Source organism: Muntiacus reevesi, chromosome 2 (assembly GCF_963930625.1).
Source record: "Muntiacus reevesi chromosome 2, mMunRee1.1, whole genome shotgun sequence".
NCBI classification, from domain to species: Eukaryota; Metazoa; Chordata; class Mammalia; order Artiodactyla; family Cervidae; genus Muntiacus; species Muntiacus reevesi.
This window is the reverse complement of record NC_089250.1, coordinates 221,424,924-221,556,558: the sequence shown is the minus strand read 5'-3', so window position 1 is coordinate 221,556,558 and position 131,635 is coordinate 221,424,924. Positions and strand designations below refer to the sequence as shown.

Below are 131,635 nucleotides of genomic sequence, written 5' to 3'. Positions count from 1 at the left end.
TTCACCAGAAGATGAAAAATTCTGACAATGTTAGTAGCTGAGAACCCTGAGAAGCAGGAAGGTCCATGTGCGGCTGGCAAGCCTGTGTGGGTACAACCAGGGTGGAAAGCCACAGTTCCACTGGTGTCACGGGGTGAACTGTGCCCCAGCCCAGATTCAATTCTGGAGTCCCAACGCCCATACTTCAGAATGCGACGGTGTTTGGAGATCGTTCTTTAAAAAGGTAATTAAGTTAAAATGAGGTCCCTCATCCAGTAGAACTAGCATCCTTATAAGAAGGGGGAAATTTGGACAGAGATACAGAAAAGCACAGAAAGTAGCAGGAAGACTCATGGAGAATGCCATGTACAAGGCCAGGGGTGCCTGAGGCCACCAGGAGCTGGGAGAAAGGGCCTGGAGAAGATTCTCGCCACCAGCCCTCAGGAGGAACCAACCTTGCTGACACCTTCATCTGAGACTTCTGGCCTCCAGAGTTGTGAGAGAATACATCTCTGTTGTTTAAGCCACCTAACCTGTGATATTTCATTATGGTAGCCCTGGGAAACCAATACAGTTCAGTTCAGTCGCTCAGTCGTGTCCGAGTCTCTGCAACCCCATGGACTGCAGCACGCCAGGCCTCCCTGTCCATCACCAGCTCCTGGAGCTTGCTCAAATTCATGTCCATTGAGTCAGTGATGCCATCCAACCATCTCACCCTCTGTCATCCCCTTCTCCTCCTGCCTTCATTCTTTCCCAGCATCAGAGTCTTTTCCAATGAGACAGTTCTTCACATCAGGTGGCCAAAGTATTGGAGTTTCAGCTTCAGCATCAGTTGTTCCAATAAATACTCAGGACTGATTTCCTTTAGGATTGACTGGTTTGATAACCTTGCAGTCCAAGGGACTCTCAAGAGTCTTCTTCAAAACCACAATTTGAAAACATCAATTCTTCGGTGCTCAGTCTTCTTCCTGGTCCAACTCTCACATCCGTACATGACTACCAGAAAAACCATAGCATTGACTCTACAGACCTTTGTCAGCAATGTGATGTCTCTGCCTTTTAATATGTTGTCTAGGTTGGTCATAGCTTTTCTTCTAAGGAGCAAGTGTCTTTTAATTTCATGGCTGCAATCATCATCTGAAATGATTTTGGAGCCTAAAAAAATGAAGTGTCTCACCGTTTCCACCGTTTCCTCATCTATTTGCCATGATGTGATGGGACCAGATGCCATGATCTTAGTTTTTTGAATGTTGAGTTTTAAGCCAGCTTTTTCACTCTCCTCTTTCATTTTCATTATCTCCTCTTTCATTTTCATCAAGAGGCTTTTCAGTTCCTCTTCGCTTTCAGCTGTAAGGGTGGTGTCATCTGCATATCTGAGGTTATTGATACTTCTCTGGCAATCTTGATTCCAGCTTGTGCTTCATCCAGCTTGGCATTTCTCATGATGTACTCTGCATATAAGTTAAATAAGCAGGGTGACAATACACATCCTTGACGTACTCCTTTCCCAATTTGGAACTATTCCGTTATTCCATGTGCAGTTCTAACTGTTGCTTCTTGCATACAGATTTCTCAGGAGGCAGGTAAGGTGGTCTGGTATTCCCATCTCTTGAAGAATTTTTTACAGTTTGTTGTGATCCACACAGTCAAAGGTTTTGGCATAGTCAATGAAGGAGAAGTAGATGTTTTTCTGGAACTCTCTTGCTTTTTCCACAATCCAAATGTTGGATGTTAGCAATTTGATTTCTGGTTCCTCTGCCTTTTCTAAATCCAGCTTGAACATCTGGAAGTTCTCAGTTCACATAGTGTTGAAGCCTCGCTTGGAGAATTTTGAGCATTACTTTGCTAGTGTGTGAGATGAGTGCAATTGTGCGGTAGTTTGAACTTTCTTTGGCGTTACCTTTCTTTGGGATTGGAATGAAAACTGACCTTTTCCAGTCCTGTGGTCACTGCTGAGTTTTCCAAATTTACTGGCATACTGCCACCAACCAAAAAATGGCTCATTAATTGTGGGACACCCACCCGATGAAATCCTGTATGAAATGAAAAGCAGTCAGCAACAACTAGCTGCAGAGTGAAACGGACGACATCACACCATTTACATATAGTTGGGAAATATACAAAACGCTAGCTCTAGTTTTTGCAAGCATAAACAAACACCAACAGTATGAAAACAGGCATAGGAAGAGAAACTACAGATAGTGGAGATACATCGCCGGGAGGGAAGAGGAAACCTGGATACAAAAGGGCCCCCTGTAGATAGGAGCTTCGGTCTCATCTGGAGTATTTCTATACAAGGATCAAGAGAAATCAGGTAAGACTCATGCATTCAGTGAATGCTGAGTGCCTGCTAGGTGAGGGGCAGGGGTGGGACCCATGCAAAACTACATGCAAAAAAAAGAGTCTGGGGAAATGCTTCCTGATTCACACCCCTCTCTGGCATCCACCCCCACCTTCTCCCCAGCAGACAGCACAGCACACAAGGTGAGTTTCAGAAGGCGGCTTCTTACCCACATCTGTGAGCATGCATGCACGCAAACACACAGACTTCAAAAGGTACAAAACAACATAGCAATTTTCTCTATTTTTTTTTCATAAAGAAACAGAAAAATTCAGATCCGTGTTTCACAGGATGATAAGAGGAAAAACAAGAACAAAAATATACCAAGAAAAAAGCTACCAGTAAGACAAGAGAAACCCAGTTTCCAGCGGGAAAAGGTATGCAAATCCCAAAGCCATAAACCCACAAAGGCCCAGGAGGAAATTCAAACAGGAAACAAATGTATGGAAAATGGTTAACCTCAGGAGCAGCCAGAATCCCCACTCCCACCCCCACCCCTGCACACATAGGGGAGGGGGTTGAAGGGACTCCTGGGGGCTGAGGCAGGTCTGGGGGTTCCTACCCACTGGCTTCACAAATGACAGGGAGCAAATGACCTTCAGAGAGGCCAGGTGTCTAGACTGAGCGATGGGGAGCAGGCCCAAGAAGGTGGGGGACACTAGGCCATGTAGGGGAGGCCGGGGGCTCCCCAGAGACTGTCTCAAGCACAGATGATTTGTGGGTGTCTCAGCCGCAGCAGAGTAACTGTCACAGAAACAATGAAAGCACCACTTTATTCTATTTCCAGTTTTTTAAAAACGCCCAGTCCTGGGAATATGGGCACCAGGAAAAGCAAAGCTCCTGGGCACACAGGATCTGAACCATCCATGAATCACACACAGTGCCACTCAGTGTGTGCCCGTCAGCTCTGGGAACCTGGGGGGCCTGTGCGTTCAATCGACTGGTTTCCTACTTACAGCAAGTCTCTGCAGGGCCCTGGCAAGATTTGACCATCACTGGACTGACCAACCTGTCTGGGTTTGCCTGGGACATGCCTGACTGCAGCACTGAGAGTCTCACATCCCGGAAAAACTAGGACAGTTGGGTCACCCTACGCTTTCCATGTGAGGAAATCTGATCAGAGAGGTGAAGTGGTTAGATCAAGGCCCAGTTGCCAAGACAGGGCTTAAAGAATCCACAGCAGCACAGAGAAATCAAGGACAGCCAGATCAGAGCAACTCTGAGGCCCCACAACACGCTCTTTTGGATGAGAGTGGCTAAGGCTCAACGCTGACTCAGGGCTGGTGAGGCGGGCAGACCCAGCTGCCACCTGAGTCGGCGTCTAGAGGACTGTTTCCTTGGGAAGCAATTTGGCAACTTGCAGTTCGTGCCGTGAAACTGTTCCTAGCCTTTGACTGAACGATACTATGCTGGGAAATCCATTCTAAGGAAATTATCTCTCTTTTTATTATCATTAAAAAGCTACTGGAACAAAAAAATAAATAAATAAAATAAAAAGCTACTGGAAAGAAAATGTTCCCTGCAATATTATCTAGAAGAGAAAATAAACCTGAATAGTCTATAGAGGGTAATGGCTTCGTACATCATGACCCATTTGCCCAGGGACACTGTCGTGGGACCACAGAGATGTAACATGGAGGGCTGTGCAGCAACATGGAAGACTCGGACAAGGTACGCTGTGTTTTACGGGATGGAATAAAGATGTGTCTACAACTTGGCAAAATGCTTGATTGAGGATCAGGCTGGAAGGGAATATGCAGAGCAGTGGGTGTAGTGGGGATAAGGGAAGATTTTCAAAAATTAAAGCTAGTTTTTAATCGCTTTGTATCATCTTTTTTTTTTTTTTTGTATCATCTTTTCAAAAGCAAGAAAGAGGCAGTTTTCCACACAGATAGGCGCATATAACTGCTTAGAAACATTACCGAGATGGTCTTTATGGCACTGGTGGAACTAGCAAATGGTAGGAAACAACCTGAATATCCATCAAGAGGGCAACAGTTAAATAAAAACTGGTACATCCATACAGTGGAGTTCCAATAGCTGTTTAAAAGAATGAGGCAGGAGTAGTTATGAGACCATCATTAAGGTGCATTGAGTAAGAAAGGCCAGATGAAGACGTGTGTAGAGAATGTTACTATTTGTGTTGAAGTGACACACACACATTCAGATATATCTATATTCCTACACACAGAGAGACTGTCTCAGGAGAGAACTCTGTGGAGGGCTATGGGGGCCTGGATGACAAGGGTGGGAGGGTGCTCACCTCCCCTCCACACAGTTGGTATGGGTAGTGGGTTAAATGGTGCCCCGCCCCAGAAATATTCACAGCACCATTATTCACAATTGTCCCAAATTTCAACCTAAACTTCTGTCAAGAGCAGAGTAGAAAAAAATCAATTGTAGTGTATTAATACAATAAAACATACTCAGGAAAACAAACTAGTGATCCATCAGAATGGGTGAGTCTCTAGGATGGCCGAGCGGTCTAAGGCACTGCGTTCAGAATGGGTGAGTCTCACAAACAGTATGGTTGTTGAGTGAAAGCCAAGCCAGACACACATAAGACACCCAGTGTAATACTATTTACCTGAAGTTCAAGAACAGGCAAAAATGACCTGTGGTAGTAGAGGCAAGACTAGCAGTTACCTTGGAGGGTGATGACTTGGAGGGGGGCTGGGGGGCTTGGGGTAAAGTTCTACATCTTGATCTCAAGGGTAGTTTCTCAGAGTGAACATGTGTAAAAAGTTATGGAGATGTACCCTTATGAGTTGTTCTTTTTATACTATATAAATTAAACCTTCACTTAAAAAAATTAAAAGCAAAGATTAAAAATTATGGGGGAACAGGAGATCCCATATAAAGAGCTGCTGCTGCTGCTGCTGCTGCTGCTAAGTCACTTCAGTCGTGTCCGACTCCGTGCGACCCCACAGACGGCAGCCCACCAGGCTCCGCCGTCCCTGGGCTTCTCCAGGCAAGAACATTGGAGTGGGTTGCCACTTCCTTCTCCAATGCATGAAAGTGAAAAGTGAAAGTGAAGTCGCTTCAGTCGTGTCCGACTCTCAGTGACCCCATGGACTGCAGCCTACCAGGCTCCTCCGTCCATGGGATTTTCCAGGCAAGAGTACTGGAGTGGGGTGCCACTGCCTTCTCCGATAAAGAGCTAGACACCTCATTTTAAAGTGCTTTGATGAGGAGTGACCAAAAAAGATCTGTGTTCAGCACAAAAAGTCAGTACAACAAACTCCCGGGAACCTTCCAGAAGCACATGGGGTTTTGTCAGTGACAGGCCCACCTTCATACAGCAGGCCACTCACCAGGAGCTGGTGGCCAGCCGGCCTGTCTGCCTGCCAGCCGGGGGCCTGTGTCATCCATGCCTGCCATGGGTACTTGGTACTGGGGCTGACCTTGAATTGCCTTCAGCCTCCACGGCAGTGAGAAGGACAGCAACCTCTCCATGGGCACAGGAGCCCTGCAGGAGCAGCCAGCCGGGTGGACAGACAGCAGGTACCACCTGGTCAGTTACAGGGCCGCGGTGCAGGAGCGGGTGGGGTCCAGTACACTGCAGGGTGGTCAGAGTTAAGGTTTGAAGGAAGAACAGGGATGTGCCAGGCCTGAAAGGAAGGGTCAGGGAAAGCTTTCCCCAGGCAAAGGCGCAGAGCATGGAAAAAATAAGAGAGATGCAGATATCCAAAGCAATCTACAGATTCAACGTGATCCCTATCAAATTGCCAATTGCATTTTTCACAGAATTAGAACAAAAATAGTTTTTAAATTTCTTGTTGTTGTTTAGTCGCTCAGTCGTGTCCAACTCTTTGCAACCCCATGGACTGCAGCATGCCAGACCTCTCTGTCCCTCATCATCTCCTGAAATCCGCCCAAGTTCATGTCCATTGCATCAATGCAAACACAAAAGACCCAGAACAGCCAAACCAAATCCTGAGAAAGAAAAATGGAGCTGGAGGAATCAGACTCCTTAATTTCAGATTATACTACAAAGCTAGTCATCAAAATAGCATAGTACTGTTTGGATCCATCTCCTAGAGTAATAAAAATAAAAACAAACAAACAAACACACAAAAAAACAAATGGGACCTAGTTAAACTTAAAAGTATTTGCACAGCAAAGGTAACCATAAATAAAACAAAAAGACAACCTATAGAATGGGAGAAAATATTCACAGACAAAAGAACCAAAAGGGATTAACCTCCAAAATACACAAGAGTTTAGGCAGTTCGAGATAAAAAAACAAATAACCCAATCAAATTATGGGCAGAAAATCTGAACAGACATTTCTCCAAAGGAGACACACAGATGGTCAAAAACCACATGAAAAGATGCTCAACATCACTCATTATTAGAGGAATGCAAATCAAAACTATAATGAGGTATCACCTTACCTAGGTCAGAATGTACATCATCAAAAAATCTACAAACAATAAATACTGGAGAGGGTGTGGAGAAAAGGAAACCCTCCAACACTGTTGGTGGGAATGTAAATTGGTATAACCACTGAGGAGAACAGTATGGAGGTTCCTTTGAAAACTAAAAATAGAACAGCCATATGATCTTGCAATCCTACTCCTGGGTTTATATTCAGAGAAAACCTCATAGCAGCACTATTCACAATAGCCAAGACATGGAAACAGCCTCAATGCCCATCAGCAGAGGAATGGGTAAGGATGTGGTACACATGTACAATGGAATATTACTCAGCCATAATAAAGAATGAAGCAATGTCATCTGCAGCAACATGGATGGACTTAGATGATCACACCAAGTGAAGGAAGGTCAGACAGAGAAAGACAAATATCATATGATATCACTTATATGTGGGATCTAAAGGGAAAAATGATACAAATGAACTTATCCAGAAAACAGATACAGACTCACAGACTTCAGAAACACATTTACAGTTACCAAAGGGGAAGTGTGGGAGGGGGCATCAATTAGGAGTTTGAGATTAACCTACACACACTATTGTAAATAAAGTAGATAATGAACAAGGACTTACTGTACAGCATGGGGAACTCTACTCAATATTCTCTAATAACTTGTAAGGGAAAAGAATCTGAAAAAGAATAGATATATGCATATGTGTAACTGAATAACTTAGCTGTACACCCGAAACTAATACACACCATAAATCAACTGTGCTCTAATATAAAATAAAAATTAAATAAATAGTAATATAAAATCACTAATATAAAACATACTTTATAAAATATATTTACATTATGTAAAATAAAAATTAAATTTAAAAAGATACAGAATATCCAGGAAGCTGCTGCCGTGGGTGGGAGAATGGGCTGGTTGTGGGAGTTATCAAGGTTCTCCAAGTCTGATGGGTGGTGTCTTAGGGCAGGAAAGGGCACTGCCCCAGCCTGGTGGCATCAAGGTAAGCTTCCTGGAGGAAGAGTAGATGCTCCCTTCATGAGAAGGAGGAAAAAACAACATAAGCCAAGACCTGGGAAGGGATGGCTTAGCTCACTAGCCCATCATGCTCCTGAGGGCAGACTTGCCCCTGCCTCTGTTGGACGTGTGTCCTCAGAAAGTGTGTGGGGCAGTCACTGGCACTTGGAGGCACCAGTGGGTGGGAAGGCCAGATGTCCTGCAGTGTCCTGTAGCCTCCATGACAGAGATGAGCCCACGCACCCCATGACAGTCCAAAGTCTCATCGGGCATTCATGTAGGCGAAAACCTGGCTTGAAATTATCTGCATCTAGAATCTAACTTCACCTAACATGTAAATGCAAATTTTCTTTTCCTGTCCCATTTTATTTTATTTTTTATTTTTTTTATTTTTTTCCTGTCCCATTTTAATAGTCACTGAATTTCCCAGGAGTGCAACCACTGTGTCAATCAAGGGAAGGCTGTTCTTTGTTTCATTTGGACAGTAACCAGGTGCTGGTCACCATTTTGGAAACCACATCACCAACGGCCTCACCCACAGGGCACACCTGTGACCGTCTGCACTTGTGGCTGCTGCCTTCCTGGTGATCCTGGTACAGGACAAGCTTCTGATTCTCTTCGTGTGATTTTATGACACGTTACCTTCCTTTTAATTCTCCTCCTTTGTATTATAATGAGGGAATTATATTGCTGTTTTGGAAAACACAGGTACAGGTGAATTACATACCTGTGTATTCAACTTCAGGAAATAGAGGCACATTACAAAGTAAAAAGTTTTACAAAAGAAGCATTGGGTCTGAATGTTTGCGAGACCCTGAGTCAGGAGGAGACAGATGGGGAACTGGTTTTGTGATGGTGTCATCCAGGCTGAGTGGAGGGACCAGCCTGCCTGGGGCACCCACCATGGAGCATGCAGACCTCAGGAATGAGTCAGTGATGTGGGAATGAGTCAGGATGGGGGATCAGAACCTTGTACCATCCTCTCCAAACAGTGCCCTCAGGTGGAGATTTCAAAAGTACCTCTGCCTGGTACTGACCCATCTGTGTTCTCATATGACCTAGGTAAGGACTGTGGTTCTGAGCACTGCCCCAATTTGGAGAAGCAAGACAGAGGTTCCTTATGGCAAACAAGACTTTGAGACTAAATCCACCTGAGGTACAGTCAGCCTTTAAGGAGGGTAAATGACCCACCAATGAGGGCAGGAAATGTCAAATGAGACACCTCCAGATCAGCTGGCAGGTCACTTCAGAGGACAGCATCTAAAGCCACTGGGTTCACCAGGAGAGAGAGGGATGCCTTTAATATTCATTTAAAAATGCAGTTTCCTTTTGGGAAAGTGTGCAAATATTTAAAAACTATCAAGTATCAAATTTCCAACCTGCCTTGGACCCCCATGGATGGACCCTGGCTGTCTCTCACAGGGATGAGGCTGGAACCCAGGCATTGGCCAGATGACCAAAGGCCTCATAAATCACGTCAACGAGTTGAAACTTAATCCCGAATTTAATGGGGAGCCTTTGGTGGATACTATGCAGGGAGCAACATGACTAGATTTGCATTTTAGGAAAGTCAGTTTGGCCACAGGGTAGGTGGTGGGTGGGAGGGTTCAAGACTAGGTTGGGAGTCTGGCAGGGGGAGATTGTTTAGGGGGCAGGAGACGACAGTGGGGGCCATGTGGGGGGAGATGAAGGTGGACTAAGGACTCTAGAGAGTGCGGGGTAGAAAGGTGGCCTGAATTGTTCAGGAGGGAGATGACAGCCGCAGTGGGCACGTGCAGCCCTTTTGCAGCCCATGCTGAAGCCAGGCGTTGCTCACCCATCCTCCCAGCACACCTCTATGGCAGGTCCATTAGGATTCTCTCTGTCATTTTTACAGAGAAGGAAACTTATACACAGACAGCTTAAGCCCTTGTGGTAGTCACCTCGGTGGGACCGCCCCCTCCTCCGGATGGGACCTCCCCCCCCCCCCCCCCCCCACAGCGACCCTACTCTCAGATTCCAGGACTCTTTCAGAGGCAGCAAGGCCAGGTCTCATGACTGACTTGTGCTAAGGAAGGCTGCTGTCTGCATTGGTGGACTTATCTGGGCGGGGGTAGGGGTGGGGTGGAGAGGTGGTGGGGAGGGCGCTGCCCAACCTCATTCAGGAACAAAGAATGCAGGATATTCTGTCCAGCCCGCATCCCCTAACTCAAACCTGCTCAAGCTGGGAAGGCCGCCCTGCAGAGCTGCCTCCTTGAGAAGTGGGTGGAAGTGTTCTTGGAGGGCAGCTGAGCAGGGAGGGTGCAGCCAAGAGCTTCTGTCTGAGTAGACACAGCCCCCCCCCACGCAGAGGAAGGACCAGACCCTCCTCCCACCACCCCCAAGGTCATGAGCAGCTCTGATCGGGGCCAGCGAGGGTGCAGAACGCCCCTGCCTTCCTGCTTCTCCATCGTCACCAGCGAGTCACCTTAGCCTCGTCCACAGTCCGGAGGTCCTTCCCCGGCACTCAGCTCGAGGCCAAAACTCAGAACCGACCCTGCCCCCAAGGCTCCCTAGGCAACCCGCAAGAGCAGAGTCGTCGGCCCTGCGGGTTTGGGGCGCCCTCTGCTGGCTGTTTTCTATCGTCCGCCGTGTGAGGCCGGACCCGCCTCTGGATTGGGTATTGGGGTGTTTGTGGCAGCGCGGTTGCCACGCCCGTGGGGAGAGGCTCTCCTTTCTCCTCAAGTCGGGAAGGGGAGCCAGTCACAGGGGGGAGATGGCTGATCCCCAGCCGACCAGGGCTGAAGGGCCTGCTTTTCATTTCAATTTTTGTGTCCTCATCAATAGCCGTCTGCCAGCTATTGGAGTGGGACCCTCCCCGACTCCACCTTTCCCACAGGAGTCTTTGATCACATCTCTCATTCAGGATTCACAGTCGCCCACGATAATCACGGTGTTAAAATTATTTTAATGAGGGGCTTCCCTGGTGGCTCAGTGGTAAAGAATCCACCTGTCAGTGCAAGAGGCACAGGGTGAATCGCCGGCCCAGGAAAATCTCAGACGCCTTGGAGCGACTGAGCCTGTACGGAGGCGCGAAGCCCCTGCGCCACACCGGGGCCTGTGCGCGGGAGCTCAGGCTCCAGAAGGGGCGCAGCCGCGGCACTGAGAAGGCCGCGCCCCGCCACTGGAAAGCAGTCCCCGCTCTCTGCAGCTGGAGAAACGCAACAAAGACCTAGGCTAGCACAGCCAAAAATAAAACAAATTCTAAAAACTGCTTTAATGAATATCACTGCTACTCTTTATTTCAGTAGGTGTTGTGTACTGGCTACTGGATTCACAATAGCCCACGATAACGGCATTAGAATTATTTTAGTCGTTATAATTATTACCCCTACTCATTTGATATTATTTGAATGGATACACCAATTCTTATTTATGGATATTTTATTCAATACTATTGTTGGATTTGGAAATTTACTGATATAACTTACTGTTTATCAGATATTATATACTGGATTTGCAATAGCTCATGGTATCACAGCATTAAACTCATTTTAATGGCTAGAGCCGCTCCTCCTGTTTATTACACATTATTTGAAAGGATTAGCAGTTATTACTGCTAATAACTACCACTCAATGAGTGGCCATGATCTGCCCATGAGGCATCACCCCGATGGAGTTTCAACCGGACTTCTGTTAGCAAGTCCCTTTTTCTGAGGAGAAAACTGAGGCCCTCAAAGATTCAGTCCCATGCCCAGGTCTAGTGGCTTCGCGTGAGCCTGCCGATGCAGGGGACAGAGGTTCGGTCCCTGGTCCAGAGGCTTCCACGTGTCCGGGGCAACTGCGACCCGCGAGCCCCAGTCACAGAGACCCCGCCCCACAACAAGGGGAGGCACGGCCGAGAGGCCGGTGCGGCGCGAGTAGGGCGCGGGCCCCACTCGCGGCAGCGGAACAGTCTGCAGAGCAACGGACTCAGTGCAGCCGAAAAAAAATAAAATGAAAAGGTAAATAATTTTTTAAAAAAAGCCCCAGGCCTAAGCCACGGGCCGGGCCGGGCCGGTGCTCTCCCACCTTCACCTGGGCGGCCCCTCACACGCGCCCCGCCACTCCCACCCCGCCCCGAGGCGGTGGGAAAGCTCTCCCCGGGCTCCAGCTCCCGCCCGAGCTGCTTACCGCCTCCCACCCCCCAGCAGCTGTGAGGTCGCGCCTCACCGGAGAAGCACCTGAGGCGACGGTTGGGCCTGACGCATGCGCACACCGCTCTCGCGGGCCTCCTGCGCCCGGGCGAGGCTGAGGGGCTCCCATCAGCCCGCGCTGCGTGGACGCGAAGAGGGCTTGGCCGAGTCCAGCCGTGTGATCAGGAGTGTAGTTTAAAGAGAGCTCACGTCTTGGCTGAGGAAGAACAGTCTCTTGTAACAACGTTCTTTCAAAACGAATCCATTTCGGCCCTATGGGGGCGGGGGTGGCGCGCGGGGTGAGCCCCAAGCTGCCGGCGGTCCTAAGGGGCCCCTCAGGGCTCTTTTCGGAGACTCATGTGGGCTAGACAGAGGGCGGTGGAATTACCAGAATTAGCCCTCACTGAACACCCTCGACCCCGCTGCCGCTTTCCAGGCCCTGTGCTGGGAGTTTTCATTTGCCATCTCAGAACAGCTCGGTGTTCACCCGTGTGGAGACTTGAGGCACCGAAATGTTAAATGACTTCCTGACCCAGAGTCCTGCAGCGGAGGCGTGAAAGCCCTTGGATTTGAACTAGGGTCTTTCTCACGCCAAAAAAACCCCATGCATTCCACACTTAAGTGACATCTGTATTTGGCCCGTGGCCCGTTTTGACTTCCAGATCCTTTTCTCCTCCACATCCACGCAAGATCAGTCTTATCCCACCTGGCAACACTGTGCGGTGTTCAAGTGCAAGGGCTCAGGGATCAGCCCATCTGGGCTTTAATCCTGGGCCTGCTACTCTCTAGCACCAGACACTTCTGCCTCAGTTTCCTCACCTGTAAAATAGGGATAATGACTGTAGTATCTACCTCCAAAGATCACATGAAAAGTAAATCAGTTAACATTTTCATATGTAAAACTCTTTTAAGAGTCTGATGCAAGATAAAAATGCTCAACAGACATGGGCTTTTAATCACTGATGTAGTTGCTCTTGGCCTTGGCTGCAAATCAACCTGGGAGCTTTAGAAAAATGCCAAAGTGTGGGTCCCACCCCAGAGATTCTGATTTAATTGGTCTCAGGTGGAGGCCAAGTGCAGGTGTTTGTCAGAGCTCCCCAGATGATGCCAATGCTCATGCAAAGGTGAGCTGTATCAGGATAGAGTCTCCACGGCACGGCCAGTGTCCCAGGCACCCGGGGCAGTGGGTGGCACCCAGCAGGTGTCAGGAAGTGCTGGTGGGCTGCTCAGATGCCTTGTGGGTCTATGTCATTAGGAGTTTGGATCTTATCTCTCATCAGTTAGGAGGGAGGTCACCCACTCAGACAAGAGGTCATCAGCTCTGAAATAAAGACAAGCTTTGTCCCATCCTGAAAGTCCCTAACCCAAACATGAAGTCATCCTGGCCCTGCCTCTGCCGAGGGCTGTGTGAGTTCCGCCCGGACTAAGCTGAGTCCCTGGAATTTCTGAGAAGGGACCCGCCCTGTTTCTTTCTAAGTCACATGCTGCTGGCCTCTAGCTTCCCTGGGTTGTGCCAGGAGACATTCAGGTCCAGTAGGGATGAGGTGGCAGGCAGAGGCTGCAGAACTCCAGCCCGTGGCTCTGGTCCCAGCCACACCCCCACACTCTCTGTCCAAACATCCAAACACCTCTCCTGCAGAGGAGGTTGATACATGTTGGCCTCCTTTATACCATTTTACAAATGACTGCAACTCTCTAGGTCTTCCATTTCTTTGAAAACATTTTGCAGGTTTCAGTGAGGATTCAAATGACTGCAGACATAGAGCAGGTCTGCACTGAGTGGTGGTTACAGTAAACAAGGATTTGATTTAGGTCATACCTGAATGGTCTAGTGGTTTTCCTTACTTTCTTCAATTTAAGGCTGAGTTTGGCAATAAGGAGTTCATGATCTGAGCCACAGTCAGCTCCTGGTCTTGTTTTTGCTGACTGTATAGAGCTTCTCCATTTTTGGCTGCAAAGAATATAATCAATCTGATTTTGGTGTTGACCATCTGGTGATGTCCATGTGTAGAGTCTTCTGTTGTGTTGTTGGAAGAGGGCGTTTGCTATGACCAGTGCATTCTCTTGGCAAAACTCTATTAGCCTTTGCTCTGCTTCACTCTATACTCCAAGGACAAATTTGCCTGTTACTCCAGGTGTTTCCTGACTACGTACTTTTGCATTCCAGTCACCTATAATGAAAAGGACATCTTTTTTGGGTGTTAGTTCTAAAAGGTCTTGTAGGTCTTCATAGAACCATCCAACTTCAGCTTCTTCAGCGTTACCAGTTGGGGCATAGGCTTGGATTACTGTGATATTGAATGGTTTGCCTTGGAAACGAACAGAGATCATTCTGTCGTTTTTGAGATTGTATCCAAGTACTGCATTTCGAACTCTTTTGTTGACCATGATAGCTACTCCATTTCTTCTACGGGAATCCTGCCCACAGTAGTAGATATAATGGCCATCTGAGTTAAATTCACCCATTCCAGTCCATCTTAGTTCGCTGATTCCTAGAATGTTGGCATTCACTCTTGCCATCTCCTGTTTGACCACTTCCAATTTGCCTTGATTCATGGACCTAACATTCCAGGTTCCTAAGCAATATTGCTCTTTACAGCATCGGACCTAGCTTCTATCACCAGTCACATCCACAGCTGGGTATTGTTTTTGCTTTGGCTCCATCCCTTCCTTCTTTCTGGAGTTATTTCTCCACTGATCTCCAGTAGCATATTGGGCACCTACCGACCTGGGGAGTTCATCTTTCAGTGTCCTATCTTTTTGCCTTTTCCTACTGTTCATGGGGTTCTCAAGGCAAGAATACTGAAGTGGTTTGCCATTCCCTTCTTCAGTGGACCACATTCTGATGAACTATGGATGGAGGTTCGTGACATGAGGAAAACAACAGAATGGGAAAGACTAGAGATCTCTTCAAGAAAATTAGAGATACCAAGGGAACATTTCACTCAAAGATGGGCTCGATAAAGCAAAGAAATGGTATGGACTTAACAGAAGCAGAAGATACTAAGAAGAGGTGGCAACAATACACAGAAGAACTGTACAAAAAAGATCTTCACGACCCAGATAATCATGATGGTGTGATCACTCACCTAGAGCCAGACATCCTGGAATGTGAAGTCAAGTGGGCCTTAGAAAGCATCACTATGAACAAAGCTAGTGGAGGTGATGGAATTCCAGTTGAGCTATATAAAATCCTGAAAGATGATGCTGTGAAGGTGCTGCACTCAATATGCCAGCAAATTTGGAAAACTCAGCAGTGGCCACAGGACTGGAAAAGGTCAGTTTTCATTCCAATCCCAAAGAAAGGCAATGCCAAAGAATGCTCGAACTACCGCACAATTGCACTCATCTCACACACTAGTAAAGTAATGGTCAAAATTCTCCAAGCCAGGCTTCAACGATATGTGAACCGTGAACTTCCAGATGTTCAAGCCAGTTTTAGAAAAGGCAGAGGAACCAGAGATCAAGTTGCCAATATCTGCTGGATCATCGAAAAAGCAAGAGAGTTCCAGAAAAACATCTATTTCTGCTTTATTGACTATGCCAAAGCCTTTGACTGTGTGGATCACAATAAATTGTGGGAAATTCTGAAAGAGATGGGAATACCAGACCACCTGACCTGTCTCTTGAGAAACCTGTATGCAGGTCAGGAAGCAACAGTTAGAACTGGACATGGAACAACAGACTGGTTCCAAATAGGAAAAGGAGTATGTCAAGGCTGTATATTGTCACCCTGCTTATTTAACTTACATGCAGAATACATCATGAGAAACGCTGGGCTGGATGAAGCACAAGCTAGAATAAAGATTGCCGGGAGAAGTATCAATAACTTCAGATATGCAGATGACACCACCTTATGGCAGAAAGTGAAGAGGAACTAAAAAGCCTCTTGATGAAAGGGATGGAGAGTGAAAACGTTGACTTAAAGCTCAACATTCAGAAAACTAAGATCATGGCATCTGGTCCCATCACTTCATGGGAAATAGATGGGGAAACAGTGGAAACAGTGTCAGACTTTATTTTTTTGGGTTCCAAAATTACTGCAGATGGTGACTGCAACCATGAAATTAAAAGATGCTTACTCCTTGGAAGGAAAGTTATGACCAACCTAGATAGCATATTAAAAAGCAGAGACATTACTTTGCCAACAAAGGTCCGTCTAGTCAAGGCTATGGTTTTTCCAGTGGTCATATATGGATATGAGAGTTGGACGGTGAAGAAAGCTAAGCCCCAAAGAACTGATGTTTTGAACTATGGTGTTGGAGAAGACTCTTGAGAGTCTCTTGGACTGCAAGGAGATCCAGCCAGTCCATCCTAAAGGAGATCAACCCTGATGTTGAAGCTGAAACTCCAATACTTTGGCCACCTCATACGAAGAGTTGGCTCATTGGAAAAGACCCTGATGCTGGGAAGGATTGGGGGCAGGAGGAGGAGGGGACGACAGAGGATGAGATGGCTGGATGGCATCACCAACTCGATGGACATGGGTTTGGGTAGACTCCAGGAGTTGGTGATGGATAGGGAGGCCTGGCATGCTGCGGTTCATGGGGTTGCAAAGAGTCGGACATGAGTGAGCAACTGAACAGTAAACAGTCACAGGCTGTTGTGTCAGGGGTGGCCTGGGAGGTGGCCAGAGTGACCTCCTGGAGGGCGGACTGCGTTTACCTCACCTAATGAGGGGCAGCTGGCTGTACTGAGCTGGGAGAGGGCTGTGCGGGTTATAGACTCAGATCTGGCCCTGAGAGGGGAGGCCAGAGGCTGGCAAACAGCAGACAGAGAAAGTGAACCTGGCACCCAACCTCCGCTGCCTAAAATGTTCCTAACTGGGACCTGACTGTGGACAGAGAACATACTCAGGGACCAGCATGGGTTCTGTTTGCAGTTCTGGAGCTGAGCATCCTTATCTCTGCTCTTCTGGTCCCAGCTGCAGACCCCAAGCTTGGGAAGCAAGTCAGAAAATGCTCTCCAACCCCAAGACGATGTTTCCCCAAAGATATCAAGGGACTCACACTTCCTGAGTTCCTCTAGGCATGGAGCAATATCCCTCACAGGCAGTATACGCAGCTCAGGGAAGCCCCCCAACAGCCTTTTGGGGAGATCCCTGCCTCTGTTTCCATTTAAAGTCAACCATGGCTCGGAAGGGTTAAATACTCCAGAATCCACACCCAAATTTGCTCAAGTGTAAAGCCATACCATTTCTACTCTGCATGCCAGAATTGGATGTGGCTGAAATATCAGCCAGGGGTCTAAGGGACCTCCCTGTATTTCCTGGTTAAAATTATATGATGAAGATGAGCCCCAAGTCTATGATGGTATGAGTTCCCTCCTGGGGGAACAGGTTGCTTTCATCTCCAGCTTGGTGTTTTGTGACAAGAGGTTGGCATCACAAATCTTTGTTGACTTAAACATTCATTTCTTCATTCCTTGAGCATATATTTGTTGAGCACCTCCTGGGCATGACATGAAGCACTAGGGACCCCACAGGGAACAAGACAGACAAGGTCCATGGGCTGATGGAGCTGGGGCTACAGGGTGTGTGTAGGAAGCTGGATGAGCAAAGATGGGAGACAAAAAGGTAAATAAACACTGATGATGAAAGACTGTAATAATGGCTATGTATCAGTTACCTGTTGCTGGCTTCCCAAGGGGGCACAGTGGTAAAGAGTCCACCTGCCAATGCAGGAGAAGCAACAGAAGTGGGTTCGATCCTTGGGCTGGGAAGATCCCCTGGAGGAGGAAAGGACAACCAACTCTAGTATTCTTGCCTGGGAAATCCCATGGACAGAGGAGTCTGGCGGGCTACAGTCCATGGAGTCGCAAGGAGTTGGACATGACTGAGCATGCACACACAGCACCCACGCCTAACAGACACTCCTCTTCATATGACTTAAACAACCATCTACTTCCTCCCTGTTCTGCAATTCAGGCCGGGGGCAGATGGGCAGTTCTTTTGCTGGTCTCGCCTGAGGTCATTTGTAGCCTCAGGTGTCACTGTATGGCTGGACCAGAACTAGAGGGTTTCATCTGGCCTCACTATTATCTTCTCTCCCTCCATGCTGTCTCTTATCATCCAGCAGTCTAGCCTGAGGGCTTCCTTACATGGTGGCCAGAGGGTTTCATGAGGCAAAGACAGAGCTGTAAGGCCATTTGGGGTGGAACCAGTGCACTGTCACTTCTGCCTCCTTCTATTGGCAGAGTCAGTCTCCAGACCACCCTAGATTCAGGAGATGGGAAAGTTAACTCCCTCCCTCTTTTTTGTGGGAGCAGCTGCAAAATGACATGGCCACGTTTTTCAATCTACTCCAGGCTAGGAGAGAGATAAACCAGGTGATGAAATAGGGTGAAAGTCAGAAATCAGGCCCACAGATATTTGCTTGGTCTCCACAGTGTGATAGTCTGGTCTCCATCAGATGGGGTGTCAAAGTTCTCACCTCTCCTTATTGATTTCTTTCTTTAAATATTTATTTATTTTGCTATGTCAGGTTCCAGCTGTGGCATGCGGGATCTTTTTTTAAGTTGCAGCATGCCAATTCTTAGCTGAAGCAATGTGGAATCTAGTTCCCTGGCCAGGGATTGAACCCAGGCCCCCTACATTGGAAGCTTGGAGTCTTTGCCATTAGATCACCAGGGAAGTCCCTCCTTATTGATTTCTAACCTTGAGGTCAAGCATCTATGGCTGCTTAGGATCCTTCAGTTATTGTGGTTCTGACAGTAGGGCTGGGCTAAGGAGGAAAGTGAAACATTGCTCCTACCTGTGGAAAAATTATATGCTTTCTGAAACTATGGGACTGAGAAGAGCCCAGGCTTGGTTATTTGTAATGTGTATGTTATTTGTTATTTGCAGAGAATCAGCAGTTGGTTCTCTACACTTCTGCTTCACTTTAGAAGCCCTTACACCCTTTTGGCATCTTCCACCCTTTCTGATAGAGTCGGAGGAGAGAAGCAGAAAAGTTCTCCGTAAAGACGAGCCACTGATGCTGCACCTGAAGGATGAGAAGCCAGGACGAGTGAAGGGAGGGGGCACAGCAGGTGCCAATGCCCTGTGGTCACAGAGGGCCCCTGGGGCTGAAGGGTGAGGTGCCAGGTGACACAGAAGGAAACTGCAGGAGTGGGCAGGGGCCCCTTGCAATGGTTCAGAGGCCATGGCATGGTCAGGTCTCATTCTCAAGGCATTGGAACATCAGCAAAGGGCTTTTCAGCTGGGGAGTAACATGGTGGGATTCCCAAAGGCTGAGAAAACATATTGTGAAAGGGGTGGGCTGCAATTTGGGGGATGGACTTTTATAGAAGTTGAGAGGGACTACTGGCAGAGGGTACTGGTGAAGACAAGAAGGTCTGTCTAGACTCTTGTCTGCCTGAAGGAAGCTTGGGTAAAGAGAGAGACCACCAGCGACTCGGGTGGCCCAGGGCCTGCTGCTGTAGCCTGTACAGGATGGGAAGTTGGAATGGCTCAAACCCGGAGGCATAGGACTGGCAAGCTCTGGTCAACGAAAGCCTTGGCAGTGTCCAGCTAACTGGAAGCAGATGCATAATTTATGCAAATGTAAGATCTATGCATCACCTAGACAGATGCAAGAAAGACGTCTGGGAGATGGGTGGGTGGCAGCTCTGGCTGATCATTAGAGTCATCTGGGTCCTGTGGCTGGGCCCCTCCACCACAATCAAGGTGGAACTTCTGGAGGGTGGACTTGTATGAGTTTTCTAGGGCTGCTGTAACAAGTTACCTCATGCCAAATGGCTTCACACAACACACATTTATTATCTCACAGTTCTGAATGTCAGAAGTGGTCTTACTGGGCTAAAATGGAGGTGTAACAGGACTGTCCTCCTTCTGGGGGGTCCAGGGAAGGATCTGTTTCCTTCTTCGAGCTTCTAGAGGCTGGCCACAGTCCTTGGCCTGGGGCCCTGCCTCAGTCCAACCTCTGCTTCTCCTGTCACTTCTTCTCTGTGGTCCTCTAGTCTCCCTGTTGTAAGAATCCTGGCTGTGACGGGGCCCTCCCGGACCATCTATCATAATCTCCCATCTCAAATCCGTAACTCAGGTCCCATGTGCCACGTCCTTTTTGCCAGGTCAGGTCACAGATTCACTGGCTTGGGGATTAGGACATCAATGTACCTGGGTGCCCAGGAAGCATCATTCCATTGGCCTCAGTAGTTAAGGTATCTATCTTAGTGATTTCTCTGCAGGGCGAGGATGCTCAAAGGGAGGCCCCAGAGCACAGCTGGCTCTTCTGTGTCTCCAGGCCTGTGCTGTGCAGACCCATCAGAGTGGAGGCCCTGTTAGTGCAGAGCCTCTAATGATAAAGAGAGACAGCCTTTAGGCGAAAGGACAATTGTCAGAAGCAGCCTAATCAACAGGCCTGGGTCCAATCCCAGCCTGGCCTCAGACCAGCCAGATGACTTGCAGCATGTGACTCAAATGGCTTGTGACGTTCTTATCTGTTAGGCAAGGGTCACGCTCTTAGCAACGGTGTGAGGGTAACCAGTAGCAGAGGTCCCGCCATTGGACAGCAGGTGTCTGATGGATGCTGCCCCCCAGAAGTCTCTGGGCAGCTTCAAGGATGGGAGGGAAGGCAGCTGACGGGCACCAGCACCCCAGGCAGGTGATAATCTCTTTCTCTCTCCTCCCTCCCTGCCTCCCAGCGGCACTGGGGAAACACAGCTATTGCAGAGATGGCGAATCTGGCGGGGCTGGAATTGTTAAGTCAGTTTCCCCTTTCCTGGCTGTAGCTGATAAGTATATCCTGCTGGATAAAAATACACCCACCCTTACGGTAAGATCCCCAGGCTGGGAATTCTCTGAGCAACCCGCCTCCAGCCTGCGGGAGCGCCTGCTGCCTTTCCCTGCAAACATTTTAGGAGCGGCCACAGTTCCTGGGCGAGGGGTCTGACAGGCCTGCCCGGCTCTGGGAGGGGGAGGAGGAGGCTGGGGCTGCCGCTGGGGAAGCAGCAGGCCAGGCCGGGCAGTGGGGCGGGTGTCCTGTTTACAAGCAGCAGCCCCTACAGAGCTGAGGTGAGAGCCCTGTGTCTAGCGCAGGGTCGTGCTGTGCATTGGCAAGGGTAGGGTACCACACTGTGGTTCCTTCAGCTCCCACCACGTGCCAGGATGAGGCCTCTGTCCCCGAGGCACAGGGGATAAGAAAGTACCCCAAGGAGAGGATGGTGGTGCCAACTGGCTTTGTATCCAGCGGTCTGGTGTTTCACAGGCAGACTGGTTCCCGTTGAATCTGAGAAAATCTGTTCAGATTTTCAATTTCCTGATGGTGAGGAAGAAGTCGGTGGAACACCCCAAACACCAGGGGACACACACACGGGTTGACTGACTCTGCACACACCAGACATGCAGCCCCCCAGCCTGAATCTTGCCTGCCCTGGGGGTGTCTACAGGACCCACCATTCGGGGCTGGCAAGTGGCTTCTCCTATTCCTCAACCCAACATGTAGTGGTGATCTTTTCTCTTTTTTGCTCCCTATATTCGATCCCTCATTTTTCTTTTTTAATCAAGGGAAACTTCACACAACACAAACCATCTAAAAGTGCGCAATTCAGCGGCATTCAGTGCATTCTGAATGCCGTGCAAGCATCATTTCTATCTGGTTCCAACACATTTTCTTCATCTGCAGGCAACCCATCATAAGCAGTCACTCCCCATTCTTCCCTCCTAGGCCTTGGCAACTGTGAATCTGCCGTGTGTCTCTGAACCTTTCAGATAAATGGTATAATATGTGGTCTTTTGGGACTGGCTCCCTTCACTTGGCATGTTTTATGGATGGGCCACAGGAGGTGAATCCATTCATCTCTGCGTGGACCGGTGGGTGGTCTGCACCTGTGGGCTAATGTGAGTCGTGCTGCTGTGAACACTGGTTTGAGCCCGTTTTCATCTCTCTTGGCTACTCGCACCTGGAATTGGAGGTGCTGGGGCACATGGTAACCCTGTTGAACTTGTGGCGGAGACACCGAGTGGTTTCCCATGATGGCTGCACCCCTGTCCCTCCCTACCAGCAGTGCACGAGGGTCCCGGGTGCTCTACACCCTCAGCAACACTTGCCATTTTCTGTTGCTGTTGTTTCACGAGAGCATCCCAGGGTGTGTGAACTGTTTCCTGCTCACACCCACATTTCAGAAGCTGCTCCAAAACCCCACAGGCAGTGGACACAAATGAATGAACTCAGTTCTTTAGAAAGCTACAGGTTTCTTTTAAAACAAAGCAACACATGTGCACACGTGCGTGCACGCACACACACATACACCCTCTTCACTCAGAGTTGGTCTTGGTGCTCATCAGCTTCTATTCGAGCTGAAATGATGGTGGTATCAGCAGACCTCCTAATTTGCCTCCTATCCAGGAAACCTTCCCTGACTGACCCCTTTGGCCACGAAACTATCTAATTTTCCACCCTTGGCCATTAAATAAACAACATGAGCGGCGTTCAAAAAGGTCTATCCCCTTTCTAGAGAGAGGCCACTGGACTGCCTGGCCTTGAATCCAGTTCTGCCCTCCCACCACTGAACCTGTGGAGTCTGGCCAAGTGCTGATCTCTGGGCTTCAGTTTTCTCTGCTGTGAAATGGGTTGTTCTGAGGATGAAGTGAGTTAACACGTGAGGTACTTGAAGCAGCCCCTGTCCGCAGCTGGTCAACAAGACGTGTTACCCTCTGACACCAGCAACAGTATCAGGAGGGTGACGCAGTCAACCCCTGATGTCCCATCTTCACCTGTATCAAAACTAGCAAAGCGCCCCTCCCCCCACTGAGAACAGGCCATCTGGGGGGGTATTCCCCCAGAACTGGGTTCCTCTGTAGGGCAGGCTGTGAGCTGATTGACACCTCAGGTAATGTAGATACAAAAGGGACCTGGGGATGATCTAGTCCAGGGTTTTATATAAGGAGGAATTATGCCCTTGTCCTCCAGACAAGGAAATTCAGTGACTTAAGTCTCATTTTACAGACAAGAAACAGAGGCTCCGAGAGGGCAGAGACTGCCAAGGTTTCCCAGGAGTGAGTGGGAACAGCATGGACCTCTTGGGAGCTGCTATCAGAGGCCTGGACATCGAATGGCTGGGCTTTAGGATCTGATGGCTCTGACCACACCCTTCCACAACCAGCCAACTTGGGCATTGGTTTCTGGCGAAGGCTTTGTTTAAACAAAGGGTTCCACAGCAACCTTCCCACCCACCAAAGATAAAAAGGCTTGACAGACCGCAGGGCCATAGAACCTTCTTGTCATTATGGGACGTGGAAAAAATTTAAAGCCAGCTTCCAAACCTACCTGACACTACACTGTGCAACTGAAGAGGAATATTCCGTTTCTTCTTCTTTTCATGTGATTTCGGGAGCAATTCTGGCAGACTTTACATATGTAACTTTGACCTCGCTGGGAAAGTCTCTCTGCCTCACATCTTCGGTAGAGATCTGCCTGTGACAGTTTCCCTGATCTCTGCAGCTTTGTAGTCTCTGGGCAGGACAGCAAGAAATTACAGAGAATCCTATCTGTCATAGAATTCTCCAACCTATAAATAGACCCTTGATGTCAAGACCCTCTGTTCCTCCTTAAGTCTAATGTCTTTCTCTCCTCCAAGGAAAGGAAATCTGAAATTGTCTTTTGGGAGACTGAATGGAGACTGACCCTGATGGAGAATGGAAGACACCAAGGCAAAGACTGTGGAGTGTGGGAAAGGAGACTGTAGCTTACACCGTGAGCCAGGATTCTGACACTCAGACCATTCAAGATACGGTGTAAAAAGACCACACTCCATTCAGAAGCCAGGTCAAGCCAAGCTGTACTGACAATGCTAATTTAGCAGGACCCACTGTAAAAATGAGAATCAATTACAATGCCTTCCCCATCAATTTTTTTTATTAGGTTAATTGAACAGCTTAAAGACAATTCATTTGTTCAGTACCCTTCTAGAAAATATTTCAAGTTTTAAATGAACTTCCAATACATAAAACAAAATTACTTTACCATAGACAAATTTCAGATCAAAATACAACACTCTGTTTCTGTTTTCTTACAATTATAAAATCCAGTCAATACAAACTACATAAAAAAGATAAAACACTTTCACTGATCCTTAGTACCAGAGAACAGCACAATTGCAGTATGCTCCCAAAGCACAAATCCTGTGCTCATGAGACGGGGTGACCCCGTAGTTACCCCACAATAAACCGAAGCAGATAAACAAAGTGCGTGCTACTGAATTTAGGAAAGTTAACACAGCCTCTCTGCATGAGGATTACTTGTAAACCATAGAGCAACTTCGTAAGAAAGGTTACTAATTCAAATTTACTTCAACTTCACTAAAATTTCATACCGGCAACAGAATAGAAAATTACTCCACAGAACAAACGAGTACACTTGGAGCACAGAATGTTTGAGACGTGACATTTCAATGAAATCACATTAGCACAATTTCTCTGCTAGCCTACTGAATTCGGGGAGGATAATTCTACAAGTTGCAACTTCCCGGTACTTGAAATATTTTGAACTTTCTCTAGAATGTCTTTTGTCTAGCTTATATATGTTTCATTGCAAATCTCTAGTTTTTTTTCACTAGTAGGTCTCTCTCTAAAGATCAGGATACCTTATCACACACAATGTAACCTCATCTGAAAACACGTCTAAGTAGACTGGTCAACTTGGAAGCTTACCAGGTAATAAGAGCTGCGGGATTTAAATGAAAAACTACTGTATGTACCATGTCAGAAAATGTAGATATGTTAAACAAAGATCTGCATTTAAAACAGCATGAATTTTGGTATGGTATTTTGGGAATTTGGTATTCGTGGACTTTGCCTTGTGGCATTAAAAGCATCAAAATGACAAATCGAGTGTGCTAAAAACTGGTTCTGTCACATATGGTGGCTGGTATTGCACAGGCAACCAGCTAACAGGAGTGTTTTTTGTTTTGTTACTTTAATCAGAGGATGATTACTTTACAACATTGTGATGGGTTTTTGCCATACATCAACATAAATTGGTCACAGGTATGTCTGCTGGTCATTCTGTCGGGCCAAGGCCCGCTGTGAAGGTCAGCCCTGAGTCTGGGAGAGTCAAACTGAATCTGTGGCCTTGTTTCAAGGAATTCTCTTGGCAGTCTTCTCTCACAGTGGGAGAAGACTGGGTGGGGTCAGTGAGAGAAAACGTGAATCTACATGTTTAGGACGAGTGATGGATGGACGAGCATCTCTTGTCGCCAGGAACACACAGTGAGAAAATAGGCTGCCGGGGGCCTGCTTGCGGTGCTTCTGCAATAGTTTCTGATGAGGATGGGAGGGAGGGGGTAGAGGAGGGAGGTGCTTTGGTTAAATCCACTGACCACTCCCAGCTCTGTCAGTGCAACTGTGGAACGGGCTGTAATGGGAGTTCAAAAGTTCTGCTGAGAACAGGGTTCCTTTTCTCATGGTCGTACCAATTCACGAGGGGTATTATTAAAAACAAAACAAGTGTTTCTATGTCACTGGCGACTTGAAGGGGCACAGGAATGAGGAACCAGACAAAAGCTGTGTTAATAGATGAGTCAAAATGAAAAGAACTCCATCAGCAGAAAAAGCCACTGATACTGCTTTTTTTTTTTTTTAAACTAAGTGCTGCTAGCAGAGCCTGTGCTTGTCTCAACCGAAGGCCACTTGAGACATTTCCCACCATAAAATCATCTACCCTGTGGAAGGAACGTGGCTGATCTCTGTTTTCATGGAGCACTGGACTTCTGAAGTCCCCTACAGGAAAGCAATGCTAAACCCACCGACACTGAAGGTTTGTTTTTAAGCTGATGATACCCTTTTGCCCCACGTTACTACATAATTTTTTTTTACAAAGCATAGTCAAATTCAATGAGCATATGCCTAGATTAACAAGAATACATTTATGTTCTGGAGTTTCTTCTGAAGCAAAAATTCCTTAAAAAAAAAAAAACCACAACAATATGAAGAGATGGGTCTCTTTCTTATTGTAAACGAGTAATTCTAATTTCCAATCCTAATCACCATTTGGAGTGCAGTGTGTTTCTAAGCAGAGCTAAATAGGAGAAAACGAAGAGGTGGGCCCTGCACAGTGCCAGGTGGCTGGGTGCTGAGGTAGAACTTGTGGCATGGGGGCCCCTTCCCCGGGCTCCACGAGGAGCCCTGAGAACCTCCAGGGCAGGTGTGGAAAGTGGGGACAACCGGGCCCCAGGGAGGCTTTTCTAGTCTAGTTGCTTAAGGAGTTGCTGAGATGCACTTGGCCATGCCTGGGGCAGCATGGTGGGGGGACTTGAGGCCCTGCACCCCACCCCCCGGCTGTCATGTGGGAGGAGCAGAATGGTGCAGACCCTGGAAGCTGCCCAGCCTGGGTGACCGCTCTGGCTCTCTGGCTGAAAGTGGTCATGAAGGCCAGGTTAGGGGCTCCCAGAAGAATGCCTTTTCAACACATATTGTTAGTCTAATAGTCTGGGGAACCAGAAGAGCCCGCCCCTGCCCCTCACCACCACCATGCACCTCCCCTTACCCCCTCTTTTCTTAGATACTTAATTAAAGCAGCTAAAAAAAATCAGGCTGGGAGAAGCTATGGGATGAGAACAGAGGGCAGGGTGGAGATGTGATTGCAAAAGTATGTGACTAAGGGTACACTTGAGAACACGACCAAAATAACCTCCTTCTGCCTTGACTAAAGTTCTTCGACTGCCCAGGGAGAAGCTGTGGGAAGGGCCCGCGTCCTCAGAGATCCTGCCCGCAGCCTGTGTGGGCACAGTGGGACACAGGAGGTAAATCAACACTGGGTCAAACCAAGGATTATGATGACTGCAGGCGTGGGCAGAAGACACGGATCTGGAGAACAACGTGGACAGCACCCTCCTGACGATCTGGACTTGGGGGCCTGGCCCAGCTCAGTTCCTGTACTCTGGGCAGGTGGCATCGGGAGCACACACAGAGGGAGTGGAGCCCCCGCTGCACAGCTTTCATGGAAGCGGGGCAGACAGAGCCCGGGAGGAGGTGGGTCCTCTGGAGACGCTTCCCAAGGGATGACAAAGTGACCCACTAGTGAGGGGACCCATTCCTGGAGTCGGAAGGTGCTGAAAGAGGTCGGCCAACCTAACTCTCCCCACTGCATGGTCCCCTGGATGGCATTCCAGGTCATAGGTCACCTAAGTCCTGCTTAAAAGAATACGATTTTGACTTATTAGCTTTCTTAACTCGGCAGAGATACTGAGAGATTTACAACAAATAGTATAGAAAAAGCAAGAATCACTGTCTAGTTGACAATTACGGTTTTAGGGAAATCTCTAGAGATTTGTCTGTTTATGAAGATTATGCTCAAGTTGGTTGAGTCTTGGACCAGCGGCCGTAGTCAGGAAATAGTGAGCGGGTGGGGGGCAGGGAGGATGGGAGACAGCACACATTAAAAAACAAAGACTTTTCTTCCCCAAAAACAATGTGAAAGCTGAAGTACAAACATTTCCCCCCTCCTTTTTTTTTTTAAAACTAAACTGTTCATAGAACCTCCAAACTCTGGAGTTTGTGACAATATCTGCACACTGCGCAAGACTCCCCTGGCTGACTCCGTCATACCCACGAGACACAGCTACAGAGGGCAGCTTTGGGGTGATCCTCAGAGCTGAGCGCTCAGAACCACAGGAGGCACCCAGTTTATCATGAGGCAATTCTAGAAAGTTCTAACAGTGACAGAAACATTCTACCTCTATAGCTTCTGCCTCCTGGCCTGAGCCTTCTAAAGCCCAGCAGGCCGGAGTCTGGGGTCTCCAGAGCTTCTTGTTAGAGCTTCCAGAACGCCCGCCTGAGCCTTCTAAAGCCCAGCAGGCCGGAGTCTGGGGCCTCCAGAGCTTCTTGTTAGAGCTTCCAGAACGCCCGCCACCCTGGCTGTCACCCTCCTGGATGCTGGCTCCCAGGGCCCATCAGTGCAGCGGGTGGACAAAACAGACTTCCTTGTTTGACTACCAGCCCCTACACACAGACCAGGGCACTACTCTAAACTGCTGGCTTATGTTCAAATTGTCAATGATTCCCACCCCATCCCCCAGTTTTTTCTTTCCCTTTCAACTGGGAACTGTCTTCTGTGAATCTGGACATAAGACTATATTTAGCCATGTTATTAGACTGTAAAATAAGCTCCTAACACCCAATGCTTCTGTCATCTATATTTTTATACATGTTATTAAAGAAAACATTAAAAAAGCACACTGCTAGATTATTCCCATCCATGTGGACACAAGGGCCCATTCTCATCAATAGCGCCTATTTCTCACCCGAATCTACTTCTTTTTCTCAATCACAAAAATATCAAGAATGACTCTAGAAAATGTCTTACTGAAATCAAAACAAGCTGGATAAGTCATGTACACTAAATCCAGCAGTCCACAATCTGAACTGGAAAGGAAGTAACTTTATAAAAGGATTAAGTAACTCACTTTTGGTATCACTTTGTTAAATAACCTTTCCTTAGTTGAAGGTATAGAAGTTCTACACACACACACACACACACACACACACACACACGTTACATAGTCTGCCTTTAGGTTCCACACAACATCCAAGTTCGGTCTAGTGATCTCAAACTGAGACCTAGAAAATATCATTTATTTAACTAGCATTGACTACTACCTTTTATATTTTAGGGAAAAAAGAAAAATTCAACTTCCAGAAAGTTTACTATTATTAGAGTACTTCATCAGGCAAACTCTGAAACAAAGGATATTTATAACCACTCTAAATAGCCTGAACACATATCCTGGGGTGTTTCCACTGTCTAGAATTATCCTGAACTCCAGGTTTTAAAGAAGCAGGAGAGTGGTATCATGGATCCAAAAAATATGCATCTTGTAAAAGCAAATGTACGTTCGCTTGTGTATCATGTGGCGGCAGATGCTAGCATGAAGCAAGCTCTGAGGCCGGGATATTGAGCGAGGGGCGGAGACTGCGCCTGAGACGGACAGTAACTGCAGCCGAGGTCCCGACCACCCACAATTTGTGCGCAAGGTGCCAAGCTCTCACCTTCCTCACTCTGCTGGCTCTCCACAGGAACCCTGGCAGGTGAAAGCCCATCCTCTGCTTCCGGGGTGACGGGCTTCGAGGGGCACGAGGCGGTGGGAGCCATCTTTAAACCCAGCATGCACCGGGCCCCGACGCCACGCATGCTCACAACCACCGGGTTCACCTGGCGCCGCACAGAGAATGTTTACAATCTCCTCAAAATCGCTACAACCAAAGAAGTTTGGGGCCGTCCGGGGGTGAACCTTGGCTCTCTTGGAAACCAAGAGGGCGTGGCCCACGGCTAGATCCACCTGAGAAGAACTTTGCCAGAATTCTGCTGAGGGGAGCAAGCCCTTTAATATGAAAAGCACAAGCCTAAGCATTAAATCTTATTAATGCACAGGGACGGTGAAGGTTTTAGATTTTACCTTGTATGTAAGTTATTCCTAGTATGCCAGGTTTTTAGGAATGGGCACAACTCTTTTTGGCCATGAGGGGTCCTAGGTAATTTCTAATAAGAAACCACCCCCCGGAAGGGAAGGTCTGTCTACAAGAACTGAAGGACCTGGGAGCTGCCCCTAACTCACCAGCCGGGTAAGCTGACTGACATTGGGAAGGACAGCGCCCAGGTGTACCCTGTACAGCAGGAAGCTGGGGCCATTCCATGGACACACCTGGCGAATCCGGTCACTTGTGATTTTAAGTGTAATGCAGTTCTGTGGTGTTTGGTCAACTCAACTTAGCACTTTGAGAGTTTCATTGTAAAACCCCAGGTTATCAGAACTAAAAGAACAAAAGAACTTCATGAGGAGCCCTATACTTTCATCAAAGGTAAGATTCTTGGGAAACAAATTCATGAAAATACACCTATTAGATCCTTAAAACTGCTCCCACTAGCACCTTATAGAATATGAAGAACGGTTACCCCAAGCATCTGAACCCCAAACACTGGGTCAAATTACAGACAGACACGTTTTCCTATCTGCTGTGAATGACCACGGTGATGAAACCTACTATTTTACACAGCAGTGGTGTTTAAACACACTACTTTTCTATGCTACGAAAACATAGCCTTGTAAAGATTCTTTAAAGTTCAAGTCGAGTTTCAAGTAATCACTTTGCAGCAGCTCTAGGAGAATTATTGTTCCTCCTGATTAAAAGTAAAATGGAAACTACGCCTTAGAGAATTGTATTCCTCAAGGCCGCTTACTGCTTGCTTCCAGGCTTTTGTTAAAGGACAGAATGTGTTGAATTCTTCTCAATTGGCAGGGGATCAAGCACAACACTACATAATGAGGTAGTTGAGAACAGTTTTTCCTATAAACATGAAGAACAAGGGAATAAGTGCATGTGTGATTCTCATCCAATTAAACAGGAAACATGATGAAGCAAACTATTTGTACAGTCATCTTTGAACCAAGTTTCTCTGTGTAACCTGAAAAAGTGTAATTCAAGGTTCTAAGGTACACCTTGTAACTGATGAGTGAGAGGAATACAAATAAGGTACTTAAAAACTTCTACTGAAATGCTAAACATGCAGTTATAAAAATATAAATCACCAACCAGAAAGATGAACCTATAGCCACTGGAGGTCTGAATTATTTGAAGTGGTCATTTACTTGGGTCACAGGAAGTGGCTAAGTCTTCCCCACATTATCTTATGCAGTGTGTACCCAGACCCTGAGGGCTGTCATGCCCTGCACTTTCTCTAATTCAAATCACAGTGATTTAAGAATTTGCAACAATTTTGTTGGGCCATAGGGACACCAATATCAAAATTAGCCCAAATTTCAGTTGAGTAGCAATTTTAGAAGATTATTTTTTCTCTCAACAGGAAAAAGAAAAGGCAACGGATATGTCTCACTAGCTAATTAAGCAATGTTATTAGATATTAAAATATTAGATATTAAATGTTATTAGAAATTAAAAGATACTTTTTCCTTGGAAGGAAAGCTATGACAAACCTAGACAGCATATTAAAAAGTGAAGACATCACTTTGCTGACAAAGGTCCATACAGTCAAAGCTATGGTTTTTCAAGTAGTCATGTATGGATGTGAGAGTTGGACTATAAAGAAAACTGAGCACTGATGAATTGATGCTTTTGAACTGTGGTGTTGGAAAAGACTCTTGAGAGTCCTTTGGGCTGCAAGGAGATCCAACCAGTTGATCTAAAGGAAATCAACCCTGAATATTCATTGGAAGGACTGATGCTGAAGTTCCAATACTTTGGCCACCTGATGCAAAGAGCCATCTCACTGGAAAAGACCCTGATGCTGGGTAAGAAGATTGAGGGCAGAAGGGGAACGGGGCAAGAGAATGAGATAGATGGTTAAAGAGCATCACCAACTCAATGGACATGAATTTGAGCAAACTCTGATAGTAAAGGACAGGAAAGCCTGACGTCTTGCAGCCCATGGGGTTGCAAAGAGTCGGGCAAGACTTAGTGACTGAACAACAAATTAGATATTTAATTTCATAAGAAAGGGAAGGAGTTTAAAAGTCCTTCTACTTAGAGAACTTCAAAGGTAGAACTGAGCAAGAACTAACTTTCCTAAACGGTACGAATCAGACCAGAGGAGATATGGTTACATGTGAGGTTCTCACATGTCACATATCACAATGTGACAAAGTTGAGACATGTTTAAAATTAAAATAATAGAATTACCTCTGAAAAAATACAAAAAATTTAGAAGTTTTACTAGGTGGTATGCCAAAAAAAAAAAGAAAAGAATAGATGAAGCCACCAGTTCAATAATCACTGGGACTTCACTGGCAACAGACAGGGCTAACTCACCTGAGCTCACGTTCTCCTCAGATGGAAGCAAGTGTTTCACATTCCTCACCCTTGTAGTATAAACTTCTATCATTTCTGAACCAGCCTCAAAGGATATGTCACAGATTACTAGAAAACTAGAAAAATGCTTTCCTTAACATTCTAAGACATAGTATCCTTTCCTTAAATGTGGTAAGGAAGCAAAGGGTAAGTGAAGCTTCAGCTTTTCAAAGTAAAAACAGCTTCTCTCTCAAACACAAATACTTATTACCTCTGCTCTTATGACTGTAGTAAATTCTTAAATTTCCCACAGCTAACTGACAAAGAAAACCAAAGATCTTTCAGTTTATATTTGTGTAACTTGTAAAGGATATGTTTGGGAGTTTAAGTTACACTATAAGTGATTCTTATATGATTAAAATACTTGCCTGCCTATAACATTAAGTGATATTCTAATTGGCTGAACAGTGAAATGAGAGTCCACAGACTGGATTCCACGTTTTGGTTTCCATCCACATCTGAAGTGGGGAGTGAAGCTGTATCTACTGGGATGCTTTCTGTCCACCAGAGACCACTGCACCTGTCACAGACATGTCAGGGTCAAAGAGTGTGTTCTGGGAAGATCCTGCGCCCCATATAAAAAGCAGTGAAGACAAAATTAAATGTGATAAGCATTATTAGGTATGCTGAGGATAGGGTTTCAAAAATCCTATGGAACAAACAGGGACCACAGAGCTGTGCATAATATAGGTCAGGCACTTTGCTTTTTTATTCTGTACAGGTTTCCAGCTCTATGTTAGCAGGCTGGCCCCTCTGTGTACAAAGCTTCTCATTTAAAAGTCCCATTTAAAAGCAAGTCACTTTCAATCCTGTGAAGAATGTCACTTGGATCGCAAGGACACTATAGTCATTGGTCATAATAAATGACTACCTACTGTGTGCTGAGCACTGGGATTAGCAGAAGACTAAGGTAGGGTCCCTCCCACGAGGAGTTTACAGTCTAGAGGGAGGGCAGTATTTCACCTGCCTCGCTGTGATGTTCCCCAGAAGCCCAAGCAGAATTCTGAGTAGAAGCTTAATCAACACTGGTGATTAAACCCAGGGTGGGCTTTTCTGTGCCAAGCGGGATCACTTCTCTCAGAGCCCACAGGGCAGCCCCTGAATCCAAGCAGCCTCACCCTTCCCTTCCCTTCCACTGGGTGCTCTGTGAGGGGGTTCCAGCACCTTCAAAGTTGATGCAGTGCAAGTGCCACCTCATTCTTTCCCTAGACAGTTGCATGTCTTCATCTGACCACAGGCAGCCTCCTCTTGAATCAAGAGAGCCAACATTCTAGAAGGTAATACTGTAGTGTTTTTAGAGCTCCTTGGAAAATTGTTGGGGATCCCTGGTCTGGCACACCGTAGTAAGAACGCACCAGGCAGAAACCCGGTGGACCAAGGCAGCTACCACATTTCTCTAGAACCCTGCCCTGCTACCCTGAGCAACTGCAGTGCTACAGCAAAGGAGCCCAGTCTTTACCACGTCAATACAAAGGACGTATCTCCGGTGCATCGCCCAGGGAACTCCCCGCTCGTAAAGGACAGAATGGCACTTCCAAAGCGTCGCTGAAGAGAGTGCCATCACTAAAGTGGTAGTGCAAGCTGAGAGAATCCTTCAAGACAAACAGTATGCTGTCCAACAGCCCCCAAATATGCCTTTTCGGTTGCTGCACAGTTTGAAAAAAGCCTACTGTTAGCTATCAACTCCTGGCGGCGATCAAAGAATGGATTAGTGAAAGAAATGGTGAATTTAGAAATTTCTTAGGCCAAATTTCTACAGTATACCAACTATGAGTTGGTAAGCACTGTTTTTACTATGCTAAAGAAAAGAAATGCAAATGCCAAGTAAAACTTACTACAAACTACAAATACATCAATATATTCACTCAACATGAGTTTAACACAGTAGTATAAGCTGAAGGGCCACAGGCTCAAGAATTTCTCTGAAGCACCAGGAGACAATAATATATGTAGTTTGGAATGACAATTCCAAAAGTAAACATATATAAACAGACTTACCAAATCACATCACACACACACACACACACAAACTCTCTCTCTTTCTCTCCCCCTCTCACACACATTTTTATGTCTCACAGGATATAAGCACTATCACAAAAAATTAAAAACTTCATTTTAAATTAAACACTTAAATCTTTGAAAAAAACAAACAAACAAACTATGTTTGGATGTATTAAACAAAGAAACAAACCTACTTTAGACTGTAGCCTAGAAGAAATCCTTTCAATATTCACTTACTCTAACCTGAGACAACCTGGATAATGAAAATAAATTGCACTTCCTCCCAAGATATTGTATTTAAAATTTTAAGACCTTTAGCCACTAATTCAGCATATATCTGGTAAAAGTGCCTTCTGTTAAAAGAAGTATCAAAAATTTACCAAGAAAGAATGTTTCAAGGTGTAAGTGGATGGTTAAAACACAAACCTGCATGAAATGAGTTCATATTTACTTCACAATACTAACGTAACTGTGATTTACAAGAAAATCATGATTTTGGAACATAATAAAATTAAATACATCCCGACACTTCAATGTAATATTTTTATATTTATATATAACAAAATAACAGTTTGGCACTTAGCAGCTTTTGTTGGTTATTGCATCCCATATTATGTGGCAAATTTACTTTTAGAAAACATTACCTAACTTGTGCAGCTACAGTGTCAACGAACTAAATAATAATAATAAAAAAACTTTTATAAAATGAATTGACCAAGTCATGCAGGCACTGATAGTATTGCAATAGGGATTCATTCACTCCTGAACAATGAACTGTCTCCTTGGAGAGGCCTGGCGTAGCCTGGAAAGAACTTTAAACTTCAGAAATTAAAGAAAAGAGAACTGCTGACTGTCATGGCTTTGACAGGACATCAGTTACCACTTTAATGTACCTCAGTGGTGGCTTCTGGGTTCTGTTCTGTATGGGGCATTTTACCAAAGAAAACCCACTCTTTCGGCAGTTTATTTCCCATAAAATTAACATCTAGTTATACAAAGAAAGTTTTCTTTCTTTTCAGTGGCCATGTAGTTTGCCTTGATTAAAAGACATCCAAGACATCCTGGGGAAAGCGTGCAGACAACAGTTGAGTGGTACACGGTACAAGGCAAAGAGGCTGGCTTCGACGTACAGGTAAGATCTGCTAGGTGAATGGCCTAGTGCCTCTGACAGAGAAGATAAAAACCCCGTGCCTCTGTGACCCATGTCTTCTGCCAGGATGGAGAGCAAATGTGCACACATAGCATTCTTCAGAATCCCCACAGGCAAGGCTGCTCAGCGACCTTTTCTAGCATTGGATTGACTTCTAACAAGTAGAAGAAAAAAAACTGCATATAGGTTCCCCTTCTACTGTCCCTGGGTGGAAGAACACAAGTGATGTGTCATATGCATGTGAAAAGCATATGAACATTCTAGGCAGGAAGTTTCCAGAAGAAATTCCTATTCTCAAATTTATAACCAAAGGATACATTTATACATTTGTTAATCTTTAAGACTAAATGTTGCTTTTTATAGCCATATACTAAGGGGGAGGGGAAAAAAGCTGTAGAAAACAATTAGAAATAAAGACCTCTATATTGATTAGAAATCTGATATTGCATAAATTTCAAATGATAAAGTCATCAAGCACTTTGAAGTCCCTGGTTTCACATGAAAGTGGCAGAATCCAAATGGAAAACAAAGTATCTTACGAGGTTAAGTGCCACTAATGACAGACTTTTCTCCCCCACGGGGAAGAGGGGTCAATGTGGGTTGACATGGAGATGAGAGAGGAAAGGATTAATTTGCTATACTATGAACAGAATGAAATTAAGTTGAGGTAGTTTATTCTACCAGCCAAACTTTACTTGCTATGTAATTTGTCAAAAACTCGTACTAGTGAACGGCATTGAGAAAATTCTGCTACAAAGGCTAGATTCTTAACATGAATTCTCGTTCTAAGACATTTTCAAACCCTAGACAGTAGTAAACAAGACTTTGTGTGCTTTCAGGCAGATTTTTTTTTTTTTTTAAGTTTTTGATCCCTATATATTTTCTCTGGACCTTTTTTTCTTTTTTTTTGGTCATAGCAGACCTTTATTATTTGTCCGACTCGGGTCCTTCTTTTATAAAATCTCCTACTCACTAATGTCCTCAGATTTATAAAATGGTTCTGCTCAGTTGGAAAGGAAGAATGGCACTGCAGGAGGTCCTTCTCAACCCCAGACATGACAGCATGACGCATCTTCATCTGAATTAACACACAAGCTACAACTTCCTTTAAAGTCACAGGAGGGCTGCCACCTGACTCCTTAATTTACTGACCCTTTAGATTACTAAGATAGAATGTCATACAAGAGAAATTTTATCTTAGTTTCAATTCATCATAATTTAGTTCAAAAAAGATTCTTAGGGTAGAGAACTAGTAGTTAAGTGGAGACTAACTGGCATTGAGTCCAAACTAACATTTTTAGGCACAAACCCTTAAATAGTTGGGCAGAGTTAGGCGTAATATCTCCTTCCAAGTGCAGAGGAAAAGCAATCCTGGTATGTTTGGATATGTTGATTTGCATATACGGATTTTTTTTTTTTCCCCCCAACCAAAGCCAGGTACTTGAACACAGCGGTTAGTCAGACATGAGATCCCCTCCGGGAAAATGCACCTTAGGGTTTTAACTTCCATATTTTACACGATTCCCACTTCCCTTTTCCTCGGACACTGCCTAGCCCCGGTTGGTCTAGGGACACACCTACAGGAGAAACGGATTCCCCACCTTGGTAGTTTTTTTTTCAGTTTACGTGTTCTTCGGACAAGAGCCGAAGCCCAGGCTTCGAAGCGTTAGAAAACCACCAGCGTTACCGCACGGAGGCCGGCGCGGGGCGAGGGGCCCCGCCGTCTGTCCCCTCGCGGAGCGTGGCGTCCGGCGCGAGGTCAGGAGCGGCGCGTCCCGCGGCCACGCGTCACGGCGAGTGCACGCGGATGCGAAAGAGGCCCTGCTGCAGCTGCAGGCGGAACAGCTTGCAGTTGGCGATGCGCAGGGCTGCGCACCCCGTGCGGCGCAGGTCGGAGGGCAGCAGGGGCTTGGTGTGGTGCCAGGTTCCCGTGCTCCTTTTGAACTCGCGCACGTAGTCGTAGTTGGTGCCTGTGCCCCGGGAGAACAAGCGGAGGTGACACACCGCGCCTGGGGAGCCCGGGACCCCCGACCTCTCCCCCCACCCCCACCTCCGGGAAAGGGCTCCCATGAGATCACTCTTAACATGCTGACCCGTATCGAGATCTCCGATGACGTAGATACTGGCACCTATGGGGACGGCTCCATACACGAAAGAGGAACTGGCTGGGATGCATAAATTCTGGTCATTAAGATAGATCCACCTGAAAACAGAGGGAGAGGATGAAGGAGGCCAAGAGGGTGACCCATGACATCAGGGCAAGCTGAGATGACAAAGCTCGGGGCACTGCCAACAGGAGGAGGCACGACCCCCACACCCCTATCTTGGGGAAATGCTCATCTCCCTCCTGTCACTGAAGACTGAGTCGTGTCTGTTCCGGAAGGTGGCATGTATTGAATCACAGAGACTGCACTATCCGGTGTGCTTCTGTCCCTCAGCACAGTGCTTCTGAGATTCACCCATGCTGTGGCTTCATTATTATCTCATTTCTTGTTATTTTAAGTAGGACTGCCCTACATGGATTGGAGAAGGAAATGGCAACCCACTCCAGTGTTCTTGCCTGGAGAATTTCAGGGATGGGGGAGCCTGGTGGGCGGTCGTCTGTGGGGTCGCACAGTCGGACAGGACTGAAGCGACTTAGCAGCAGCAGCAGCCCTACACGGTGTAGCAGAATTTGTCAACCATTGACCTGTTCAGGTTCACTTGGGCAGCCTCTAATGTCAACCTTCCCTTGTGGTTCAGCTGCTAAAGAGTCTGCCTGCAATGTGGGAGACCTGGGTTTGATCCCCTGGTCGGGAAGATCCCCTGGAGAAGGAAATGGCAACCCATTCCAGTATTCTTGCCTGGAAAATTTCATGGACAGAGGAGCGGGACAGGCTGCAGTTCATGGAATCGCAGAGTTGGACACAACTGTGGGGTTAACTAACTTTCCAGTGTCTGGCTATTGTGAGTGAAGCTATTTTGGACATTAGAGGGCAAAGCTCTTTTGTGGGCTTGTGGTACGGAATTGCTTGTTTATACGGTTATATTTCCTTTGATATCTATGCCCACTGTTTTCCAGGGTGCTGTGTCCTTTTGCATGTCAATGAGCAACGTGTGAAAATTCCAGCTGCTGGGCATTTCTGCCAGCTCTTGGTACTGTCGGTCTTTTTTCACTTTAATGATACTGAGGATCTCTGTGTGTGCTTACTGGACACTTTGTGTATCTACTTTGGTGAAATGTCTGCTCAAAGATCTGTTCATTTTTCAAACTGGGTTTTCTGTCTTACTGAATTTTAAGATTCTTTTTTATTTTACGGTTACAAGTCCTTTGTTGGATATGTGCATCACAGATCCTTTTCCCCAGCATGTAGAATGTCTTTTCATTATCTTAATGGGGGTTTTTGAGAACAGCAGTTTTTTAATTTTGGTGAATTCCAGTTTATCATTTTTTTTCCTTTTTATAGTTCATGCTTTCTATATCCTTCTAGAAAATCTTTGCCTATTTCAAAGTTGCAAAAGTTTTATTGTTTCAGTGTTAACATTTAGGTATTATGATACATTTCAAGTTACCATTGGTATATGGTGTGCCTTATAAGAGTCAAGTCCTTTTTATCCTTATATCTAGGCATAGAGATAGCTAGTTTTCCCAGCATCATTTGCTAAAAAGACATTTCTTTCCCTGCTGAATTGCCTTGGCTCTTCTGTTGAAAATCAATTTAATAACCATGGAAAGGAGCTAGGGCTCCATGAAGAAGTGGCTGATTCCACAGCTGAGACAGAAAACACATGATGAACCTGGACCATCTTGTGCTGCTGTGGAGGAAGCATTTCAAAAAGGATGAGGTGTGTCAAAAGGACACAGCTGACATGCAGCTCCTGACGGCCACAGCTGGAGCAACTGGAGCCACACAGGGAATGACAGTCCTGGATGGGTAACTCAGAGAATAAAATAAACATCCATGAGTCCATACTGATATAAATAAATGGCTCAATCCATTAAAAAAAATAGGGCAAAGGGACAGGTGTTCTTTACAGAATTCTAGCTAACAAAGGGAGAAGGAATGAAGGAAGCAGAAAAATCACCAGGAGGCAAACACCATGGTTCTAACTTCTGTGAGGCCAGTCCATCGAGGTTGCTCAATTAGTGGTGACAATTTAAGGAGAAACAGTATATTCGCATATTCTCAAATTATCTCTTCCAAGATATTCATGCATTACAAAGGGAGCAGCAGTGACTTTACAGTGGGGAAACCAACCCCACAGATGGCACTTAACCAAGTCATCAAGATCAGCATCACCAGTAATGGGACCAAGCGTCTCTCCCTCTGCCACCGGGCAGAGAAGGGCCCAGAAGCACTTAGAGGGATCCCTACCCCAAATACAGAATCTCAGCCTCATCATGGGACATCATCAGACAGACCCAGATGGAGAGACATCCTAGAAAAAACCATCCAATAACCTTCAAGGGTAAAAGATATTAGTGGATGAACTGGTGAAATTTGAATAAAGTCTGCAGTTTACTTAATAATATTGTACCAAAGTGAATACTACAGCATGTAAGATGTTAACAGTAGGAGAAGCTGGGTGAATGGCTTAAGGGAACTCTATTTTTGCTACTTTTCTACAGGTCTAAAATTATTCCCAAATAAAAGGTTTTTGTTTTTTTATGCTTTAAAACAACACAAACTAGACTCTGCTATATAATAATGTTCACTTAAGTAAATTTGATCAATTCCCTTTCATAGCTAAAGGCATAGCCAGGTCAGAGGAGACCTCAGTTAGAGGAAATGTATGTAAGCCCTTTAGCATCACCATTGTCCAGGCCTCCACTCACTACTGGAGCACGGAAGATTATTTCACTACGAGCAGTGCTTTGTTTTTCCCAATGCACTCTCTCTCCAGACTATTACAGAGTGGTACATTCCCTATTTTGAATCCCAAGAAATGTAGCAGCAGAATGTTGTCCAAGATCACGGAACTCAGAGGCCAAGCTGCTATAAAGCGAAGATCCGATTCCTCTAATTTCTGAAAGCTGATTGGTATCAAGCAGTTTGTGGGACTGGGAATACACCTTGGCCCCTGCCTCTGAGCTGCCTCTAGTAAATAGAAAAAGGGAAAAATCTAAGAGCTCTCCCTGTAAAGTGAAAATGGGCGCTCGCTGACCTCATGTCTTATGGGCACTGGACCCACGGATGCTTGCACCTGAGGCTCAGCAAGTCTGAGCACGCCCACTGCCTGCAAAACGCTAGGAGCACCTCTCTGGAGTGCCAGAAGAGATCTCAGGTCCTCAATAGTGTCCTGCTCACAAAGCCCGGACGTAATCCAGAAGTACTCAACAAAAGAGCCAGATAAATAAGAACCCCTTCTCGGGGGACTAAACAATTAATAGACGCCAACTCTGATGACTCAGATGATGGGATTATCTACCAGGCAGGAATGTGGACACAGCTAGCACAACGACGCTCAGTAAGCAAAAAAGGAAAACAGGCTTATGATGGAAAGATAGGAGACTGCGGCAGAGAAATTTTAAAAATCTAACATGCGACCTGAGGAAGGTAGAAAAGGAAAAACAAAATAAACCCAGAGTAACTAAAAGGAAGAAAATAAGATAGACAAGAGGAGAGAAACCAATGAAACAATACACAATGGAGAAAATGAACACTGATGTGCAGGCTCTCTGAGAAGGTAAGTGCAATGCTAAACTTTGTCAACAGAGGGCGCTAGAGGGACTGCAAGGCTTGGGGAGTAAAGGGCTTCTCCCCTGGTATTGGTGGTCTGCTCTGGGGTCTCCAGTGTGCAGGGGACTCGGAGGAGCTCACCTGTGGGGAGGTGCTCTGCTGGCCAGCAAGCAGCTTCCTGCGCACCAGCTCTGGCCCCGGCGTCCCAGGGCTCTGCTGTATCCTGGGCCACTGCACCCCCTCCCCCACAGAGGTAAATCCCAGCCCTGCAGGGTGGGGAGCAAACTTCCTAGTTTGTTCCTTCCTGGGACACTTTCCCTTGGTCCTAAAGGCTGCCACTGCACTTGTTTCTTGGCTATTTCTGCTTTCATCAGAGTCTCCTCTCACAGGTTAGCAGTTAACTCCTCCCGCTAGTTAATCATTAGGTCGGTGACCACCTAACCACCTGTTTAAGTTTATGGAAAGCTGACGGCTATTTTCCAAACTGCAGCTGACTCTTCTACTTGTTTTAAGTGAATTAAGTGGGGATGTGATGGGGCATCACCCTTGCACTTGCTAGTCTTTGATGGTGGCACTGAGGTCTGCACGTTCCTCAGGATGCAATTCTCTACCTTGGCAGGGGAGGAACGTTCCGGTGACTTCCACTTAACTCTTACTCCCATAATGGTCCCTGACCTGCAGGTCAGAGAACCATATGGGGATGTGGCCAGTGGTCAGAAATGTCTATCCAAGTATACATTCATCAAAAGATGAAGCTGACAGGTCTTGACTTCAGAGAAGAGTTAACATGATTTATATGTTAAAAACGAGAAGGGGAGGGCACATGGGCTGACTAAATGCACAGAGGCAGTAAGACACAGGATGGCCGTAAGAAGTGAGCCGCACTCCAGAAGAGAGTGGAAACGGCCGAACACTTCTCAACCTCAGATCACGGAGGGCCCCGAGGAGGAGGCTAAATACTAATGTCTTTACTTGGTAAGCAAGGGGTAACTAGGAAGAATCTCCATCTGTGAAATGACCAAAGGCAGATTAGTCTTTCAAAAGCACAAGCAGGTGAAATGTATTAGAGAGACTGGTTAGAAGGCTAAGGACACCACACGTATGACAGTGAACTCGCTGGAGTCGTGGCAGAGAAATAAAGGTGGCTATGTGTGAAAACCACTACAGAGTTTTAAAAAAATAAGATTTGGCAACTCATGAGATGTGAAGCGTAAGAGAGAATCAAACATAACTTTTAAAGAAATATAGACCACTGGGAGGATGACAGTACTAGTTTAGTACAGTACCAGAAGTAGGAATGCAAATAACAGAAGTAGATACATTTGTCTTTCTGGATATGAAGTTGTTACTGTGACTCAGTATAAATAAGGGCAATTTTTTAAATTTTATTTTGCTTTCCTTCAAACAGTTTTGCTTTTAGTCAGAAACACAGAAAATAGTAAGATGTGGCATTTTTCCAGGAAACTTTTAACCTAAAAATAGAGAACAAAGACAGGAAAGACAAGAGATTACTTAAAAACAATAAATGGTCTTCAATCTAAGGCAGGTTGCTCATTTGGCAGCAGCTTTCAAAGTATGCAAATACCACACACTTGGGAACATCTGAGCTATAAAGAGAGAAACTACTCATAGATGTTTCCCCCCTTCTATACGTTTTCATGGGAAAGACTAAGTTTTTAAGGCACTACCGTGTGGTAGCTGAACTGGTGGTCTCTGAGGCCAGAATGCCCAAGTTCAAATGCCAGCTCTGCCATACGCTGCCTGTGTGTTTTGGGGCACATGACTCAACCTCTCTGTGCTTTGATTTCCTCATATGCAAGACAGGAATGAAAAGAGTACTTGTATTTCAGAGGGCTGTTTTGAAGATTAAATGTGTTAAATGAGGTAATATATGGCACTTAGTGCTACATGTTTATGTTTAGCTTTATCTAAACAAGAGTCCTGTATATTGACAACAGAAATCAAGCTTTCTTCATTCTATTTGTGAACAAACACTGAAGAACTTGAATATAAGCAAACTACAGATAAGTGAATTTTATTGGGAAGTACTTTAAATAGCAATAAAAAAGTAACAGTCATGTTTAACAATTACGAATGAAAGCAAGTAATACTCTTATTCAAAGTGAAAAGTGAAAGTGAACTCGCTCAGTAGTGTCCAACTCTTTGTGACCCCATGGACTGGAGCCTACCAGGCTCCTCCATCCGTGGAATTTTCCAGGCAAGAATACTGGAGTGGGTTGCCATTTCCTTCTCCAGGGGATCTTCACAATCCAGGGATCAAACCCATGTCTCCCGCATTGCAGGCAGACACTTTACCATCTGAGCCAACTGGGAAGCCCGATACTCTTATTACTTAATACTCCATAAATAGGAGACAATCTGAGAGAAATCTAAAGGTTCTAATGATGATGGCACATCAAGACAGACTGAAAACTTCACAGCCAGCTTCAAGTCCTATACAATCAAAACAGGAACAGAAAATGGTAAAACCATAAGCAACCTTGATTACTCCAGCAAGTGAGATACAGCTCTCTAGCTCACATTATCCAAACAGTAATCCAGTCATTATGAGAAAGGCTTATATCAATATTTTATCAGAAACCAAATGTACTGACCCCTGCTTGTTAATGAACTAGGGCAACTTTTTTTTTTTCTGGGGGGGGCAACTATTTTGAGGTTCATTTGGAAAGGAAATTCATATACTACTTTGTATTGTGAACAGTCAGCCCTCATAGTAACACATATGGAAGAGAGGTGTAGAAAAGTCTTTGAAATTCTGCCCCTGTCCCGACCATTGAGAATAGCAAGCATTCTCAAACTGCTCTCACACTTTGTCTAGTAGATTTTCATAAGATTGTCTGCCCCCAGTAACTGAAGGGAAAAAAAACAAATAGGCTATGCAAACATCATAAAATTAAAATACATTAATAGAGAACATACATATTTCTAAAATCTTGGTAACTGTGCACTGTTTATGCTAAAATAATATGAAATTAAACATTATATTCTGGCACCCCCTTCTGGCAACACGATCGAAATGCTATCACAAGATTAACTTTAGCACAGCAATTTCCCTGTAGGATCTGAACATATTACTGCAAGAAAAACGCTGTTCAGTGGTTATAATAGAACGTGTGGGAGAAGCGAAGTGAGGGGGATTGGACGGATGCTGCCCACTCCACCTCACATGTATGGCAGCCCGTCAGATGATTTAAGAATCTCTGATACTACATTTACTGAGTGTCTGATACAGGCCAGGTGTGAGGCCAGAAGCTAGGACCCAAAGCTGAGCTGGAACCCGCCCTGAAGGAGCTTCAGCTCACAGTCACAATCCGAAAAAGACAGGCATGGGATCACAGACTGAGGAGCCTAACTCAGACTGGGAGACACGAGAAAGCCTTCTCTCGGTGGTGATCATTAAGCTGAGTTCTGAAGAAGCCAAGTTAACTGGATAAACGTGAGAAGGGAAGTTTCAGGCAAAAGGAGAAGTATGAAAGGGCTAAGACAGTGACACCATGTTTTGGAGGGAAAACGTCACCTAGTGGGACTCAAGTGAAGCCCCTGGGTGGATCAGGAGCAGAAAGGATACACACAGGTCATATCACAAAAGGCCATGAGTTAAGGAGTTTAAACTTTCTCCTAAAAGCTATCAGAAGTGTCAAGGTCTGCTCTACACTTCAGGAACATTTTTCTCTGGCTTTCCTATGAGTTACCAAGACTTCTGAAGTCACTAAATAAATATCCATTATGCATTAGATATAAATATATGAGTTCAGTGAAATAATTTGAAAGCAAAACTAAATGAAGCTAAGACATGCCTTTGAAAGCATAAAGAGAAAGCTGCAGAAGCCACACGACACCATTCATAAATACCTTTTAAACTCATCGTGGTAGAACTCCGACTTGCAAGTTACCATCTCGCCCCCCTGGATGTCCTCGCGACTTCTGACTCCCCCAAATACATACAGTTCCATGGCGACTCCACAGGCCACCGCTCCAAACCTGAAAGGCCACATAATGCATACATACTAAGCACTGGATTCATCAATATATCTCAGGACTTGATTCCCTAATTCCTCTTTTGCTTGTTTTAGCTCTGCGACATTCAGTGTTTCACAAATACATGAGTCTTCCTTTTTCAGGGAGTGGATTATTCATTTAGTGTTATATGAACCAAATGGCAAGTCAAATAGAAGATCCGTTCAAAAGAAGGGAGACGTGAAAGCCAGGCGAACAGGGCTCCCCATCCCCGTTCTCTCACCTTCTCTCTTTCAGGGGACAGATGGCGGTCCACTGCTGGGTCCGGGGGTCATAGCATTCCACAGACTCGAAGAGTTTCCCATAGGACCCTCCACCCATGGCATAGATTTTCTTTTTCATAGCTGCATAGCAGCCAATCTGGAAGGAGGAAGCAACAGTGGGGGAGGCAACATTTATCATTAAAAGTTGGCTGAGTCAACACCAGCTTGGCTGGAACCCTGGGAGATGTTTGGAAAAGGGTCTGACGGTAGGAGTCTGGTGCCTTCCCATATTACAACAGAGGTTTTCAAAAATGGGAAGAGCATGGGTAATACACATACCGTCCTCAGGGAAGGATTAGCTCCACCTAACCTACTCCACTAAGTGAGATAAGCACCCAAGCCTTGCTTTTAAAGGAGCTTTCCAGGCTCTCTTCTTTCACCACTCTTTGAAGAGTCCAAGATGCAGAGTCCACAGAGCAAGATGTCACTCAACTCCTGCCCCAGATTAAGTCAGCTGGAAGGGCACACACAGTGAGCGATCGTGTTACCAGTGAGTCCCAGTACCAAGCTGTGAAATACCCAGGGTGCTAGAAAGGCTCTGGCCTGCTGATGAAACGCCCGTCTCCACCAGGCAACAGAAATGCAGGCCCTGAACAGCTAATGGGAGCCCTCTGTTTTCATTCTTCTCAGAAACCAATGGCAGTTCTTTACCTCTGGATCAATGGGTTAACGTTTCCTCCCAAGCGATCATGACGATTAAGAAAGCAGGTTTGGGAGATCTGATTACGCCTAGGTTAGTGCCATCACGGAGTATTTATCAGGTGAGGGCCGCAGACACAGCAGCGCTGCCCAGAGTCCACTGCCCCCGTGAACTCTCTCACACAGCTCCCCAGCTTGGTATGTGACTGGCAATAGTGAAGGCAAGAAGCTACCAACAAAGACAGACTTCTGTAATGTTAATGCTTTAACACTATCAATTGCATTACAAGGCATCCGTGGGAAATGAGGAAATAGTAACTTTAAAATCCAGTATGTGAATTAGTTATCACAAGGTACAGTTCTCACCTTTCTAACCATGGTCAAATCAGGTTGCTTTGTCCAGGTTTTAGAATAAATATCATAACATTCCATTGAAATTAGCTCTTTTTCACCATCTTCTCCTCCTAAAACGTATAGCATGCCATCTATCTCCACAATTCCAAAATTATGTCTTGCCTGAAAAACAGTAATGAGTTTTGTAGACAAAAGGCCGACTATCATATTGAAAGCTGATAATCATAAATTTAATACAAATGACAGGTATTATTCCATTCCTACAAAGAAATACCAGACTCAGAACTATGTCTCTCCAACAGTTCTGCTTTCCCCAGAAGCTCACTTTTCTATCACGAGAGACAGAGAACCCAAGTCCAGGAATTTCCTGGAACATGGGAATTTCACACGAGGTGGATTCACTGGCAAAATACTTACCTTTCGCTCATCAGCTCATGACAAGAAAAAGAACAATTACTGCCTGATTCCATACAATGATTCTTGTTCAGCAGTGGGCAGTAGTGGCTCTCAGCTGACATGTGAAATGTGTAAGAGCCCCAGCAACAGGCTTGCCCTGTTGGGGAGGGGTGGGGTGGGGTATGGGCCTGCATGAAGGCTGCCCGCGGTCTGACACTCACCCACTCACAGCACTGACCACTCAGACAGAAGCCCCTGCCATCCAAAAGTCTGTGCGAACAATTTAAAAAGGCCTAGTGCTAAGATCATGGCATCTGGTCCTATCACTTCATGGGAAATAGATGGGGAGACAGTGGAAACAGTGTCAGACTTTATTTTGGGGGGCTCCAAAATCACTGCAGATGGTGATTGCAGCCATGAAATCAGAAGATGCTTACTCCTTGGAAGGGAAATTATGACCAACCTAGATAGCATGTTAAAAAGCAGAGACATTACTTTGCCAACAAAGGTCCATCTAGTCAAGGCTACGGTTTTTCCAGTGGTCATGTATGGATGTGAGAGTTGGACTGTGAGGAAAGCTGAGCACTGAAAAATCGATGCTTTTGAACTGTGGTGTTGGAGAAGACTCTTGAGAGTCCCTTGGACTGCAAGGAGATCCAACCAGTCCATCCTAAAGGAGATCAGTCCTGGGTGTTCACCGGAAGGACTGATGCTGAAGCTGAAACTCCAATACTCTGGCCACCTCATGTGAAGAGTTGACTCATTGGAAAAGACCCTGATGCTGGGAGGGATTGGGGGCAGGAGGAGAAGGGGACGACAGAGAATGAGACGGCTGGATGGCATCACCGACTTGATGGGCATGAGTTTGAGTAAACTCCGGGAGTTGGTGATGGACAGGGAGGCCTGGCGTGCTGCGATTCATGGGGTCGCAAAGAGTCGGACACGACTGAGCGACTGAACTGAGTGTGTGAGGAGGGCCGATGTGGTATGAAGAGACAGAAAGCAAGGGAGGCGAAAGGGGAGCTGAGGGCCAGTGGGGAGGCCTTGCTGAGGAGGCGGCGGGCAGCGTGCCGCGCGGGTACCTGGCAAAGGGCTGAAGCAAGCGTGTCCCCAGGAGGCGGGGTGGAGGTAACGAGCACATCAGGAGGGTGTCTTGGCGGGGCCGCTGTCTCTGTCATTACATCAAAGGCAGAAGCAAACAAAAGTGCTAACGGGGGTAAAAAGAAACACCAAACAATAAAAAGCAAGGCTTTGTTCACCTCGTTCATGGGTGGCAGTGCAGTCCACGTATTTGCATCTGGGTCGTACTTTTCTCCTGAGCTCAGGGTCTGCTTGTTTTCATCTTGGCCCCCAAATACAAACAAAAACCCTTCTGAAAAAACCAAAGGAGACACACAAGGAAGTTGAAGCTTAAGTTTTCAATACCCATCCCCAGGCAAATGCAAATGCTGTGAAGGCAGAGACAGTATGTGGAGACACCTTCTTTGATGACAAGCGATTCGAGATCTTTGTCACACTTCACTCAATCCTTGATGACACAGTTAATCTGTCAGTCACTCCAACCATTTCACTTCACTCAGAATCTCTGAGTAGATTCCCACTTCCCTGTGGCTTAAAAGGAAAACCGACACCAGCCCATCCAGTCATCAAGTGACTCTAAGTTACCTCAGTTTGTCTGTTCTGTTCCCCAGCCCGTATTTTAAAATAAAATAGGTTTCTTAGAGGAGAAGCAGCCAAAGAGACACTATGCTAAAACAGAAGGGAAATGTAGGCTGGAGAGGTTACCATGCATGGAAACCATTTTGCTCTGAGAGCATTAGCAATGTGGGAAAAACGCAAGCTTTCTCTTAATGGCTGTGAGGGCATAAAGAAGATAGACATCTAAATCCCAGGCCCACAGAGAGTGTGGTTTCTGGCAGGAAAGCCTCTCTTTAGTTCTAACCCTCAGGACGCAGGCCAACCAGAATGAGAAGCCAAGTTTAAATCTCCTTGCTTATCTAAGAAATCTCAAAATTTGAATTTGATTTACAGTAATTACAAATTAGTGTTTTTAGGCGACTGGCAGAAACAAATGCAAAACTTCTATGGAAGACAGTACCTTTATCTAAGTTTTAGAATCTAACATTCTAAGATTTTAAATCATTAAAGTTTTCCTACAAATAATTTTTAATAAAATGATCAGCACCCAGCCAAAGATACTCGGGTAAACAAAGGAACTAGACTCTACGAAGATGAAGCAGTAGAAACAGACAATAGGAAGTAATCTAGAGAAAGACTGCAAATTTCAAATGTTAAAGTAATGAGAGATGACAAAACAAAAATGCTCACTATGTTATTTAAAGATAATTCTATATGAAGGGATGGTAGAAGTGACATAGCAGGTTTGAAAAAAAGAAAATTCTAGAGGGAAAAAAAAGATTAAATACATTGAATAAAACATTCAATGGATGGATTTAATGGCAGATTCATCACAAAGAAAACAAAACAAAAAGAAGGCAGGAGGCAGGGGGTGGAGTAAAAGGTCTAGCCGTGTTTAATCTGACTTCCAAAAGCAGAGGGACAGAGGAGAATGAGCAAGGACAACATTTGAAGACACAATAAATAAAAATTTTCCAGATTTGATGAAAGGTCAACCTTCAGAGTCAAGATGCCCAACAATCCCCAAATATGGTAAAATTTCAAATAAAATGTTCACCTAATACTGAAATGACAGGGGAAAAAAGACCAAAAAAAAAAAAACAAAACAAAAAAACCACCTTAAATATAGTCCAGAGAAAAGACAGAGTTTTATATCTGACAAATGACTTAACAACTAGGAATAACAGAGGCCAGCAGAAAAATATCTTCAGTGTGCTGAACAATCATAGAGGCTGACCTAAAATTCTGTACCCAGCAAACATATCCTTTAAGGATGAAGGCAAAATAATGACATCTTTAGACAGATCTTAGAGTTCGCCATCATTAGACCCATGTTAAAGGAAATTCAGAAGGATGAACTTCAGAGAGAAAGAAAATGATCCCAGATGGAAAGTTTGAGGAGTAAGAGGGAAAAAACAAAGAAGTTGGTAAATATGTGGATAAATCTAAATGAATACTACCTATGTATTCTACTAGGTAGAATACATACCTAGGTATGTATATAACATAGATTAACAGAACACATATACATGTAAACATTTACTTGTAAATAACCATGTATTTTGATACTGTAAAACTGTGGAACATGAAAAATAGCATATAAATGCACTGATTAACTCTAGACTTTTTTAACAATACAGGCTGAGGATGCTAATGTAACTTTCAAAGGGACAGAGAAGAATATAACTTCTAATCTGGTAGAGAGGGAAAAAATTGAATGACAAAAAAAGCCAATCAAGTTTTTTTTGAAAGAAGACAGGAAAAGAAGAAACGTGGAATAGGCTGGACACATAGGAACTACTCAGTCATGTCACAACTTTGGTCAACATGACTGGAAACAACTCCTCTCCTCACTGTTTCAAGTTTCTGAGACAACCACCCCTCTAGGAAACCTGAAAGTTAGTGATACAGGGACCTTTGTGGTAGGTGTGCATGTGCGAAAATTATGCACAACTATACACATTATGGGAGGAAAATTTAAGGAAGGTTAGTCTGAGAAAAAGAAAAGAGAAATCAGATCCACGTTCTGTTGCCTACACCACTCCATTTGGTTGACTAATAACGAAAACATCAATAATTGTGGAACCTACGATTTCATTTCTATTCCACAGCTTTAGCCGTATCTACAATATAGTACAGTGTGGAAGAGCTTAAAAATGTTAACGTAATGTTAGTGGGCAAACAGAGACTATGAAAGAAGAGTTCCAGGAAGACTGCTGACAACAGTTAGAACGAAGTGAAATGGCACCTGTGGGATGAAGTCAGCAAGGTAGTGAGAATTTCCAATAACGTTCCAAACTTGCAAAGGTTAATTAAAACATAGTTTCTATAGTAAAGTAACTTTAAGCCAGAACTAATTTAGGTAATATTTTCTCAAGTCTCCTATGAAATGCCTGCTCTTACATGGATGTGTATTACATGCTGTGACTCTAGAGTGCTGGACTCTCCAAGCTGGGGCACTAGCACGGCTCAAGGAAATCTGTGTCTCAGATGTGATCATCCGGCCAGTGGGTGCTAAGAGTCACTCGGTCCTGCTCTTCTAGCAATTAAGTCATCCAATAAAAATGTTCCGCTACTGATGTCTTAAAAACAGGTACTTATTTAAGACTTGGGAACAGAAAGGACTGGTCAGAAGACACTCTTCTTAATACAATCTTGAAAGCTAGAGCCACGCTAAACATGTCCCCATAGAGGGGCAATATCTTTAAAAGGTTCTGAGTCATCCTGCACAACACTAAAATTGCATCTCACTTGATCTTGTGTTTAAGTGAAGCAGATGAGGGCACGGTACCTGCTGACAGGACCCCGTGGTTGATTCTCGGCATGCTCAGAGGGGCCAGTTCGATCCACAGCTGCCGATTGGGGTCGTAAAGGGGGCACATACATCGCATCGCTGCCGTTGGCTTCCGCGAACTAAGAGGAGGCAGACGATCAGTTAGCAGTTAATATGTTTATATTCTGCTTAGAATAACCACGACGAGTTTTACTGCTCTCAAGAATGTTTCAAACATTTAACAACAACAACAAAAATCAATCGCTATTTAGGCTTTAGATACTGAGAACTGTCTGAGTTCTTGTGCACACAGCAATCTCTCTTCCCTTACTCAGACCACGGCTCACGGCCACACTTACACTCTCTCCTCTCCACCCACGGTCACGATGCACTCCGAGTAGCCGCGGGGCTTGAAGCTGGCCAGCATGGCCTCCCCCTGCTGCGGCTGGCTAAGGGGGATGTTGCTGCATTCCTTGACGATCTCGCGGACCAAGGGCTCGTTGAGCATCTGCTCCCTTAAGTAGCTCGAGTCCAACCCTGAAACCCACAGCGCTGACATGACATCCTTCATGTGGACCTGCAGAGCAGGGTGGAAGCACAGGGAGGAGAAAGGGAAAGTATGCATTTACATAAAAGAAGGCAAAAAAAAAGAAGGCACATTTTTCGACTTATAGAAAACTACAGTTGTTGACAAGTAAGATGATCAACAGGCAAGGAGTAAGGGCCAGTGCTGCTTGAATGTGTGAGGCGGCCCCTTTCCTTTCTACTTCCTCTGGCCTTGATAAACAAAAGTTTAACTTAAAATATCATCACTTCAGATTCATATCTGCTGGGTCACTGCAAAGTCTCAAGAAGCTTCCATCACACCCTACAGCATTCCCACCGCAACAGGAAAACCTACAAGAACTCTACTATGATTTGCTTTACCTCACTAACTTGGGTGTGCTATGACTTATATCCCATTTATACAAATATTAGTTACCGGAAGGGCTTGATACAATATGTCAACTAGATAATGAAAATGTACCAACATTAAAATTGTAAGAAAAATCTGAAAAAGCCCAAGTTCCAAAAACAAAAATCGTGACAACTATGTCATCATTTCCTTGGGAATAACTACTAAAAATGACCTAACATGTATAATATGAATTGTATGCCTTTCATGCTCAATCATTAAATTTGAACCAAATGACTATAGCACTCTACATATGTAAGATACCAGTTTTTCTGGGCTTTGGAATCATCTTTTTAAGGTACACTCTTCTACACCCTGAGCAATAAAGGCCCGCAGTCCTTACAGCGTCAAGCTGGCATTAACCAAAGGATGAAGAACCGCCTTTCGCCTTTTCTTTCCCAGCAGCCACTCCACCTTTGACATCCTCATGGCTTTAAGGCAAGAAGAGGGTCAGAGAGAAGCTAGTTCAGTGGTAATGGCAAGTTGGAAACTCTTCTTTCCTCTTTCCTTAGCTACCCACCCACCCATGTGGAAAACAGAACACTGACTATAGCAACTGAGCAGAGACTAGGAATGTGGTTTCCAACTGGACACAGCTTATGGACCTACAGAATTTAAAAATACAAGCTAATCATCAACATGTAAATCAAGGATTACTAAGAACAATTAACAACGCAATTATGCATTCTGAAAGCCTCTCCGAAATGTTATATGTTTATTTTGGAGCTAGCCTCTAGAACATACACATGAGATTCAAAGCCCTGTGATATAAAGGCTAAGGCACCCTCCCTGAATGTGTTAACGGTCTCAAACCTGATATCCTCTAACACATTTCTCATTAAAAACAACATGCGAAGGATGTCAAGTCACTTTTAAGTGTTAATATTTTCATTGCTATATGATGAGTTACACTCACTCTGGTAGACGGATCAGAAAGAAACCAACCGCTTTAGAGAGCCTATGGGAAGATGTTTTACAGGTCACGGTTTAGATCACAACTCTGCAAGTTTGTCAAATTGGAGGAGAAAGACAAAACATGTAACACCGGGGTGAAGAATACACAAACAGAACGAGCGGGTGGAACGTCCGAGTCAGAGCATGCTGAGGCACCTTTCTTAACTCTGTGTCGTGCGCGATCCAGCGGATGACCGCCTCAAACACGTATCTCTCGTTGCCGACGTTCAGCTTCTCGAGGGAGATCACCTCCTTGAGCTTCTGGGGGCTCAGCTCGAGGAACTCCTCGGAGCCGCTGACGTCCCGGAAGTGGGTCTCCAGGTACTCGGTGGCCAGGTAGTGCACGTGGTGCAGGCAGTAGTGCAGTGCGAAGTCCCGGATGCCGATGCAGTTCTCGGCGGCGATGCAGCCCTCCAGGAACGCACAGCACAGCGCCTTGAGGTCCGTCAGCAGCAGCAGGTCGGCCGCCTGCACCACGTCCTGGATGGTGTCCTCGCTCAGCCGGATCTGCAGGGCCAGCACAGGCAGTTTACATCTGAGGGGTACATCTAGAGCCCACACCACTAATCTAGCAGGCCAGACCACGGGAGCTCCACTTCTGGAGGTCAAAGACGACTGGGGACTGGCAGATTTCACACGGCTCCACTTTGCTTTCAAGAGCAGACAGAGGGCCCCAGGGCACCTGGGGACGACAAAGACCCTGCGTGGCTGGTCAGCTTCTCCCAGTCCTTGCCTCGCTTCACCCACACGAACCACCAACAGCCCTTCTGCGTGAACTGTCCATGGTGCTCACGCTCAACTCCGAGGAAAACCTTACATGACTGAAATGCGTATCAGGAAGTGGCAAGTTCTGCAATTCTACGGTAAACGGAAAGGGATTTCTATAAATGCAAGCACCTCAACTAATGAAAATCTTTCCTCCAAATAAATTAGGGTCCCTCCTTTTGCCACATGGTATACAAAAGATATCATGTGGCCCCGCTAAAGAGAGGGAGAGCCACGCTGCCTGAGGGGCTGCCTTCTGGACCCCAAACACCGCACTCGGTGCGAAAGATACCATCTGGCCTCAAAGCTACCTGCTGGAATAAATCCCCCCAAAGTTCCATTGCAAACATTTACTTTTCCTTAATTTTCTTCAGTTTCCTGATTGATGCGTCTTCCTCCACCCCCTTCACAGTTTTTCTATGCTATGGTGAGGCAACATAAAGATACAGGCCCCTAAAATACTGCCATGATCACAAACGGTCCAGAGTCTCCCAAGGAATGGGTGCTTATCCTTCACAAGGAAACGTGAAGGAGGGATCTCACAGTGAAGTGCAGCAAGAAACATTTTACCACGATTTGAGATGCACACGTTTGGTACCACAGTAAGTAAGGTTTCAAGTTTCAAATGCAAGCCTGAACATGGACATGCTCTAACTGGATTCTAACCTGTCATAACTGTTGCTGAATTGATTTTACATGTTAGGTAAGAGTTGGGTCCTATGTCTGGTTTTGTGATGCTACAGAGCATCGCCAGTATTTTAAGGGCTGTCCCCAAAGTGCATTTAAATAAACAAGTGCATTTATTTTAAATAATCACACACATAACCTTACTTTCACACACTCGCCACCCAGTGCTTAGAGAAAAGAGAAAGTGATAACATCGTGAAATGAACTAGAAAGCTTCAAAGAGGATGACAGTCACCAAGTGTGATTCTGAACAGAACAAACGTTGAGAGAAAAGTAAGCAGTGCACTCAGAATACTTATGCAGGAGACAGAGACTTTACAGGAGAAAAGTCAGAAGAAGACTGAGGAGAAGGAAGGAGAGCGAGCAGGACACGCGCCCTTCAGAGGAGCAGAGAGAAAACGCACTCTCCAGGAACCAGGCATAAAGCGCATCAGCATCCTCCTAATTCAAGCCCAGATCGCTGAGTCTTCATGAGACCCTTTAAACCACATGAATGGCGGGGTACCGGGGCGGGGGGGAGGGGGGTCAGAGGAGGGCAAAGAAAAGGGAAGGATCCCTAGCCACTGACCACTTCCTTCCTTGGGTTTCATGAAATCCCCAGAAATGTAAGGGTACAGAGAGTAAAGGGGAGTGAGCAGGAAAGAATGAGGCAGGACAGGACCGAGGCATCAGAAGACAATGCAGGTGCCCGTCACCTGAGTCTTGAAGTCTTTACCTCTAGAGAATAATCCCCACCGCCCACAGAGGTTCCTGGGTCCATGCCATAGAGACAGACCGAGTTCCCCGAGAGTGTGGGTCCAGGGCAAGAGGGGAATGGAGGTTTAGACACCAGAAGATGGCAGTGAGGAGGGATCCCACGTGCACACGGCTCAGACTGGACGGTGGCGCTCAGGATGGGAGAAACAGCCTGGGATCTGGGTAAATCAGCCTGCTTTTCTTTCAAGGGCAGACCCCAGAAGAAGGCACTCAGGTGCCACGTGCGGCAGGAGACGCAAGTCAAGCCTGCGGTGACGGAAGATGGAGGGGACGGGGCTGCTCGGCCACAGCATGGATGGAGGAGACCCTCACCCTGAGCCTGAGGGTCTACTCAGCCCTCCTTCCTCTGGGTCTCAGCATACCTGCCCACTGAAGATGTAATCCAGGATCTCTCTCATAACCATTACCGATATCCCTTCAAGTTCAATCTTATAGGTTGATCCATCATCTTTTGGAGGATTATAGTTTAACTTTGTCCTAAGAAAGGGAAAAAAATGTAAAATTTCTATGAAAGAACAGAAATAGCTAGAAATATTTATGCACTAAATACTCTACAAAGTATATGATACTTATAGATATATGAATCCCATCTAGAACATTTTGATTGTTAACTTTGGAGCAACATATGTTCTATGACTTTCAACTGCAAAGTATTTGTTCAATGGTTCAGTGCTTCTTAAAAAACAAGCAAAGCACACAACCAAAGCACTAAGGGCATGGGAGTAAGGGTCTCTATTTCACCTGGGGAACCCCGCCCTTTAAGCTTATTTTTCCCTGTATTTAATTATCCAGTTATTTTCAATAATGTAACAAGGACCCCACACATCCACCACCCAAAACAAAACCTCAACAATAACCTGCTTCTAACCAAATTATCCTCCCCATTGGTTCATTCCCATGCTTCCTCATCTTAAAGTAACTGTTAAACCAAATCCTGTATTCAAGTTTCCCTTTTAAAGTTTTCGATTTTATAAAAGTGTTTCATGCTGTCTGTAACCTTCTGGGGCTGTTTTCATTTACTGTTATATTGCTGAGTCATTCGCCTATCACAGCAGCTTTGTCTGGGTCTTTTTGGCTGTATAACATGCCACTTTCCTGTTGAGGGGCCCCTGGGCTGTAGCTCCAGGTTCAGGGTATTGTGAGCAGTACTGCTAGGTACTCTTGTGTGTGTCTCCTTTTGTAATATGCTAAAGAATTTCTCTTGGGTGTACCCCTGGGAGCAGAATTAAGCTAAATTCTTTTCCAAAGTATGAGCTAATACTCCATTATTCTGCCCAGTAGCTGAAGTAGTTTTCAGCCTCATCTGGTATGGTTAAGGGGACTGTGTGGACCTGCGAACTCTACGACATTGGTCTCTGTCCCACTTCCTAATCCTGCCAGCCGGTGAGTGAAGTGTGGTCTCTGGTGTGGTTGTGACCGGTCTTCCCTCACCACCCAGGTGCTGAACATCGCTTCACAGGTCCGTGGTCACATGTCGCTCCTCTTTCATGAGATACACATTCAGTTCAAGTCTCATTTTTAATTGAGCTCACTGCCCTCCTCATAGTGAGGTGCAGGCCTTTAGTAAATTCTTGGTAAACCTTTGGAAGACTTGATACTTTTTTTTTCTTAAGGTGATGAATCACTTGAAGAATAGTTTTTCACAGTCAATGCTTTCTGGGTCTTGTTTAAGAACAGGTCCTTTACCCAAGGTCTAAAAGATGCTCCTAATTTAGCAGTGAGGGAAGTGAAGACACACAGTTAAGAACCCGCCCAAAGGCTGGAGTTGGTAGGATGAGGCAGCCATGGAAGGAGGGTGAAGGATAAACTAAGTGCAGAACAACAGATGGACAGTCGTAGGAAACAGGCGAGTTCCCAGACCCTTGCTGCACGTAGGTAACAACTCCCCTGCCCAGCTGAGGAAGGCTGCCCAGCTCCAGTGGAAGAAGAGTGATGTACTCAAGGGTGTGCAATGTGGAGTAGCTTAACCGGTCAAAATGTTGCCCAAATATCAGGACAGAAGAGATATTTTCAGCTATACAAAGTCTCAAAACAAATGATCTCCCCTGTAACACTTCTCAGAATGTCCTTTCTGAAAACTGCCCCAGAAAACATCCAGAAAGAGGAAGATTTTGGACCAAAAAAGACATGATCCAACACAAGAAAGGAGGGAAGGGAATGGTGAGGGATGACCCTGGGATAACAGTTCTGCACAAACAGAAAGAAGCCAGTTCACTCTGGTGCAACATGAGGCCTTGCGAGGCCTTTAGGTAGGTGGAATTGATGGGATATACACCGTATCTGAAGGTAGAAAGAGGATATTTAGACAACTCTGTTTCCCCCGTATATTCCGTATCTGCTGTTCCTGCCTCTGCAGTTTCTCCTGAACTAACAATTTTACACAAAAGGCACTTCTCTTCTGCTCAGTGCACTCTAGGTGTCTCTATATGAGTGACACTTTTATTAAAAGTGAAGAAAAAATTTTTCACTCAATTCTCAGTGAAGAAAGACAGCAGAAGTGGTAAGAATCCCACTGAAATGACTGGGAATGTTTCACTGAGGATGGTATCAGCATTCATACTTCTAAGTCACTGTGCTGGCTATTACCATATCGCCTCCTCAGCCCCGAGTCCACCCTTCTTGCAGGCTTCATGAAAACAGATCTGAGCCTTCTGAAGGGTGAACTGGCAGGGTGCGAAGCGTCTCAGTGGAGGGTGCTGGGGAGACACCGCAGGGGGAGAGTCTGCCGCCTGGCCCTGGTCCCACAGCCGGGCAGGCTCCTGGGGGTACGGCTGCCCGCGGCGCCCGGCAGCTTGCCCTGGAACTCCTGGAGGCAGTTTTGCAGTAAACTGTCTCTGGTGAGACTCCTCCCTGTGAACTGTGTTCCCCGGCACCACAGAGGACAGATTTCTGGCGCATTCCAGAAGGCTGACTTCAAGCAAATTCCACCATCGTGGCTTCTCTGCCACGCGCTGATCTGTCCTGGCCAATCAAGCCTGCATCTCAGCTGCTCCTTACATCGGCTACGCCTTGAATTTGTAGAGTTTCCTCTTTGTGGCCAATCCCTCATTACTCTATAACCTCTTGTTGTAGTTAAAAGTTCTTTAAACTTTTGCTGCTCAGATTACTCTGGCTTCTTAATCCTGACTAGACTCAGTCTTGGACCTATTTAAAGGCACTAGTTTCAAAATGTGTTCACGGAGAGGAGCACCACCGAGAATTCGAGCGGTTGCAACTAGAGCCAGCTGTGCTTGCCCACGGGCTGCGGACAGTGCAGGGGCAGGGAGGTCGGGGTTACAAAGAGGCTGGTCAGCGTGCCCCCTTCTACTTTTCAACCACATGACTGGACTTTTGTTTTAAAGATGATTATACAGTCATCTCTTGGTATCCTTGAGAGAATGATTCCAGGACCCACAGAGAAACCACAATCTGAAGACTCTTAAGTCCCTTAGCCCAGCCCCCGCACCTGCATCTACAGACTCAACCAATCATGGATCATGTACAACTGACCTTTGAACAACACGGGTGTGAACTGCATGAGTTCACCTACATGTACATTTTCTTCAATTAATCTGTGTATCAGTAAACCCATGCAATACTGATAAAAAAAAAAATCCGCATATATGGACCCACACAGTTCAAACCCACATTGTACAGAGGTCAACTACTGCCGCATGTTTTCACAGCGAAAAAGAATCACTTTTAAAGAGTACAGTTTTCTGGGGGCTTCCCTGGTGGTTCAGTGGTTAAGAATTTGCCTGTCAAGGCAGGGGACATGGGTTCGATCCCTGGTCAGGGAAGATCCCACATACTGTGAGGGAACTAAGCCCATGTCCCACAACTATTGAGCCCACACACCACTTGTTGCATCTAGAGAAAGCCCACACATAGCAACAAAGACTCACCTTAGCAAAAAAGTGAATAAATAAATAAATATATATATATATATTTTAAAGGTACAGTTTTCTTTCAGCAGCTGGCAGGGTATAGTCAATGGCTAAGAGGACAGAAAAGAAAAATAAAAAAAGACTTCCTTAAATATTGACCATTTCAGACATCTATAAAATCTGACCCTTTTCAGAGTCCAAGAAAACTGAATCATTGTGCTATCGAAGTCTTTGAATGTCTGAGGGTCAAATCACAAAACTTTAATTACAGTTTAAATTCAGATCCAGAATGTCCCATCTTCCTGTCCCACTTATACTATCATGGCCAGGTGACAACTCACAGACCATCACCAGTCTGCATATCCCAGGAGGCTGATGTCCATCTGTCTGTCAGGAATGTAGTGAAAGTTGGCTGTTAGTCCCTTCCCACCTGAGATGCTAAGAGTCACTCAGACCTGTTGTGAAACTGTCTTGCTTCACAGCCTGTGGCCATTTGCAATGACTTCCTTCTTTCATTTCTTAGTCACCATCCTTTCTCACCGATAAACCTTATAAACTTGCCTTATTCCTCCTCCTTCTGTCTTCCCTTCCCTATCTCCCCAACTAAATCTCCACAGTTTTTGTTCCATTCTGTTTCACATTTGTTTCCTCCAGTAAGTACCCTCATTTTCCCAATATCTACCAACATATTTCCTCCATACTTTCCCTTTTTTATCTAGAACCTTCTCACCTTGCACATCATTTCTATCTCCCTTGCCTCATTTGTATCACATATAAACAAGAATTCAATGAATTGGACTGAATGAGTTAATTTTAAGAAAGAAAAGGCTAAGCCAAAGAGCTAATGACTGAGTTTTGTTTCTATAGTTAGTCCATATATTTGTTGGTGTTGTCTAGTCGCTCAGTCGTGTCTGACTCTTTGCGACCCCATGGACCGTAGCCCTCCAGGCTCCTCTGTCCATGGAATTCTCCAGGCAAGAATACTGAAGTGGGTTGCCATTCCCTTCTCCAGGGGATCTTCCCAACCCAGGGATCGAAACCAGGTCTCCTGCACTGCAGGTGGACTCTTTACCACTGAGCCACCAGGGAAGCTCAGTCCATATATAATAGTAGGTAAATCAACTCTTCTGATTTCTTTCTTTTTCACTTGGAGTGGATGTACAACGTTATACAAGCTACAGGTGCACAATACAGTGACTCACAGTTTTTAAAGGTTACAGTCCATTTACAGTTATTATAAAATACTGTCTACATTCCCTGTGTTGTACAATATATTCTTGTAGATTATTTTTTGGATAACAGACTGTGCCTCACACCTATATTGCTGTGCTCCCTCTTCTCTAGTTTGCTCTCTCTGCCCCGGGTTTAGAATCACACTTGAATTCATCAGAAGTCACAATATCCTTGTTTTTATTATTATGTGACATCAATTTACAAACTCTCCAAGAAGCTGCAGTAGTCTTAAAATATCACTTTGAGAATTGCATAACACTGTTCACAACCAGGAATAATGGGGAGTGTTCTAAGACGGGGCCTCTGGTGCTCAGATACAAATATCCATGCCTGTCACATTCTTGCCCGGTTTTCTGTTTCCAGGGCAAGGCATTGCCCCTTCGCTCTCCCTGTTCTCTCATTTGTAGAAAGAAGAGGTTAAATGAGGTGACTTGAGCGCTTCCCTCACCCCAAACACTCCTGGGCTGACTGCTGAAACAGACCCAAGAGTTACTTCGGTCTCCGCTCTGGAGATGCATCTGTTGAGTCCTGGATGATACAGTCCAGCCAACTCAATCTGTTTCCGAGGATTTATAACATGCCTCCTGTGGGTGACGCGGTGTGAGTTCCTTTTCCCTCCAATTACCTACTCTCTGGGCAAGCACATATTTTCTGTTCTATTAAACAGAAGCTTTGCTTTCTTCTGACAACACTGAAAAGAGGTATAATGAGAAAAAAGTCATTGCCTACTAAAGAAGCTGGTATTATTCAAAGTTTTACATTCATGAAAGAGGTCCATGACTTTGAAATAAGTACAAGAGAGCAAAGTCCTCTGCTGGTTATACACTGTCCTCTTCTAACCGGCTTCCAACGGCTGGGAAATTTCGGTTGAGCCTAGGTGTCCTGAGGAGCACCCGGATCATCAGGTCTGGTCCTCCTCACTGCAGATATTACTGATCCTGGGATTTGAGGTGACAGTGACACAGAAGACATCTCAGTGACTTTTCTTCCCCTCAGCTGCACAGACTTGTCTCCAATAAGAGCAAAGAAACCTACTCAGACACGATATGAGAGAATGCAATGCTCAGGGAGTCATGCTTCACAGAAACTCCAGAGAGAGCAATGCACGGGCATTACTCACACCGTTTCAAATGACTCCCGTCAAACCAGGCAGCTCCCAGGAGCAAAGGGGCACGGGCTCAGCACCACATATGCCCACAGAGGCCCCACTGATGACGTCTGCACCTGCGGGGAGTCTGTCTTACAGACGCCCCCTCTCCTTTCGTCTTCATAAGCTCCTAAAAGCCAGACCAAAAATGGACCTTTCGGGCAGAGGAATCTCAGGGCAGCAACACTAGTCAGTACAATACCATGATGGTGGATACTAATCATCCTGCGTTTGTCCAAACCCACAAAATGCACACCAAGGGTGAACTCTAGTGTCAACCATGGACCTTGGGTGGTGATGGGGAAGTGGAGGGTCGTCAGTCGTGACTGAGGTTCCCCTCTGGTCGGGGAGGCTCTGCATGCGTGCCGGTAGGAGGCTATGGAACCTCTCTCTTCCTCTCAGTTTTCCTATGAACTACACTCAAAAAAAGAAAGTCTACTTTTCAAATAATTTTTTTTTTTCAGTTCCAGTTGACTTCATGAAATACATATGTGCAGGCGGTATTTTCATCAACCAACGGCATCCACTCAGGACAAGGCCTGCTTTTTGGCAGTTGGGAATGCAGGAACTTATCTATCTCCCAGCTCCCACCCCCTGAGAACTCCATCCACTGGGGAGACACCCACTTACACAGACGCCTGGCACGTGACCAGTGTCCCAGAGGGAGGCCTACGGAGATCCTGGGTGCACGGTGGGATACAAAGCAGGTGCAAAGAACGACCTTGGGTAACCCCTCACACGGCACCTGGACCTACACAGGCCAGCTGGTCCCCATGATGCCCCTTCTACAAGGCCCTGCAAAGTCAGGGGCAGTGAGAGAAACCAGGGGAAGCTCAGGTCATGGTGCCGTGTGACCCACCTGAGGACTGCCACCAGTGCAGGGGGTGCCATGAAAAAAGCAGAAATGGGGGGCAGGGTCACATTTCTCTATTACCCTTAAGAATCGAACTTAAGAGTGGGTCCAATGTTATTTCTTTTCCTTTGTTATTTCCTTTAATTTCCTCTATTCATTTCTCTCTGCCTCCAAGTCTTTTTTTTCACCCAGAGAGAGTGTGGTTTTTACTTATTTACCATTAAAACTTTTCCCCTCATATAGATCCTGGCATGACTCATAATTTTAATGGATTTTAACAGCGGCTCCCCAACCTGCTTCCCAGAATCTTCTGGAGAGCTTTTACAGACAAAGCAGGTCCTAGACCAATGATGTCAAGTCCGAGATAGTGTATATTTTCAAAGATTCCCAGCTTAGTCTGATGTGTGCCCTCCTGCCTGGAATATTCTGTCCGCCTCCCACTTGCCTGATTAGTGGAAGGAACATTTAATTCTTCACTGACTTTAGGTCTCTGCTCCGGTAACACCCACAAAGAGTGGCCCAGGTACTGTGTTATCTAAAATAACACCCCTTTCCCCTCCTGCTTTATTTTTCTTTCTAGAATTTACCACCATCACATAGACGGCGTTTGTCTCATGCCTACACCTCTGAAAACAGGGACTCTGTTTGGTTCACTGCTATACCCCATCAAGTGACTGAATGGGCATTTGGAAAATATCAGGGACTTGATAACAGCACGCAGTCAGTGGGTTTCAGTGCTGCAGTGATCAGCTACTGTGCTCGTGTGGCTTTGAGACAAAAGCAGCACCAGTGTTCAGAAGTGGCATTATCCCCCGGCCACGCAGCTGGACACTCCCCTGCACGGCGCCCGCGGGTTGGTCCACACTGGGGGAAGGTGACGCTCTCGACCGGCATCCGGCCCGGGGGTGCTGCAGTCAGCAATTCAAGAACTGAAAGCTCAAACGTTCCACCACCCAGAGGCCCCCGAGGCAATCATCGGCCTTTGTGCCGAGGCCCAAATGGACACTGGCCTCAGGGGAGGCTGGTCCTCTGTGAATAAGCCTGACTGCCCAGCACTCCATCCTGCCTGCTTCAGTGCCGTCCCCTCACCATCTCTGGTGCACCGCGCAGAAAACTAGGAGCTACGGAGTGATGGGCAAGTGTGAAGCTTAGGAAAGGGTTCCAGGAAACCAAAGGTTTACTGTTCGGGTGTCACCCACCCACCCAGCCCCCATTAACGAGGCCGAAGCAGAGCCACTTCATCATAGAGGATGCAGAGGCCACGGTCTCCACCCGCCCCTGACCACCTCCCCACCCCAGGGCCCGTGAGGATTCACAAAAATGCTTTCCATCTTCCTCCTCTTCTCACGTCATCCGCTCTGAAGATGAAATACAGCATTTCATATTTAGATCTGCTCTGAGTAACCACATCCAGTGACATCAATATCTGGAAGCAATACGAAAACACAAAATATCTGCCTTCCAGAGTCGTGTGATATGAACAAAAGAGAAATTTATCTAGGGAAGATGATGTCTCCTGAAATAAGAGAATGTGGAAAAGTGTGAAGTACCCCTCAAACAGGGACAGCTCAAGGAAACTGCAGAGAGTGAGTCAGGTGCGAATTTGGGGGACAGGGAGGGCAGGACAGTGGGTGTACACGACCGTGGGGGACACTGATTATTCCTGCAGAAATACAGCAACTGCCAGAGGAAAAGATGTACAGACTACAAAACCCAAACCCATAAAAATGGTGACTCTGTTTTACCCAGGCATTCAGCACTGGGCATGGATTTAGAAACTGGACCTCACCCAGCTGGTGGTCCCCACCCCTGAGAAACTGACCAGCCCCACTTCTAACCACGTGCTTAATGTCGGTGAAACGAAATGGTGCCAGCCATTTCTAGGAGTTTTAAACTCCCTCATCTGAAGCCTTTGGATAAAGTACCCATTACTTTATTCTACAATAAATGCTCTGTCCCAGTCTGCTGAAAGTCTGTTTCTCCCTCCGCTGTCCTTATCATGGTAAACATTGGATTTCCTGCCCAGCTGCTTACCCCTACAATTTAGGAGACTTGACTAATAAATACAGAAGGAGTGATAGTTACACAGCGTACTTGGATGCTGAAACTAGGGATGGAAAGTTGGTGGGGAAGAGAATGTTCACATAACCTCCAAGTCTCACCCAGTAAGTTACAGGTTAATTACAAAGAGAAAAGGAGTGAAGTTAATGGAGGAGACACCATCTCTAACCATGTGATCAAACCAACACTAGCAATGTTAGGACAAGTGGTCATCATGGGCTCCTGATACCACACACCCAGGAGGACGCGGCATCGCCCCTGTGCTGTTCTTGACAAAAACATGTTGTAACCTCAACTGAATTTTAAGAGATCAAATAGACCCAAGTTGAGAGACCATGCAAGAGAATCTGCACTTCATCTGGAAGGGAAATGGAGAAACCTTTTTATTTGAAATAATTTTAGACTCACTGGAAAGTTTTTTTTTAAGTTGTAGGGTTCCTGTATACCCTTCATGGAACATATCTACTAATGTTAATAAACGTACATGATCTTTAAAAAAAAGGATTTTATAAAACAAACTTCTGGCTGCCAGGGGAAAGGGATGGTTAGGGAGTTTGGAACGGCCATGTACGCACTGCTGTCTGAAGTGATCACCAGCAAGGACCTGCTGGGCAGCCAGGCAGCTCCGCTCAGTGCTGTGTGGCGGCCTGGGTGGGAGGGCGTCTGGGGAGAATGGGTACATGTGCCTGTGTGACCGAGTCCCTCTGCTGTTCACCCAAAACCATCACAGCACTTTAACTGGCTGTGGTCCAATACAAAATAAAAAATTCAGAAGAAAAAAAGCTTTTATTTTTAATTTTTTAAAATTGAAGTAGCGCTGATTTACAATGTTGTCTTTTTTGGGTGTACAGCAAAGAGATTCAGTTATACATACATACATGTTTTTTTCAGATTCTTCCCCTTTACAGGTTACTGCAAAATACTGAATAGAGTTCTATACTGTGCCATACTGTGGGTCCATACTGTTTGTCTATCTTATACACAGCAGGGGTATATGTCGATCCCAAACTCCTAATGTATCCCCCTGCTCTCCCCTTTGGTAACCTAAGTTTGCTTTCTATTTCTGTGGATCTCTATTTTGTAAATAAGTTCATTTACATCCTTATCTTTTAGATTCCACATGAAAGCAACATCATTTGATCTTTGTCTTCCTCTAACTCACATCATTTTAGTACAATGACCAAAGCTAAGAAATAAAGACTGGCACAATACTATTAAGTTCATTCAGATTTAAGCAGCTTTCCCCCTAATGTCCTTTCTCTGTTTGGGGACCCAAGCCAGGGTTCCAAACTGCACTTAGCTGCTGTGGCCCTAACCGGTGACTCTTCCTCAATCTTTCTTCACTTTTCAAGACCTGACTCTGTGGTGCGCCCTGGTCAATTATTCTGTACAATGTTCCTGAACTTGAACTGAATTTCTTATGATTAGACTGAGGTTGAGCATTTCTGGCAGGGACACTATACCAGAGTGATACTGTGTCCTTCACATCAGGGAGAACGTGATGTCAATGTGTTATTACTGATGACCTTAACCATGGCCACTTGGCTAGGTGATGTTTGTTGGGTTTCTCCACTGTTAAGTTACCATTTTCCTCTTTGTAATTAATAAATACATTGGAGGAGCTAATTCAAGAAAATGCAAATATCCTTTTTCTCCTCAAACTCTTGCCCACTAATTTTAGTTTCCATAGGTAGCTCTTGCTGGCAACATTAACGTGGTGTTCAACTGATGGTTTCTGATTCTTTTATTCCTTCTTCTACATTTACTAATTGAGCTTCTTCTATAAGAAAGAAGTGTCTCTTCTCCCCCATTTATTTATCCATCCTCAGATACATCAGTGTTTCTTTATTCTATGGATTATAATCCAATGTTATTGTTATTCATTTTCTTGCTCACATCATTCCACCTTTGGCCATCAAGACTTCTTTCAAGGCAGCTTCATGTTCTAGAACTTCTAAAAGCTTCTATGTTCTTTTGAGCCCCTCCTTACTTTCTGGCACAAATACTCCAGGCAGACAGTCTATTTTTCCTGCCCCAGTGCCTGAATCAACCACATCCACAAAGACACTGGAGTTTCGAACATTATCTAATTACATTCTAGAAACATCACTCTGGCGGCAGCTTTGGGAGACGGGTGGAGCCTGAGCATGGAGGCAGACAGGCCAGCAGGGAGCCTGTCAAATCAACTCAGAAACAGTGGAAGCTCGAACCCAAGTGGCGGCGATGGCAGAGAGGAGAGGGCCTCCGGAGACTTGTGAGGATGAAATGACAGGTCTTGGTGTTAACGCGACGCTGAAGGGTAAGGGAGGAGGTGGCCTCCCCGAGGACTGCCCAGGTCCTCCTGGAAAGCCTTGGTGGGACAGCAGCCATCACAGCGGATGAAGGATCACCTGCCTGGGGGCAGAGGGAGCCGGGCCGCACTGGGCTTGGGGTGGCCGTGCGGCCAGCCGCCGGATGGACATGCCTGGGGCTCAGGAGAGAGGAGATGAGACCGTCGTGGGCAGAGGACAGGCCGAGGACACAGCCTGTGCCACAGCACACTGGGGACAGACAGGGAGGACAAGGAAAGGAGACGGGGGGAGGGGACAAGAAGGGTCCAGAGTGCGATGGACCAAGAAGGGTAAACACAACAGGCAGGCCGAGCAGGAGAGGCACTTAAAGTCTTCACTTAAGGCACAAAGAGACAGGAATGCCACAGGGTGTCAGTTATATGTGGAATCTGAAATACGACACACATGAACCCCTCTACGAAACGGAAACAGACTTAGAGACAGAGAACTGACTTCTGGTTGCCGAGGGTGAGGGGGCTGGGGGAGGGTGGTGTGGGAGGCTGGGGTTAGCAGATGGAAGCTCTTACACACAGAATGGGCACACGGGGAACTGTACTCACTATCCCATGATAAACCACAATGAAAAAGAATGTGTGTGTATGTATAACTGAATCACTTTGCTGTATGGCAGAAATGAATACAACATTGTAAATCAACTCTAAAAAAAATTGTTTTTTTACCTGATTTGGCCATTATATTTAGCAGTTTTTAGAAGAACAGTTTTAATGGAGAAGATAGGCACCTATGGGCAGAGGGGAGCAGGGGGTGAGACCGAGGGCGAGATACATACACTCTTCCTTCACAGATTGTCAGCACAAAGTCAAGAAAATCGTGCACTTGTTGGAGGAGGATGCAGAGTGTGTTTGCTTTTATCAGCTGCATTTATTTATCATTTGTGCACTGCCTGTGTACTGGGTCCTGGGAAGGACTTAAGCATACTTTTATGCTCAGGAAAAGCAGCCAGAAAGGAATGAAAATTATTACTAGTTTTTAAGGACAAGGAAAAGGATACACTACAGAATGTCCTAGAAGGAAGAGATGAATATGGGAGCAGGGGAGAGTCGGGGAGAGAGCCAGGGAAAACCAACCTTGACTGTCATGACTCTGCTCTCTGAAGACTGGCATGCAGATCATCACACAACATGTAAACAGCACTAAAGATGATTTCCAGAGTTAAAGATTTCATATCCACATTTTAAAAAAACAGATACTCGAGATGACGGCAACACACTACAAACCACAGCCTGTTTTTGTATGCCCTTTCAACTAAAAATGTTTTTTTATATTTTAAAAGATTGTTGTTGAAACAAGAAACAAAGAATATGTGACAGAGGTCATATACAGACTGGAAAGCCTAAAATATTTCTGACCCTTTAGAGAAAAATTTGCCAAACCCTGATCTAAATATTTTTACAATAGCGAACATATAACATTTAAAAATTCAGCCTAACAGAACAGTAGTGATATGCAAAACAGTAATAACTTTGAGAAACAACCTGGAAAAGTGACTAGGCAATGGCAATAAATCTAAACGGAAAAAAAAATTAGATACATACTGTCAGGGTCTTGATATGATAATCCAGTCTTCCTGGACAGTAATCTGGTCTCATACAATAAGAACAAATCTGTTCTATCTTCAGATACAGATATGCCTGGGACAAAGCCCCTAAAGTGGGTTTACCCACAAAAAATACAAGAAAAAAGACCCAAGAATTTTTTTTTTTTCTAACTTGTTTATAGTACTACTATTCAGGAGAAAAAAAAAAGAACTGAAAATTAAAAGGTCAAAGGGGAATGATGAAGCAAATTATATGGAACAGCAATGATGTCATAACAAATAACTATTAAAAATGATTATGGGCATTACCTTGAGATGTAAGAGGGATACAAAATGACTTCAAATGAAAAGATGAATCAGAAATTACATACATATATACGCATATATGTATAGACAGAGATTACAACTGCGACAATATATTAGTACACTGTTCAGAACCAGAACTCAGGGAGACATAAATAACTGAACTCTTATGTGGTTTCCCATAAAACTTTGTATTAAAAAAACCTCTTAAAAGGTAAATCCAGTTCTTATATGTTTGAAAGTAAAGCAGTCAATAAAAAATTACCTTTTAAAAGACAAGGTTTGAAAATGCATGTTAAAATTTTAAGACGAGTTCAAAGACAGAACCATGACGCAGCAACTTGAGTAGCAGAAAATTCTTCTAGGATGAAACAAGCCTGATTCCTTGTTCTGGTCACACCCTGGCCTTCTAGAAATAAAAGAAAGACATTCATGCCTCAACCTGTCAAACAGTTCCAGATTTTCTACTCAGGTAGGATTTTTCAGGTGCTCCTTAAAAGAGGCTCCTCCTGTAACCTTAAGAGCCCATGGAAATGGTCATCTCAAGAGGAAACCCCTTTGGATTGGGGGCACTCTTTTTTCTTTTTTGCTGAACCACATGGCTCTTGGGACCTTAGTTCCCGACCAGGGATCGAACACACAACCCATGTTGGAAGCTCAGAGTCTTAACCACCGGAGCACTGGAGAGTCTCTCGGGGGTACTCTCACAAGTCTTCTCTAATTAAAAACTGGCGGATCTGGTTCTTCTTTGCTGCCACACACAAATGGCACTGAATACTATAGAAATTTCGTGTCACAGAAGTAGCTCCATATTTCTCCTCACTTTCTATTCCCTCTTCTCAATGTAGAGTCAGAAGAAAGGTCTGCCTTTTCCAAGGCAAAATGGAACTCCTGATTAAATTCAAAGGAGAAGTAACAATTTATATGAATGTATTTTCTTGTTTTTGTATTCATCCTTTCAAAGCAGTTCAAACCAAAGCATTAAATGATGCTTAAGAAACTTTTCTTTTTAAAAAAAAAAAAAAAAAAAAGATAGTGGGAGAAGGAAAACAAAAACCAACTATGGCCTGAAATACAACCCCACCCCACCCCCACCCCCCGCCACTGTCCTTTCAGTTCCCTTTAATAAATGAGAGACGGCTCACGATGACTTTCACTTCAGCATCTCAAAATGTTCTTTCTGTTTCTGGCGCCTCCTTCATTTATAATCTGTTATAAACTTCTCTAAACAACCTGAAGCTGAAAATGCCTTCCAAAATGTTGTCACGGGAATGAATGCTTCTCTATTAATTCTTTAGTCATGTTGTGACAAAAGCTCTCTCTCTGGAGCTACTACTTTTGAAGAAAGAATTTGGTTCCTGCTCCCAGGTTTCTTGGCACCAGAAATGGACTTTGTTGAGCTTGACTGTGCCATCTAAAGCGATACAAAATTCAAGACTCTCTCCTGAGTTAAAATCTGTCCTAAGATGGTTTATTCTGCCCCTCTCCCCAGTCCCCGATACACGTTCAGCTATATAGTAAAACGCCACGGCCAAAAGCTTCATCGCACTTCCAAGTAACATGTAGCATCCTAAACTCTCATCTCCTACTTCCTCATTAGCACTAGACTGCAGGCAACTCAATTCTCTTACCTGCAGACTTACTAATGGATCTAGTGCCTCTGGCCCTGCAGATAAAAGACGCTTTAAGAGCACCCAGTCCATCTGTCTGTTCTGTTTCTCCTCGCTGAAGCAGACAGACACATGCTGCACTGAAGGTACTCACCATCCCCCACAGAGAAGCCTGTAGGAGGGAGTGATTATTTGGGAGAACGGGAAAAATATTACAAAAGAAGGGGTATTGGGTCCTGAAGGGTGAAAAGGAATCCCTCTGCCGATAAAAAGCAGGAGGTCAAGAGAGGCAGAGATGAGAAACGCACATATTCACAGATATGTGTCACCCTCCATAGAATTTTCAACAACTAGAAGAGTCTAATTAAAGTGTTTCTAGAGCAACGCTACCTTGAGTTGGACACCTCAGAGATAGATTATAATCTTCCCCATTCTTCACAGGCAGCTGGGCTCAAAACCTGTTAGCTCTTCCCTTCTTCCTTCAGCCTAATTCCCGCATCCAAATAGCAGTCGGTTGATTTCTCCCCTAACGTCTACCTCGGCCACGACTGACACGGGGCCCGGACAGTGCCCCCGGGTGCTGACCTGAATCGGTCAGCAGCTCTGGTGCCCTGTGGCCCTGGGGACAAACGACCACCGAGCTACCTTCTCAGAGCACAGCTCTGTTGCCTTTACTGGTGTAATACCACTGGTGAACGACTGAGTAAAACCAGACGAACTGGCCGGGCACTGGAGAACACCGTCCCGATCGGCCGTCACCCGCACTCCCCACTACCCTGGTCCAGCGCCCAGTCCGGCCCGCGCGGTGTGCTTACCATCCTGAGCACACACCCGAGCCCCTGCACGCACACCTGTGCTAACCTGGACCCCCCTCTCTGCCCTACTCAGCCCTCCACCTCTGACTCCTGCCCAAGGCCGGGCTCCACTGCTTCCTCCTTGGCACCTTAAAGGTCAAGTGGTCCCTCCTCCTTGGAACGCTGGAGGTATCTGTACAATTAAAACAGTCTCAATCCCACGCTTTGTTCTGTCACACCTGAGCTGTCACCCCTGAGGACGGAGCCTGTACTCGACAGTCTTTGAGAGCTGTCCTTCACATGCCCCGTAAGTGACAGCCAGCGCTGTTCACTGATAAAGAGGATGTGAACCTGGGCTCTCCTGGCTCTTCCCTTCTCACCAGGTCCTACTGCTAAGCCTCTACTCCGGCCACTCCAACTCCACTGATGAACCCAAGCCCAGGGCACCCCATCTCCTGAATGAACCATTCTCAGTTCAGTTCAGTCACTCAGTCGTCTCCAGGTCTTTGTGACCTGTGGACTGCAGCACGCCAAGCTTCCCTGTTCATCCCCAACTCCTCAAGTTTGCTCAAATTCATGTCCATCAAGGCAGTGATGCCATCCGGCCATTCCATCCTCTTTCGTCCCCTTCTCCTCCTGCCTTCAATCTTTCCCAGCATCAGGGTCTTTTTTCCAATGAGTCAGTTCTTCACGTCAGGTGGCTAAAGTATTGGAGTTTCAGCTTCAGCATCAGTCCTTCTAACAAATATTCAGGACTGATTTCCTTTAGGATTGACTGGTTTGATCTCTTGCAGTACAAGGGACTCTCCAGAGTCTTCTCCAACACCACAATTTGAAAGCATCAATTCTTTGGGACGCAGCCTTCTTTATGGTCCAACTCTCACATCCATACATGACTACTGGAAAAACTATAGTTTTGACTAGATGGACCTCTGTCGGCAAACTAAGGTCTCTGCTTTTTAATATGCTGTTTAGGTTGGTCATAGCTTTTCTTCCAAGGAGCAAGCGTCTTTTAATTTCATGGCTGCAGTCACCATCTGCAGTGATTTTGGAGCCCAAGAAAATAAAGTCTGTCACTGTTTCCATTGTTTCCCCATCTATTTGCCATGAAGTGATGCAACCAGATGCCGTGATCTTAGTTTTCTCCTTGTTGAGTTTTAAGTCTGCTTTTTCACTCTCCTCTTTCACTTTCATCAAGAGCCTCTTTAGTTCTTCACTTTCTGCCATAAAGGTGGTGGCATCTGTGTATCTGAGATGCACATCTGATTGCGTATTCTCCCGGCAATCTTGATTCCAGCTTGTGCTTCATCCAGCCCAGCATTTCGTATGATGAACCATTCTAGCACCCTCCAAAATGCCTCTCATCAACGCCTGACCTAAAGTCTTCTGATAAAATCTAAACTATCTATCTCACACATACTAAACTATATTGGAAAAAAAAAAAGTTTGAGGCCCCTTTCCTGTATCTGCCACCTGCCCAGCCAGCTCTCAACATACAGCTCTCTGGGAAATGTTGCAGAAGTTGGACTCTAGTGTGGAGCAGTGTACATGCCACTCTGAACTCAGGACTACGAGGCCCTGCTGCCCCAAGTCTGATTGCCTGCAGCTCCACCAACTGGGCATCATCTCCTCGGGCAGGTGTTCCAATCCAGTCTTGAATCGGATCACAGCACTTCTGTTCCCTGTGCTCTCCCTGTGGCCCACATCGAATCTCCCTCCTCCCCACCCCCTCCAGATCTCAGGTTAGACAGCTCTTCCTCAGTGGCACTCCCCCAACCCAGTCCACCCCTCACATCTCTCTGTGACAAGGTCTCTTCACTGTCTGCCTCCCCAGACGAATTCCATGGATCCAGAGCCCTGGATGTCCAGGGCATGGCAGCACCATGCATAAATGCTCAAGAAACGTTTAATGAATGATCAAGCATTTAGGAAACCTTTGACCAAGGATCTATATTCTCTACTGAAAAACAGCTGTTTCTGTAAATGTAATGAATGGGGGTTACTCACACAGTAGCGAATGATTAGATGAGTCATTTAAGTATACTTTTTAGAGCAGACTTTCAGAAGTAACTCCTCTGAAAATAAAATCAATGTCTTCTTTTTCTGTTCTTGAAATTCTGGTACTACCACACCACACAGTATCATGAAAAATTAAGTGAACATCAAAGATAACTTAACACGTGTTAGTTTTATGTTTCTTTCCTTTACTGGCCCCCCCAGAGGTGGAATAAATAAGTTGAGTGATCTCAAGCTCCCTGTGCTGAGTCTCGGTTTTGACACTGTTTGTGGGAGATCAGTGGATCTATGGTCAGATGGCACCTGGCCCACAAGAAAGACGGTGGAGCCCGGGAAGGCGAAACGTTCCATAAACCCTGAAACGCAAGCTCCTGCCGATCCCCCACTCTCCACCCAGCACCCAGCTGCTGCGGATACCCAGGGTCTCCGGTGTATTTTTTGAATGAATGTCTATCTCTTAATTAGTCAACACTAGTTATGTAAGGTCTCTTTATAGGGAACTCTGATGAATTAATCCACAGCACGTCTCAGTGATTTTAGACAACACTAATTCTAGGATTGTACTCTATCACTGGTGAGCACAAGGTCACAAGCACACGGGTTAAAGGGCGAGGACATCTCTAAAGAACGTCCCCACTCCTGTGACAGGGGTGTCCATTCTCCTAACTCCCCTTCCTATCAATAGGTAAAAAGACCAGCAAGGAAGGAAGCAGAGCCTCTCATTTGCGTCTGCTCCACTGCAGGAGTGAGATACAGAGACTCTTGGTGTGTCTGCAAGCAGCAGGCCTCATCCCTTTCAGGCAAAGGCAGCTCTGTTCACATGGGCACTGGTGTTAAGGAGCCAGGCAGGAAAATAAACATAAGGACCAATCAACCAACCACCTGCAGGAAGTCTCCAATCTGCGAGGGTAAGTCTGAACTTCCCACACCAGCTGGAGCACAGGAGGAGGAAAAGCTGGACGGGTGTGGGAAACTCTTCCCGTGACTAAGAGATGAAACATTCAAGACAACGCTGGCTTCTGCTGGCCTCCAACTCATGTCCCTGAAGCAGAAGTGGGCTCTAGCGAGGACAGAGCAGCAAACAGTGATCACTGACTTTGCTTTCTAAGGATTTTCTTGCTCTTTGCAATCCCACCTCCTCACACTGCCAGCCACTCACAGTGAATGGGCTCAAAGTGGTAGATGAGATGCAGACCAAACTCACACCTTAAATTCGAGGCTTCCTCCAATTCAGAAAACTGACGGATATGAACTATTTAAGTGACAAAGGTCTGAAAACATTTTGAGCTCAATAACACATGACAATTATTCAGAGGCAGAGGCACTTGGTTACTGATGAATGTGAATGTGACTATAAAACTATGTTTTACAATATTTCTACTCATGCTAACACAAAAATTGCAAGTGCCAAATGGTCTTTAAAAAGAATCACAAAATACTTACGAGCAAAAATGTATATTTAAGGTTCTATATCCATTAGCACATTAACTAGCACATTAACTGTAAAAAGAAAAACAAAGCACATTTTATTGGTCTATACCCCATTACAACAGTCTATTTTTAAAAACCAGTCTTCCCCACTTCCACTTGATATGTGCTGCCTCTTAAAGCTTTATTGCCTGAAGGCCAACTCTTTTATCTAACAAAATATTTCCCTGAGATCTTATTTTCCCTGAGTATTCTGTTTTCCTAAAATCTCTGAAAAGAAGGGGAAAAAATTACAATTTATTCCCATAAAGAATTGAAAGCACCAAACATTAGACCATCATTTTACGGTGAAGACATTCTTGGGCAATAAATGCATAAGAAGACATCTTCAGTCTCTGCTCTTCTGACACAGGAACTCCAGCTGAGCGATGAAGGACATTTAGAAGGACACACTACCTTCACCCTCCCCACAGCTGTGGTTGCCAACTTTACGAGAGCCTTTGATCTCCTTCTTTCTTTGGACCCATCATGTTTAAGAAGGCAGACGACCCATGGGAAGCACTCAGAAGTCAAGGCTGCAACCATAACCTGCCACTTGTCAGGCTCACACCCCTGCATCTCCACCCTTAACCTAGAATTCCAACTTACAAATTATTCATGTATATCACTGCTCGAGCACACAAAATGATAGACTTGTGTTCTTCCAAAGGATGATGCCACTCCCCAAAGGACTCAGAAGCAAAATGACTTCTTATTTGTCCTAATTATGTTTTCTTTATGGAATATAAATAGAGTTTAAGCCTCACTTTGATATCATGAGACAGACTAATTAACAGTTTAAACAAGAGATAAGGTGGCTTTATAGTCTGGATGCTTGGTCTGTATTATTCAAACCTAAATCCTTGGACAGCAAGGAGATCAAACCCATCAATCCTAAAGAAAATCAACACTGAATATTCATTGGAAGGACTTGCTGCTGAAGCTGAAGCTCCAATAGTTTGGCCACCTGATGGCCAAACTCATCGGACCCAACTCATGAAGACCCAACTCATCGGAAAAGATCCTGCTGCTGGGAAAGGCTGAAAGCAGATGGAGAAGCGGGGCAGCGGAGGATGAGATGGTCGGATGGCATCACCAACTTGACGGACATGAATCTGAATAAAGTCCAGGGCTGTGGAGGACAAAGGAGCGTGGCATGCTGCAGTCCATGGGTGGCAAAGTCAGACACCACTTACCAACTGAATAACAACAACAAATCTGAGAAGCCAGACTTCCTATGTGGAAAAGCACTTTGCTCAACTCTCTAAATTATATAATAAAAATTACTTTAAGAATACTGAAGAGAACTTGCAGAAGAAAATGCCAACTGGAAGAAGAGGCAGAAGTCAGAGGGCACAGTTAAAAGAGGGAGAACTTACCAGCTGGTATTCAGTGGAGCTAAGATTTAAATATTTACCTCTGTCACATTGCTTTTTACTCAAAATAACAAGCCTTGGGAAAGCTATACAATAAATCTAAACATTCAACACTTCACTTAATGTTAGATCCCTTGGTCTAACAAGAATTTTATTGATCTGTTTCATCATTTGAAACCTTCCGAGAACCTGTCCAGAATTAGAGCATTCACTGCTACTAAAGAGTGGCAACCGCTGCCTTGTATAAATAAACGTGTATCTTTCCGCTGAAACGAGTAATCTATGTTAAACTTAAGAGCTCCAACTTACAAGCTCTTAGTTTTCTTAGGAGCCCTGAGAAAATCTTTCTTTGATATTCTGAAAGAGAACATGCTTCAATATTGGTTTTGGAAAGTCTCACATTAAGAACAGGGTTTAAAAAAAAAACAACCAGGGTTTAATCTAATACTAAAGGAAGAAGAGGAAGAGGAGGGAGAAGAGGAGGAGGAGGGGGAGGAGAGGAGGGGAAGGAGTGGGGGAAGAGGAGAATGGAGATGATCATTTTGAACCATGTGACTATACAGGCAGATTTCATCTTTTAGGGCAGTTGTTAGGGATGCCTTATAATAAATGGATAGAAACAAACAAGGCCAAACACGGCCTAGATCCATTAATAAGATATTCAAGCCCAGTGCATTTTCCATCACCATCAGAGTGCAGCATGAGTAGGTACAATTGATTTAAAGATTGCTCAGGACTCAGTAAGCATCTCAGAACCTGGAGTTTCCAGCTGAACCCATGAGGACTAAGAAACCTAACAGGTTACAATCACTATGCAAAACCCTTATGATAATCATTCATGAGCTGCTTTGAAGCAACTAAGGACTCAAGCACAAGTGAAAGAAGAGAAACTTCAGGACTGCACACAGCAGACAAAACTAGTAGACATCAATGCTCAGAAACTAAAGGGCGGATTTCAAGTACCCAAGGAAAGGATGACAACAATTTCTACATTACCATGAAACTTGGACTCCCACAGAGATCATATTAGTCTCGTTAATAAGTTTCATCAGCATCATCTATGAGTCAAATTTTAGATTTAAATGGCAAAACAGACTCATCAATAATTAGGCCTTGGAACACATCCAAATTAACAGCATAAAATAAATGCTTGTAACAAAAGAACTCTTCAGAGCTGGATTTACGCAGCAGAATATGCAACCAAGTCCTGCATGACAAGGCAAAGGGATGGCTATAACATCAATGTGCAGCAAAATTAAAAAAAAAAAAAAAATCTTTTTAGCCATATTGCATAGCATGAGGGATCTCAGTTCCCCAATCAGGGAGGGAACCTGCACCGGCTGCAGTGGAAGCTCTGAATCTTAACCACTGGACCACCAGGGAAGTCCCAACAAAACTACATATGGTACAGTAAGCTGTAATAACAGAGACAGCCCTCTGCCTCCTCACAACACAGACACCCAGAGCAGAGCAAAGACAGCACAGAGCCCAGCCCACCTCACTTCACGGACGAGCCGACTGAGGCCCACGGAGCTGTCTACGATGATCCAGGCTGGAGTCTAAGCCCAAAGGCTCCACTCCACACACACCAGACCAGCTTTTTCTCAAAACACAAGAGACAGGAAGCGCCATTCTTACTGTTGGCTAACTTATCGCAGGGTCCAAATTCTTGGGAATCTTTCTTTCCTTTACTCTCCAGGACTAAAAGCTAAACAAACTCATGTTCCAACAGATTCCCTAGAAAAACCAAAATTCCCCAAAGTGGATATGGGACTGGAACCTGTACAGAGCCCTATTATACCACCGCAGAACCAAAGGCAATTCACTTGCAAATTCTTTCACAGACATCACGCCCCAAGAGCCACAGCTCACAAAAGAAAGGAGGGCCAACTCCACACCAGATCAAGGGAATTGTGCCAGAATGAGAAGAGCCTAAGACATGAAGCAAAGCAAACTTTGCAATACTCCGGAGAAAAGGAAATTTCCTACAGCCTCAGGGAACCCTTCCCAGAAGGTCTCACAGTTGCTGAGAAAGGAAAGGGTTGCTGTGGGTCGTCATTATAGCTTCGAATTCAATGTCATCATTCTTAAAGGTCGAGATTGTTTTTTTGCCAACAAACCAAAGGGAAAATGCCATTCAGGGATCATGAGAAAGTGCTGGGCAGAGGACATGCCCAGAAAGCAGCATCCCACAGTAAGCTGTGGGGAGTGACAAGCTCTGGGAGTCTCTGCCCGTCCTCCTTGGAGCATCTCAATCTTCGGCGGTGTGACACATAACCCACCCAGCCTTCCTTCAGATGAGCATTAGGGGTTTGTTGCTGAATTTAGGTTTTCCTGGCTTTTTCCTTTTATAATGAAAAGTCCTTCTGGTGCTAAGACAATCAAGAGGAAAAACAAATGCTAAACCAAAGATAAAGCACAGGAAAAGATTAAAACCAAGTTAGGCTAAAAGATTTTTTATATGGAGTAAAAAGTATGCCAAATGATTTGCTTCAATTCCTAGTGCCACAAAGTTGGATTGGTTCCCTTGGCTGATGATACAGAAACAATATATAACATTGTTTCTAAGCCACACAACTTCAGACACCTATGACACTTACTAAAACCAGGCAAACTGAAGACCTTAAAACTCAGCCTACCAAATTTGCAAACACACAATCCATACATTAATGACATCACAGACCTAAGTGTTTACACTTCAAAAGGGAAAGTAAGAAACATCAAGCTCTAGAACATACAAATTCATTTTGTTTCACTATAACTCTTTAAAGTTTCACTCAAACAAAATGGATAAAAGACCAATATAATCAGCATCAAAAATTAAAGTCTGTTTCTAAATAGTAATATAAATTAGTCGTATTACTTTGAAGAAGCCTTGAGACTGATAATTTTAAAAGAACCCCAGGAACAGATATACAGCTTCAATGACCAAATAAACCTACAGCAATCAATCAGTCCCTGAAAAAACACATACTGACCAATTCATGTTTATCTAGAAAATATCAAAAATAACTGCCCTACCTACTGTGCACGATGGGTGAAAATAAAAATCAAAATGAGACAGTATGTGAAAGTACTTAATAAAGTCAGTAAGAGAGTTTACACAAAGACGAGTTAAACGCAAGTAATGCTCTAACCTGGTATGGTTAACAAGAAGGAGACTAGGTATCACTAACCTGGAGTCTAATCCTAGTTGAACCACTGAGTGCTAGTCACCTCACTGTAACATAAATCACTAATGCCCACCGTATTCCATTTTTTTAACTGAAAGGTTAACAGAATTGGACTAAAGGGTTTGAAGTCCCTTTTGGCTCTGCTACTATGATCACTAATATTTCACACCTAAACTATTACTAGTATAAACAACATTTCACATTACTAAATATTCTCATATGTGCCACTATGTCACAAGCAGATACTCCATCTTTCCTAACTTGGCAGATACAGCAATGATACCTTGCCAGTGATACTTCTGGAGAGCTGTACGCAGACCTGTGAGGGGTTTAAAGCCCAATTACCTATTTCTGCACAGAGTTGGCCCAAGATTAAATGAGAGGAAGACACATTTTATCCCTCATTGATCAGACTAGTGAGTTGAAGCCGAGATGAAGTCGTCTACTGACAACTCGCAAGAGTGAAAGCTGGGAGCAGAAAGCAGGTGCAGGGCTCTTCTCCATCAGGGACAACTGAGCGTCTGAGATGGAAAATGCACCAGAGCTGGTCCCCTCGTGGCCAGTCTGCTGGGGCAAAAAGGAAGGCAGTCCCTGCTTCCACCCATCTGCTAACCACCAGGCACTGGTCTTTCTGCATGCCAGGGGTGTGGAAATGAACAAAAGCAAAGTCCCTGGCCTCATGGAGCTTACAGTGTGGTTGGGGAAGAACCACAAAGTAAATGAGTAAAATGCAGGGTATATTATCGTGGTAAGTGCTATGGAGAAAAATGAAGCATGCCAAGGGAACAGAGAGCATGTATTTGGTGATTCACGATTTTCTTTTAAGCCAGCTGGATGCCACTTACAGAACTACAAGAATGCATCTAAAGTAGTTTTCCTCAGCATTTCCTCAAACAAGGAATTCTCTGTCCACAGGGAAGATGCTAGCCGGCTGATTCCAATTTTATACTGATTGCTCAAAAGCTCTAAACTGCCAGCCATGAGCTATCTGTCACGTGGGCAATCTAAACCCCACACTAACATCAACTCACCCCAAGCCCACCTTTGAAATCCACAAAGAGTGGAAATAGATTTTAAGAAAGAGAGCCAGGATGAGCCAGGAGAAGTTACCAGAAATTAGCTGAAATGCTTCTGAATAGGCAGAGATGTCTCTTAATGCACAGGTTAAAAAGCAATTTGTGTGCCAAGGTCTGATAGGACAAGGCATTGAGAATACAGTACACATCATTTTGCTTTTTTCTGACCTGTCAATTCTAGTGACATCCTCTACTATTAGTTTTATATTTAACCAGCTTACTGGGCAGTTTCTCCAGCTTTTAGCATTTTCCCTCCCTTTTATTAAAAGAGCAACTCAGTTTACAAGAAAGTTCCTACCAGCCCCTGCAAGATGTGATACCCTTGTATGAACACTGTCCTATCCACCTTCAAATCACCTCGTTAGTTGAGCTGACAAAACAGGCTGATCTTCGTTTTAAAATGCCTTCTCTAAATCGCTAAAATCTAATAATGGTCCTCGGGTTGTATAACAGCATCCTGAGAATTACAGTAAGTCTTTCCGAAATGTGCGACAGCTTACTGTAACGTCTGTCTATAACACACTGCCCTTCTTTTTAAACGGAGGACCCACGGGGTGGCAAAGTCACTTTTGCGAAGAGCCTGGGCCTGGGGTGGAGGGGGGGGGGGGGGGAGCGGGGCGGGCCGTCCATCCTAAGGAAAAACATCCGATATGTTTTCCCCCTGCCCACACCGGAGGGGAGCGTGTGTTCGGCTTCTCCGCGGGAGGGGCGCTCCCTGGCCGCGTTCGCGGCGCGGGGCCCGGCCCACCACGCGTCGATTCTGAGGCAAACCGACCCGCAAACTTGAGCCGGGATCCGCTGGCCGGGCCCCGGGTGAGGGGGCAGGCTCTCCCCGGCGCCGCCCCGCCCTGCGCGTGGGTGCGGGCCCGGGTCCGGCCCAGCACGGCGTCTGGGGGCCTCCGGGGCTCTGAGGCCCGGCGGCGGGGACCCGAGGAGCGAGGGACGGCAGGGGGGCGGACTGCGGTCCGGGGTCCGCTCCAGGGCGCAGCGTCGGGCCCCGGGGAGGCTGTCCTGGGCGGGGTTGAGGCCCGGCGGCCGGGGCGTCTCCCGGGAGGCACGCCGAGCCTAGCGCTGACCACGGGGACCTGGCGGCTGGCGCGGGGTTGGGGCCAGGGGCTCCGCGCCCCGCCCGGCTCGCCCCGCCCCCGAGCCCGGGGCTGCGCGGCCCCGGCCCGGTCCCCGCCTCACCTGATGTACGGGCTGGCGGCCGCCAGGATGTTCTTCTGCACCGGGATCTCCTCCCCGTCGAGGACCAGGTGCGCGTCGCAGAAGCGGGACTCCTCCCGGAACGAGCTCAGCGCGCGCAGCAGGCGCGTGGCGTGCTGAGGGTCGGACACGGCGCTGCCCTCGGCCATCGCGGCACCCGCTCCTCCGCCCTCCCGTGGGGGCTCTGGAAGCCGCCCGGCCAGATCCCGCGAGCCGCCTGCGTTCGGCGCGCGCCCAGTCCGCTTGGCCCGCGCGCGCCCCGCCCGCTCGGCCCCGCGCTCGGCTAGGCAAGATCCAGCCCGAGCCTCCGGAACGCGCCTGCGCCGTCCGCCCCGCGAGCGGCCGGCGCCTTTAAGGAGCCGCGGCGTTGCGTCATTTCTCCGCGACGCCACTGCGCCCTCCTTTCTCTCTCTGTCCCGCCCTCCGTCGCCGGAGACGGCCAATCATAAGCCTCGTCCCCCTCCCGAACGCCCCGATCACGGAACTGTCGCTGCCCGGGCGCCGGTCGGCGGCTGAGAGCGATCTCTGCAGCGCTGGAAGGGTGTGCTCGCGGGCTGGCGCTCGAGGGTTAAGGCCGTGGCTCTGGCGCCGTGAATCTGAATCTGAGCCTCGGCTCCTCCGCTCACTAGCAGTGTGACCATGGGTAAGGTGCCCATCCGCAGTTTATCTTTCTGCAAGATGAATATGATTTCTTAGGTGGTGTTGCGGGATAATGTGAGATAACCGCACGTAAAAGAGGGCGCACTAGGTGTAGCTTTTATTATTTACGAGGGAAAAGGCGCTTCCCAGGTAAGAGCACAGAGATCCGAGAAAGCCAGCCCCCAAAACAGCGTTTGGGTTGCGGGTCCGGGAGGGAGATGCAGCAGATGAAGCTGAAAGACGTAAGCGAGACCTCTTTGGCCTACAGTCGGGAGACTGGTCTTGAACCCATAGATGTTATAGGAACCGTGATAGGATTTTTCACGAAGACCACTCAGCTGCCGCGTGGAGAACTGGAGGGTGGGATTGGATGCCAACGGTAGAAACGTGGTTAAATATTGCCTTACTTGAGGGAAGGGACTGGTTCCCTAGATGGAAGGGTGATGATGGAGGTGGTCAGTAGCGGATGGCTTTAAAAGAACAGGCAGAATTAGGAGGGGAAGGGAATCCTGGATAATGTTCTGGATTGAGTAGCTGCGTGATGTTGGTACCTTTCAGAGAGAGACAGAAACGCTGAAGGAGTGGAAGGTAGAGAGCCCAGACAGATGTGGGCTCTGTACAGGTGTGACCAGGCTCCCCACCCAGTGAGGATCAAGGTGCTGACAGGAAGCAAATGTGGGACAGCTCTGTCTGCAGAGCAAGCCCCATACTGTCAGAGATTTCTAGGAAGGCTGTTAGGGGCACATGGGAACATGGAATGTAGCCCCCGTTTTGTCCAAATGTTAGGGACTCCACAAGCGCCTAAGGAATTAGCAGTTTTACGAGGGCCAAAGACCCAAAGAACATGGTCAGTATTCCAGATAGGCCGGGATAGGGTTTTCACTGGATCAGCTTAGGTTTTTCCTTCAGCCAACGCAAAGGCCCCAATAAAGTCTGATGTCTTTACCCTGAACCAGCCAGGGGTTTGGGGTTACTGGCAGGAATCAGGGTATTTAACTTTGGTGGAGTCACTGACCGAAGAATAGATTAGGAGAAGGAAGTTACTAAAGGGCTTCCCTGGTAGCTCGGCTGGTAAAGAAACAGCCTGCAATGCAGGAGACCCCGGTTGGATTCCTGGATCAGGAAGGTCCCCTGGAGAAGGGATAGACTGCCCACTCCAGTATTCTTGGATTTCCCAGGTGGCTCAGATGGTAAAGAATCTGCCTGCAATACAGGAGACCTGGGTTGGGAAGATCCCCCTGGAGGAGGGCACGGCAACACACTCCAGTATTCTTGCCTGGAGAATCCCCAAGGACGGAGGAGCCTGGTGGGCTACGAGTCCATGGGGTCACAGAGTCTGACACGACTGAGTGACTCAGCACAGTGGAAAATCCAGACATTCCTAGATCAGTATTATGGATAAAATGATTAAAACATCTAGGATTGGATACAAAACAATATGAAGGGAAGTAGGTGGGGGTATAAATGAATCAAAAGTGGCTACGAGTTATTCCTTTTAAAGCTGGGTCATAGATATGTGGAGATTCGTTGTGCTAGTCTCTGTATTTCTTTGTTTGTGGTAAAATGTCATAATACAAAGTCAACAAGATAAGCGGTTAGAGCTTATATCCTCCATGATATCTGCCCAGTATCCCTGGGAGCAGTCGAAACACTTCTTCCTTGAAGTTGTTGCTGTACTTTGAACATTGCTCTGGCAGGAAAATTACTGTAAGGGGTTTACTTGTTCCTCTCGCCTGCTAGCTTGTAAATTTAGTGCATCTCCATTTCCAGGTGCTAAGTCCACTGCCTCACCCTGTTAGTGCTCAGTGGATGTTAGATGGATGGAGGGATTTTAAAAATTGTGAATACCGGGCATTTAATAAATGTTTTCTGAATTGCAGTCTGTTTTTAGTTTATTTGTGTTTGTCTTCTTTCTCAACTGGCTTGTTGCTGAAGTAAAAAATGACACATAATGACAGAAAGCCTTCATAATAAATATGTAGGTACTTGATAAACACTTGGAATGCTGATCTAGTCTTCAAATGTCAGCGGTTCCAAAACAAAGAGCTCAAATAACAGAATGACCCTCAGGTAACCAGTTTCCCCAGAATGGGAGTGTTGCCTTAGCTGAAGTAACTGGAGGTGAATGGGCATTAGTCAGGCAGGTTCTTCCTGGCAGAGGTGAGACTTCTCTGATTTTTTTTTTTTTTTTAAATATTATTTTATTAGTTGGAGGCCAATCACTTCACAACATTTCAGTGGGCTTTGTCATATATTGACATGAATCAGCCACATAGTTACACGTATTCCCCATCCCGATCCCCCCTCCCACCTCCGTCTCCACCCGACTCCTCAGGGTCCTCCCAGTGCACCAGGCCCGAGCACCTGACTCATGCATCCCACCTGGGCTGGTGGTCAGTTTCACCATAGATAATATACATGCTGTTCTTTCAAAACATCCCACCCTCACGTTCTCCCCCAGAGTTCAAAAGTCTGTTCTGTACTTCTGTGTCTCTTTTTCTGTTTTGCATATAGGGTTATCGCTACCATCTATCTAAATTCCGTATATATGTGTTAGTATGCTGTAATGTTCTTTATCTTTCTGGCTTACTTCACTCTGTATAATGGGCTCCAGTTTCGTCCATCTCATTAGAACTGGTTCAAATGAATTCTTTTTAACGGCTGAGTAATATTCCATGGTGTATATGTACCACAGCTTCCTTATCCATTCATCTGCTTCTCTGATGTTTTGACAGAAGTAAGGTATAGGAGGGCCTGGGCAGAGGGTTGTAGACAGACCACCATCAGTCAGGGCAGCCTCCCGCCTGACACCTGACAGGGGAAAGGCAGTTGCTGGCTTGAGAGGTTCCCCTGTGCAGCAGGCAGCGAATGGGCAGGAGACCACATAAATGTTCTGCATTCCATCCCCACCGACCACCTGCCTGAATCACTCATCTTCATCCTTCGGAATCCAGCTCAGTGACCTTCAGAGGACCCCCAGCCAGCTTCTCAGGGCAGAGTCCCTGTGCACCGCCATGGTCATGCCCTCTGTTCTGCACTTGGCTGGCAGCACCGTGATTCACCGGTTTACACGCTGGTTTTCGAGCTCCTCCAGGGTAGGAGCTGTGTTATGTTTACCTGTTTCAAGGGACTTGCACAGTGCCCCCTGAATGCCTCACATAATCAGAGGGGGCAAGTTGGACGAAGGAGCATGGGGGGCAGGCCGTAACACAGTAGGGGCAGGTGGTCCCACAGGGAGCTGAAGAGCACATCGGGTCAGGTGGAAGGCCGTCCTTCACTGCCAGCTCCAGGAGATGAGGAGCCAGTGGTGCCAAATCCAGTAATTTTTCAAAAGATCTGAAAATTCAGATCCATATGTGCAGTGTCCCAGTTTTTCAACATTAGCCACACATTCCATTTGAGAGAAAAAAAAGATGCTGCACGTGTCTGCAAACAAGATCTGGCTTCCATTCATTTCCAGAGGCGATCAGAAGACCATCTTGGTTTACTGAGAAGGGAGTTAACAATCCAAAGGGTGCTAAATCCTCAATAAAATGGTTGAGTTGAACACGGATGTCCCCGCTAAGCCTCATCCTAATGCTATAGGGAAGGAAGAGGCCCCACATGTGGGAGGATCTGTCGGGCAGCTGCTGCTGGAGCCACTCCTGGTTAGACTGAACTGGCTTGCAGTCTATTGATACTGCTCAAATCGAGCCACCCTTGATATTGTTTATGGCCATCAGAGTGGTGTATTCAGTGTTATTGTTTCCCTACATTCCATGTATATCAGACATCAAGCTGTTGTGAAACATGTAATCTAAGAGATTTAATAAACGTCCCAGCAGTTTCAGTCTCTGGTGACTATCAGTGACCCCTCTTTAGAGGCTAAAGAGCCCCAGAAGGATTCTCTTTTGGGTGTGAAGACTGAAAAGGATATTTTCACAAGGTACTAACAGTAGTCATTCACTCAACAAATATTTATTGAGCACCTGCTATATGGTAGATGTTGCAGAGGTGCTCATGGTGAAAGCAGTTTCCTCCCATGCCATCATCCAAGAGGCTTTACTCTCTTTCTGCTTTTCTGATCATGTGTCATTTTACAATCAGGAAAAAACAATTTTCATTTGCAAAAAGAAAATACTTTGTTTCCAAAAATGAACCCTCCAAGAAAAGAATCACTTTAGGGTTTTATTTTAAAATAAATGTTAGAAAGAGGAATAGGAGTCCAGTAAAAGAGAGAATGAAAAGCTAAAGAATTAATAGTTTGGAAGCTATTTAGAAAAGTCTGACTTGAGTGGATTCATTTTATTGAGGTGAAAACTGAAGCTCGAGGAGTAAAGGACTCAGTCAAGGTCATACATGTGACCTAGTTAGGGCAGAACAGACCAGCCCCAAACTTCTGCCTTCCAGCCCTGTAAGCTTTTCCATTACACCAAGTTGACTCTTTGTAAACATTAATTTGGTTGAGACAGTGTCTTCTGATTCATTTTAAGGCAATCTTCAGATATTTTATTAGGTAAATCTGTCTTTGGTCCAAATCTATATATGGCTCCTTTCCGAAAATCTGAGCTCTTCCAAATTGCTGAGTCAGAGAACATCTTAGTATTTATAACTCTTTTTTTTTTTCCAGTATTTATAACTCTTGAGAGTTGATTCTACATATTTACACAACATTCAGAGAAGTATCTCGGAACCAGTGAACTAATTAAGCTGTGATGAAGGTAGTGACTTTCTGTCCAAATCCATGCTGTGTTGCTAACACCTGGTGCAGTGCCTGAGACACAGTAGGGACTCAGTAAATACTGGCTGACTGAGTAAATGTTAATAAGTGGGGAGACCTGGGATTTTTCTATCCACAAGGGGTTACTTCAGTTGTTTACCACAGTCCCTCACTGAACTCCAACTAGTCTATGCAACAGCAGGCTAACATCTCCGGTTGAAAATAAGCTCCTGATTTTACTCATTAAACCCAATCATTCCCAGACTTCCCTGGTGGTCCAGTGGCTGAGACTCTGCTCCCAAAGCAGGTTTTGATCCCTGGTTGGGAAACAGGATCCCACATGATGCAATTCAAAAAGATCCTGCAAGCCGAAACTTAAGATCTGATACAGTCAAATAAATACGTAGATAAAAAAAATTTTTTTAAAAACCCTAATCATTCCCCAAATAAAGTGGCAGCATTATTCACTTAACCACAGACAGAGATTTCTGGACATTCTTGACCTTGTTTCTCATGCCCTTCATCCAATTCACCAGCAAAACCCTGCAGACCGTGTCCCGAGTGCAGCCTCATCTGGCCCCCGTCGGTACCACCCTGTCCAGCCACTAACCAGCGCCCCCGGACTCCTGCCCCAGCCCCTTAGCTGTGCTGCCTGCTTTTCCTCTGGCCCCCTTCTGAGTTCTTTCTCTTCATAAGTTAACCAGATCCAGTTGCTTCCCAAAACAAGACCCTCCAAAGGCCTCCCATCAAACTTGAGGGAAAAAATCCACAGCAGAAAGCCCTGTGTGGTCAACCCTGTACTTCCTCTTCAATCTCATTTCCCACCACTTTCCTCTCCCCTGATATTCACTAACCAAACCAGCCCTTTTGCTGTTCCCTGAACAAGCCTCACGTATGCCCACCCCAGGGCCTTTGCACGGGTTCATCTCAGCCTGGAAATGTCCTTCCTCATATTCTCAGACCTTGTTCTTTCCTTCCACATAGATCAGAGCTCAAATGCCAACTCCTCAGAGAGGACTTCACTTATCTTCCTGTATAATGAATGCCTCACTCAACTACTTCATTTTTTCTCTCTGCATTCAGTCACTACCTAACATATGTTTATCTGTATATTATGTGTCTCCTCTGACTTTAAGCTTCCTGAGGCCTGGCAGGAACTTCCCATTTTATTTATCACTGTTATTCCCTAGCCTCTAAAACAATGCATAGGAAATAACAGATATACAATAAATATAGACTTGCTGAAAGAAACAGACAGAGGGAAGAGAGGAAGAGAGGAAATATTCCTGTTTCTTTTCATCCCTTGCCACCTCACCTGACCTTACCAACGTGGAGGAAGATGAATGGTCAAGGAAGTTAGAGATTCAAAGGACATGAAACTTCCAAACCTCAGAAGGTTTGGAACCAATATAACAGCTCTGGACAGACGTTGCTTCAGTTACTTCTTTCAAACCAAGTCCTGTGTGAGGACCTTCACATCCTCCTTCAAGCCACACCATTTTCCACTTTGTACTCTTTAAATTTAGTTTGAGTATTATATATTGTTACCATACCCAACAGCATGTAAAAGATACTCAATTTCTGTCCTCCCTATAGAATACAGGGATATTGGCTAGAATATCTAGCCAATACAAGGCAAAGTGTATGAGCTGATTTATTCTGCAACGTTTATATAAGTAATTTGCCTGCTCCTTAGACTTATTTAAATGTAAAGTCACCTGAATTCCTTTAAGTCACTGGACTTCCTCTATACCTCCCTGCAGGTCTCTTCCTCCTATTCTGGGAGGCTCCAGGGCTTATTACTCCACTACTTCAGTTTCTCTGGCGTAACCTTAGTAACTTCCCAGAGCAGTTGAGAAGCTCTGACGCAAGGGTCTGGCACATAGTAGGAGCTCAACAAACGCTAAGTGTTGTTATATTTCCTATTGCGATCATCACCACAGTCATCATCCTGGTTTGTAATGGCATCTTTCCCAGCTCAGGAATTACTATCTTCTAGTTGACTTTCAAGTCAGAAGTCTAGCCTCAGCACCTCTGCAATCAGGGCCCCACCAGCTTCAACCTCTCGGATCCGGGTTGACAGCTTCATCTCTTGTTTCTCTCTGATGTTAATGCTGTACTATAGTGAACTTAATTATTTTCTGACTCCATCTGCCATTTTCCCTTCTTCCTCTTTAAACATTCCATTCTACTTTGTATTCCATGCTCCATGCCTTTAATTTTATTTTTTTACCTTTGGATTCATTCTTGTATTTTCTGAACTATGTTAGATCTCTTTAACAAACGATGTTTGAACTAATTAACACTTTAATATATTTATTATCTTTGGAACACATCTTGATTGAGGTATAACATAAAGTGTATGGACTGATTAACTTTCATATGGATACCTCTGTGAACTCACCAGATGGATGAAGATAAAGAACATTTTCAGTAACCCAGAAGGTTCCTTCAGACCTGCTTCCGATCAGAACTTCCCAGCGGAAACCACTGTTCTGACTTCTGTCACTATTGATTAGTTTTTCTTGCTCTCGAACCTTTGCATTTGACTTACTCCGCTCGGGACGATGTCTCTGAAATTCTCCCGTTTGTTGCGTGCGGCAGTTAACCAGCCACGCCGCTGTGTGTGTGTGCCGCCACTTACGTATCTATTCCCTGCTACTGGACACTTCAGCTGTTTCCAGCTTGGGGCTCTTACAACGAAGCTGTTATGAACATTCTCAAACAACTCTTTGGGTGGGCGTAAGTACTTTTTTCCCTGTGGATGTGCCCTGGTTCAGTTGCCGGGTCATAGGAAAGGCATGTGTTAAACTTTAGCAGATAACTGCCAGTTTTTCAGAGTGACTCTACCAAATTTTACTCCCACCAGCTTTGCATGAGAGTTCCAGTTGCTCCGCATCCTTTGGTAATTGGTGGTGTCCCGTCTTTTAATTACACCCATTCCGGTGGGTGTGTAGTGGTATCTTGTTTCAATTTCTATTTCCTTAATGAATAATGATGTTGAACACCTTTTTACATGCTCTTTGATCACTTGGATATATCTTTTGTAAGGGCTGGCTTAACTTTTGTTTCATATTTTTAAAGTGAATTTCCACATTGATTTTCAGGAGTTCTTTTATTATCTATATGGGAACGCAAATTTCTTCTCCTACCCCGTGGCTTGTCTTTACACTCTCTTTGTCTCTGATAACAGTCTCAATTTTAATTAAGTTCAATTGATCAGTTTTCTCTTTTATGGCTAGTGCTTCTCATGTTCTATTTTAAAATCTTTAAACCATGATGACGTTCTCCTATGCTCTCTTGTAGCAGTTTTATTTTCTTTGTTTATTTCTCTTTCACATTTAGGTTTATGACCCACATAAGGTCCATGCATTTTTCTTAAATCCAGCTTAAAATTCACTTATTCAGAAACTCACTCATTCATGCTTTTAATCACTCCTCCATTTAACAGAATGTTTAAGCACCTACCATATGCCAGGTATTTGTGGGAGAACAAAAGCAATTAGAGTCAACATTTAAGGAACTTACAGGCTAGTAGGAGAAAGGGTTAGACTTGCACATAAACAATATTTAGAAAGTAGTAATTTAGTTGGAAATTATGACACAGCCTAATTATTTAGACATACCACCCAGAGTAATTTCCCCTTTGAACGTCGGCATAAATTCCATTCCCTATAGGCCATGATGCTGTCTTCCTCATCCTTCGCTGGTCCCCCGAGTCCCTGTGCCTGGCTTGCGAGGCATCCCACCATCTGGCCCACCCCTCCCTCCTCACCCTCACCGTCCTCTATCCCGGGCCCTCTGCACAGACCCAGCTGTTGGTCCTGCCACCTCTCACCTCCTAACTGGACTCTTTCTCCCACCACTTTGATGCCTGGAAAACTGCTCGCTGCTCCAGCACCTCCTCTGTGAAGCCTCTCCTGGCTTTTTTCTGTCTTTTCATGCCTTGAAATCTGCCCCTAGAGCCAGATTTCTGGGTTCAAATACTCCTTCTATCACTTGCCAGCTCTGTAGCCCCGAGTGTGTTAAACTGTCTAAAACTCTGATACCTCACTGGGAAAAATTGTGGTTCCTGCGATATAGGGTTTTGTGCAAATAAATAAGATGACCCAGGTACAACTGTTTAACCCAGTGTCTGGCACATAGTTAAGTACTCCATGAAGGTTCACTTTTTTAAAAATGAACAAACGAAACGAGACAGTCATGCCCAACCCACGAATGACATTTATCTGTTAACATACTGGTCTTTTTCACTAGACTGGGTGTTTCTTGAAATCAGAAGTAGTCATGTCCTTCATTTTTCTACAACTGCCACTTCTCCTAGGACCCCCTTGTGGAGTCCTTAGTGCAATTCACTGTGCAGGGAGCTTTACACACACTTCCCCAGCAGATCTTTACGAGGAACTGCAAGGTAAATATTGGGATCTCCATGCCATGGTTCACAAAGCCATGTCCCTCAGCTGATTGGTGGAGGAGCCAGGATTTTCACTCCCTGATTCACTGCAAAGTTTTGAGCCATTCATTATCCTGCCCTTCCCTCCATGTCCCCGGCACCTACACAGTGACCTTGGTAACCATCTGCTGAACAGAACTGAATCTAATAAGCCCCAATCTACCCAAGTTTGTCAGAAAGGAACCCGGGTTTATCTGTGTTGCTAAAGTTCTGAACATGACCCTCAAAGGTCAAGCAATCAGGGACTGAGACCCTTTTGGCAAAACAGACAGCACCTAGAGCAGGTGGCTGTTTTCAACTTTCCCTCTTGGGAAACGGCAATTTCAACATCAGTAATTTGTACTTTGTGGCTTGAAGGCGTGCTCTTCAACTGATACAGTGCTGCCTTTCCAGAGGAACAGGTTGTTGCTTTTCACAAAATTTGTCCTATTTAACAAAACTTCTTGTTTGCTGTCTTAATTACCTACCATCTCGCCTACTGCTCTATTACAGTGGAAATGTACCAAGTTTTTAAAATGCTGTCCCAAGAGGCGTGGGAAGATCCTTTTCAAGCAGATTCTGGAAGCTTGGCCTCTTCGGTTCAATTGTAAATATCATGAGAGCAGGAACCACCTCATATTTGTCTATATCTCCCATGGCACCTGACTCGATTAGGCAGGAATTCAGTAGGTATTTGCTGACCCCATTATCTGTCTGATTGTTTTGTGCTGGAGCTGGGTTAAGCCTTGGAAAGGAGAAAGGAGGAGTCAGATTCAGGGATTACCCTCCAGGAGCTTCTAGTCCAATGCAGGAGATAAAATTCAAACACAAATAACGAGCATCTGATATGGAAAATGGTATTTGTGATAGTGATTCCCTGCTGGCTCAGACAGTAAAGAACCTGACTGCAATGCAGGAGACCGAGGTTTGAAACCCTGGGTCAGGAAGATCCCCTCGAGAAGGGAATGGCAACCCACTCTAGTATTCTTGCCTGGAGAATTACATGAACAGAGGAGCCTGGTGGGCTATAGTCCATGGGGTTGCAAAGAATCAGACATGAGTGCCAGACATCAGATTGAGTGCCTAACACACTACACTGGGTTATCCCCCAACATACACACCCAAAGCATCACTTGTACCTAAAGATTGATGGGAAATTCTTTGCTATTAAAGCAAGCAGGGAAATACTGTGGAGTACTCTCTAACATGTATATGCATTTTAAGGTAAAACCACAGGTTTCAGGGTGCTTTATTTGGTAGACCTGTGCCCCCACCTTTCTTTAGGAATGGTCTGGTGGGCATGATATTGAACATTGCCACTGGCATCAGACAGAACTGGGTTTTCATTCAGACTCTGCTCCATCACTTTCTAACTGTGTGATTTTGAGCAAGTGGTCTGAGCTCTCTGAACCTCAGTTCTCATGATATTCATGAGGATTAGTGTTTTATATAAGGCTTTTGTCACATACGCGGTAGCTTTTATGCTCATTGTGAGAATACAAGTGTGAGATGGATGGATGGAGTAGAGAATAGGCTAGTCTTGCCACAGCAAAAAGGGCACACGTTCCCTTTGACAAGAATACTTGGCAATTCTGTAGCATTTTGTACTCTTGAAATACTTTCATAATCACGCAAAAAATCAAAGAAAGAAGAGCCATCCCGTTTCTACCTATGAGAAAAGCTGAAACCTCAAGAAATGCCCGGAGTCTTGCAAGAATTGGGACCGGTCATCTTGAGATTTGAACGAGTGCCTGGTTCAGTATCTTTGACACAGGAGCCTGGGGACTTGTTAGGGGGTGGGGTGGGGAGAAGGGGGCCTGCCTTTCAAGCTGCAGCCTTCCCTTGCTGAGCCACGTAGGGCCTGTTGACCTGACCCACATATTTGGAGACAGAGCCATAGAACCCACGTGGCTGGGGCAGCACACAAGTCCTTCACTTTCCCTGGTGAGAAGCTGGTACAAGCGATGGACTCCACTCTCCTTGTGGACACACAGATGTACAAAACCCCACATACAGTTGCAGGAAGCCCTGGGCACCCTGAAGCCCTTCCAGCACGCCCCCTCATAGAGGACTCAAGGTCATCGCTCAAGTCCTCTACAGCAACCATTCTGAGCTTGACCCACTGCAGAAATCACAGACTCATTTCCTCCAGCAGAGCAGTAGAAACAGAAAACCCAACATAACAAACCCTGGCAGTGTCATCCAGGGACAGCTCGCCCTCCCAACTCTGCAATCATCCAGATTCCAGAAAGTTTATCCTTCAAAAACGGCCAAAGTCAAACTGTCCATTTCCCTCCCAGACTTTGCAGGTCTTGGTGGAGATGAGAATTGAGGTTATCTGTGTTTTAGAAATCAGAATTTCCAGTGTGTTGATACAAGGGGGTGGAGAACAGGGATAATATACAGGTTACCTGGAATTGACTGGCTGAACCACAACCCAGGGCCTTCGTTGTCGTGAAGGATCATCAAGATCTTTCGTCAAGATCGATCGTCATGCTCGTCAAGATCGAGCATGAAAGATAAGAACTCGACTGGCAGCTGAGGGAAACTCGGTAAGGCGTTAAGTTTGTGTGTTCATTCAGCATTCATTTATTAAGCGCCCACTACATGCCAGGCCCTGTTCTAAACACCCAGGAAACATCTGAGACTAGAACAGAAAAAAATCCTTGCCCTGAATGTAACCTCTGAGCTTACATTCTAGTGAGGGAGATGGACAAATATCAATAAGCATAATAAATAAGTTAATTTTATAGAATTCTAGAACACAAAAAGTGCTACAGGGAAAAAGAAGTTAAGCAGCATAAAGGCATCAGGTGTGTGGGGGTGATGGAGAAATCAATTTGCAATGTTAAACTAAATACAGGAAATCTACATTGAAGGTGACATTTGAGAAGATTTGAAGGTGAGGAGATCACACGCATCTTGAAGCCCAGATGATGCCAGTGAAAGCAGTAAGTGGTTAACATTCACGCATTCACTCACCAAATATTTACTGAGTGCATTAAGAGCTAGTTGCTTGCGGTAGGCTGAATAAAGTCCCCCAAAGACACCCAGGTCCTAACCCCTGAAACCTGTGTCTGTCAGCTATATGGCCAAAGGGACTTTTCGGATGTCAGGAAGTTAAGGATTTTAAAACAGGGAGATGGTCCTGGAAGGGAAAAAGTGAGGTGAGGATGACAGCAGAGAGAAAAAGGTGGTGGGAGGCGGGACCACGAGCCAAGGAAGCTGGAAAAGGCACTCTTGCCTGGAGACCTCAGAAGGAAGTTGCCCTCTGACACCTTGAACTTACTCCCATAAGACTCACTTTTGACTTGTGACCCCTAGAACTGTAAAAATAGATCTGTGTTGTTTTACACCACCAGGTTTGGGGTGATTTGTTGCAGAAGCCACAAGAAACCAGTACAGCACCCTTTTAGACGAGGATATAGTGAAGAACAAAACTGATGAAAATCCCTGCCACGTGGATCCCCTGGTCACTCATTTTGTGCCTGGCGCTGGCCTGTGTCTTCGATATGTAGCATTCTTTTAATGATCACATCCATCCTAGGAGATGGCTGCTATTTGAGCTGAGACCGTGTAACTTGGAGACCCTGTTCTTTACCCATTGGAGGGTCTTCTGCATATGCCCGATTAGACTGCTTGTTGTATGATAGCTGTTTTGGTGTGCTAGTGATATGCTTATGTCATATCTGATGCCACTGGTCACTCTGGGTGCCTGGGACACGGTCTCCTTATTCTCTCCCCAGACCATGAGTAAGGCCCCTCCCAAAGACAGGAGGACCAGCAACAAGTAGCATCCTCTGCATGAACTGCCCCGAACTGCCCCCATAATCTGCGTTAATCAGATGGTGACAACTTAGAGGCAGGCACTTCTTCTAAGGGCTACAAGGACATTATTTCATCCTCACTGTAGCTAGCCCTGTGAGGTGTGTTCCAATGTCACCCCCATTTCACAGGGCAGGAACCAGAGGCACTGGGAGTTTAAACAACTGATCAAAGGTCTTATGACTCATAAGGTTTGGGAGCCAAGATTCAACCTCTTAACTGTTTTTAAGGCTCATCGGCAACAGACCTAAGACTTATTGAGCAACTGCTGTATGTCAGGCAACCTTCATTTAAGTTTTGCAACTCTCTGAATGAGGGACATGTACTGTCTCTGTCTTACGGATGATGAAACTGAGGCGTCATCAGGTTTCGAGAGGATCAAAACCTAGGCGGTAAGGCTGGAGCCCCTGTTCTCACCTCCGCGCTGTCCTTTAATTACACACCCACTTTGTCCCAGGCACTATACGAAGTCCCAAGGGTGATGGAGTGAATGAAATTAAGACAACAGAAGTAGTGGTTAAGCAGTTTGACTTTAGGGTCCCAGGAACCACCTGCGTGATCTTGGGCAAATCACGTAAGTGTTCTGAGACTCAGTTTTCTCACCCATAATATGAGAATGGTACCAGGACCGACCTCAGGGCTGCGGCAAGGATGATGTGAGAACCAGCACCTGTTGCTGTCAATACATGCCAGCTGATGTTATGCTGTTGCAACCAGTATAATAAGCTCCATCTCTGCCCTTAACTAGAGAAGAAGCACAAGCAGTGTAGCCATCACTGCCCCTCCCACATTAACTCCGATGATAATTTAAGGAACCCTGAACTAGGCTGAGACCTCCTGCCTGTCCAACCCAAATGGCAGACTAAAGACAAAATCAGGGAACGCGTGCCTTCCGCTGGCCCCAACCTGCTGGAGCGGGTCAGCACCTCAAGGAACACAGTGGACACCCTTAAGGAAAGAAAGTGCTAGAAAATCCTACCAGGGCATGTGATTCTGAATTGAACGTGCATATGCTGGACTTCCCTGGAACTTTGCCAGGCCCCAGAGGTGAAAATGGAGGAAGACGCTACATCTGCACTGACTGAGGCTTCCATCGTGGCTTCCTTGTCGCTGGACCAGGCCTTGCTGGCACCAGCAGAGAGCTGTCCTGCAGTCTCTTCCCATTAGTTGAAGGAAACCTCTTCTAGGGAATGGTGGAGGAAAAGGACATACTTTTGTTTTCTCTGTGTAGATTTATCAACCCTAAATGGTGACTTCTATACTTGAACAATTGTATATCTGAATGCAGAAGAATGAAGCGGGACCCCTAGCTCACACTGTCTACAAAAATTAACTCAAAATGGACCAGAGACCTAAATATAAGTGCTAAAATGATAACATTCACAGAAGCACACATAGGCATACATCCCTGGGACCACAGATTCAATAATGGTTTCTTAGATACAACACCAAAAGCAGAAGAGATAAAAGAAAAATTAGATTAAACTGGACTTAATTGAAATTTTAAAACTTTTGTACCTCAAAAGGCACCATCAAAAAAGTGAAAAGACTGCCCAAAGAATGAGAGAAAATATTGCAAAGCATATATTTGAAGAGGGATTTACATCTACAATATATAAAGAACTCTTACAACTCAATAATAATTAAAGAAAAAAACTCCAAACACCCCAGTTGAAAAGTAGCAAGTGATGTGAGAGGATATTTCCTCAGAGAAGATACACAAATGGCCAATTAGCACGTGGAAAGATGTTCAACATCATTAGTTATTACGGAAGTGCCAATCAAAACCACAATGAGATACCACCTCATTGTATCTAGGATGACTAAAATAAAAACAGCAGACAATAACAAATGAGGGAGGATGTAGACACACTGGAACTCTCAGATGCTGCCGGTAAAACTACAAAATGGTGCAGTCACTTTGAAAAACAGTTTGGCAAATCCTCAAAATGTTAGACATATTCATCCTAGGATCCAACAATTTCATTCACTTAAATCTCACAATTTAAGAGAAATGCAAACATACGTCCACATTAATAACTTGAACATGCATGGTATTCATGACAGCCAAAACCAGGAAACAACTCAGATGTCTCTCAGCTGGTGAGCAGATAAACAAAATGTGGTTTGTTCATACAATGGGATATTATTTATCCACAAAAGGAACGAGGTACTGATTCATACAACAACATAGGTGAAGCTCAAAAACATGTTAAAAAGTCAGTTACCAAAACATGCACATGTGGTATGATTCCATTTATATCAAAACACGCACAAATGTTATGATTCCTTTTGTATGAAATGTTCAGACTAGGCAAATCCATAGAGAGAGAAAGTAGGTCTGTGGCTGCCTAGAACCGGGTAGGGGAGGGGATGCAGAATGAGGGGTGACTGCTCATGGGTATAGGATTCTTTTAGGGGTGATGAAAATGTTCTAAAATTAGACAGTGGTAATAGTTACACAATATTGAATATACTAAAGGCCACTGAATTGAATACTCTAAAGGAGTGAATTTTATGGTATATGAATTAGATCTCAAAAAAGCTATTATTAAAAAAAATTACTATCAGTCCTCCATTGTCCTTGAAGAAACCATCAGAGACTTCTCTTTAGTTAATGCCAGTTCCTGAGTATGGATAAACTGAGGTTCTGGCTGAAACTTGTCTTTTCTGTCCATCTTCTCTGCCACGGAAGTTCTTGGTAAATGTCTACCCCAAGTTAACCAAGTTCTCTCCTGACTCCAAGCCCTTTTCTTTATCTGCTTTGCCCATTTTGCCTGGTTACCTACTACCATCCTTCACACATCAGCCATCTCTGGCTCCAAGACATTATTAGGGGTCCCTGGGGGGTCCCCTTTTTGCTGGTATTCCAAAGATACAGAGCATAAGAAAGAACAGAGGAAAGGAAGAAGGGAGGATCTGAACCAAAATTTTTCTGCCTGCACCTACTCTTTTTCTTGTTTGCTGAGAAGGTTGGATTTCTCAGCCCTATAGCCATGGTGACCATTTGAACCTCTTAGATCATAGAATGGCTTCTCAGTTTCCTATGAATAAGGCAAAACCTTTGGCCTTTGAAAGAACACCCAAACCTTGTTTTTCTACTCTTTGGCTCAGAAATCCAGAGTTGGGAATCTAGCCAATGCATGCGTACTCAGTCACTCTGCTGTGTCCGACTCTTTACACCCCCATGCAGCCTGCCAAGCTCCTCTCTCCATGGGATTTCTCAGGCCAGAATACTGGAGAGGGTTGCCATTTCCTCCTCCAAGGAATCTCCCCAACCCAGGGATCGAACCTGCATCTCCTACTTCTCCTGCATTGGCAGGTGGATTCTTTACCACTGAGCCACCTGGGAAGCCTAATCTAGCCAAAAAAAAAAAAAAAAAAAAGACACTAACAACAACCTGAATAGAGAGAGAGATGTGGGGTGGACCCTAGAAATACACACATGAGGTCACAGATCTTCTGTCAAAATGTCCACCTGTAGGCTGGTGCATATCATACCATGTCCCAAAGATGGAATAATTTGTATCCATTAGAAGAATTTAGTGATCTGGGAAAGATACTTGTATAGTAAGTGAAAAAAGCAGGTTATAAACTGGTGGGTTATAAACCTATTGCCAATATGTAAACTGTGCATCAAAAAAATTTTTTAAATGGGGGAAAATACACCAGAAGGATGTCAGGAGTTTTCTTTTTTTTAACTTTAAACTTTTTATTTTGTATTAGGGTATAGCCGATTAACGATGTCGTGGTGGTTTCAGGAGACAGGGGAAGGGACTCAGCCACACATGTACGTGTATCCACGCTGTCCCCAACCCCCTCCCATCCAGGATGCCACAGCACTGAGCAGAGTCCCATGTGCTGTCCAGCAGGTCCTTGTTGGTTCGGGAGTTTTCTTTTGGTAATGGGGTTATGGGTATCTTTTTCATTTCTTGGTTAACAACACGAGGGGTTCTACAAAGAATATATACGAATTTTACAAACACAGAAAGCAAATCCCCTTAGTTCTCTCTCTCTCCACTGCTCTCTCCTGGGGAATTCACTCTGCACCTGCTTTGCTCATCAACCCACCTCTGGCTCCACACCCTCATCGGGAGCTGCACCCTCAGCATCTTGCCAGGTGCTCCTGAAGGCCGCTCAGCACGTCCCTCCTGGTCCCCAGGAGGAAGGCAGGCTGGCTCATCCCCACCTGTCCCAACACAGGGCTCCCACATCCCTCGCCGCTCGCCGTGTGCAAGGAAACTCCAGCCTCCTGCTGGTGCTTGACTTCGAGAGTCCACTTCCAGCTGCAGCAGGCGGCCCTGTGTCTGCACCTGGTTCCTACTCCTGGAAGGAACCTGAAGAGCAGAGGCCCCAGGTCTCACCGTTGTTGGAGGAACAGGAAGTCCGTGGCGACTTTTCTGTCTGCATGTCCTGATTTGCCCTGAGAAAGACTTCTCCCTGCCATTTTTTTTTTCCTCCCAGTCATTTAAAAAGCATCCGAACTGTCTTTAAACAGTGTAAGAAGTGATCAAAGGTGTTTTCATGTAACCTGGACCCACAGCCATCTCAACAGTCAGTCACCGATGCTTGGTGACTTTCAGAGGAAATGAGTACAAGCCAGTAATGCGGATAGAGCTGGAATGCACTTATATTTTTTGTGAATTGATATTCCCTGGTAGCTCAGTTGCTAAATAATCTGCTTGCAATACAGGCAACCCCGGTTCAATTCCTGGGTCGGGAAGATCCCCTGGAGAAGGGATGGGCTACCCACTCCAGTATTCTTGCATGGAGAATCCCCATGGATAGAGGAGCCTGGCGGGCTACAGTCCACAGGATGCAAAGAGTCAGATACGACTGAGCGGCTAAGCTCATGTCCACGTACACATCTACCTTATTCCAGGGGTGGAATCAAATTAGAGAAAACCTGGAAGGAAAAAGTTAGTGGGTCAAACATTTGCAGGCTTACCACGCACCTGACACATCCTTAGAGCACTTGTGAAATAACCGTGGCTTTATCAAAGCAATAAACAAATCCCCGGTGATTTTTCCTGCAGAACTTCCTGGTCACGCGTTACACCCACATGAAGCATAACAAGGAAGGCTCCCAGGGTAAGACAGATGGTCTCGGGTTCAAGAAAGGCACATGCATCTTGGCTCCTGCAGCCTTTTGAGCTAATTACCCTAGCCTGTGAGTGAAACACAGGGAAATTCAGGATTGAGATAAATCAAACATCCTACCATTGACCTTTGGTGTTTTTGAAACTGAGAAGAAAAGACATGGTGTGCCAGGCTTCCTCATCGGTCTGGTATTTCACCTGTCTTCCTAAGCAAGGCAAATAAACCACGACATACTTTTTTTCCATGTAGAACTGCACCCTTTTATTCATGGCTATATCTGGGTACTGTTTGGCAATGAGAATTGAGTAGAATAGAGGTGGGGAAGCATTTTTTAAATACCACTCTCTTCTCAAATATTTAAAGTAAAATAATGAATAGGTGAGAGACAGGTCCCATCTGTCAACTCTTTTCTGTTCCTGCCACCCAAATGCAGGCCTCCACTACACATTTCTTAGGCTACCATGGTTGACATTTCCTCCCAATCCATCTTATCAAGACTGGAGATGCTGAGGTCCCCAGAGGAGAAGCGTAGATGGTCTTCATTCTGCCATCCCCAAGGTTTGTTCTATTTATTTATTTTGCCATCCCCAGGGTTTGGGTTTTTGTCTGATGGACTCCATGAGCTGAGCTGAAATGGAAACGCTGGGATGGTAAATGGGGTTTTGAGGGAGAAACAGGGGAAGAAAGAGAGACCAAGGATGGCTGGAAGAGGAACCTGGGGCGTCATCATTGGTCTCCATGTGAACCACCTTCCTTGTTTTCCTGGGAGACCTTCAGTAAAATATGCATTTCTTTTTTAAAAAATACCCATTTCTTGTTGGTGTATTACGGAGTTGGACTTCTTTGTTGGCAGAATTCATTCATCCAACAAATATTTAATTGAGAGCCTGATTCACCAGGCCATTTTCTAGGTGCAGAGGGTAGAGTAGTGAATAAAATACACCCAACACAGGACAACTTGGATGAAAACAAATAACATGGATGGATCTCCAGGGAACACTGCTGAGCAGAAGCCTGTCCTGTCTGGCTCTGATGCACCTCACTGCCCTGGTTCTCAGCATCAGGCCAGACAGGACTCAGTCCTGGATTCCAGCCCCTCCAGGCCCTCCTGCAGTGGGGACCTCCATACCAGCCCGCTGGCCCGCTGGGTGTATCATGAGGCACCTGTCTTTGCCTCCTTTCTCTGCCTTAGAAGATCTTCAGAGGAAGAAGCCATGTAAACAATAAAATAAGGTCTGGAAGGGATTTAAAGTTTTATTTTATATTATGCCATGCCTTGCATGGGATGACCACAAAGCACTTGCCTACTGGGCCAGCTGCGTGAGAAAGCTAGAATTCACAACCTGGTCCACTGGAAAGGGGAGAGAGAGGGAGGGGAGAGAAAGCTGGGGAGGGGGGAGCGGTGATAAATGTTTCTGTGTCTCTTCTCCAATGCGTCACATGTGCCCATTCTAGGGACAATGATTATGTGACAATACAGTTTCTGATTCATGCTCATGGGCTTTGTATTCACAGAAGGGGGCTTTATTACAAGGGCTAGAGCTAATCAATAAATATTTGATTGACTTTCAAGCAAGGTCCTCGTGGCCAAAATAAAATGAAAGAAAAGATACTGACAAGTTCTGTTTTCAGGTTGACTCAAAGCAACCCCAGAAAGAGTAAGTGCAAAATGGAATGACGGACCACCTCTCCTGCACCTCCCCCAGGGGCGGGACCAGCCGTGAGCTGGGCAGAGCTGGTCCCCAGGACCAAAGCCTCCAGGCTGTCAGGTCCGTGGGGTCGGCTCCTCCTGGGAAGGGGCCTGCTTCCCTGGGTCCCAGCATGCGTCAGGGATGAACAGCCCGTGGATATCCAGGTGCATCTCCACATCGACGGACGCACGGGCCAATTCCGTAAAAGTTCTGGCTTCGAGAACCAGCAGAAAAGGCGGCTTCTGAGGATCGGTAGAGACAATGGCCGATAAGATAATCCCTTTGGGGAAACAAAGACAGACACTTTGTAAAAGTGCAGCCTTGCCTTGCACCTCGTTCAGCCGGGGGCTAAGTGGTCTCAGCTCTCTCTCCCTGTCCTTTGACTGTACCTAATCGAAACAAAAGGGAAGTGAGTTTGATATTCTATGTGAGCTGAAGGGAAAAGCCAGGGAAATCAGACGGCTTGGCTGGGCCCATCCCCTCACCTTTCTGAGCCTCAATCTCTACATCTGTAGAGTGGGCATAATCCTCCCCACTCTCAGGGGGCTGCTGAGAGGATCTTTCAGGGTCAGTTACGAAAGCACTTTGTGAATTACTGCACGTTCAGAAGAATGGCTGTTTTCCTACTATTTAGAAATTCCAGTTACAGTCAATCAGCTTCAACACTGTACTTTAGCCTAAACTCAGACCAGCTGCATTCAAGTGGCATTTGAATAAGTCCAATCCACCTCATGTGTGTGTAGCTTTCCCCTTTGTGAAATGAGAATAGTCTAAATATTCACTCTCAAAGGGACAGAGGGCTAAACAAAATAGACAAATTTCCAGCAAACATTCTTGATTCGTCCTGAGGCCTCCCGGGCTTCAGAGTGGCTGAGCACAGCTGAGGTCAAATCAGCTTGGACTGAAACCCTCCCCTGTATGTAGTGGGTGTGCAACCGTGGGTAAGTGACCTCACTCTCTGAGCCTTTCCTCTGGTGGAATGAAGGCAAGGCTGCTCCCTCCCCACAGAATGTGCAGGGCTTACCGGCCCAACCCAGGGGGAGGCCAGCCTTGGCAGGAGGTGGCACCAACCGTCCCCCACCTTAGAGGTGACAGTGACGCAGGTCACTGCCTGGCATGCTGCGTCGAGGAGGTCGATAGGAAGACTTGCCCAGGTAGAAAACCACTCCCTTCTCGCCCGAGGGAAGCAACTGGCAGGCTCAGTGGGCAGTCTGCCCTCCCCCCAGGTATTGGCAGCCCCACCCAGGCTTCTAGTTACCCTCCTTGGCATCCCCAGGGGGACAGGCAGGGCATTTCTGGGGCAAAATCAAGGAGGGAAAGGAACTTTTGGAACTTTTGGAAACCTAGAGGAGAGAGGAATCCCGCGAGCTTTTTGAGGGGCTCCCTAGAAAGTTTACGTGCTCAGAGGAGTTACAAGTTCTGATTAAGCCACCGCAATGAATTTTAAAACCAAGATTCCACACTCTGGGCCAGGGCAGTGTTGCTCTGTGGAAAGTAAGTGGGCTTTTGTGTTAGTCTCCCCCAAAAGGAGGTCTCGCCTTCTGCCCTTGGGAGATGAGGCCCAAGTCCTTGGACTGTTGGTCTGAGAGGGTCTTTGTTTACCTGAGGCTATGCCATCCAACCCGGCCTAGCAAAGTGATTCAGGGGAGGCCTTGGGCCACAGGGCTTCCCAGGAGGCACTAGCGGTAAAGGTCTCACCTGCCAAGGCAGGAGGCATAACAGATGCAGGCTGCATCCCTGGGTCAGGAAGATCCCCCGGAGGAGGGCATGGCAACCCACTCCAGTGTTCCTGCCTGGAGAATCCCATGGGCAGAGGAGCCTGGTGGGCGACAGTCCGTGGGGACGCAAAGCGTGGGACACCACGGAAGCAGTTAGCACTTGGGCCACAGCCGTCAGCTCGACCTCCAGAGGGGCGAAGACTAGAAGTCCACGCGGTGCGCGCACCCACGCCCCCCACGGGCTCCGACCCCAGGCTGAGGGAGCACCCCCTGGTTGGCCGCGCTCCGAGGGGCTCGTTGGGGAAGTGGGTGTGGTCCGGGACTCCCGCAGGGAGAACCATGGCAGACTCGACCCACGGGACTGTCCCGGATTCCGTCCCACGCGTTTTCTCTCTCAGCCTGTACCCTTCCGCTGAGATAACCCGTCACCACGAGCGTAACAGCTTTCAAGCGTGTTCTGTGGGTGCTCCTACTGAAGCTGAGGGTGGGCTTGGGGACCCCTGAACTTGCAGCTGATGTCAGAAGTGGGGGTGGGCTTGGGGACTCCCTCGCCCGACCGCTTTGCACTCGGAGCCGCCTGGACTTCACAGCATGGCTGCACAAGCTGTGTGGTGAGGGCGGGGCCACTGCCACCCCCCGGACGGTGTCTCGGTTTGAGGGGTGACCACAGCGCAGCAGGCGGGTTGCGCTTCCCGGGCCTTACCATCATCCTCGTCCTTGGCACCCGGCGTGGGCACGAACAAGGGCTCCGCCGGCCAGCAGTGTGCCTCTCCCCACGCCAAGGAGGACTTCGTGAGAATGTCATATTTTATTATCTGCACATGCAAAGGGGAGAAACGCGAAATGAATGGTTGCAGAGCGTGCTCATTCTCGGCGAATAGGAAGGCGTCAAGGCCCCAGAGAGGGGGTGAGCGCCTCGGATGCACACTAGCAAGCATAGGCCCCAGATGACACCTGCCTCTGGTCAGCGCAACAACGGAAAGGAAAGCAGCTCCTTCCTTCTCCGACTTTAAGCTAAGGTCCTCCCGCCACCGCAGAGCTGATACACATACTGAATTCTTTAAGAAATAAGCACCCTGGATTTATCTGGTATTGGGCACTATATTGCAATTTTTATCCATATCAGATAATCTAGCATATTCAATGCCCAACCTTTAAAGCATAAGACGCTTCCTTTATTGCTTTCCAAGCGTGAGTCCTGGGCCTTCTCTCTGTCTCTAATAAGCCTCTTTCCCTCAGGGTGTGGGATTAATGGGGAGTGACTCGGGGCGTGTGGATGGGTGTGTGGGAACCTTAATTTTTCTCATTGTGCATTCCTGCACTGCTTGCATTTTTAAAAAAAGATTTTCCATTTTCTTACTAAAAACTGAAGCTACTAAGGAAAAGTGATGTCTGTATAGCACTTAGCATGGTTTCTGGGAAACAGCAAGTGTTCAACAAATAGCAGTTTAAGAACCAAAATATAAACTGCTGTGCTGAACACCTGAAACTAGCATGATATTGTAAATCAACTGCGTTGTTGTTGTTTAGTCACTAAGTCGTTTCCGACTCTGTGACCCCACGGACTGTAGCCTGCCAGGCTCCTCTGTCTGTGAGATTTCCCAGGTAAGAACACTGGAGTGGGTTGCCATTTCTTTCTCCAGGGGATCTACCGGACCCAGGGATTGAGCCCTCATCTCCTACATTGGCAGGTGGATTCTTTACCACTGAGCCACTATACTTGAATAAAAAAATTTTAAAAAGCAAAATAAATCCTCCAAGTTTCAACTCTACCTTCTCTGTTTGAGACAATGAGTTCCTTGAGGGCAGGAACTAGGATCCTCCTGTTCATGTGCTTTTCCTGGGTGCCTAAGCTGGTGCTCAATAAACATACACCTGATTAAGAAATCAGTGGATAAACTCTGGCCACCACATCTTACCTGAGTGAAGCCCATTAGGTGCAGTTCCTTCTCCTGGATGCTCCGTCATTGCTTCCAGCATATTTTGTCCCAAACCGACCTCACTCTCTGACCTACCCCCACCCCCAAGGGGACCGCAGTCCTGCCCTCCCTGAGAACTCAACTTTGCAGACAGACATGACCATCCCAGGCTGCCACCCGCCGGGGACCAGTACCTTGGTTGGGATGGGGCTCCACTGGACTCCAGCAGCAAAGACATAGCGGTAAGGCTTCCCATTGTGGGCATAATTGATCCGAGGCAGTTCTAAGCCTGGAGACAGATGACACGGCTGACAGGGCCCCCTTCAGGAGGGCTGGGACTACCGCCCTTCGTGGCATCCAGGTCCATCCAGGCATCCTATCTACAAAAATGGCTCCCTGGCCAGGATCCCTGAACTTTACTCAGGCCCTGAGTTGGATCAAGGGTGGTCAAAGGGCAGGAGGAGGGAACCTCAGATAATTACCCCAGCTCTATTAGAATAAACCTTGGTTTTTAAGTGTATAAACATCTTTAATTATCCAAGATAGAAATCAAAGAGAATTGCATGATTAAAATCAGAGGCCACTGCAACTTTTTAAAAGCTCTTTTAAAAAAAAGTATGTGCATGCAAATGTATGTGGGTGTGAACAGAAAGTTCTGAAACATGGAGGAAGCATCAGTGGGGAATATTTAAATAAATCTAATGAAATCATATAATAAAAAGTAATACTTACAAAGAGTTAGTAACATGGGGAAATGTCCCCATCATAACATTAGATGTAAAAGGCTGCTTAGAGAATTATCACCACTCTGTTATAAATGTAGAGAATTATCATCACTATGTTATAAATGTAGAGGAAAAGTTTAGAAGTGCTGCTAGGGTGATAACTTGCTTATTGTGGCTCATAGTTTATATTGTCCATTCTGTTTCTCATGTGAAAATTTCATTATATCTATTACTTTTGTAATCCAAAAAAACCTTCAAATTTCATCCATGTCCATGTCTACATATTTACATATGTCTGCTGTGTCAAACGGAGAAGGCAATGGCAACCCACTCCAGTACTCTTGCCTGGAAAATCCCATGGACGGAGGAGCCTGGTAGGCTGCAGTCCATGGGGTCGCTAAGAGTCGGACATGACTGAGCGACTTCATTTTCACTTTTCACTTTCATGCACTGAAGAAGGAAATGGCAACCCACTCCAGTGTTCTTGCCTGGAGAATCCCAGGGACGGGGGAGCCTGGTGGGCTGCCGTCTATGGGGTCGCACAGAGTCGGATGCGACTGAAGTGACTTAGCAGCAGCTGTGTCAAATTAAACTTCTAAGTCCCCCCGCCCTGTGGCATGGGGCAGCGATGTGGGGAACAGGCTCCTGGAGCCCTGCCCCTCCACTCCCCAGCCGTGTCCTGGGCAGGCCCGTTCACTCCTCACCGACGACCTGCGCACACCCTGCCCTGAGCCAGGGGCGCAGGCCCTGCTCCACGGGCCTCTGTTCGAGGACAGTGGTTCTCAGTCGGGTCACAGGCCCCGGACACTGCTCAACAGCCTGCAGTGCCCAGTGCCGCCCCCTCCACGAGGAGTGACCCCACCCCGTGTCCGCAACGCTGGGCTGGGGAGGCTTGCTCCGGGGGCTGTGGCTTCTCTCCGAGGGGGTTCACGCTCTGCGTGAAGCACAGCCCTTCTGAGGCCCAGTTTTCCCCTCTGGCCAACAGAGGTGACAGCACCTGCTCTGCAGGTGTTCGCAGCGTGCCCAGGCAGAAACCCGCGTGTGCTGTGCTGCTCAGCACGTGGTGGCCTGGGAACTGAGGTTTCCTCAGGGTGCAGGCCCTGTAGTGGGGTTGCTGGGCCATATGGTAGCTTTATTCCTAGTTCTCAAAGAAATCTCCATACTGTTTTCCACAGTGGCTGTATCAGTTTACAGTTCCACCAACTGTGCAAGAGGGGGTTCTCTTTTCTCCACACCCTCTCCAGCATTTATTTTTATAGACTTTTTTTTTTGGATGATGATGGCCATTCTGACCGATGTGAGGTGATACCTTCCTGCAGTTATGATTTCCATTCCTCTAATAATGAGCGATGTTGAGCATTTTTTTGCAAATGCACGGCAGCATTTGATACAGAGAACAAGCTAGTGGTTACCAGTGAGGGGGGAGGAGGGGGTAATATAGGGGTGGGGAGAGGGAAGTACTATCTGTTGGATGTAAGACAGGCTCAAGGATGATTGTACAACATGGGGAGCCAATATAGAGACAATATTTTGGAATGTGGAAAGGAATATTTTGGAATGTGGAAAGGAACCTTTAAAAAGTGTATAAAATTTTAAATGCAAAATAAATAAGTGTTTTAAAAGAAAGCAAAAAAACTACATGGCAGCATTCAAAAGGCCAGCTGTGAAAGTTCCTGGGTCTAGAGACCACCCCAGTGCTGGGAGGGGTGTGAAGGTACATGAGAGAGAAGCATCTCCAATACAACTGCCTAAAGTCCCACAGCCTTCCTCTCCCTCCCTGGTCCACACACAGCTCCTCTGCATTGGAAGGACGTGTTATACAAAGAGGACATTCACCCCTTCCTCTAAACACAGGAGAGAAGATGCGTTTTACCTTCGTAGAGCAACTCCGACTGACAGTAGACTTGGTCATCTTTTTCCTTTAGGGCTCGTGCTGTTGTAGACGACAGTTTGATTAAATTGGAGCCCACTTCTGCATTCTGAAAGAGATCAGTTTTTCCAAATAAATTAAAACATTGTCCAGAGCCAACACTTGCTTTATATGCACATTTCTAAAAGAATGCTTCAGTGTCTGTCATCTTGTTTTGGCCTCACGCTAGCCACCAGAAGCAGCTATTATATGATTGGTGTTCTCAGTTAAAAATGAGAATTTGGGACTGGAGGTGACTCCCCGAAGAAGGCCAAGCTGGTGGGTTGTGGAACGGGGCTCCGAAACCCTAGAACATTTCTTCTGCTCTGGGCTGCCTGATCCTTCACAGGTGAAAGGGATGTACTTACAAGGGAAATGGATGTACTTATAAGTTCTTATAAGTTCTCGCTTTTTAAATACTGTATGATTCACTTGTAAAAGGCTGCATCAGTTATTAAAAAGGTGTTTATAAAGAGTTCATAATAACATGGGAAATGCTCATGATAGAACACCGAGTAAAAAAGCAGCAGAGAAAGCTGCAGACACGGTCTGAGCTCAACCATGTTAAAAAAGAAAAGAAATTAATTGAAAAGAGCCTGGGAGAGATATGCCAAATAGTAACAATATAGCATGCAGTGGGTTATGGAGACTTTAATTTCTTTTTCTATGTTTTTCTAGATTTTCAGTATTTTCTCCTATGAAAAAATAGGAGAAAAACAAACAAGCAGGAAAGAAAAACAAACCTGAGATAAAAATTTCTTAGGAGAAAAAAATATCTATGAAGGACTTTGTTCAGTACTTCAACCCGGGAGAGAGACTAACACAATTAATTAAATATCTATCGAGCAGCAGTTACTCCCTGTGTCCTCACACACTTGCCGTGGTACCTTGAACAAGTTACTTGACATCTCTGAAGTCCAGTTTCCCCACCTGTATTAATGAGGTATAGCACAAGCATTGTATAAATAGCATCTGCATCCCCAAGTTATCATGCAAATTAAATAAAATAACCCATGCTGTTGGCTTACAAGAAGGACAGGTTAACAGTAAGTGCTAAATAAATGTTAACTGCTGTTGATCACATAATTGCATTATTGTATTATTATTATTATTGCCACTACCCCTGGTGAGTGAGTTCAGGTTGGGCACTTGGGATGGGGATGAGGAACAAGACCACTGGCATCTGTGGAATTCCAGGAGGAGAATTACTGTCATGCCTGACTTCTCATTTAAACTTTTCTCGACTTTCCAAATGTCTCCAAACAAGTTTTTATTTTTTTATTTTTCAAACAAGTTTTTATAATTAAATCAATAAGTGGCAACCCACTTGAGTATTCTTGCCTGGAAAAATCCCATGGACAGAAGAGCCTGGTGAGCTATAAAGTCCATGGGGTCACAAAAGAGTCGGACATGACTTAGTGACTATCCAACAACAACAAATTTGAACAGCAGCAGCGTTTTGCTAGGAAGGCAGGACATTTACTGAATCTTAGAAGATGAATTTTGAGATGTGTTTAGTGCAATCCCAGTTAACAGAGGAGGAAACTGAGGCCCAGGGTAGGAAAGTGGCTTGCCCGAGGTCACAGTAGGGGAGAAGAAGGTGGGCCCAGACCTCCACACTGTGGTTCTTCTGCTCAGAAGCAGAAGCACTGCAGGCAGCAGGCAAAGCAGGTGCAAAGGCCCTGCGGCTGGTCCGCTCCCCTCCCATAGGCCTCAGCACCAACGTCCCTTTCCCTGACAGCTCAGTCTGCAGTGTCTCCAAGGTGTCTGTCCCACGCTGTAATTATCTCCTTTATGCACCTGGTTCCTTCTTGGATACTATCTTCCCTGTGAAGACAGTGACCACATTTCACCCTGTGCATGGCACAGAGGCAGCTCCTAGGAAGTACCTGCTGAAGGAATGCATGAATTATGACTTAATGAGCTTCCCTTCAGCTCTCGAGAGGCAGAACATGTGCTTTGCAGATGGCTGTAAGAATCAAAGGGCATGGAACAGTCATCCAGCACCGGCACATCGGGTGTCTTGTTGGGAGCAGCTCTTGTTTGCCTCCGCCTGTGCGCACAGCCTCGCAGACGGTGAGAGGCCCTGCCCACTACCTTGTAGTCACGAGGCAGCAGCCACGGGCCTCTTGTGCATGTCCCGGGCTTGATTCTCAGGGAGGCGGTCTGCAGACATGTTTTCTGGCTCCAGCATGAAACTGGTCAGACTGGTTGAGGCATGGACCATGAATTTTTCCACACACAGTAACGAGCATGACTCGGCTGCTTTCTGTGGCCAGTATGCTTGACTTTGGGAAGAAATTGCTCTCCAGCCAGAATTCAATAAAATCCTGCAGACTGGCTTTGAAATTCTTCAACGCGAGGGATCTCCCAGGAGAAACAGTTTATCTCAGTCATCCCCAAAAAACACTGACTTTGAAGTTTGGCAGTCCAGGGTGTGAAATCTGACTCTATAGGTTTCTTCGTGAGCCCGAGCAGGCTTCCCTGAGACTACGTGAACTGGAGCCTGCTTCTGCCTGCTTCCTCGTTTATAAAACTGGGGGCAATCTGTAACTTCTGGACGGATGGCGAGTGCAAGCGAAGGTTCCTTCGACCGGTGTCTGAGCACCGTGGTTAGGATTAAATTAAATAATGGTTATGAAAACACCTGGTCCAGGGCCAAACCCACTGTAGTTAGTAACTTGGAATGAGCCAGACAGGCATGCAAATCTTAGCTCAAATCCTACAACGATTCTGCGATGTTGGGCAGGTTACTTTCTCTCTCATCTGTTGTCATGGGGATGACAAATAACTTCAAGCACTCTCATGCAGATTCAGTGAGGAGCATGCAGACCATTACACAGCCCCACACGTTTGAGGGGGGCATGGCAACCCACTCCAGTACTCTTGCCTGGAGAACCCCCATGGACGGAGGAGCCTGGTGGGCCACAGTCCATGGGGTCGCACACAGTTGGACACGACTGAAGTGACTCAGCATGCACGCAACATCTACAGGACCCAGGATGAGCGCAGAGGCCCGCCAACCCTGTGTCCACATATATTGAATGGTTAAGTCAAATACCATTTTATCTTCCCTTCCTTTATACACAGAGCTTCAACATGTTGTGGGACTGTGCTGTCTGGATGAGGCAACCACCCCCAGCCACAGGTGGCTATTTAAATTTAAATCCAGTAAAATTTAAAATTCCATTCCTTGGCTTCACTGGCTGCATTCAACAGCCCAGGCATCCAGTCCAGCGGCTGCTGCGTTGGACAGAGAACATCGTGTCATCGCGGCAGGCAGGTTTCTAGTGCACAGGGCTGGGTCTGGAAGGACACATGTGAATTTAGAATTCCAGGACTCCTTGGCCTTCTGGAATGGGGTGCAGGGGGAGAATGTAGGCCAGCTGGCCTCTGGGCCCAGGCTCCCCACCTCCTTTTCTTCCGGCTGCATGGAAGCCCTGGCCTCCCCTGCCTCCCTTGTGGGCCTGAGGCTGACGCACTGGCCGCACTGTCTGCCCTCAGGACAGAGGCAGGCGGGGAGGCAGGTGTGGGACGTCTGGGCAAGGACCTCAGGGATCCCAAGTTACGGTTGGGTGGGCACCCTGTGGCCCCGGGGGTTCCTCACCCTGTGGAGAGGGCCACTGGGGAAAAGTCAGAGCAGGGGCCCCTCTGGCTGGTCTAAGAGAAGAAAAGGCAGCTAACACAGGGCCCAGCGCAGAGGGAGCCCTCAAGGAACGGTGGCTTCTCTTACTATCTGAACACAAGATGAACCAAATCTACTGAGCCACCCCTTCGAGGTCGAAGATGCCACCCCCACGCGCTCCTGGAGGCAGCGCACGGAGCCCTGCTGGGTGAGGGCAGGGCAGCTGGCACAGACAGGCCACACCACCCAGGCCCCTGGGGGCCCAGCCCCGCCTTAGACAACCCCCACGCCACCCTAACAAACAGGCCAAGGGTGCCAATGGGCCCCTCCTTCCTCTGACCCCAGCTGGCCCAAATGCCAGAGAATCTGGGGCAGCTGGGAGGCCTCAGACTTCTGAACACACTTCATCCACTCTAGCCCCTTCTACATGGAAGGCACTTTCCAAGGCCTTGTGTCCTTTGAGTGACCTCACATCACCTTTCTCATTCATTCATTTAAAATATCTAAGGACTTCAAGAGAACCCACTGAGAGCCAGACCCTGTGATGGGTGCAGGTGACAAACGGCTGACAAGACCAAGAGTCCGGGCCCCTTGGGAGCTTTCACCGGAAAAGGTGAAACAACAAGCTCATTACTCCGGAGATCAATGTGAGCAAAGAGCTGTAGGTGCCACTGGAATACACAAACCCACTGAGGGAGTCAGGACGCCAGACCTGAAGGATGAGCAGGAACTAGGATCCTGGGGTGGGGGTGGGGGTTGCCTGGGAGCCATGCCCACCCCTGACCCCTCCCCTGGAGGACCTTCACTGGACTGGTGGTCCCGGAGCCCCCAGGCCAGTCTGACCTGCGGCCGGGACGAGAATGGAGGACTCACAGAAAGAGGATGGCAGAGGGACAGCGATGTGCAAAGGCCCCAGAAAGAAGGGCATTTGAGAAAAGGTGGCATCCCCTGCCCCCAAGGCCCTTCGGTAATATACTTGTGGACGGATGGAATCTGAGCTGCTGGATCTGAACACACAGGCCGTGTCTGCCTGCTCAACCTTCCCCTGTCCACATGCAGTGAAGCAAGAAGACATTCTTTAAGGGACAATAAACAGCAATTAAAAAGCGTGGCCAGAGCTACCCTTCCCAGCGCTCACTTTTCTTTGCAGATGGTTCACGCAGCGCCTGTTTAAACTGTACAGGCTAAACTTATTAGCTCAGTTCCAAGGAAGCAGATTGTTTCTCGAGCTTGTTAAGAGGTGACAGAATCCTGCAGTGCGGGCGACGGGGGAGGGTGCTTCCTCTCTGAGCATCACCCCAGGCTGAGGTCTGTGAGGCCAGTGGAGGGGTCAGGCCTCGGGACTCGCCCTCTGGGTGACAGCCCCCACCCCACTGTTCCACCGTTGCACCCTGGAGCCAGGAAACGCTCCAAGCGCTGCACTGTGGAACTTCCCAGAGTGGGGGGCGCAGAGGCCAGGGGCTCAGGTGGAGATTCTGTGGGACACAGCTGTTCACTCGTTAGCCCTGAATCACACCGGGAGAAAGTTAATCCCTTCTTCTCTTCCAATCTTCCCGACCCGGTCAAGGAGAGCGTCTCAGTTAGGTGCCACTATGCCCTTAACACTTAATACTTTCCCAGTGTTCTCTTTAAGGAGGAGATCAGGTCTTGGCAAGAGCAACAGCATCAGGCCAGCACTCAGGACTTGTGCTTCATCACAGCACTTCATGCTCATCACTTCCTCCTTTGGCAGCACGCAAAAGCTGGCTTTACCCTGGGTTGTGATAGGTTCCCTTCCAAATGAGTTAGGGAAAGAGTGAGTTGATTTAAATGAAAACATGATTTTGTAAATGTTAACAGCAGTGGTAGGAAATACAGTGAACATCAGAGAATACACAAATGACTGCAGATGGGGGAAACGCTGAGAGGAGAAAGGACCCAGTTCTGTGGTCTGACAAAGCTGGGCTCAAATGTAGGCCCCAGGGCCTCTGGCTGGGAGGGGTCTGGGGGGTAGCGGAAGCCTTCCTGGGCATGTAGGAGTGTCTTCTGTTCCCTAGGCCTGCAGGGTGGCCCTGTGAGGGCTCAAGGTGACCCTCTGGGGCTCTTTCCAGGAGTTAGGTCAGCTTGGGAGATCTGCAGAGTTTTACCCCTTACCAGCTCCAAGGAAGGGCTCAGAGCCAGTCTTGGCTTTGCTACCAGGCTGTGTGACCTTGGGCACATTCCTTAACCTCTCTGAGCCTCAGTTTCTTCATCTGTAAAATGAGGCTAACATGAGGATCTCTCCCATAGGTTTTGATCATTAAGTGAGGTAAAGAAAATAAAATGCTTAGCAACGTACCTGGTACATAGAGTGTGTTCAGTACAGATGAGCCTTCAAAATTGAATTGAACTCAATTGGGTTCCATTTAAATTAATTACGTCATGAAGGAAGGAAGTTCTGGAGCCAGAAGCCTCTGTGGCCTTTAAAACCAAGCCCAGCGCCTGGGCAGCAGCACCCTAGTTGAGGGTAATGTCTGGCCCGGTAGTCATTTTGAATGTAAGAACAGGACTGTTCAACATCAGGGAAATGGGTAAGCAACTGGAGATGAATCTCCACCGCGGACTGTTCGGCAAATATTTAAAATGATGTCACAGAAAAATATTTAATGTCATGGAACGATGCTTAGATATATGATGAGGACAGAAAAGCTGTACAAAAAAAATTATGTACATATTCATCATGAAAAAAAGAGGCACTGATCCACGCCACAGTACCGATGACCTCTGAAAACATGCTAAGTGAAAGGAGCCAGCCACAAAAGGCTGCTTCCTGTATGATCCCGTATATATGAAATGTCTCCAATAGGCAAACCCACAGAGATAGAAAGTAGGAGGGAATGGGGGAGGCTGATGGTTAACGGGTACAAAGTTTCTTTTGGGGGAAATGAAAATATTTTAAAATTGATTGTAGTGAAACTCTGTGAATATACTAAAAGCCATTGAGCTGTACACTTTAAATGAGTGAAAATGGGTGAATAGTATGGTACATGAGTTATATTTCATTAAAGCTATTAAAAATTAAGCACAGTGCAATTTTTTCTCTAAAATTAAGAAATACATATTTATATGCTATATATTAATCTTAGAAAAGCAAATCATACTGTACATACTCTTGAACAGCTTTGATGTATATATACAATATGCACATATATCATTATATATTAATATGTATGTATATCTTCCTGTCTATTTGCCTGTCCATCTATGGAGAGAGAGAGACTTGGGAGGCAATACAAATATATTCACAATGGGCTTATGGTGATTTTTTTCCTTTTCATTTATCTATATTTTCTAAAATTTCTACCATGAATATGTTCAATATTTGCAAAAATAATGAAAGCATTCTCTGCCTTTCTCTAAGAACACCTCATTTTGAATTTCAATGTCAGTGAAATCAGGACCAAAGCCACTACCCGAGTGGGCTCACTTCCCCCAGAACTTAAGCCATTACCTTGTCCACGTGGAGGGGCAGCGCGAACCTCTTGAGGGTGGGCATGGAGGTGAGCCTGGAGTTCTCCTCGAAGTCCTTGTTCAGGTTGGCCAAGTAGAAGAGCTGGTAGAGGCTGCTGTCCTCGTAGGCGATGACGTCGAACAGGAGGCAGCCGTCCTCTTCGTAGGCGTTGACGTGGTGAAACACCACCATGGGGTCCGTGTAATACTTGGTCAGCACAGGCTTCCGTGTCCTTCGGTCGATGATGTGAACGTGAGTCTGAAAGGAGACGCAGTCCAGGGCTCGGCTCTCCCTCTGTCAGCCCTACACTGCAGCCCTGGGCAGGGGACAAGGCCCAGCCAACCATTCACCTGCTCGGGACCCTTAAGCAACCCCTCGCCTTTCTGAGTCTCTCTGTCCCACTCCAGGCAAACCTCACCAGAAGCGATGGGGAGGAGGGAAACTTTGCTGCATGGGGTCTCGGCCTCACCTGGAGGACCGGACCTTTCAGAAAGGCCCCTGAAAGTGCACTGTCTCCCTGACCTTCACACGACTGAGACCCAGGTGGGCGGCAACTGGCCAGCTCCCCAGCAGTGGCTGAGTTGGGGAGGACCAGTCAGGGCCAGCCCTCTCAGCTTCCGCAGGTTCCACCCATGGCCAGAGGCCCTGAAGCCCGGTCCTGGGTCCCCTCCCCTGACCCCGGTTCACTGCAGATTGTCCCAGCAACCGGGCTGCCCTGGAGGGCTGCGATGCTGAGGGACTGGTCTAGTCAAGCTGATATCAGCTCAGTAGGCCTCCACACACACCTCTGGGTGTCACAGGCGGTATCGCTCTGGGTAGCAATTAGCCGTATCTGCAGCCCCAGTTGCTTAATCCAAGGGTGAAGGGGTGTTTTCTTTCTTTTGGCAGCTCTGGCCTAACCATCCTCCTCTGAAAGGAGGGAGTGGCAGCTCCAGCCACCTCCTCTGGCTCATCGTCTCTTTCTTTCTCCAAAATCAAGCTCTGAAGTTAAGTGGGGGTGATGGGGGCTGAGTGTTGCAGAGGGACAGTGGGTTTGGGAGATGAACACAGGGCAAAGTGACAGGCACTTCTTTCCCATAAACCCAATCCTGCGGTCAGCCTCAGGGACTGCTCAGAAAACTCTTCAAATGCATTCAAGGCCCTGCCAGGGCTCGGGGGCTCTCACTGCGGGACTCTCTGGGGTCAGAGATCCCTGGGGGATCCCTGCAGCCTGGAGGCCTACAGGGCCCTGATGCTCCAGGTCCTCCAGAGCAAACCCACTTCCACTGGCCCCCTGATGGCCCCCTTGCCCAGCTCATTCGTGCCACCAACACCGACACATTTTGGGGGGAACTAGAGAGAGAAACTCCCCACACTTTCATGCAGTTTATAGTCCAGTGGGGGTGAGACCAAGGGTCAGTGACCAAACATACATGTGAGGGATAATGACTGAGCATGAACGGGAAAATGAGGTGGGAGGTGAAGAAAGCCTGGTAGTGGGGAGGGGTCTGTGACAGATAGGAAGACCTCTGGGAAGGGGGTGGGGGTTGGCCTTAGAGCCAGACCTGCATTCATGAGGGGAGGGAGCCGGCTGGGGAAGAGCATTCCAGGGGAGGGGGGCAGAAAGTGCAGAGGCCCCAAGGCAGGAACAAGTTGGGCAGGTCTGAGATGGAGGGAGCCAGAGACTGGGCTGAGGGCATGATGAGGGCCTTCCCAGGCCTGTGAGAGAGGCCTGTGGGTCTGATTCTGGGGAAGACGGGGAACCAGCAGAAGGTTCTGAGCAGGGGAGGGACCTCACAGAGCTACTTTGCTCCCTCTCCTCCCTGAGAACGCAGGCATTAAGGAGAGGGCGGCCACAGAGACATCTCTGTATGGGTGTCCGAGGATGCTCGTGGAAAGGGGAGCACAAGGGTGCTGAATGGACAATGGAGGGGCCCTCTGGCGGGGCTAGATGGGGAGGTGGAGGCGACTTGGCTGCTGCTTTCTACACTCAGACAAGGTTGAGCTCCTTGCCCTAACTCGGGACCCCTGTGAAGGCCCACCCAGCCTCAGAAGTCTCTGGAAGGCTGGTTGGTGCCTCTGGGGACACTTCCTCCCCTGCTGAGCCGCCCCCCCCTCGCCTCCCCCACCTGCTGACCTCCAGCTGGCTCTGGCTGTCCTGGTGCTGCTGGGGGTCCCCCGCTGGGCCTTACCTTGTCCTCCCTGTGGAAGGCCAGGCAGGAAGCCCAGCTCACTCCCCTGATGTAGGCCGTGGCCATCTTGAGGATGTCCAACTTGAAAGGCTGCTCGAGGAAAATGATGTAGTTCTCGGTGACTCCGAAGCTGTGGTAATAGCTCGGGGACAGGAGGGAGCGGGCAGCGATGGAGCAGAAGACCTCCGTGTCCTTCAGGGGGCTCCGGCCCTCCTTCCTGCCCCCTGGAGAGAAGCCAGTCTCAGGAGCAGCGCGGGACCTGACTGCCCCCCAAGGACACCACGGGGTCACCTCCTCCTACAGCCCAGCCTCTCAGCCTGCACCACTGCTGAGAACCTTCGAGTGAGACTGGACAGTAAACTGGGTGAAGGACTGCTGCCTGGCTGAGGCAGGGGCCGACCTTCCCCCCGGGGGGCCTGGTTTATCATCTGAAACCACTGCCTTCCCAGGCTCAAGGCCCCCGGAACAACGGGCCCCTGGGCCAGGTGTCTGCAACTCCGGCCCGGGGCTAAGTCGGCCTCCACTTGCTTCCAAAATAAAGGTTTATCTGGAGCGTGGGCCACGCTGCTGCCTTCTGCAGAGCCCACGGCTGCTTTGCCTTCAGGATTCATAGTCGAGCAGACGTGACACAGACCACACAGCCGGCAAATCTCAAATATTTACGTTGGGGCCCTTTACGGAAAACATTTGCCACCCCCGCTCTGGAGCAACACTCCTCAAGCTTCCACGTGCACGCAGATCGTCTGGGGGGTCATGACCAAGTGTGGAGGCTGACTCAGCCTGTGGGGCGGGGCCCAAGGCTCTGTATTTCCATCAGTCTCCCAGGCCATGCCCTGGGGGAAGGCATGGCAACCCACTCCAGTGTTCGTGCCTGGAGAATCCCCATGGACAGAGGAGCCTGGCGGGATACAGTCCACGGGGTAGCAAAGAGTTGGACATGACTGAGCGACTAAGCACAGCCATACCCGGGCCCTGGGCTGGCTTCCCAGGGTTCAGCTTTGACCTGTGGCTGAGGACCATCGTCTGACATGCATTTCACAGAGTTTCTATGAATTCCTCTTGGCATTGCCTGTTTTGAGACACCTAGGGGTGAGCCTAAGTGCCTATGTTGATGTGACAGACTGTGACAGTCAAGGTCGGCTGTATGATTCCCATTTTACAGATGGGAAACTGAGGCTTGGCGGGACAGCCAAAGGCACAGGGTTAAGCCACAAAGATGCAGTCCCCTCGGCCTGGCCACCTCCTCTGTTCTTTGGAGGGAAGGGAGGGAACTGAAGGAAATACTGCAGGCGTGCGAGCACCTTGCCCGGCACCCAGCACGAAGGTGCTCAGGATTGCTCGGTCTTATTCCTCTGCAAGGATGAGTCAACCGCTGGCCAAAAGGCCTCCCTGCCCAGGCCTGGGGCTGGGTTATAATGAGTTACATGCAGGCGTCCCCACCTGTCTTGTGGCCACCTGTGCACCCTGTAAACAGCTGACTGTTGGGAGGGAGGCTGTTGGGTTGTGGGTAGGTCTTTTCTTCACTAAACAAATGGGACACACAGCAGACGGGAAGGAAAGGCACCCTGGACTGGGAGGCAGGAAGCAGGTGTGAATCCTGGTGAAGCACCAGCCTGGAGCAGGTGCGGAGGGTACCTGCTCTGAGCCGTGGTGATGTCACCTGATCCCTGGGGCTCCCGGTCCTCAGGAAAATGAGGTGGCAAACCCAAATGGCTAGCCTACACTCAGGTGTGACAGTCTAGGACCCTGAGCCGGACCCTGTACCCCTTTATTGACTCAGTCAACGGGGGTCCCATTTAACAAGAGCACTCACTACACTGTGTGACACAAGGACCCCCGTCTGCCAATGCAGCCTGGAATTTGCTGGATGGGGGTGCTCTACAGAGTGGTGAGGGAGGGGCCCACAGTGATCTCGGATGGAAACCGGTCTTCCTAAACCAGGAGGTCTAGCTGAGCACCCTCGCAGTCCTGCACCGTCCCTGGAGCCGCGCAGCCGCCCTCGGAGGCCTGGTCTCCCGGGTGTGGTGCCAAGAGGGTCCTGCCCAAATAAGGGCTAGGAGTCCTGCCCTTCTCCCCAGCAGGAACGTGCAATCACAACTGGCCTGGGCGCCCTTCCAGGCTCCCGGGCCTGAGTGAAGAATGTCTAGAAGACCCAGAGAACAGGGCGGAATCTGGAGTTAATGCCCGCAGGCCTGAGCTCCCTGAACAACCCAGGAAGCCTGGCTTTTGGGGCTGGGATGAGAGACAGCAGCACAGCCCTGACAGATGTAGGTTTGTCAGAAAACTAAAAAATTAACGAATGAAAGGAAGGATGGATGATGGATGGATGGATGATGACATCAGTGGATAGATTGATAAATAAATGATTAACGGATAAATTAATGAACGGGAATTGAAAGAAAAGGAGGTTGGAAGAGCAAAGGGATTCACTTCTTCCAAAGGGAAGGGTAGCATCATCCCTTTTCTCCTTAAGGAGAAAAGTGAGTCCATGGTCCTCTGAGTCATCGATGTGGGCAAGTATCAGGTTGAGTGTTGTGCCATGAACCAAAACCAGAGCTCTTCCCAAAGGGCCACCCTTGGTGTTCACGCCTCATCGCAGCCCCAGAATGCCACACCTCGGACTGTAGCAGGGATCTTAAAGATCACATATTTTGTCTTCCCCTTGTCCACAATGGATGTGCCAACGTTGAGAACGTTTCCAGCGGCGTCGTAGTGAGGATGTGATGTTGCCAGATTTACAGCCACGTATTTACGATAATCAACCTGCAAAACATGACGGTCAGCTGCTTTTAAAACGGGGAGAGGGTGAAGTCCCGCGAAGAGCTGACCGACTCCAGGTTCAGGGAGATGACGGCTATTTTTGCACGTCTCCCAACCTGAAAATAAGGCAGACATTGCCTTTAAAGGAGACGCTTCCTCTTGTGACCTGATGTAACCCCGTGGGGGCTCCCATAGCACATAGGCTGCAGGGGGCTTGGTGAGCTTGTGTGTTCTCTGATAGTTGTTCCTCTCTGGCCCCTCCGGTGGCCTCGGTGTGGAAACCCGATGATGCCTCACTGCAGAGAACTCCAATTAACAACGTGGGCAGTCCTAATCCTGGCCCTGGGGAAGTCATTGAAATCCTCCCCTTTTGTATCCCACAGAGGCATAAATCCCCAGACCTCTCTCCTAGGGTTATTCTGGGAACGGAGAGGTTACAAAAAGTATCTGGTCAAAGGGAAACACTGACTAACGACCTCAGTAACGATCCTGACTCCAAACAGGCCACAACCATAGAATGATGGGGTGGCCAGGGAACCAGCCGTCCACCCTTCCTCTCGGAGAACAGCACAACCTCTGGCCAAAAGTCAGGCGCTACTTCCTTCTCACCTAGTGATTCCTCTCTGCAGCTTTGTGGAAAGCACTCCTCAGTTGGACCTGTGCTGCCTAGCTTCAGCGGAGCCAGATGTGATTTCATGGCTAAGAAAAGCACTCCCTCTAACAGAGTGTTAAGATGTATTGCAAAGACATCAAGGCTTTGAACAGCCAGCTGGAGAAAACTGAAAGTGGGTCTACTGATCTTCAAGAAAATTTAGACATGCTTCTGCCCAGGAAAGGTATCCGCTTGGCCACTGGTTTTTGCACCCATGCTCTGTGCCTAATGCCTCCATTTTCAGGGCTCCTGGGAGTCCTGGAGAGCCCAGCACTGCCATTCATTCAAATTTCCATTGAGGGGCCACTCAGTGCCAAGGACTGTCGACACTGTTAGGGGTCAAACTGGATCTTCCAAAAAGGCAAGTTGAAGCAAGTCCTAACCGCTCATGTCTATATTTTGGAAATAGGGTTGAAATGAGGTCATTCTGGAATAGGGTGGGTGATTTGTATCTTTACAAGAGATTGGAACGAGGCATCTGTAACCAAGGGGCGACCACCAGAAGCAGGAAGAGGCAAAGAAGTTTCCTCCCCTAGAAGCTTCAGAGAGAACAGGGCCTGCCAGCACCTGATTTCAGACTTCCGGCCTTCAGAACTGTGAGGGAATACATTGCTTTTGACCTAAGCCACCTAGTTTGTGTTCCTTTGTCATGGGAGTGCTAGGAACGAATTCAGACACAGAGATGACAGGACAGCGTCCTGCCATCAGTGCTAAGATGCCCAAGACGAGGGGATCAGAGGGGGGCTCTTCTCTGAGGGCCTGCAGCCTCCTGGCCTCCCCACAGAGGGTCTGTTCCTTAAGTCAGGCACTGAGGCTGCTTGTAGATTCACTGATACCTTCTCCAGGGTTTCCAGGGTCTGGGGGTTGATTTTCCTGATGTAATTGGTCTCTGTGGTCGCGTAGAAGTCTTCTCCACACCTCATGATGTTGATCAGACAGTTGTCTGTGAAATCGGGGATGGTGTGGGACAGGTAGGAGAAGGCTCTGGGGAGGAAAGCGAGTCAGCGGGTCAACCACTTGTCCACTCAGCTGGAAGGTTCTACTCCAGATGGCTTTAGTTTGCCTACCACTTAAAACACTCTGGTTCAACTAAGGCAGGGAAAATGCTGGGTTGTAACTGGTCACTTGAGGAATCTAACAGTCCAGAGATCGAGTTAACCCAAAACACCACCACATCCAATCAGCTAAGAAGGGAGTCAGCTGGGATAACAAGGCTGCCCACTGACCCCTCCCCAGCTCCCCAAATCCAAAGGTCTCCCCACCAGAGCCATCAAGAGCTGGTGGACTGTTCTCAAGTATTTTAAGAAGCTCTAGAGAAATCATACACATACCCATAATGGCTCCCCTGAAACTAGAAAAGCAGTTGATCTCTGCTTTGAGAAGGAATGAGAGTCCACCCTCGTTACCTCAACTTTGTCCAAGAAATTCGTTTCTTTGAAAAAGGAAAGTAAACCGAGTTAAGAACTGATCATTGATTAGAAGGCAAACTCAAAGCAGGAAGTCTTGGCCCCGTGTACTGGTGAGTGCTCCCCCTCCTGGCAATCCGTGTAACAGCAAGGATGCCGCACGAGCTGCGGTTCTCAATTCCTTCCCTCCCGCGGCCCCCCTGGCTCCTCCCGCGTCTGCAATGGGTGTTCCCAGCCTGCTGTTTGCCGGACCCCCAGCGCTGGAAGCTGGGACTGGAGAGATGATGTCAGTTCTGGAGAAGCAGAAACCAGCTTCCCTCTCCAGGCCAGTCTACCTCTAAAACATTTCACAACCCTTCTATGCCTAAAGAGTATCAGAAAGGAGATGATGACTGCTGGCGTGATTCCCTGGCCAACAATTCAAAACGTGTAACGCATTCATTCGCATCACAACCCAGATGATTTTAAATGTATACAGCTGAAAATCTCCCCATCCTTCCTCCCGTTGGTTCCCCACCTCGCCCATGCCTTCTCCCAGGCTTTCTGCACATTGAAAAACAAACCTAGATATCCCCCTGCCTTACAGCACAAATTACAGCATATTATATGCTCGTTCTACACTTCACTTTTTTTTCCTCTTTCCCCACTTAGCAGTATATCCTGGAAATCTCCATTCAGTACATAGAGAGCGTCCTCAGTACTTTTTATATCTGCCTGGTATTTTCCTGTATAGTGTTACTGAGATTTATTTAACACTCTTCTGTTAATGACCACCTGAGTTATTTTCAGTTCCTCATCATAACAAATCATTCAGCCGTGAATAACCTTGTACATTTGTCATTTCAGACACAAGCAAGCACCTCTCTGGACTGAAGGGAATGTGCATCTGTAATTTTGATAGGTGATTTCAAAGTGCTCTCCCACCAGCCATGTGGGAGAACATCTGACAATCTGCCAGATGTTCTTTGCTTCGCCTGCTATCAGTGATCCAAAAGTACATAGCCTGCATGGTCAAAGGCCATCACAGGAAGTTTTCCATCCACCCTAAACACACCATCAGAGCAAACGCTGGTTGTCTCGACCGTCAAGGATATCAGAAAGCAGGACTAGATACAAAATGGACAGTTACTTGGAAAATATGTTTTTGCAGGGGTCTGGATAGGCCATTGTTCCAAATTCTGACACCACAATCCTGTTTGCTTCGATATTGGCAATGTAGGTATCACTTCTCAGATATTTGCTCCTGTAGTAGACTTCACCTGAAAGAGAAGCAGCAGAATCATCCCAGGCTTATTTGAAACTTATTTGAACTTCTTTCAGCCATTCTAGGGATGTGACAGGGTGGGGGGGTGGGGGGTGGGGTGGCTTACTGAGACTGTCCCTTTAATGTGTGTGCTGGATACAACAAGCACTGGTGTGAACTCTCACATACATTTCGGCAAGGTTGACTCACAACAATTCGGCAAGGTAAGTATTCCTAGTCCCAGCTCCATCTATGCATGAGGAAACTGAGGATCAGCAATGTTCCATCGCCTTGTTCAGCATTACCCAGAGGCCTGCCGGCCCAGGCCATTGACCATGCTTTCCACTATGTTGGAATCCCTCCAGGTAAGGTCCAGGTTTGGAGGACTGATCCAGAAGGCCCCATACTCAGACTGGCTTTCCCGAGGGCCCAGTTCAGTTCTGGGATCCTTACATTAACAATTTAGGCCCCGGAGTAACATTTTTTTAATTGAAATAAACATGGTTTTATTTTTAATTATTAATGGTACAGAAGACTTTTTGCTCTAACTAAAATTATTTTCCAAATCTCTAAAAAATTTTAGGAGCTCTAGGGGAGAGTCTAGGAGCTGCCTGTTTTTTTTTGGCTCCTGACTGTGTCACTCTGATCTCTGATTCCCTTGCCACAGCTTTTCAAAGCCCTTGAAAGATGAGTGGAATTGAACCACAAATCGGGGAGGTGGGGCTAGGAAAGAGGGCGAGGTGTTCCCAGTCAGTCTCCCCAGAGAGTCTGTAAGTCAAGACCTGGGGTTGGGGAGCACAGCCCACTTCCTGTAAGGGCTGAGTCAGCACCAGCTAAAGCGCCAGTTAGGTGCTTGAGAGCAGCAGGAATGAGATGAGGCTGGGGGACCCGTGGGGACCCCATCAGGTCTTCAGGGCTGTGAATACTTAGGCCTGGGACCTTCATTTTGGTGGATAATTTGAAATCTGTAGAATTTGGTGTGGTTTTTTTGCCATTAATTAGCACATGACATTATGTTCACTTTTCATATTCCTTCACCTATGCTTCCATGGTTGGTACAATTATAATATGCCAAAAAGTGGGGCCTAAGACACACTGAGAGCTCATTCCCATCAGAGAAATGCCCATCACATATCCACTGTCACAATGATGGGCTTCAAGGAGAGACTGCCTCTTAGGAAATTTTTGCCCAGGGATTGACATCTATACACTATTATATATAAAGTCGATAACTAATAAGGACTTACTGTACAGCACAGGGAACTCTACTCAATACTCTGTTATAGCCTATGTGGGAAAAGAATCTAAAAAAGAGCTGTTCAGTTGCTCAGTCGTGTCCAGCTCTCTTTCGACCCCATGCCTGCAGCATGCCAGCAGGCTCCTCTGTCCATGGGATTCTCCTGGCAAGAGTGCTGGAGTGGGTTACCATGTCCTTCTCCGAGAAAAAATAGTGGATACACCTATGTGTATAACTGATTCACTTTTCTGTACACCTGAAGCTAACACGGCCTTGTAAATCAACTATAATTTAAAAAAAATCTCTGTGACTTTGACTCTTGGAATTCACATGTTCGAGTCCTCATGGGATGATGACTTGTTTCTTATTGGAAAATAATCAAATCTATCACTAAGGGGGACCTGGGTTGACTCACTTCCATGTGTGCTTCTTAAAAATTTTTAATTTTTAAAAAATTTTAGACTAAAAGAAAAAAGTCCTCCTGTATACCCTTCCCCATCTCCACTTGGCCTTTATTATTGAAATCTTTGTTAATGTGTGAAAGCATTATCTTCTAGTGGCCTCTGCTGAGGGTTATGAGTCATTTTTTATGAGTCATTTTGCTTTCTTACTCCAGTTCTTTTCTTCCTGGTTTGGCACTAATTTCTGTTCTTCATGCTAACTGCACTAGAACCACCTGGTTTTAAAGATCACGGAGGCCTGAGCCCCACCACACCAGTATGCTCGAGGTCATCTGGGAACACAGATGCTCTATCCTTACCCTCGAGCCCTGGGCAGGGTCTCAGGATTCACAGCTTAAATGAGCCTCCTGGGGGATTCTGATGCAGGAACCCACAGACCACCTTTTGAGAAGTACTGGCTTTATGTTACCTGCAAATCAGAGGGCCCTGATGGCCTTATGCGTGCCCTCTTAAATTGTGTATAGAAGTACTTAATGTTTTTGTTTATATTTCCACTGTTAGACACAGGGGAGGCTTTGAGAGCTCTAGAGGAGAAGAGAGACCAGGCCAGCCTGTGCTGCACCAACACGTGCAACCTGACTGACCACCTCAGAAAAGAACAGAAAACAGCTGCTTACCTCTGAGAGTAAAGTTTTAATCTGAAACCCACTAGAAACTTTTAGGGGCTTCCCAGGTGGCTCAGTGGTAAAGGCTCCGCCTGCAATGCAGAAGCCACAGGAGATGCGGGTTGGATCCCTGGGTCTGGAAGATCCCCTGGAAGAGGAAATGGTAACCCACTCCAGTATTCTTGCCTGGAAAATCCCATTGACAGAGGATCCTGGTGGGTTTCTGTGCATGGGATCACAAAAGAGTCGGACATGATTTAGCAACTAAACCAGAAGAGAATTAAAACTTGTGTGTTGCTTTAGGCTACTCCATCTGCAGTCATTTGTTACAGCACCCACGGCAACCCATGTGGTGCTCTTACCGTCTCTGATTGTGAAGCTGTGGAGCAAGGCCAGGCCATCAAACCAGTGGTTGTATCTGGTGTCACCCACTGTGTGCATCCCAGGTCCATTGCGGAGCAGGGTTCCCTGCAGCCAGGCTGGAATCTTGCCTGAGGAGAGAAAGAATGTTTAGTTTCCAGCTCTGCACCTAAACCAAAAAGCTCAAAGAAGTGGCCATACAGCCCCTGTACTATTCACTGCATCTGTTCACTTCCAGAAAGAATGTGCCTGGCATTGTGTGGGCGCTGAGGATACCGAGATGAACAGACATCATCCCAACTTTTAAGTGGGGCTTCCCAGGTGGCACTAGTGGGAAAGAACCCGCCTATCAGTGCAGGAGACATAAGAGACACGGGCTCTATCCCTGGGTTGGGAAGATCGCCTGGAGGAGGGCATGGCAACCCACTCCAGTATTCTTGCCTGGAGAATCCCACAGACAGAGGAGCCTGGCAGGTTACAGTCCATGGAGACACAAAGAGCTGGACACGACTGAGCACCCATGCACACTGCTTCCAAGGAACGTCCCATCCATTAAGAGACAAAGACAGAGAGAAATACCCAAAACACACTGAGATAAAGGCAACGCAACAGACTCAACAAGGGTGCTAGGTGGAGCAGAACTCCACTCCAAGGTGGGGTGAGAGCAGGAGGGTGAGGAACACTTCCTGGAGGAGGTGACCTGGTTGAGTTTTGAGGGAGAGTTGGTGTTTGCTTTGCAAAGGCATGAGGAAAGAACATTCCCGAGCTGTGCTGTCCCATGTAGGGGAACTGTGTACTGGAAACTTGGCTAGTCCCAACGGAGAGGTACAGTAATTGTGAAATGCACACCAGATTCCAGAGACTTAGTATGAAAAAGAAATGTAATACATCTCATTAGCAATTTAAAAACATTAGTTATATGTTGAACTGATACCATTTTGGATATGTGGCATTAAGTGAAAAACACTATTAAAATTAATGTCCTCTGTATCTTTGTACTTTTTTGTACAGGGCTACTAGAAAATTTTAAATTATACATGAGGTAGGCATTCCACGGCTGTTGGGATAGTGTTGCAGGTGCTGTCGGCGCCCTGCCCACGTGCCCTTGGCTTTCTCCTCTCCCTGAAGGCTGCTTTCTGCAGATATCTAAAGCTCTTCACCTGAGGGCTTTGTTCTCACTATGGAGCAGCTCTGCATATGCGTGGACAAGTCGGAACCATGTTGGAGAGTTAATGCCCCTGGAAGCTGCTCTCACCCGACGATAGATGGGGTGCTGTGGGTCCAAGGCCACCACCTCCTTGTCCTCGGTGGACACAGTGTGAGGCATAGTTTATACTTTGCTCGGAGGACCCAGCTCCAATGACTCCTGGTGGTCAATGGCTTGAAAACGCCTCCTTTGCTGCCTTCCCAGTGTTTCTTGGGAAGAACATCCCAAATAAATGATTTACTCCTGAATTCTTAGCTCTGGAGAAACCTGAGCCCAGAGACCAGAGACCAGTTCAAAGACCAAGAACTGTGCAAGCTGTTTATTAAGAGCTGGCCTGTAACTTTCAAGTGAGGGTATAGTAAGTATTGAGGTTGCAGGGTTAAGTAGGGTCAAGAGGCCAAGGTCAATAAGACCATACCTAGCTTTGATGTGGTGCTTAGAAGAAAGGGACACTTTTGATGGATGTGGGAATAATAGGATTAATTTTTTTTTGCAATTTAAAAAATTGAGATAAAATTCACATAACATAAATCCATCATTTCAAAGTATACAATTCAGGGTATTTTTTTTTTTTTTTTTTTAGTATATTTACAATGTTGTGCAACCATACCACTAACCCAAGAGCATTTTCATCACCCCCAAAAGAATCCCTGTGCCCATTAGCTGTTAATCCGCATATGCCACCCAGCCCCTAGCAACCCCTAATCCACGTTCTGTCTCTAAGGACATACAAATGGAATGTGATTGGATTTGAGGTACCAAAAGTTATTTCTCGCTATGCTATGGACTGTGGGTGGGAGGAGAAGCTAGAGAGAGGTGGGAAGACCTGAGAGAGGAGAAAGATAGTAGCAGTGGGACAGAGAGAAACGGATAAAACAAAGGGACTTAGAGTTTGACTAATTGTAGGGAAGCTGGAGGGGAACACTGAAACAGTGCCAGCCGAGTCTCTCGCCTTGGGTGTGACTATTCACAGCGACCTGGGACACAGGAGGAGCAGGTTGAGGCACAGCAGAGAAAGATGAATCTGAGCTTATAAGTAAAGCCCTAGATGTAAAAAGAAGAACATTTGTGCTGTGCCTAGTCGCTCAGTCATGCCCATCTCTTTGCAACCCCATGAACTGTGGCCCACCAGGCTCTTCTGTCCATGGGGATTCTCCAGGCAAGAATACTGGAGTGGGTAGACTATCCCTTCTCCAGGGGATCTTCCTGATCCAGGAATCAAACCAGGGTCTCCTGCATCGCAGGCGGATTCTTTACCCGCTGAGCTACCAGGGAAACCCTAAAAAGAACGTTTACTGAGCACCATGAGCTGTAGTAGATTAAATCATGTAGTCATTGCAGCAACCCCATATGGTAGATGCATGCTGACTTTGTTAGCCATACGAGGAAACTGAGTCAGGAAATGCTCAAGCGCTTTTTAAAGGAAGAGTCAGAGTCACAAATGCACTGCCGGATGTGAGGCCAGAGCCTTGGCCTGGCCTCCCTGGACAGATGTGGCCACACAGCATCGTGTGTGGCGAGCTGCCTGCAAGCAGACCCAGACCAGCGGATTAGACGTGACCCTGCGGGGAGGCCGGCCCTGGGCTGGAGCCTGTCCTCTGCTGACTGCCTGGCCTCGGGCAAGTCGCTACTTCTCCCGGGCCTTCAGTTTCACACCCGTCAGGGAAGGAGACCCAGTTTACAGCAGTGGTCCCCCACCTGCATGCAGCCAGAGGGCTCTGAAAACACACATTTCTGGGCTCCACCCCTGGGTATCTGATTCAGAAGGTATGAAGCGGGCCCAGGAATTTGAGATTCTAATGGGAGCCTGGGGAGTGCTCGTGCTGCAGGGCTGGGGACCCTCCTTTGAAAACAACTGACTTAGATCTAGAGGTTCATTCAGCGTCTCAGGTACTGGGGTTCTTGTTCTCTAAAATTTCCAAGTATTGACATGCAGTCACTAAACATGAGCTGTCAAGGGAGTATAATGGCAAATGCCCACCATACCCCAGAGCATACAATGATGGGTATCACAGATCTACATTTTTTTAAAATAAAAAGTTATAGTAAGTGTACATTTGTTTTTTGAAAAAGTATTTATATATAAAGTCTACCTATCAACAGATTAATCTATCTTTGTACTATCTTATGGGTTTCCCCAGTGGCTCAGTGGTAAAGAATCCGCCTGCAATGCAGGAGACTCGGGTTCAATCCCTGGGTTGGGAAGATCCCCTGGAGGAGGGCAGGGCAACCCACTCCAGTATTCTTGCCTGGGGAATCCCACGGACAGAGGAGCCTGGTGGGCTACCATCCATATAGTTGCAAAGGGTCAGACACAACTGAAGTGACAGCATGCATGCATATACTATCTATACTGATGTTTCTTTTAAAAACTTAAAGAAAATAGACTCAAATATTAATAATCCTTAAGAGACAGAAGAAATATAGCTGATTTTTATTTCCTTCTGGGTTCTCATTTGCACTTCAAAGTTTTATACCTGTGTAATATACATATACATATAGATTGCACATTACCTCTGTAATCAGAAAAAATATACATAGATGCTATTTCTTTCTTCCAAAAGCCTTCTGAGGCAATTCGGCTGCTGTAAAGTTCCAATGTGACCTGCTTCTCAGAGGGCACTGCTGTCTTGTCCTTGTGAAAACTGCCCATCTGTCCCAAACAGTGGTGTGGCTGAGCTGACCCCCTTCCCTGTTCTCAGCACAGCTCCTGGGACCTGCAGTGCAGACCACTCTCTGCCTTGTAGAGTCTAAACAAGATGATCCCAGGAAAGTGGCCATGCAGAAGAGGAGGAGAAAGCTATGAAAGGAGGGCTCGTGTGGCAGCTCCCACCCTGGAGCTGTCTCATCTGCTCTGCAGTGCTTGCACCCTGAAACCGCACCTTTGAGGAAATTTCATCCGGCTCTGCGGTGCCCCTCCGCACTATGCATGCCCAGGAATGGGCGTTCGCACATGCTTCTCGTATCATTTTGAAATTAATTTAGGATGCACCCACTTTTACAAATACCGCACCCTGGGGACGGAGCACAGTTTGCAGAATAATCCCACTGGCTATGAGCCAATAGCAGTAGTCCTGGGACTTTTCTCCTGCAAGTAGTGAGAATCACTGACTGCCCTTGAAAACTGAATTATAATGCATAAAAGCACACCGAGATTTTCACAGGGAATATGCCTAGAATATGGATCATGTCTCCTCTATTTACGGTTTTCCAGATTTTCCAAAAATGATTTACAATGAGCATTACTTTTATAAGCAGGAAAAAAAAGTGTACATCTAAACATATAATTGCCCGTGGTTCATACAAAATGCTCACCTGTTACTTGGGCCCTCACAGGCTCCAGTTGCTCCTTCTTATTTCTGCCAAATATTATTTCCATCGTGCTGCTGACAGTGAACAGATGCTTGTCCGTGTTCGGGGACTGCTCTCGGCCCTCCCTGTCTTCCCTTCCTGCAGCCTCCTTTAGTCTCCTTCCCTTCAGACGGCACTGGCTTCTCCCTGTGCTGTTCCTTCTTGGAGGGCCTGGGATCTCTTCCTGCACAGAGAGAAGCTGTGTTGGCGTGACTTGTGTTTGGTCAAAGGTCAGTTCCCCGGCCATGTGTCACAGCTAATCTTTAATCCTCCGATTACGTCCCCAGCTCTCCCTTTCCACTTCCACTTTTGGCTGAACCAAAAACAAACAAACAAACAAACAAACAACTTTCTTGATGGGTTTAAACTGGTGAGATGGGGGGAAGCATAAATTGGAAGATTGGGATTGATACATACTAATATATATAAAATAGGTAACTAACAAGGAGCTTCTGTGTAGCATAGGAAACTCTACTCAATACTCTATAATGGCCTATATGGGAGAGAATCTAAAAGAGTGGCTATCTTGTATAGTATAGCTGATTTGTTTCACTGTACGCCTGAAATTAATATAACACTATGTTATGCTATTGCTTTAGTCGCTATGTTGTGTCCAGTTCTTTTGCGACCCCATGGACTCCTCTGTCCATGGGATTTCCTGGGCAAGAATACTGGAGTGTGTTGCCATTTCCTTCTCCAGGGGATCCTCCTGACCCAGGGATCAAACACATCTCCTGCATTGGCAGGTGGGTTCTTTATCACTGAGCCACCAGGGAAGCCCCAAATCAACGATACTACAATAAAAATAGAAAAAAACAACAACAACTAGCAAGATCATTTAGGGAAAACTGTTTTATTTTGACTAAAGGTCCCTGAGTTTCCTCACCACCCCCTACCTCCCAGCAAGAAAAAAAACATCATATGTAAAGAGTAACTTAATTATATTTCATTTTTTTGAAGAAATAAACATAAAATGTTTCATGCACCCTTTTAAACAATAAATACTAGGAACCAAGAACTGTACTCAGGAACTGTAAGGAACAGTATTGAAGGTTCCTCTGCATTTCTGAATCTCAAGGTGATGCTATCACTGGAAATCCACACTCACATTGCTATGAATGTTGGATGATGAGTTACTGACCTCACTTTCACTTATGTTGCTTTAAGAAAGAACCAACTGTTCCCTCTCTGGGTGGAGTGAGAAAAGTGAGAGGCGCTGGCCTTTGAACAACCAGCTGGGTCTAGCAGTGTCAGGGCTGGGTCTCAGGATGGCAGAGCTCAGCTCTGAGAGCAGCCTGGCCTGGCTTTGCTCCACCATGGCCACACGTTCCAATCACCTGGTTGGGAGCTTTAGCAGTGTCCATGCTGGGCCCCACTCCAGGCCCACCCAGAGTCTCTGAAGGTGCAGTCCAGCCCTTAGGAGTCTTGCAACTTCTCCAGAAGATTCTCACTTGTGCAGCAGGTGCTAAGAAACTCTGGAACAAGGAAAGATGCTACATGTTTCCAGTGATGCTAGATTCATGTTCCTCCCTTTTCTGTGACTGGGGTACGTTATGTACCCTCTTGGAGCCTCCATTTCCTTTCCTGTAAATTGATATAGTGATATCAAAATCTCAGAGTCAAGAGTCTAGCAAAAGCCCCTGTCCCCCAGTCAATGTGGGGGTCCTTTCTTC

At 46.5% G+C, this 131,635-nt stretch overlaps 2 protein-coding genes across 2 annotated transcripts; both read right to left on the bottom strand.

The window, feature by feature from the left end:
* Positions 1-23,699: 23,699 nt before the first annotated feature.
* On the bottom strand, positions 23,700-81,049 carry GAN (gigaxonin). The gene is made up of 11 exons (XM_065925088.1): positions 80,741-81,049; positions 55,052-55,166; positions 52,638-52,988; positions 50,932-51,149; positions 50,591-50,712; positions 47,421-47,533; positions 45,778-45,927; positions 44,733-44,869; positions 44,345-44,473; positions 36,905-37,014; positions 23,700-36,781 (listed from the first exon to the last, which is right to left on the bottom strand). The coding sequence occupies exons 1-11, from the start codon at positions 80,905-80,907 to the stop codon at positions 36,600-36,602; spliced, it is 1,794 nt and encodes a 597-aa protein (XP_065781160.1). The 5' UTR covers positions 80,908-81,049; the 3' UTR covers positions 23,700-36,599.
* A 19,956-nt stretch (positions 81,050-101,005) lies between these two features.
* Positions 101,006-131,340, bottom strand: BCO1 (beta-carotene oxygenase 1). The gene is made up of 12 exons (XM_065920433.1): positions 131,300-131,340; positions 129,927-130,146; positions 125,407-125,535; positions 122,628-122,757; positions 120,929-121,076; positions 119,296-119,443; positions 116,681-116,904; positions 114,510-114,767; positions 107,380-107,485; positions 104,976-105,070; positions 103,566-103,677; positions 101,006-101,424 (listed from the first exon to the last, which is right to left on the bottom strand). The coding sequence occupies exons 1-12, from the start codon at positions 131,324-131,326 to the stop codon at positions 101,219-101,221; spliced, it is 1,803 nt and encodes a 600-aa protein (XP_065776505.1). The 5' UTR covers positions 131,327-131,340; the 3' UTR covers positions 101,006-101,218.
* Between the last annotated feature and the right edge of the window lie 295 nt (positions 131,341-131,635).

What these genes read in the sequence shown, in the direction of transcription:
- GAN (XM_065925088.1), bottom strand. Translation starts at nt 80,907, where the DNA reads ATGGCCGAGGGCAGCGCCGTGTCCGACCCTCAGCACGCCACGCGCCTG. An exon ending in GCCGCCAGCCCGTACATCAG is followed by an intron (nt 55,167 to 80,740) that starts GTGAGGCGGGGA and finishes TCCCTTTCTTAG; the next exon opens with GACAAAGTTAAACTATAATC. An exon ending in GTGGGTGGAGAGGAGAGAGT is followed by an intron (nt 50,713 to 50,931) that starts GTAAGTGTGGCC and finishes GCCTCCTCTTAG; the next exon opens with TTCGCGGAAGCCAACGGCAG.
- BCO1 (XM_065920433.1), bottom strand. Translation starts at nt 131,326, where the DNA reads ATGGACACTGCTAAAGCTCCCAACCAG. An exon ending in CTGCTAAAGCTCCCAACCAG is followed by an intron (nt 130,147 to 131,299) that starts GTGATTGGAACG and finishes CTCTCTGTGCAG; the next exon opens with GAAGAGATCCCAGGCCCTCC. An exon ending in TGCCAAGGACGAGGATGATG is followed by an intron (nt 101,425 to 103,565) that starts GTAAGGCCCGGG and finishes GTTTCCCCAAAG; the next exon opens with GGATTATCTTATCGGCCATT.